Here is a 144,179-nt window from a genome sequence, read left to right on the forward strand (position 1 = left end):
TACTGTTTTTCATTACTCCATACAAACTTCAGCCACCACTGTATTACACTCTTTAAGGGAAACACCAAACCTGAGTCTAAATCTCTCTGGTCACACCATTCATTGATATTTCCCATACAACAAAGTCTACAGTTTTCTGCTCCACCACTCACTACATTTCATCTTTCTCCACAGTCAACAGCACCATCCTCTTGTAGTCACTACCTGGGAGCTCACATGACAGTATGCAGTTCCTTCAACTACAAACTGCTTTTAATGACTACTGACTAAAATAATGAAAAGCAATAAATGTAGGAGAACCTCATACACTGTAGAGGGAATTGAGTGTTGAGGGTGAGATGGATGTAGGATGAAATGACCAGCAAAGAATATTTCAAGAGAGTCAAGAGACTAGTAGTAGTAATGAAAAGTTATATGGGAAATACAGATTGGAAGGAGTTACAAAAAGTAGTAAGTGTTGAAGGGAGTGGCTGTTTTTGTAGGGTATAGTGTCACCTAACTAAGACTACTGTTTCACAGAATGCCGGGTAAGAGCTGATGGACACTCTAGAGGCTGGGATCTGTGAGGGCAGCTTTGAGCTGTTTGTAGCATTAGCTTTATTGGAGAAAACCCCAAGATGTTCATTGCAAAAACAGAATGGGAGTAAAGATAAAACGTTACACAAAGTTATTGTTAAATGTTATTACAAAAAAAGGCACAAGGTCACATAGGTAATGTAGGCAGAACTGAGATAAGACACATTCTATGATATGTAATCACAAAGGTATTTAGAATCAGAGAAGTACAGGAAGGCCATAATATATTGCACAGAGGAGTCATCCCACTCTCGAGATAACAGAAAACACCTACATTTTGCAATAAGGCCTATGGTAATGTTTCCTGAAACTTCTCCTTTATCTGTCAAGAAGATCACCTTGGGTAGTGATCTCCATTATGTGTTCCCAAAGGCAAGGGCAGCACAGGAGAATATATAACCAGTTCTATTTTTTTCCTTTTATATTCCATTTTCCATTTCCCCCTCCATATGACACTAAGTCAAATTCTTGACCTGTGAAGAACAGTGCCTTGGATGTTTTCATCTAAGTGGGTGTATTACATTCACAACACCATGAGTTTAACAGACTTTATCCTATTGTTTACATATCTACTTAGAGCATTAAGAATGGATGGTCTTACAGTAAGGCCTAAGAGCAGTAGCATCAGGGGTACAGCATTAGAAGAGGTAAGGGTAGTTAGCTATGGAGACCAACTAAACACAGACTGAAACAAATTATTAATGGCTTATCTCTGAAGTTTTATTTCTTTGATATTTTCTATGACTAAAGCCAGATTATTTTGAATTATTCCTCACTGATTGGCATAAAAGCAAGAAGTTTTATCTAAAGCCATATAAAGGCCCTTTAGCTGCATAAAAAAAAAATCTAATCCTCTTCTTTTTTGTTGCACTACTAATACTAAAGAATAAACTTCTTCCAGATGGCTAATGGAACTTTCTAAGTGTCCTGAGTCCTGGACTATTCATTATGCTAAGAGTTTTGTCTCCTACCACCAGAGATGCCGTGCCTAAAGCAATATCTCCAGCAATCCTAGCTCCTTGGTTTTTCCCACAAAGTGGTGACTATGCCAATATGTTCTCTGCCAGATGACCAATATCTTTCCAAGCAACTCATGGTCTAACTTACTTAGCAGCAAATAACCTGTTGTTATGCTCACACAAGTGCAATAGTGCCACACAGCCATAGTGGGAAACCAACTGCTCTTTGTTTGGCTAACTGATCCCCTCAGTGGGACAGGACTCATACCTGGAGCTGGAAAACAAGTCAGAACCATATCCAAACATGAGCCCACTCTCCATTATCTATATATCACCAATTGTGGGCTACATGAGGGCCTACACCTATTAAATTCTTTATTTTTTAAAAAAAGGGTTATCCCATTTGTTTGGTGCTAACTTACTCTCCATTGGAGAATCTGCTTCTCTTTTTCAGATAGACACAGATCTGAAAGAGAGAACCACCACATCATACCTCAAAAAGGCCCCAGCTGAAACTAAGAATAATTGGCAAAACAGGCAAGGGTGCTGTTTTCTTGGTGAACTGGGTACCAGCACAAGGGTGAAGGAGAACAACACAGAGAACAATCAACTCCTAGCAAATCAGATATCCAGAGACCCAGAGACACCCAACACCTCATCACTGAAGCAGACCAAAAATGAACCCAACATGGCTCAGGGAAAGTGTGTGGAAGAGGGAGCAGAAAGAATGTCAGAGCCACATGTTGGGTCATGATATGCAGAGACCTTTATCCTACCTATAACTGCGGGCAAGTCCAGAATGCATGACCCATATACCTCAACAAGGAGGGGTCAGGCAGAGGAGGTAGGACATGGAGAAGGCTGACAATGGTACCAGCTTGACTGTATTCACTGAGTACAAAACTAATTAGGAAAAAAAATTGAAGAACCAAGTGTAAAAAATATAGATACAATAAAAAAAAGATTCACATTACCTATGTTTCTTAACTATGTAAAACAGAAGAGGATTAATTCTCAAGATTTTCTTGCAGGGATCTCAGCCTCCTTCCCAATGCAGAACTCAGCATTATATAAGAACTGAGTTATGGTGCTCAAAGTCCAGAAATATAAGATATTCAAAATGTCTACTTTGGAGACTGGCAAGCATAGCCATGCAAAGGTTCGCCTGGTTGGTATTGATATTTGTTCTCAGGAAAGCTATGAGGATATCTGCTTAACAACTCATAATATGTATGTCCCCAGCATTGCAAGGTATGACTTGCAGCTGATTGGCATCCAGGATGGGTACCTGTCACTGACTCAGGACAGTGGGGAAGCACAAGAGGACCTTCATCTGGCTGAGGGAGACCAAGGAGATTGAGCAGAAGTTTGACTGTAGAGAAGAGATCCTGAACATGGTGCTGTAGTCCATGACAGAGGAGGCAGCTGTTGCACTCAAGATAATGGCAAAATAACTGGTTCCCAGGTGGTGGTGGCAGCACTGATTCAACACTTTAGAAACCTCTCTCTCCAGCCTGGTTCTGCATCTGTGGCCAGTGGCTGGACTCTATACAATTTATTTGACATTTTATTTTGGTTTTCCATACCTTTCCCCCACACTTTTGGGAAGCTCCTACCCCATCAACTACTCCCTTTACCAGTATATAGAGAGCCATGGCCTTGGGGAAGCTTCTCTGCTCTTCCCTTGCACTACAGCTCTGGTGGGGGAAAGGGCGTGGGTGCTGCTTGTGGTTTAGTTTTTTGGTTTTTTGGGGGGTTGGAGGTAGGGTGTTTTTCTTTTAATTCAATTTGGGATCAGAAAGCTGTGGATTCTGCCAAATGGTCCTTGTCCCCTTTCTATCACTTGCCCTGTTCTAGACCCTGTTCTCCATAACTCTTCACCACCAGGCACCTCTTGTACAGAATGGGGACCAGTCTCCTTCCCTGTCTATATTGTGTCTTTTCCCAAACCCTTTATGTGGAAATGAGCATGGAAGTGGCAAGGATCTATCAAAAGACTGAGTTGAAATTAAACTGTACTTACACTTGATAACATGTTATATGTGTTTTCCATTGAATTGTTACAACTACCTTTAGCAAACTAATTATATTTTAATTCACTTCAAATAGGTCCTTTCATTCAGGAAGGTGTAAAATCATGGAAAGTAAAATAGTAACAAAATTGAAATTAATGCATGCGGAGTCAAATATGTATGTGTTTATTAGGTAAACTAACCAGAATTTAGCATAATACCTTCTAAACTACTTAAATCTTAATTTATAACTTAACTTCTATGTATGAATCTTTCCAAAGAAGAAGAAACCTGCCACTGTTGTTGGAAATCTGGACACTAGTGTCTTGTTTACATGTTAAATAAATGTGACTATTAAATGTTAGGATTCAATATATTTTTACAGCATGAATTATGTGCGAGGTGGTACTGTTTTAATAGTCACTTGTATTTTTTCAACAATGTATACATTTACTGCATTGCTATGAATATTTCATATTAATAATGTTTACTAAATTCTGTTCCATCTAACATAGTATGGCTTGCAGAAGTTGAAATTTCATTAACATGACCACCATGGAATAAATGAAAGCACTTCACAAATGGTTGAGTAAATACTGTCATGCACCCATACCCACTACTTAAATTCTTCTATATGTATATCATAGGAAGTTGTATTTTTAGGGCTACATAAAAACCTCATTTTGTGATGTCATAGAAATAAAGAATAGAAAGAGCAGCTGTGTGGTGCAGTTCTCTTTCCCAATTGCCACTGAAAAACAGCATAGGTTTAAAAAATGTATATAAGAGAGAGAGAGAGAGAGAGGGAATGAGAGAGAGAGACAATTAGTGCACCAGCATCTCAGCTACTGGAATCAAACTCCAGGTGCTTTTTCCACCTAGAGGGAAAGTGTAAACTTGTTCATTTTTCACCAATGTGTGTCTAGTTATCATGATATCTGGAGAGTCAAATATGGATCCTTAGGCTTCAAAGGAAAGTATCTTGACTGCTAAGCCATTTCTCCAGTGCTGCTTGGAATTTTATTTGTAAGTCAGTGGGCTTTCCCATTGGTGCTAAATTGAATAGCTTTATTAGTGCAGAATCCTGCCAAGGGTTTACTAACTGGAGTTAATCTTGATTTTGTGTTCTGTCTTAGAAACATCTCTCCACTTCCACCTTCTCATCCCCTTTATTGGCTACTTCTTCCTCAGAAAGTTCAATCTGCAGGTATTTGATTACATATGGCAACAGTAGCAAAATAGCAACAGATTACAGCAAATAAAAGCCTAAAAGGGTGTAGCAGACAGCTTCAGGTTCACTGAAATGAACTTCCGGACTAGACATAGTTATGGAGGAAGGGATATTTATTGAAGGTTAGAGGTCCAAGGGAAGTTCTATAAATGGCAGAAGAAGTTGGCTTGCCTTCACAGAACCAAGCAGAGAGAGAGAATCACAAGCCAGAAAGCCAAAAGCCACATAGCACACTTTAGGAATGCCAGCTGGGCACACTTTGCATATCTTTATATTGAAATCTGAAACCCACCAAAAGACCTTAAGATCCACCCAGTGACACTGCCTCCATCCAGTGGCTGCAGATGCAAACTACAAACAATAAAAAACTGAACATATTGGGGGACATCTATTAAAACTACCACAGAAGGTCATCATATTTTGACTCAACTCATGTGGACCCCAATAATTCTGCATCAATGATATTGCAATAAATTCAGAAGTTAAGATCCTATAATATCATTTTAAACAATTTCTTATAATGTGAAATGACTAGGCAAAAACATTACCTTTTTCTAAAAATGCTTTAAGTGATAAACATGCAGTGAATGTTTTGCTCTTAGAAATTTTTTAAGTCTGAAAAAGCATTTAGCAGCTTCCTTCTCCTCAGGCCATCTAGGTCAAAGAAAAGTCATGGTCAATACAAACAGTGCCTAGTCAGTCAGTGGTTCTTGGCTGGCTACACTTTAGAATCATCTAAGTGGGTTTAAGAAAATAATGTTGGTCCTTCCTGATTAACTTGTTTGGGAAGGACACATGGCCTTGTACATCTTATGCATGCCCCAAACCTGACTAAGACCGAATCTCCTCCTCCTCATCTCCCAACCACACCCATTTCTTCACTGAGTTTTTAGTTGGTGTGTTTGGTTGACTTGTTTACTTTGCATGGAGAAGGACCTTGCTATGTTTTGTCAAATGTTTTTACTTATTTATATGATAGAAAGAAACAGTATTAGTTAGCTAGTTACTTAGTTGGTGCAATAGGGCTTCTTACTTCTGCACTTCAACTCCAGACAAATGCTCCCCTTTGTGTTTTTGGCTTGTTACTTTAGAGCACTCGGGAATTAAAGGCAGCCCTTCGGCCTTCGCAATCTAGCACTTTCAACTACTTGATCATCTCTGCAGCCAGCCTAGTTGCGCTTGTGGGTGGCTTTCTTGAGATGTGTCTCACTCTTTAGCTCAAGCTGTCCTGAATCTATGTATTCTAGTCTGGCCTCAAAGGCTTCACAATCATCCTGCCTCAACTTCCCAAATGTAGGTACTTCCATGGTGTTGCCAATGCCCCTGGCTCTTTTTAGGGTCTCAATGTGAAGCACGCTGTCTTCTTGAAGGATTGCCACTTTACAAACTATGCTTAAAAAAAAAACAAAACTGTTCCACTCCCAAGATTTTTTGCAGTAAGGCTGTATTATTTTTGTTTGACAATGGGTGCTGTCAAGTCATCTTTAGGAGTAGTCTTAGCCAGTGAAGTGTTAGAAATTCCAAAATTTAATCACCTAGAGTCACCATCTAAACTTCTTATTCTGCTTTGAAGTTCAAATTTATCATTCTGTCTTTACAAAGACTTTATTACCACACAACATAATGTGTGCTCATACTTTTCTTGTTCGTGTTTAAGTTTGGAAGGATATAACTCCCTTCTCTCCCTCATGCCATTGCAGGTCATTTGACACCCAGTTGCTTTCTTCCATGGGGGAATTTACATTCTCTAGCACTTCCTGGGTATACCTGAGTTGACTGGCATTTAATCATCAATGCACCTTTTTTGTCAGTATATGCTTTCTTATACAGGGCCTTTGTGGAACCAGATGGAACTGAAAGTTCTGATCTTGCATCGTTCAGTTCCCTACTGCTGAGGGCCCCACGCACGACCGCTGCGGCTTCACCTCGTAGAGGACCGCGCCCGAAGGCCTCACACGTGACGACGGCCGCACGCGGACCCAGCGAGGAAGGGGCTGGCGCCGTGGGTGCCCGCCGCGCTGCACGGGGCCCAGCCTGTGGGAGCTGGCACGCGTCACAGGACGAGCCACGGAACGCGCGCGCGCCTTTGTGTCGCCGCCGGAAGTGGGCGTTGCTGACGACGCGCGTGGCCGTGGCCGTTTCCTTGGCGGTGGCCGTGGCCGTGGCGGTGGCGGTGGCTGCGGGCGGAGTCGCCTGTGGTCCGAGCGCCTGCACTGAGGTAAGAAAGGCCCTGGCGTCTTAGCCAGGGCAGCGCCTCCACAGAGCTCACCTTCCGGGGCCCTTCCTCCTCTCGCTCTTCCCTTTTCCTGCCCTGCTCTTCAGGCCGGGCCTGTGAAGGCCGCTCTCTCCGGCGCTCAGACCGTTGGCGGCCAGCGCTCGCCGCTCCGACACCTCTCGCACCTGTTTCCAGTGTGTTCTAGGGAACCCTCTGCCCCGCCTGCCCGTATTGGCTCCCATCGCTGGCCCCTGCCTGCGTTGGAAAAGGGGGTTTCTCTCCTCGGTGTTGGCTGTAGGGAAGGGAATCCTCACCCGAGGGAGGCCTCCAGCCCCCTTAAGAGGTCACAGAGCAGCCTCACGCTCCGCTTCTTCCCGTCATGGCCGCCTGAGGGAAACCTCCTGCTAACCCTCAGGACGGGGCACGTTGTTCATGGGACACTGCGCTCTCACGACGCCAGGCTCTCAATGCTGTGGTCACTGGGAATACAATGACTCTCACTGATCGTTATGCCAATCCAGTGGTCACTACAGCGAGGTACCAGACTCCAACTATCACTTCTATTTCTAAGCAACTTTAAGTCCTGTTATTATTGCCATAGAATAGGAGAGAAGTGCCTTGCAGTTGTGTGAGGAGCCAAAGGAAACCTTGCCTAAATTAATAGACAGGACCTGAACACAAAACACCATTCCAGAAGATTCCTAGGTGACTGGTTTCAGACAGCGGTAGCTTTGCCCCCCCCCCAAGTTCATTTAATAACTTAAGGTGAAGGAGACGTCTAGTAGAAAAGATTGAAACTTATTTAGCACCCAGCAGTGTTAGATCAGAGGAACAAAAGTGCCCTGCCCTTTCGGTAATATTTTTTTAAGAACTGGGAGGAAGAGCGCAACACCTTATATTTTTCATCCAAATATGTAATTAATAGTATTGTATCTTTACTGGCCTTCTCTACTGTTAAATATTATCAAAACCTAACACTACGTCAAAAACAGGCTTTTGCAGTAACCCTTAAAATAGACTGAAAGGTTGTCACTGAAGCTAGCACATGTACATGACTTAACTATCACTAGGCCTAGATTTCGTTACACTAGTATGAATTAGGAGTGGGTGATAAAATGCTTCAAACTGCAAATAATGATATAATAAAGGGAAATATGTTTGGACATCACTAAGGGTTTCCTTTGATGAACATGTGCCAGGCTCCTGCACCAAGTAGTGCTGAAGAAGGACACAGCCCACTGGTTCCTCCCAAGGGGTTGAGGAGGAGGTTGAGTGTGGACGGCTCAGAACCTCTCCTAGTCACTGGAGAAAAAGCACACTGAGTGGCTGGGGAGTCTTGTCCAAGCAGGATCTCACTTTACTGTTACAGGCAGTTGCCTATATAGTGTTGAGAAGGTGTGTGGGGGATTCTAGGATGGGGGGGGAGAGGTAAGGGCCAGTAGCATACTGTGACTTTTGAGATAATTGGTTCTGAGCACGGGGCGGGTACTCTTGACTCCCTATGCAGAAGTAGCAGGCCAGAGGCCATTTGGCACCCTGCTGAGTCATAGCTGGCCAGAGGTAGATACCAAACTAACTTGGCTTAGAAAGTTCAACTAGGCCTCACCCCCGGGCTTTTCAAGGCCCAAGTAACATGTGTGTCTTAGTTCAACAACGTACTAAAGTTGTTCTGGCTATCATTTGATACATTTCACTGCTAATCCATTAAAACATGCCTTTTCCTTCCCTAGCATTTGCTGTGAGAGTTTTGCTGTCAGCATTGAAGGCAATTACAGTATGTATTACATCTGATTTTAAACATATAAATTGTTTATATGTATTTGATGTTTGTTTTGTTTGCTTTTCGTTGTAAAAAGTTCAAGTGTCACTCTGAATTTGAATGGAAGAAAAGGTCTGCATGGTATTCATGTATATATATGATCAAACTTGATATAATATATGTTATTGTGTATCATTACATATGACACCACCACCCTTTATTCATGGTCGATCTCATCAGAGATAAGGTACGTGAAATTTAAGTCATTAAAGAGGTATCAAGGGCAGGTGTGCTATTATATACATGCACACCAAACTCTGGGGAGACTGAGGCAAGAGGATTAGAAATTTGAGGGCAGGCTGAGGAACATATCAAGATTCTGTTTCAAAAACAAAAACAAAATAAAGTCAATATTACAAGCTTACTGGCAGATTACATATGAGTACAACTCTCACTGCTATCCTTATAATCGCCTTCAGGGAGATGTTGATAGATACTGAAATAACTCAAAATTCACAAATTCAGGGCTGGTGAGATGGCTTAGCGGTACAAGCACTTGATTTCAAACTCTAAGGACCCATGTTCACTTCCTCAGTACCCACATATGCCAGAGGCACCAGGGGAAATTAATTTGTTGCTCATTTACAGTGGGTAGAATACCTGCCATGCCCTTTCTCTCTCTCTCCTTTCCCCTTACCCCCACCCCCAATCAATCCTTGTACTCAGAAGGTAATATAGGATGAAGACTGTGAGTTCCCGGCTATATCATATATTCTAGGTCTAAGTGTGTTAGAGCTTGATTCTACCTTGAATAGTAAAACAAGAACAACAACAACAACAACAACAACAAAAAATCTTTGAAGCCAGGAAAGTAGACTGCTAAGTGCTCACCCCAAAGAGATTAACCAAGTGCTTTCTAAGGCTCAGGAAACATTCATTCTAGAAGAGTTGAAAGAATATCATAGCCATAGTGTAGGAAGTATATTTTGTCATATTGTCTATACACATTCACACACACATGCACACACACACATACACCACAGAGAGAGAGAGTGACAGAGAGAGACAGAGAGATAGAGAAGAAAGGGAGGAAACAGGTACATTCATGTTCCCACAGTGAAAGCTGGTAATTCCTCTGAAGTGGGGGATTAGTGCAATGAAGTGGAAGAGAGGGAGCATATCCGTATATACCCTTGGACATAGGACCAGTATGCAAGATATTCATACACCACAGTTCTCAGCTTATAAAATATGCGTAAGGCACTGGACATAACTTTCTTGTACAATTTTTGCCTAGCATGCTTAATGTTGCCTTAATTCCTAGCAACTAAATAAGTGGTATGTTTTTTCACCTAGAAAAGGAGATTAGAGTTTAACTACATTACCAAGAACCAACACTAAAACTTTCTGGTAGTTCTCTGACCTATGCCCCTATATAGGCAGTTACATATAAAGTGTGTGACTCATACGTTTTGTCCAGTGTACCAGTTGTTGACATGGTCTAACATTCAGTAGTAATGGGAGGGATTAAATGAATGGAAACAACATAATTTGATCGGTAAATGTTCCCTGTGTATTCTGACACTACAATACACTACAAAAATGGAAATGATTGCTGGTTATATAGTAGTCATAGTGTAGGAAGTATATTTTGTGATGTTGTCTATACACCCCCCCACACACACACACACACAGACAGAGAAGTGGGGGAAGGATAACTTGTACATTCATGATCCTACAGTGAAGGCTGGTAACTCCACTGAAGAAGGGGATTAGTGCAATGAAGTAGAAGAGAGGGGGTATAACAGTATATACCCTTGGACATAGGGCCAGTGTTCTCAGTTTATAAAATAAACTGATGCTGGACTGGTAACATGGATTACCAGTGAAGGCATTAACTTGAGTAGCCTATTGACCTTGGATCAATTTTCCTGACCCACGTAGGTGAGATGCACAAGGAGGCACATGCATCTAGAATTTGCATGCAGTGCCGGAAGTCCCTAGCACACCCATTCTACCCATTTATCTGCTCCTCTCACTCTCTCTCAAATAAGTGAAATAATAATTAAAATATATAGCAAAAGAAGAATTTTTCTTGAATCATAAGCTCTCCAATCCCCTAGGACTTTTTCCCTTCCTATTCATTCTGGTCTTCAAGTCATTTCCTTGATAATTTGCCTCAGGATTATGGTTACCAATTAATCCCATGCTTACTACTCTTCCAGCAAATGTATCTTTTCCATTTCCACACTGAGTTCTGCTCTCCATTTCAGGTTCCTGATTTATATACTTTTTACCAAATGTGAATTGTTTATCTTACTTTTTTCCTTGTCTTCATAGGTGGTAGGAGTATTTTGCTAGTTTGCCACCTGTCCTCACAGAGAGTGTGCTTAACCATTTAATTTACCACCATTCACAAAGTTTAACTTGTAAGGTTCAGCCTGTTAACCTTATGTATATTAATGACAGTTTCAATAATATGGTATAGGTTAGTGCCTCTTCCCCCCCAAGCCCCCCCAACACACAACAGTCCTTTCTGTGTGCTGTTGTTTTAGACTTAGGAGGTTCTCTCTATTGTTTTTGTTTTGTCTTATTGTAATTTCATCACTTTTGAAGATACTTTCTTTTTCTTTAGACAGTTTGGTAGGGATTAAAGAACTTTTTTCTCCATTGAAGTCCAAATGTGGAAAGGAAACTTACCTATCTGTTTAAAGGAATGGGATCATTTATGAGTTACCTAGGGTAACCAGCAATACTTATAGGAGTAAGTTAAAACAGAAATTTTAAAAAGTCTATGCACTAATACATCTGATCTTTTATAGAATGTAGGTGACACAGAGAGTTGTGTATTGCATTTGTTCATGTCATAAATTCCTTGTAATAGGAATGCTTAATTATCCTCACCTTTTTCTGGGACCAGTTGGATTGGGGAGTGTTTGCAAGGGGAGTGGGCCAAAGTGGACAGAGTGGCACACTAGTAGCAATTCAAATGTTAACTTGGCGGTTGGAAATGGTAGTTGGAGTGGCTATAGAACTTAAATGATCCTAATTATCATGTTTTGAAAATAAAGGAATGATGTTTAATTTACACTTATCATTAAGTAAAGGTAGTCAGCAGAAAGTACTATGAAACAGTAACTGAAACTTCACTGATACCCACTCCTGATTCTCCTGAGCTTGTTTTCTTTCAATGATAGCCCAGAGGATTTTTTTAAAAATTAGAATTGGGAATTATTTTTAAATTATTTATGTACACAGTGTCTATAAAGTCATGTTGATGATATTGTCAGCCTGCTCCCTCTTCTCCCTGATTTACAGATACTCTCCTCTTAGCACGTTATGGGTCGTGCATTGTAGGGTTAGCCATCAGTAATGGGTAAGAGTCAAGGTCTCTGTACATAATGATCCAACATGTGGCTCTAATATTCTTTCAGCCCCCTCTTGTGCACATTTTCTTTAGCCATGTTGGCTAAAATCTGCTTCAGTGATGAAATCCTGGGAGCCTCAACTCCTACCATACCAGATATCTAGAGACACAATATGTTATTCTTATTGTTACATTTTCATTATTTATGTTTGGTTTTTCTCAGTTTCTATTTCCCTAGGAAGTTGTTATTCTAGTTCAGGAAGACCTGGAACTCCCTATCTAGCTCAGGATCCCTTGAGCTAAAATGATCCTCCTTCCTTGGCTTCCAGAGTACTGCAATTAACAGCATGCCTCACCACTATAAATATTTTCATTTGCAATTTTTAAATCACCCTTTATTTCAATGTTATGTTTTATTTAGACTTATTATTTTGTATAGATTTTATTGAAAATTCCAACAGGCCCATAATGGGGTAATCGCATAAGGTTCTACTCTGCTTTATACTTAACTGTGCTTCCCTCTCTCTGTCAGTGGAATCTCCAGACCCCGAGAGACTATTACAGTGCCCTTATGATAAAAAGCACCGCATCAGGGCCTGCAGGTTTCCCTATCACCTTATCAAGTGCAAAAAGGTAGGCTAACTTTTTGTTTGTAATTCATCCTCTCATTACATTTGAAGTGCTTCACATGTCTAGATTTTAGATGGTATGGAGGCATATGTCTTTAATCTGGGCACTTAGAAGTGTCACTGTGTGTACAGGGACAGCACGTCCCTGGAGATGCCCTATCCTGAATTGTTAAAAGGTCAAACACAAACAAAAAAAGGAGACATCTGTAAAGTACAAGTAATTTTAACTTAAATGATTTCTTTCTTCCCACTTCCTGGCCTTATTTCTCTTTTACTGCTCCTTTCCTCCCTTTCTCCCTGCCCTCCTTCATTTACTTATGAGTGTGGTTTAGTTTATATGCAAACCAGAGCATCTGGCCACTGCAGCAGGTCTCCAGACATATGTGTCTGGCTTATCATAGGTACTGAGGAATCAAAGCTAGGCTGTCAGGGTTTGCAAGAAAGTATCTTTAACTGCTGCTCCATCTTCCCAGCCCCAAACGGAAATGTTTAAATGAGTGTCAAAGTGGTTCGGTGAGTCTATTTTTGTTAAATACCAACACTTAGAGAAAGGGAATACATCAGTATTTTCTCTTTGGTTTTCTTCCCTCAACTGGTGGCAGTCACATCCTTTAAAAACAGTGTCTCTCAAGTAATCTTTTGTACGTATTTCTATTTGAGATGGGAAAGAATGGGCATGTCATAGCCTTTGTCACCTGCCTCCCAGGTTGGTCTAAAACTCACAGTGTTTCTCCAGCTTTGGCCTTGTGAGTGGTGGAATGTAAGGCATGTGTCACCACACCTAGCAACCTTAGTTTGAGCCAGGATTTCTCACTGAACCTGTAGATCTTAGAGTGAATTAAACTCAGTGGATAATATGCCCTAGGATCTCTTCTCTCCACCTCCCAATCTGTGGGATCATGTGCCATCATTTTCCTCTTACTAAAATGTTGGTCATCCATACAAGATAATATATTTTCATCAAATCCACTCAACCATTACCCTCTGTTTTCCTGTCCCATTTTCACTTTTCCCTGGTCTCTTCCCAAATAAACAGACTTCTGCTTTCAGAAGAGAGAGAATGGATATGATGGGCAGGCCAGGGCTCCAGCCATTTCCAGTTGTCTTTAGATGCATGGAGGGGGGAGGTTGTAGGAGGGGAGGAGGGAGGGAGGGAGGAAGAGAGGGGTAGAGGGAGAGAGAGAGTGTGTTGATGAATTTAATTTGTGTTCCTTTTAATTTGTGTTACTCACGATATGAGCATGAGTGAGAAGCTTTTTTGCAGCGTAGGGTCAAGGAGTAGGTGGCCAAAACCACATCTTTCATGTGGTTTTTTTTTTTTTTTTTTTTTTTTCCGATGTAGGGTCTTGCTCTAGCCCAAGCTGACCTGGAATTCACTATGGCGTCTCAGGGTGGTCTCAAACTCATGGCACTCCTCCTACCTTTGCCTCCCAAGTGCTGTGGTTAAAGGTGTGTGCCACCATACTGGGCTTGTTAGTGCATTTTTAATTGCTGGTACATTTGCCAAAATATTTGGTTGATAATAGTAATTTTTTTGGTTTTAGTTTAATACAGGAATATTTTCCTATAAGCTATTCCTATCATCTGAATTTTCTGTTTACTTTAGATAACTAATGCAAATATCAAATTGTTGAAAGTCTCTTTACATTACTGAAAAAAGTATTCGTGCATTAATCTAAAAAATAATCAGTCTTCTATATCCTCTGTAGCCAGCTACATTATTTTATTATTTTATTTTTATTAGCTTTTTATTCAGCAAATGCAGGCAGTATGGTATCATTACTGGGCTCATCCGTGACCTACCCCTTCCCCATTGGCCCCTCTTTTTAAGGTATATGGGTCATGCATTGTGGAGTTAGCCCATAGTTATTGGTACAATAAATGTCTGCATATCATGACCCAACATGTGGCTCTGACATTCTTTCTGCCCCCTCTTCTGCAAAATTTCCCTGAGCCATGTTGGGTTCATTTTTGTCTGCTTCAGTGATGAGCTGTTGGGGGCTTCTGGGGCTCTGGCTCTCTGATCTGGTAGGAGTTGATTTTTCCCCCTTGTTCTGGTATCTGATTCATCAGGAAAACAGCACCCTTGCTAGTTTCACCAATTTCAGCAGGGGCCCTCTTGAGGTATGATGGGGTGGCTCTGTACTTAGAATCGGCATCTTTCTGAAAAAGAGAAGTAGATTCTCCAGTGGAACGTAAGTTAGCTCCAGGACAAATGAATAACCCTTACTTTTTTAATATATCGTTTAATAGGTTTAGGTAATCTTGTAGCCCATGATTGATGGTACCTTGATATTGGAGAGAGGGCTTATGTTTGGATATGATTCTGACTTGTTTGCGAGCTCCAGCTATGTGTCCCATACCACTGAGGGGATCAGTTAGCCAAATTAAGAACAGCTGATTCCCCACCATGGCTGTATGCCACTATTGCAGTTGTGTGTGCATCACGACAGGTTGCTTGTTGCTAAGTAGGTTGCACCATGAGTTGGTTGGACAGGTATTGGTCATTTCCCCAAGTCGCCCATGTAGCACCTACTGGCACAAGATAAGCTGATGTCTGGGGACTGGCTCTCTCCTGGCTTCCAGCCATGCCGTTCCATTTTACGTGTCAGGTACATATGGTGTCTTCAACAATAGGGTCTTACAACTAACCTTTGGTGGGTCATCAAGTACTCCAACAGGAATCTGTCTGTCTTTTAGGAAACCTTGTAAGTTTCTCTGATCAAAAGCTCATTGTGGATGATAGCCCCATGCTGGTACTGGGAGTTACAGTTCAGTGCCCACTAAGAAAATAAGGAAAAGTATAACTAATATACAAGATTTAGAGAGGAGTGGGGGTAGAGAGAGATAAGGAGGGAAGATGTAGAAGGTTTAGGTTAGAGTTGATACTACCCTCTCCAGTGTCTTGTGGTTCAGGTGTTTCCTGTAAGGGCCTGGTCTGACTTTTTGGAAGTAGAATTTTATGGTACCATTGCCGTTTGGTTCCAGATTACTGTTTTCCACCCTTTAATACCCTCCCCATCCTCCCTATCCATCCTATTGTCTAGTCCATGAGGTGCTTGCTGGATATGTAAGGTATCTTGGGTAGATTCAGGTTAGGTGCTGTAGGTGAGTGAAACTATGTGGCCATTTTTTTTCTGTGATTGGGTAAGTTCACTGAGAATGATCAGTTGCAGGTTTAACCATTTTCCTCAAATTTAATGTCATTCTTTTCTTACTGCTATATAGAATTCCATTGTGTAATATACCACATCTTAGTTATCCATTCTTCTGGTATGGACATCTGGATTGATTCCAGCTCTTAGCTATTACGATTTGAACCACTACAAACATAGTTGAGCAAATCTCTCTGGCCGGTGGTTGGAAGGTTTTAGGGTAGATGCCCAGTAAGGGAATAACTAGGTCTGTTGGTATCTCTATAGTCAACTTTTTCAGGAGTCTCCATATTGCTTTCCAGAGTGGTTGTACCATCCTACATTCCCACCAACAGTGTATGAGTGTTCCTACTTCTCCACATCCTTGCCAGAATTTATTTTTGTTTGATTTTTTGATGTTTACTATCCTTATTTGGGTAAATTGGAATCTCATGGTTGTTTTAATCTGCATTTCTGGGAGGATTAGGGATGATGAACATTTTCTTAACTGTGTGTTTGCCATTTGTGTATCTTCCTTTGTGAATTGCCTGTTTAACTCTGTGTCCCATTTTGTGAGTGGGGTGTTTGACTTCTTATGGTTTAGATTCTTTAGTTCTTTGAGATTCTAGAGATTAGGCCTCTATCAGTTGAATAACCCGCAAATATTTTCTCCCATTCTCTGGGTAATCTATTGGTTTGCTTATTGTATGCTTGTCTGTAAAGAAACTCTTCAGCTTCATATGATTCCATTGGTTGAGTGAGTTTTTAAGGTCATGAGCTATTGGGGTTTTGTTCAGGAAGTCTTTTTCCATTCCTATGTCATGGAAAGTACTTTCTAAATTTTCTTCCAGTAGTATTCGAGTTTCTGGTCTTATATTGAGGTCTTTGATCCATTTGGATTTAAGTGTAGTGCAGGGTGAAATGTGTGGATCACGTTTCAGTTTCCTGCATGATTATCCAGTTTGTGCAGCACCATTTGTTGATGATAGTGTCTTTTTTGCAGCCTATATTGTTTGGGCCTTTGTCAAATATCAAGTAGCTAGAGTTGTTTGACCCAAAGCCCAGGTCCTGAAGTCTATTCCCTTGGTCTATACTCCTGTCTTTTTTTTTTTTTTTTTGCCAGTACCATGAAGTTATTATTACTATGGTTTTGTAATATAGCTTTAGATTAGGAATGATGATGCCACCAGAGGCATTTCTTTTGCTGAGGATATGTTTGGATATGCGAGGCCTTCTGACTCTCCATATGAACATTGAGATCATCTATCTCTGTGAAGAACACTGTAAGGATTTTAGTGGGAATTGCATTAAATGTATATATTGCCTTGGTAGGATTGTCATCTGCACAATGTTAATTTTCCCTATCTAGGATCATGGGAAGTCTTTCCATTTTCTCAAGTCCTCCTCAATTTCTTTTTTGAGGTTTTTCATTGTATAGATCTTTCACTTCCTTGATTAATGTTATTCCAAGTTATTTTATTTATTTTATTTTGTTTTTTGTTGCTATTGAAAATGGGACTTATTTCTTATTTCTTTCTCTGTATCTCTGTCATTTGCATGTAGAAATTCCACTGGTTTTGTGTATTGATTTTGTAACCTGCTACTTTGCTATAGGAGTTAATCACCTTCAGGAGTTTTGGGATGGAGTCTCTTGAGTCTCTTAAATATACAACCATGTCATCAGCGAATAGAGCTAACTTAACATCTTCCTTACAAATTGTATCCCTTCTCTTTCTTTGTCCTGTGTTATTGCTTTAGCTAGGACTTCCAGTACTATATTGAAAAGCAGGGGTGAGAGAGGACAGCCCTGTCTTTTTCCTGATCATAATGGGTATTCCTCCAGTCTCTCTCCATTATGTATATTTGGGCCTTCAGAGCTTTGTATATTGCCTTTATTATGTTAAGACCTGAAACAACCATGCCAGTTCTCTCCAATGTTTTGATCATGAAATGATGTTGTATCTTGTCAAAGGCCTTTTCTGCATCTATCAAAATGATCATGTGGTTTTTAATGTTTAATCTTGTTTATGTGGTGTAATACATTGAAAGATGTATGTTGAACTACCCTTGTATTCCTGGAATGAATCCCACTTAGTCAAGTTGGATAATGCTTTTGATGCATTGTTGGATTCGGTTTGCAAGGATTTTGTTCAGTATCTTTGTATCTAAGTTCATTAGGGAAATAGGCCATTAGTTTTCTTTTCTTGTGGCATCTCTGCCTCGTTTTGGAATTAGGGTGATACCAGCTTCATAAATGGAGTTGGGTGCTTTACCTGTTCTTCAATTGTGTGACACAGTTTTAGGAAGATTGGTTTGAGTTCTTCCATGAAGGTTTGATAGAATTCAGCTGAGAAGCCATCTGGTCCTGGACTCTTCTTTTTGGGGAGGTTTTTTTTTTTTTTAATTACTTTTTCAATGTCCATGAGTGTGATGGGATCATTGTGGTGATTAATACGCTATGAGTTTAGCTTTGATAGATTGTATGTATCCACAAATTTATCCATGCCCTTCACATTACCCAGTTTTGTGGTGTAGAGGTTTTTTTTTTTTTAATTTTTTGTTTATTTTTACGTATTCATTTGAGAAAAACAGACAGACAGAGAAAGAGGCAGATAGAGAGAGAGAGATAGAATGGGCACGCTAGGGCTTCCAACCACTGCAAACATCTGGGGTTTGTTTGCGGTGTAGATGTTTTTGAAATAAGTTCTGATGATTCTCCCAATTTCACTTATGTCTGTTGTGATCTCTCCTTTTTCATTTTGAATTTTGTTAATTTGAAGCTTATCCTTTTTTTGCTTGGTCAAATTGGCCAGGGGTTTGTCAACCTTATTTATTGTTTCAAAGAACTAGATCTTTTTTTTTTTTTTTGTCAATTATCTTAATTTTTTCCTTGGTTTCCAATTCATTAATTTCTGCTCTAATTTTAATCATTTCTTTCTGTGTGGAGCTCTATGGATTGGACTTTGCATGTTTTTCTGGTGCCTTTATGTGGATGGTTAGGTTATTGATTTGGGATCTTTCTGTCTTTTTTATGAAGGCGTTGAGTGCTATCAACTTTCCCCTGAGGACCCTCTTCATTGTGTCCCATAAGTTTTTGTATGATGTATTCTCATTGTCATTCAATTCCAGGAATTTTCCAATTTCATTTTTTATTTCATCCACCATCCATTTGTTGTTTAAAAGCATGCTGTTAAGTTTCCAGGTGCCATTGGGATTCTTGATTGGTCTTTTGTTGTTGATTTCTAGCAATATAGTATTGTGATCTGATATCATGCATGGAATTATGTCAATCTTCCTAAGTATGTGGAGGCCCTCTTTGTGACCCAGTATATGGTCTATTTAAGAAGAATGTTCCATGGGCTGCTAAGAAGAATGTGTAGTCTGTGGATTTGGGATAGAAAGTTCTGTAGATGTCCGTTAGGTCTAAGTGCTCTATGGTTTTGTTGAGCTTTCTTACATCCCTGTTGAGTTTCTGTTTGGATGATCTGTCTATTACTGATAATGGTGTGTTGAAGTCCCCAGCTATGATGGTGTTGGTGGTTATTTCTGTTTTATTGTCAAGTAGGTTTTGTTTTATGAACTGTGGTGCCCTGGTGTTTGGTGCATACATATTTATGATTCTAATATCCTCTTGAGGGATCATTCCCTTGATGAGTAGGAAGTAGCCTTCTTTGTCTTTTTTGATTATTTTGGTTTGAAGTCTATTTTATCTGATATTAATATAGCAACACCTCCTTGTTTCTTATTCCCATTTGCTTGGAATATTGTCTTCCACCCCTTTACCCTGAGGACATGTCTGTCTTTAGTGGTGAGGTGGGTTTCTTGAAGGCAACAGATTGAGGGGACTAATTTTTTGATCCATCCTGTCAGCTTGTGTCTCTTGATGGGTGAATTAAGGCCATTAATATTTAGGGTGATGACTGTGAGATTTGATTTGATCCCTGCCATATTGTGATGGTAGATGTGTGTTGGTGTTTTCATGGCCTTAGAATTTTTTTTTTTGTGCTTACTCTGGGTTTGGTGGTTGTGATCTGGTTCTTGTAGGCATTTGAGTTTGGTTTTCATTTCTTCTTTGTGGAGAATTTCCTGAAATACTCTTTGTATGTTTAGTTTTGTGTTCATATAATTGTAAAGCTGAGTTTTGTCACGGAAAGTTTTTCTTTCACCATCTGTTATGAGGGATACTTTTGCTGATAGAGTAGTTTGGGTTGGAATCCATAGGTTCTTATACATGGAGAGTTTCACTCCAGGCCTTTCTAGCTTTCAGGGATTCTATTGAGAAGTCTGAAGTAATTCTGATGGGGATACCTTTTAAATTAGTGTGTTGTTTTTCCCTAGCTGCTTTTAGGATTTTCTCTTTGGTGTCAATGTTTAGAGTCTTAATGATAATATGTCGTGATGAGTTTCTCCTTTGGTCCAGTCTGTATGGAGTTCTGTTGGATTCTTGTATCTTGATGGGCCTTTCTTTTAAGAGACTGGGGATGTTTTCTTCAATTATTTTGTTAAATAAGTTCCCCATGCCTTTTCTGAAATTCTTCTCCTTCTGGTATTCCCATGATTCTGATATTAGGACGCTTAAGTATATCCCACAATTCCCTCATGTTCTGTTCGCAGGAACTTTTGAACTCACTTAAGTTTTTGAACTCTTGAACCCATTCTTGCATCTTCTCTTCCAGATCAGAGTTACTCTCCTCCACTTGACTGACTCTGTTCTTGAGAGCCTCAACAGAGTCTTCGGACTTTTGGACTTGTTCAATTAAGATTGCATTTTCTACTACTTTTCTATGTATCATTTCCATCGCTCTGTCAAGCTCCCTTTTCACTTCATTTTCTGATTTTCTTGATGAATCTTGGAATTCATCCTTGCATTTCTGTATGTCTTTATTTACTATGGCCAGCTGATTTTTAAGGTCTTCTTTTTTTTCACTCTCCCTTAAACTCTTAACTCTCTTTGAACTCCTTTCAATCTCTTATCAATTTATTCTATCTTAGTGATGGTAGCATCCACACAATTATTGGTCCTTTGTTGCTTTCCTGCAAGTTCTATCAGTAGGTTGGTCATGGTTGCATTGCCCATAGCTTCAATTTTATGTTCGGATACTAATAACTCTTCTATGTTTTGGTTAGATGCATTCATTGTAGGACTGGGTGGTCTATCTGGGTTTTCTTGCATTTGATTTTTCATGTTATTCCTTTGCTCTGTGGCCTGCCCATGACAGTGTATGGCAGGTAGGTGGGTGGAATAGCCTAGGCTCTAGCAATGGGAATCTGAGGCAGACTGCAGGAGGTGCCAAGCAGCCTGGGCTTTGGCTCCCACTTGCCAAAGCTGTCTATCTACTACCTGACAAGGACGCCAAAGTTGCCTGAATTCTCAAGAGGCAATGTGCCAAGCTTGGAGGGGGACTAAGGTACCAAGCCCTGAATCAGCCCAAAATGTGGCTGAGAACACTGGGTCCTGGAAACAGTCTGTGCTTGTCCGCCACAGGAGAATATAGGATGGCAGCCGCCTGCAGACAGGTGTGTGTGGGGGGGTGCACCTTAGCTGGTAAAAGCGAGAGACACAGTCTGGGCTTGTGTGGCAGTTGCTGTGGGACTGGGCTTGCGGAACAGTAATGTGGGCAAGTGTGCAGAGCAGTTTAAGCTTCCGCAGGCAGGGATCGATTGGTATGCAATTGGAGCGCGCAGGAAGGCCCAGTGGCTGTGGGGGCGTGGAGCTTCAGCAGAGGGGCACGATGGCTATTAGGTGGTAGGGGTGATCTTTCCGGCCACAAGGGGATCCATGATTCTCTGTCCCCCCCAACACCCCTTCCTGTGCCCTCCCACTGACAAGAAGACCCAGAAAAGCCTTAATGTCTTGCCTTTCTTTACCTGGGATTTGCAGCACAGCTAGGTGGTCACCATCTTGGCTGGAAGTCCGGAGGCTACATTATAAATAGATATTTTCCTATAACATATACTACAATAACAAGAATAGTGCAGCTATGCATTTGTGTTGCTTTCTGGAGTTATGGTTCATCATGAATATCACCTTTTATAGACATGCACAGAACTTGACCATTACATGTTTTACTTTCTCAATGGCCCTTATGATACTAAGAAAAAATATTAGCAGATACACTTCAAATTGATTACTTACCTCTGTATAATCATAGAGATTTGTTGTTCATTTTGACAGTCGTTAGAAAGATACTTACATTTTGATGGTTTTGAAATATTTTTTTTTACATTCTTTGTATGAATAAATAGTTCCATCTTAATTTTCTATTAGGGATATACCAACTATAGTTGAGCTGCACATTTTTGGGGGAACCTGAGAGGAGTCAGTAGCCATAAAAGGCTGATATATTCTTCTTGGCTTCAAGAAAACTAAACAGTTAACTGATTCCTTCATTTTGATTCCACAGAATCATCCTGATGTTGCAAAACAACTGGCTACATGTCCATTCAATGCTCGTCACCTGGTTCCAAGGGCTGAACTCAGTCATCATATCTCAATATGTGATGACAGGTGTTGTATAGAGCAGGATGTGGGTAAGCCTGGCTAGTTCAAAGGTTCCACAACTACAACTGACTCATTCATGTGTACATTGTGCTATATTGTGAGCAGAATTCTGCTTTCATCTTTTAAAACACAGTATATTGTCTTATCTCCAAGATTTTTATAAGTTCGGTGATCAGACTGTTTTCCCTTCTAAACAGCCTGCTTCATATTCTTGGGGCTGGTTATGAGATAAGTTTGTAAAAGGCTTGACTGATATATGCACAAAGTTCCTATTTGATCCTCAGCATTAAATGAATCTGATGGGAACATATTTTCCTGTAATTACAGCACTCAGGGTGGAAGCAGGAGGACCAAGGAACTCGAGGTCATCCTTGGCTACACAGTGACCTTGACACTAGCCAGTACCAAATGCTGTCATCTCAATACATACATATATTTATTTCTATATCTAGGTATCTTAGCTGTATCAATGTCTATATGTTTTTTTATTGCCATGTATATGATGTTTGTCTTTGTTTCTGCTTCCTTTTCTTATCTTGCCAACTTTTGTTCTAACCATGTTTTTAACAAAACTGCCTTGTAAGGTGTAATACCTTTTGCACAATAACATGTCTCCCTTTATGTATAAATTTCTTGTCTTGCAGTCATCCCCACCAGGAACCCTGGAGAAGAAACTCTGCCTGAGAGCACATTGCTGCACCCTCCTTGTGATGAAGACTGGGATAAAGGTAAATGTCTCTACATCTTTTACATCAGCATATGTAAATCTCAAGCCATTTACCTAAGACAGAAGGAAAATTTTCTTTTTTCTTACCATACCATATTGTTCAAAAGCCTTACTAATTTTCATGGGCCCTCAGTTGAGCTCATTTGTGTCACTAACCAAACATGTAGAATAGCCTGTGCCTCTCAACTGGCAAAATCACTTCTTGACATATGCTTTCTCTTATAAATTCTATTTGATATATGTGTTTGATGTTATGAGGCAAAGGTAATATTATGTATTCTCAGCATTTATATCCTATAATTAAATTCCTACCTATATGTCACATGGGGGGGTAAATGATCAAGTTTTACTTGTATTACAAAATTAGAGGTTGTACTGATCATCTTACAATGAACTATAACTCTGTCTTATGTTGGTTGTCACAATGAATTTTTGCTTCCTTTGGCAGAATTGGCTGAAGAGAATAACACCACCCCGTTTATCTGGGGCACAACCAGGTTCTGTGACAATAAATGGTAAATGCATTGGTTTTCCTCTCTCCGGTACCTCCTAAACTCTATGTGTTCCATTACAAAAACAAAAGAAAGAAAGGAAAAATAAACAGAAACAAAGAAAGAATTAATGATAGAAAAAAAGGAAAGGGAAAGAATGGAAAGGCAAGAGAAAAGAAAGTCAAGATGTGAGGCAAATCAAGAGACCAGAGTCAAGGAAAGAAGCAAGAGGCAAGGCAAAAGGTTAGGCAAAATACCAGGAGAAACAAGAGGCAAGGAGAGGGAACTCAAGACTAGTGTACAGGCACAGCAAGGAAAGGCAAGAAGGAAGCATGGGAAGCAAGAGCCAAGGCAAGCTGAGGCAAGAGTCAAAGTGATGGAAGAGGAGAATTAATACAAGAGGGCAGGAAAGAGACAAAGCAAGGCTATAGTCAAGGTGTGGCCAGGCAAGAGTCCATTCCAGGAAAGGGGAAGATAAAGGAAGAGACAAAGCAAGGGGCAAGGGAGGCAAGGACAGCTGTGTGGCAAGGCAAGGTATGAGGTGAGACAACATAAGGCAAGGCAAATAAGAAACAATAGCAAGGCAAGAGCCCAGGCAAAGTATGTCCACTTAAGGCAAGAGGACAGGCAAGGCAAAGGAAGAGGCCACATAAGGGAAGAGAATAGGTAAGGCAAAGGGAAGGCTTGCCATGAATCATGGCCAGGAAAGAAGGAGCATAGGCAAAGTGCCAGGGCATGCTACAGTCCTGGCAAACAAGGTGAAAGGCAAGTCAAGAGGCAACGGCATGGCCTGGGAAGAGGTAAGCAAGGGAGGAGGAGAGGCCAGAAAAGGCAAGGGGCCAGGCAAGGCTGTTAGGCAGCATAGAAAGTGGCCAGGCAGGTGACAAGAGGACATATAAGAGACAAGAGGCCAGGAAGGTCCAGAGCCTAGGCATGAAAGGCCAGGGACCTCTATAGGCCAAGCAAGAAGGAAGGTTGTGTAGGAGTTTACGCAAGACAAGAGGCAGGTCAGGAAAGGCGAGATTGAAGGAAGGCAAGAGCGTAGATAGGCAAGAGATCATACAAGGAAGGAGGGTAGGCAAGGCAGTCAAGGCAAGGCATGGTAAAGCAAGTCAATAGGCCAGGCAAGACTACAAGTAAGGCAAGTAAAGAGGAAAGCAAGGCAAGAGAGAAGGTAAGGCACCAGGGAAAATAATGCTAGGCATGAGGCAAGATGAATAGGCATGCGTGGTAAGAGACAGTACAGGGAAAATAAGGCAAAGAAAAGGCAATGCTGCCCAACAGATAAGGCAAGGAGACGCAATGCCAATCAACAGACAAGGCAAAGGGAAAGGCCAGACAACAGGATATGCAACATGCCAGAGAAAGCAAGAGGTGAAGCAAACCAAGAGGCAAGTTTGCACAAGGCTAGCCCACTGAAGGGCACCACAAAGTTAGGGAAGAGGCAGAGTGATTCAAGATGCAAGTTAGGGAAAGGCTGCAGGCAAAGCAATTCAGGAGCATGTCAAAGCAAGAGCTAAGGCAAGGAAAGAGGCAATGCAAGGCAAGTGATAAGGCAGGGCATGTTAAGGCAAGACAAGAGGCAAGTCAAGGAACAAGGTAAGGGAGGATGTAACTCAAGGCAAGACATTCAGGGCATGACGGAAAAGGCAAGTTAAGGCATGGTAGCAGGTGAGGCAAGAGTGAAAGCAAGAAGCAAGTTAATACAAGAGGAAAATAAATAAAGAGGGAAGGCAACAAAGTGGCAATGCAACTCAGGACGCAAGGCAAGGCAAAGTCCACAATCTTTCCTTGTTGCTGGTGTTTCATTGGTTATATTCAACAGGTAATTTTAGTGGTATTTTTCCCTATTTCTTCTTTCATACACGATCATGGTATTGTTATTGATCAGTGAAAGCACAAAAATGTTACCTTATTGGGTTACAGAGGAGCAGTACTCCTTGTCATTCTTGGTTGTTTTCTTTTGTAAGTTCCTAGATTGTTTCTTTATTGGCAAATAGAATATGAGAGAATGGGAGCAGCAGGACTTCTTACCACTGCAAAAAATGTCTACAAACATGTGCTACTTTGTACATCTGGATTTATGTTATATGGGTGCTGAGGAATTGAACCTGGGAAAGCCAGCTAAGCAACCAAATGCCTTTAAATGTGCAGCCACCTGCCCATAACTGTAGCTGGTATGTTTGTGACTTTTTTTTTTTTAACCACATTTTCATTGTTGACCAAGTCTCACACAAAAACTAAAGAGAAGATAAAAGTGAAGCAGAGTTGTGATTCCCTGGCACTCATATGATTACCGATAGATACAGCCAGTGGTTTGCAGTCTAAGGGCTCAGGAGGTAAAGACAGGTTTCCTGGGCCAAAGTGAGGGCGAAGAACTCTGTGGTTTCAAGTGAAGTACCTTGGCAAAGTAAGTAAAGTGAAGAATCCTCAAGGAAGACACCAGTGCCATCCTCCTGTCTCCACACATGCACCCATAAAGGTTTGCACATCGTGTCTCCACAAAAATTCTGAAGCCATTCCACTTAAGTCATTTTTACTCCAGACACCCTGACTCTGTTAGAGGGGAGTCTTTACAATAGTTTGAGATTGGGAAGTCCAGTGTATTCATTGGGTAACAAAATGAATCATTACTCTTTATACTTACTTTTTATAAGAAGTTCAAACCTCAGATTTCTCATTTCCCAACATTAAACAGAAAAGAATAGTTCCAAAAAAAATTAAGACTTTATCTGGATTTGAAAAGAATCGAATAAAATTGCCTTTTTATAATCTTATTTTTTTTTCTTTTTCCTGTTTGTTTGCTTGTTTCCTTTTGTTTTACTGTGTAGAGTCTCATTCTATCCCAGACTGATAATGAAAGAATAGTCCCACATTGTTCTTGAACTCAGAGAGATTCTCCTACCTCTAACTCCTGAGTACTGGGATTTAAGACATGTACCACAATGTCTGGAAATAGTAGCTAGGCTTTTATCAACTTTCTTTATATTTTGTGAGGCATGGTCTCACTCTAGTATAGGCTGTCCTTGAATTCAGCTGTAGCACACTGTGGCCTAAAACATGGCAATGCACGCAGCTTCACCTTCCAAGTGTTGGGATTTATGGTGTGTGCTACCATGTACTCTTTGTATTTTATGTTCCCGAACATGAAATTCTAAATTTCTGTTTCAGGGTTACTGAAGTGAGTTGATAATTTTTATTTACTTATTTATTTATTTTGAGGTAAGTTCTTGTTCTAGCATAGGCTGACTTGGAATTAATTATGTAGTCTCAGTGTGGCCTGAAACTCTTGCTGATTATTCTGCTGCCTCCTCAGTGCTATGATTAAAAGTAAGTGCCACCATGACTGCCACTGTTGATAATTTTTAAGGGTATGCTATATTGCCAACAGCAATATAAAAAATCTGAAAGATGAATTCTAACAGTTACAAATGTAAATTTGCCTCAGTATTAAGAGGCTTATATCACCAGATTTTATATTGTATTTATTTGCCATGTATTGTATAGGTAGGGTGGGTTGAGGGGAGAGAAAGTGAGTATACATGGGCATTCCAGGGCCTCCATCCACTGAAAATGAACTCCAAATGCATGCATTATTAGATTCATCTGGTGATACGGGGTACTGGGTATTCAAATATGAGTCCTTACACTAGTGAAGAAAGAACCTTAGACAATTTTAATGCTTCTCTCGAGGCCTGATGTTTGGCATTTTTAATGTGAAGGTATATTATTTTCACAAATGGTGAGTTAATGATCATGCCACTCAACAAGGCAGTGGATGTCATTATTGTTAACCTTAATTTCTACAAAATGAAACTTCTTGGTCCCAAGCTAATGAGTATTCAGAATAGGGAACATTCCAGGGAAGTGGAAATAAAATTCAGGTTGCTTGAAATGGATTTTCATTTCAGATTAAAGAAGGTGGTCTTTCACTGAGATTAAAGTCACATTCTGCGAGATAATGTGGGCCTACCAGAAAAAATATTGATACGCTGACATAATGGTATTATTCTTCTTTGCTTGTTTATGTAGTCCTGCAAGCAACACAGCTATGGAACATAAAAGTAATCTGGCATCAGGCAAGCAAGTTCCAAAGACTCAGCCATGGAAAAACAGTAAGTAACATAGAGGCAAAATGCTTCAATACTGTTTCACTGCGTTGGCCACAGCAGAATGTAGGGTGCCTTGCTCCAGTCAAACATGCTGCATTTCGCAGCCAGGTCTCTCCACCCCAATATTACTGTGGTTACAAGTGCACATGACCACACCTAGATGTTTTCTTTGGATTCTGGTGACTTTAACTTGGGAGTTTCAGCCATCTGGTCTTGGCTGCCATGTCTACAGAGAAAGTACCTACATCAGTCAGCTTTCAAGCCCATGATACAAACTTTCTAGTGTTACTTTGACATCCAAATTCCCTTTAAATCTTTAGTATTACTTGAGCTAAATTTTGAGTGAATAGAAGATTGCCTTTAAACATCTCCTGTTTTATGTATTTTTATTTTCCAAAACAAAGAATTCACTAAATGAGATTCCAAAACAGGACTAGAGGAATGGCTTATTGGGGAAGAATGTTTTCACATAAGACCTGAAGGTCTGATTTTCCTTGAGTTCTGTATCCCAGCATTCACATAAATAGTTGGGTATATCCACCTGCAGGTGTAATCCAAGTCTTTCTGTGGAGTGGAGACTGAAGAATTGGTCAGGCTCCAATATTTTGTTAAATAAGTTCTCCATGCCTTTGGTCTGTATTTCTTCTCCTTCTGTTATTCCAGTGGTCCTAATATTAGGATGTTTAAGTGTATCCCTTAATTCCCTCATGTTCTGTTCACAGGAACTTTTGAACTTACTGAAATTTGTGGACTCTTGATCTGTTTCTTCCATCTTGTCTTCCAGATGAGAGTTTCTATCCTCCACTTGGCTGACTCTGTTCTTGAGAGCCTCTAGAGAGTTTTGGACTTGTTCAATTAAGTTTTCATTTTCTACTACTTTTCTATGTATAATTTCCATCCCTCTGCCAAGCTCACTTTTCACATCATTTTCTGATTTTCTTGATGATTCTTGGAATTCATCCTTGCATTTCTTTATGTCTTCATTTAGAATGGCCAGCTGGCTTTTAAGGTCTTGAGCCAGCTTGACTAAATATGGCAGTTTCTGTTTCTATGAGACTCCATTTGAAGAAGACAAGCAGAGCTGGGTGTGGTGGTGCACACCTTTAATCCCAGCACTCCGGAGGCAGAGATAGAAGGATTACCATGAGTTCAAGGCCACTCTGACTCCATAGTGAATTCCAGGTCAGCCTGGGCTAGGGTAAAATCTATCCCAAAAAACAAATAATAATAATAATAATAATAATAATAATAATAATAATAATAATAATAAAGTAGACCAGCAGGTGAATGGAAGACACCAAAAATTCTCTATGATCTGTGTGAATGTGCACAAGGCATGGCACGTACATACACCTCATACACATACTACCGACCTGACTTAATAGTGCCAGGAATGTTAGCATATGCCTGGAATTTTAGCACTTGGGAAGCTGATGCAGGAGGATCAGGAATTCAAGGCCCAACAATGCTTCTGTGTTACTGTCGCAAACGCTTGATAGGTAAAGAACTATTTTCCTTAAACTTCAAGTGGTATCCTTTCACTAATTTTGAATTTTTTGAAATGTTACAATATATACAATAAATAATTGGCAATCTGTGTTTTATACACATTGAGAGTGGAGTAACTTTCATTTGGCATGGTATGTTAATGTGGAACTTTTGTGTTCATAGGTGGATATGGACAGTAAATGAACATCTTTCACAAGTAAGTGTTTGACTTACATTTTGGTGCATCTTCAGATGCAAACTAGACTTAACTGGACCTGAAGCATTTTGATTCCAATTTTCTTTCAGATTATGATGCCAAATTAAACCTTGGGATATGTACTTTTTAAAGTATATAGCTTAAATTATGGCCTTCAACAGTAATGAACTAGCATTTAGTAGGTAAATTAGAATTGTAGCTGGATGGGTGTCTTATGGCTGTAATCTAGCACTTCTCCATTAGGCAGAGGTACGAATATTTCCATGAGTATGCGCGTGTCATGCAACCACACGCTGTCTTCTGAGTCAGGTTATGATTGAGTCAGACAGTCCCAGAAAAGAACAAACAGGAAGAGGCAGGAGAATGAAAGAGAGAAAGATGAAGGAAGGAGAGAGAGGGAGAAGACAGAAGGGAGAACAAAGAAGAAGGAAAGAAGAAGGAACAATATATGGATTATTGCTAGAAAAGGGTGAACTGTGAATTCCTTTCTGATATGCTTCCCTCAATGATTAGTGATCAGACACCATAGAATTCTATTTAGTTTCTTAAAGCACCTCTTACAATAAAATCCTAAAAGTTTCTCTATATAAAGTCAAGTATAGATGTTCATGCTTTGAGTTGAACTGTTTGCTCTTATACTATGAAAAGTTATTTTTCTATGAAAGTCATGAGGTGAAAGAAAGTTTGCCATTGTTTGGTACGAATTTTCTTTTTACTTCAGAGGTAGTATCTTACTGTGTACAGGGGCTTTGAACTAAAGATGTTAAAGCTAAAATGTCCCTGAGTACTGAGATTATATAGGGCTCCACTATATCCAGCAATTTTAAATCATCTTAATTAAAATAAATGAAGCATTTTTTGAAGAATTTTAACAGAATTCTCTAGCTGTTTGGAAGGATATAATAGAAGTATGATTTATTCCTTAAGGAGCAAGTATGAAAAACTATATGTTCAACAGTTAAAGCCACATCTTCACAAAGCTTTATATCCAGGGCTTGATGCCTCAGTACCTATATGACCTTATACATACATGGGTCCTGTGAATCTGGATTTCATTGTGGTAGCAGTAATCTGTTGCATGCCTTGATCTCTCTTTCTCTCTCTGTATTTGCAAATAAATAAACAAAAATAAAAGGCTGGTTGTGGTGATATAAAACTAATCTCAAAAGCAGGGATGTACAAGCAGGAGGGAAAAGGATTTGAAGATAATCTTTGGCTTTATACATTTGAGGACAGCCTAGTCCACAATAGATTCTCCCATACAGCTTTCAAAAAATTACATGCTGTGTGGGGAGAAAGCTCAGCAGTTAAAGGTTCTTGATGGCAACCTGCTCATCCAGGTTTAGTTCTTCAACAAAACACAGTAATTCAAATGTAAAAGTGGGCACAAGTAACTGCTTTTCATTTTCATTAGCAAGAAATGCTGGCATGCAACATACAAAGACAAAAGAACACAGATCCATGCACAAGGAAGCACAAACAAGCAGAAAAATGTAAATAAAGATTCATCTTTTCCATGGAATAGTCACTTTAAAAATTATATATAAGCAAACACATATAGATATAATTGCATTAATGAGAAAATAAGGCTACCCGATAAAAGAGTTACTAACATAAGTTGATTGGAATTAATATAGAATTGTTAAAAATACACAGTTCATAGGGTCATACCTCCTCACTTGTTGAAATTTGAAAAGACACAGTTTACCATAAGATGTGTACATTGATGGCTGCATAGATTTTAATTCAGTTAGCAAGGTTCATGTATTCAGTGGTAACAAAGAGGAAAAGTTTTGAAGCCTATTGGTATTCTTTCATTATCCATAATGGACACCCAATGCAGACATTTAGAAGTACCTGGGTTGTATATGTGTCTCAGATATGGCTGGTAATACTCAGTTAAAGGAAGTAAGAACTTTTTTTCTCATTTCCTTACAGATGCCAGAATCTAGAAGAATCTTCCTTATCCCTCCTATCCAAGGATTCTTACTTGCTTTATTCCAAGTTTAATGATATATAAAGTAAACTGCATGATTTTCAAGTTTAAAAGCATCTGCTCTTTTTTTTTCCCTCTCTATGTCTGTAATGCCAGAGTTGTTTGATCCCAAAATCCTCCTGAACATTGCTGAGTTAGACACGTTAACAGTTTAAATACCTACTGTGCAAAAATAAAAGGCCACACCATTCTAGTTACTGAACACATAGTGCTGTACTGTTATCATAAAGGATCTGGCTAGAGTAAACTGGTAACATAGGTTGAAACAAGTACCTGCATTTCTTTACTCTGGGAAACATGGACCAATATGTTTTAAGCAAGTACGACAATGAGACTTTTGTAGTGTGTTGTTGCATGCTTTTCACCCAAGCACAAGGGAGACAAAGTTATGAGGTACCTCCATGAGTTTCAGGCACAGTTCAGGACTACCAAGTGAGCCTCAGTCACCCTGGACTTGAATGAGACACTCAATCACCAAAAAGAAAACAAAAGTGAACCTTTTATGATCCATGCATGGATTCATGTACAGACTTTGAGATGGTGAAAGTGCTACATTCTTATGTGGATATCTTCCTGCCAGAATATTTTCAATATAGGATAACTAATAATATATATATATATATATATATATATATATATATATATATATATATATATATAATATAGGATAACATAGGATAATAATTTTATATTTATCTTTCCATGTTCCAGATGGAAATTATATTATATTATATTATTATATTATATTATATTAATTACAGGTTAATATATAATATATAATATGTAATATAATATATAAGATAAGATAATATAGGGTAATAATTTTATATTTATCTCTCCACATTCCAGATGGAAATTATAGTTGCTAGTGGGACCATGGAGATTTGCCCAGAATATAAATGCATTGGATGTAAAGTCTAATAAGTAGGTTGAGATTCACACCAAACTTAATAAAACCAGATTTTGTAGAGCTTATGTGTAACCCCAGCATGATGACTCAAGACAGGAAATGGAAATGAAGATCCTTGGATCTCATTGGAAGTCTGAGGCAAGAAGAAAGGTGTGTTTTCAGGAAAAACCTGGGCCACAGAGTAAGGCCTTATATCACAAAATGGAAAGAACACACTGAAATGTAGCTAACTCTGTAGGGTGCTTGCCTTGCATCCACAAAGCTATGGGTGGGATCCCTAGCATTCATAAGCAAAATATAATTGTGCATGCTTTTATTCCTAGCAATTGGGAGGTTAAAAAAAAGTAAGAGAATCTCAAGATTATCATCAGAATAGGATGCAGGACACACTGTTGCAAAAATAATACGAATAAGCATAGAAAGGATAAAAATTCTAGAGAAATTATGAAGCCTCTCCCATATATATATATATATGTATGTATATATATATATATATATATATATATATATATATATATGTGTGTGTGTGTGTGTGTGTATATATATATATGTGTGTGTGTATATATATATATATGTATGTATGTATGTATGATGTGTGTGTGTGTGTGTGTATTTTAATAAGGTCTTCTTTTTTAAAATTATTTATTTATTTATTTGAGAATGACAGACACAAAAGAGAAAGATGTATAGAGGGAGGGAGAGAGAATGGGCATGCCAGGGCTTCCAGCCTCTGCAAATGAACTCCAGATGCGTGCGCTCCCTTGTGCATCTGGCTAATGTGGCACCTGGGGAACTGAGCCTCGAACTGGGGTCCTTAGGCTTCACAGGCAAGCGCTTAACCGCTAAGCCATCTCTCCAGCCCTTTTAATATATATTTTTATTGTCGACTTCTACACTTAGACAACAAATCATAGTATTTCTTTCCCTTCCTCCACTTTTCCCTTCATAACTCTGCTCTCTGTCATATCTCCTGCCTTTCTCCATTAGTCTCTTTTAACTTAATGGCATCATGTTTTCCTCCGGCTCTGAGTCTCTTGTGTAAGCATTGCTAGATACTGCAAAGTGTTGGATATGGAAGCCCAATTCTGTCTAGACAGTTGCATATTAAGAGTGGTACCCTTCCTTTGGCTCTTATGATCATTCTTCACTTCTTCCCAAACTGACCAAGAGCATTGGAGGATGTGAGGTATTTTAATGCTGGACACTCCTCCATCCTTTTTTCTCTTTTGGGTCATCCCATTGGTGGTTGCCATCTGAAAAGAGAAGTTTCTCTAACTAGAAGTTTGAGTAGCATTAATCTGTGAGTATTATTCAGTATATGCTTTGGGGCTATTTGGCTACAGAAATATATGTATTTATCCAGACAAAACCAGGCTTTCTATTATAAGGGATGGTCTACACTTGCCAGGCATGTATTCTCTTCCATATAGTGGGCCTTCAGTCCAATTAGCAGTTGGTTTCCACCAGAGCAGCCATACAACTAGTGAACTCATTCATTCATTTGGCCTATCCAGCCGAACTTGATGTTTCCAGTGTCCACTGTTTTCATTACTGATTTCTTCTATCTCCCATCAAGGCTGCATATACTATAGCCTTTTCCATCTTTAGTTGGCTGGCCTAAAGGGAGAAAGTTTTGTACTCACCACCAGCTTGATTTCACAATGACTGTGCCTCTCAGGCATGTGAAGTCTTCAACAATAGGGTCTTACCATCTATTTTTCAAGGAAAACCAAGGATCTTTGCAATAGCCTATAATGTTCTAGAGGCAACAGAGACTTCCCTAGCCAACAATTCACTGTAAGTAAACCCATGCTTGGCACTGAAAATTTTCTAGAAATTAACTACAGTTTCCAACTGACATTATTCAAAAAATTATATTTTTATATGTGTTTTAAGAAACTATCAAATTTTGATTGAATCTCCTCATGCCTTTATAGCTGTTTTCTAGCTTTTAGGCCTGTATTCCTGTTTTGTTTTGTTTTTTTTTCTTTCTAGGTCAAACACAAGTCTAAACATTTGTAGCTAGGATCCACATGTGACATAGAATATGCAACATTTGGCTTTCTGGCCTGGGTTACCTCACTTAGTATAATCCTTTCCAGATTGATCCATTTCCCTGCAAATTCCATTTTTATTTTAACCACTGAGTAGAACTCATGTTGTAGATGTACCACATCTTTATTATGCATTCATCTGTGTATGGACATCTAGGTGGTTCCATTTCTTATCTATTTTGAATACAGCCACAATAAACATGGTTGTGCAAGTATCTATAAGGTAATGAGAAGAGTTACTAGAATATATGCCTAGGATTGCCATAGCTGGATCATATAGAAAATCTATTTTTAGCTGTCTCAAAAACCTCCAAACTGATTTTCATAATCTGTATCAGATTAAATTCCCACCAACACCATAGAATTATTCCCTTTTTACTGCATCCTCCTTAACATTTATTGCCATTTGATTGCTTGATGGTAGCCATTTTGATGGGAGACAGATGGATTTTCAGGGTAGTTTTAATTTGCATTTTCCTGTAGGCTAAGGATGTAGCACAGTTTTTTAGGTGTTTATATGCCATCTGTATTTTTCCTGATGAGGACTCTCTATTTAGTTTCATAGCACATTTTCAATAAGGTTGTGATTCCCTATTATTCTGTTTTTGAGTTATTTGTACATTCTGAATATTAATCCACTGTCAGACCTGTAGCTGGAAACTACTTCCTCCCATTCTGTTTGTTTTCTCTTTGCTGTATTCAAGGTGTCCTTTGCTGTACAAAAGCTTTGTAATTTCTTGAGAACCCAGTAGTAGATTCATTGTTTTATTTTTGGATCAAACAGGGCTACATTCAGAAAGTCAATATGCAAATATGTTGAAGGCTTTCCCCTACCTTTTCCTCTAGAAGCTTCAGAGTTTCAGGTCTGATGTTGAGGTCCATGTTACTATGATTTTGTAATGTGTCATTTTTTTGCTTAAAATTGTTTGGTTACTTGAAATTTTTTTGTTCTTCAACATGAATTTCAGGTATTTTTTTCTATTTCTGTGAAGAATGTCATTGGAAATTTAATGGGGCTTGCATTAAATATGTATATTTCTTTTGGCAATATTGACATTTTCCCAATATTGATGCTTCCATTTCAAGATCATAAGATATACTTTCATTTTCTTGTGTTTTCTGTAGATTTCTCTTAAGTGTTTTAACATTCTCATTGTAGATATCTTTTGCCTCCTTGGTTAAGTTTATTCCAAGGTAATTTATTTATATAACTTAAGGCAATTTTGAAGTTTGGAGACTCCCTGATTTTATCATCAATATATTTCTTATTAGTATATAGGAAAGCTACTGATTTCTGTGTATTTATTTTGGATCCTGATACTTTACTAAAAGTGTTTATCCTGCTCTAACAGTTTGCTGGTAGAGATTTTACGGTGTGTAATTTTTTTTTTAATTTATTTATTTATGTATGTATGTATGTTATATCTTTGTTTTTGGTATTAGGTTGATGCTGGCTTTATAGAAGGAGTTCAGTAGAGTCTTTCCATTTGTATATCATGGAAATATTTGACAAGCAGTGGTGTTAGTTCTTCATGAATATCTGGTAAAGTTCACCTATTGATCCTTAGCCTGAAAGTTTTTAGTTGGGAGTCTTAAATAATGTCTTGGATGTCTGTACTTGTTATAGGTCTATTTTAATGGAGTATCTCTTTTGGATTTCATTTTAGAAAGTCATATGAATCAACCATTTCTTTCAGATTTTCAAATATATACACATATGTATATATTCTAAAAGAAGGTTCATGTAATTGTATGAATTTCTTTGGATTCTCTTGGAATAGTGATTCTTTCATCTGTAACTTCATTAAGTTTTGTCTCTTTATTGTGGTCAAATTTAGGTTTACCAATCTTGTTTCAAAGAACCAACTTATGTTTCTTTGTATTTTTGGATGGTTTTATTAAATCCTGCATAATCTTTATTACTTCTTCCCATCCTTCTTCATTTACCAAGGACTGAAGGTAAAGCATCAAACTGTTAATATCTTAATATCTTTTTTTTTAATTTAATTTATTAGTTTTCTTTTCAGTAAATACAGGCAGTTTGGTACCATTGTTTAGGCTCATCTGTGATCTACCCCTCCCATTGGACCCTCCTTGTTGATGTAAATGGGTCATGCACTGTGGAGTTAGCCCACAGTTATTGGTATGATAAATGTCTCTGCAAATCATGACCCAACATGTGACTCTGACATTCTTTCCACCCCCTCTTCCGCAAAATTTCCCTGAGCCATTTTGGGTTCATTTTTGGTCTGCTTCAGTGCTGAGGTGTTGGGGGCCTCTGAGGCTCTGGCTCTCTGATTTGGTAGGAGTTGATTTTTCTCTGCATTGGTCTCCTTCCCCTAGTGCTGGTATCCGGTTCACAGGAAAACATCACCTTTGCTTGTTTCACCAGTTGTCCTTAGTTTCAGTTGGGCCCCTTTTGAGGTATGTTGGGGCAGCTCTCTTCTTAGGATCTACATCTATCTGGAAAAGAGAAGCAGATTCTCCAACGGAGAGTAAGTTAGCACCCAGAGAATTGAGATAACACTTACTTTTTTGATAGACAGTATGATAGGTATAGGCCCACTTATACCCCGTGATTGATGGTAGCTTGATATTGTAGAGTGGGCTTGTGTTTGGGTATGGTTCTGACTTGTTTCCCAGCTCCAGCTATGGGTATAGTACCACTGAGTGAATCAGTTAGCCAAATCAAGAGCAATTGGTTCCTCACCATGGCTGTGTGCCACTATTGCACTTGTGTGGCATCACATCAGGTTATTTGTTGCTAATTAGGTTACACAATGCATTGCTTGGACAGATATTGGTCATTTCCCCCAGTCGCCTATGTAGCGCCTTCTGGCACTAGACACGCTGACTGTCTGGGGACTGACTCTCTCCTGGCTTCCAGCCATGTCATTCCATTTTACGCGTCAGTTGCGTATGGAGTCTTCACCAATAGGGTCTTACCACTGGCCTTTGGTGGGTCATCAAGTACTCTGATAGAAGTCTGTCATTATTTTGGGAAACCTTGTAGGTTTCTCTGATCAAAAGCTCATTGTGGATGGTAGGCCCAAGCTGGAAGTGGGGGTTACAGGTCAGTGTCCACTAAGAAATTGAGGAAAAAGATAACTAATATACAAGAGTTAGAGAGGATAGAGATAGAGGGGAGAGGGGGAGAGGGAGGGAGGGAAGATGTAGAAGATTTAGGTCACTTTTGATCCTACCCTCTCCAGTGTCTTGTAGTTCAGGTGTTTCCTGTAAGGGTCTAGTGAAGGTTCAGCCATTTGGTCTGTCTTTTAGGAAGTAGAATTTTATGGTACCATTGCCATTTGGGTCCGGATTACTGTTTTCCACCCTTCGATGCCCTCCCTGCCCTCCCATCCATCTTATTGTCTAGTCCATGAGGTGCTTGCTGGGTATGTAAGGTATCTTGGGTAGATTCAGGTTAGGTGTTGTAGATGAGTGAGACTATGTGTCCATTTTTTTTTCTGAGATTGGGTAAGTTTGCTGAGAATGATCTGTTCCAGGTTCACCCATTTTTCCTCAAATTTCTTTATGTCACTTTTTCTTACTGCTGTATAGAATTCCATTGTGTAGATATACCACATCTTTGTTATCCATTCTTCTAATGATGGACATCTGGGTTGATTCCAGCTTTTAGCTATTACGAATTGAGCTGCTACAAACATGGTTGAGCAAATCTCTCTGGCTTTTGGTTTGAAGGTTTTAGGGTAGATGCCCAGTAATGGTATAACTGGGTCTGTTGGTATTTCTATAGTCAGCTTTTTCAGGAGTCTCCTTATTGCTTGCCAAAGTGGTTGCACCATCCTGCATTCCCACCAACAGTGAATGAGTGTCCCTGCTTCTCCATATCCTCGCCAGCATTTATTTTCATTTGACCTTTTTGATGTTGGCTATCCTTATTGGGGTAAGGTGGAATCTCATAGTTGTTTTAATTTGCATTTCTCTGATGATTAGGGATGATGAACATTTTCTTAAGTGTGTGTTTGCCATTTGTATCTCTTCCTCTGTGAATTGCCTGTTTAACTCTATGCCCCATTTTGTGAGTGGTGTATTTGTCTTCTTATTATTTAGACTTTTGAGTTCTTTGTAAATTCTAGAGATAATACCTCTATCAGTTGGATAACCTGCAAATATTTTCTCCCCTTCTGTGGGTATTCTATTGGCTTTGCTTATTTTATGCTTCTCTGTAAAGAAACTCTTCAGCTTCATATGATCCCAATGATTGAGTGACTGTTTAAGAACTTGTCTCTTAATATCTTAATATAGACACTTAGAGCTATCAAATTCCCTCTTAGGACTGACTTCATTTTTTTCCCAAAGGTTTTGGTATGTTGTATTATCATTCTAATTTATTCTGTGAATTTATTAATTTGGTGTTTGATTCCTTGTTGTTTAGTCTCCATGAATTTCTGAATGCTCTGTAGCTTTTCAGTATTAACAGTTTTACTGGCAGATTAAATATGATTACCACTCTCACTGCTATCCTGATAATCACCTTCAGGACATGGTGGTGGATTGTGAAGTGACTCAAAATTTACCAAATTCAGGCGTGGGGAGATTGCTCAGCAGTATAAACACTTGATTTCAAACACTAAAGACTCATGTTCTGTTCCCCAGTACCTACATATGCCGAAGGCACTGGGGCAAATTAATTTGTTGCTCATTTGCAGTGGCAAGAATATCTCCCATGACCGTTCTCTCTCTCTCTGCCTGTTAGTCCTTGCATGCAGGAGGCCACGTCTGATGACCACTGTGGGTTCTACGCTATATCATAAATTCCAGGTCCCATTGGGTTAGACCTTGATTCTACCTTGAACAGTAAAACTAGAACAACCACCACAACAAAAAAATCTTTGAAACCAGTAAAGTAGACCACTAAGTGCTCACCCCACAGAGACTAACCAAGTGCCTTCAAGGCTCAGGGATCATTCATTCTAGAAGAGGAGTTGAAAGAATATAATAGTCATAGTATATAGGATATACTATATAATATAATATAATTGCCTGAGTATATTTTGTGATGTTGTTTACACACATACCCACAGGGAGAGAAGAGGGGGAGGGAGAAACTGGTACACTCATGACCATACAGGGAAGGCTGGTAACTCCAATGAAGAGGGGAATTAGTGACATGAAGTGGAGAAGAGGGAGCATAATAGTATATTCCCTTTGACATAGGACCAGTATTCAAGATGTTCTCACCTAGTTCTCAGTTTACGAAGTATACTTTTGTAAGACAGTGGAATTAACTTGTAGTAGAATGTTAGCCTAGCATGCTCAAGGCCCTAGTTTTGGATCTTATAACTATAACTTATAACTATATAAGTGGATTGTTTTTTACTCTAGCAAAGGAGGTTTGAGTTTACCTAAATTACCAATAAATGAGTAACAAAGCTTTATGGTACTTCTCTGAACTATACCCCTATATGAGCAGTTATGAAAAAAGTATGTGACTTGTAAGTTTTGACTGGTCTATAAGCTGCTGACATGGTCTACCATTTACTAATGATGTGAGGGATTAAATGAAGGGAGACTTAAAATTATTTCATCATTAAATGCTCCCAGTGTATTCCAACACTACAAAAATAGAAAAGATTGCTTGTCACGAAGAGTTTGGTGGGCTGGTGGGATGGATTACCAATGAAAGCAGTTCCCTGAGAAGCCAAATGACCTGGGCCAATTCTCCTAGATCAATGTAGGCCAGATGCACAAGGGTGCACTTGCATGTGGTGTTTGCTTGAAGCGGCCAAAGGCCCTGACACACCCATTCTGTCCTTTTATCTGCCTCTCTCACTCTCTCTCAATTAAATAAAACAATAAATAAGGTATTTAGCAAAAGAAGAGTTTAGCTAGAATAATAAGCTTGGCAAACCTCTAGGGCTTTTTTCCTTCCTATTCATTCTGGTCTTCAAGTCACTTCCTTGATTATTTGCATCAGGATCATGGTGACTAATTAATTCCATGCTTAGCACCATCCCAGCAAAACTATCTTTTACATTTCCACACTGAATTCTGCTCTCCATTTCAGGTACCTGGTTTATATACTTCTTATCAAATGTGAATTATTACTTTTATCCTTACCTTCAATGTTGGCAGTATCATTTTACTAGGATGCCACCTCTCCTTACAGAGAGTGTGCTTAACCATTTAATTTACTGCCCTACACAAAGTTGTTAAATTGTGGGGTTTAGCCTGGTAAGCTTACCTTTTCACCAACAGTTTCAATAATATGTTATAGGCTAGTGCCTCTTTTTCTCCCCATGCAAGAGATCTGTCTGTCTGCTGGTTTTAGACTCAGGAGGTTCTGTGTGTTGTTTTGTTTTGTTTTCATTATTTTTGCAGATATTTTTTTCTCCTTTGGAATATTTGGTTGTGATAAAAGAACTTTTTTCTCCTCTATAGTCCAAAATAGGAAAAGGAAAATTACCTATCTGGTAAAAGGAATGGAATCATTTATTAGTTACCTAGAGTAACCAGCAATACTTATGGAGTAAATTAACACAGAAAATTTTAAAATTCTATGCACAAATATTTCTGAGCTTTTATAGAATGTAAATGACTCAGAGATGTTTGTATCAATTTTGTTCATGTCATAAATTCATGGTAATAGGAAGGATTAAATATCCTCAGCTTGTTCTGGGACCAGTTGGAGTGGGGACTGTTTGCAAGGGCAGAGGGCCAAACTGGACATGGTGGCACACCAGTGGCCACTCCAGTGTTAACTTGCTGGTGTGAAGTTGTAGTTAGAGTAGATAGAGAACTTAAATGACCCTAGTTATCATGTTTTGAAAAGAAAGGGAATGATGTTTAACTTTATCATACAGTAATCAGCAGAAAATACTATCCAGTAAAACCGTAACTGAAACTTCACCAGTACCACTGCTGATTTTGTTGGGATTATTACCTTTCAATGATAGCCCAGAGAATTTTTTAAATTTAAAGTTGAGAATGTTTTAAAAATTAGTTATGTACACGGTGTGTATCCAGTCATGTTGTTAATATTGTCAGCCTGACCCCTCTCCATCACACTACGCAGTTACTCTTCTCATTGGAGAATATGGGCCATGCATTGTCGGGTTAGTCATCAGTTATGGGTAACAGCCAGTGTCTCTGTGCAAAATGACCAGATGTGTGGCTCTAACATTCTTTCAGCCTCCTCTTATACAAATTTCCCTTAGCCATGATGGATTCATTTTACGTTTGCTTCAGTATTAAAACCTTGGGTGCCTTGAATCCTACCAAATCAGATATTTAGAGACACAGTTTATGATTTTTATGGTTGCGTTTTCATTATTTATGTTTGGTTGGTTTTGGCTTTCATTTTTTCCTAGTAAGTTTGTATTCCATCCCAGGATGACCTGGAATGACCTGTCTAGCTAGCTCAGGCTTGAGTTTAAATGATCCTTTTATTTAGACTTATTATTTTCTATAGATTTTATGGAAAAATCCAACATGTCCATAAAGGGGTAATTTCATAAGATCCTATTATGCTTTATATTTAACTGTGCTTCTCTCTGTGTCAGAGGAATCTCTGGACCCAGAAAGACTATTACAATGCCCTTAGGATAAAAATCACCACACCAGGGCCTGCAGGATTCCTTATCACCTTATCAAGTGAAAAAGGTAGGATAATTCACCCTCTCATTACATTTGAGTTGTTTTACATGTGTAGATTTAGCTGATGTGGTGGTATATGCCTTTAATCCAGGCAGTCAGAAGGATCACTGTGTGTATAGGGACAGCATGACCCTAGAGGTTCCCTATTCTGAATTTTCAAAAGGTAAAAAAAGATAGATTTTTGGAAGTTGCAAGTAATTTTATCTTAAATGGTTTCTTTTTCCCCCTTCCTGGCCTTATTTCTCTTTTACTCGTCCTTTCTTCCCTTTTTCCTTTCCTCCTTCATTTACCTGTGAGTTTGGTTTAGTATATATGCAAATCAGCACATCTGGCCACTGCAGCAGGTCTTCAGACCCATGTGCTTTGCTTACCATAGGTAATGAGGAATCAAGCTGGGCTGTCAGGCTTTTCAAAAAGTGTCTTTAACTGCTGCTCTATGTTCCCAGCCCTAAATTGAAATATTTAAATGAATGTCACAATGGTTTGGTGAGTCACCTCCTGTGTTAAATACCAACAGTGACAAAAAGGGATAATATAATTTTTTTTTTCTCTTTGGTTTTCTTCCCTCAAGTGGTGGCAATAACATCCTTTCCAAACAGTATCTCTTGAGTATTCTTTGGTATTTCCATTTGAGAGTGGGAAAGAATGGGCTTTTCATATCCTTTTTCAACTGCCTCTCAGGCTGGTCTGAAACTCACAGTTTCCTACAGATTTGGTCTTGAGAGTGATGGAGTGTAAGGCATGCATCACCACACCTGACAAAGTTAGTTTGAGACAGGATTTCTTACTGAAACTGGAGATCACAGAATGAATTATACTCAGTAGATAGTAAGCCCTGGCATCTCTTCTCTCCACCAGCCAAGCGGTGGGATCATGTGTCATCATTTTCGTCTTTTCAGGAATGTTGGAAATCTATACTAGGTCCTTATCATTTTGCCTCCAACTCTTTATTAACTTAACTCCTCCTCAGCTCTGTCTTTTTGTTTAGAATAATGTTCCATATAGGGCAACGGATGTAACATTCAATGCCAAGGATATCCTTGAAGTGGTCCACCTGCCTCAACTTCACAACTGGCCCAGTATATCCTGCTACAAATTACTTTATGTTACTTATCTGAGGTTTTATTTCTGAAGGCTCTTTTTCTTATTTTTTCACAGTTTCTTTCAATTATATAGTATGTTTTCATCAAATTCACTCAAGAAAATTACAGTTTCTTATCCCTGCCCCATCTTGACTTATTGTTATTCGCTTCCCAAATAAACAAACTTTTGCTTTCAGGAGAGAGAGGACTGAGAGAGAGACAAAGAGGTTATGGTGGACATGCTAGGACTCCAGTCATTGCAAACTGTCTTTAGATGCATGCAGTGTGAGTGTGTGAGAGTGCGTGTGTGTGTGTGTGTCTATGAATTTAATTTGTGTTGCTTTCATGAGCATGACAGAGTCTATTTTGCAGAGTTGGGTCAATGTATTGGTGGCCAAGCCATATCTTTTGTGCATTTTTCATTGGTACATTTGCCAAAACATTTGGTTGATAATTGTAAATCCTTACTTTTAGATTAATACAAGATTTTGGTTTAATACAGGAATGTTTTCCTATAAGTTATTTCCTATCATTTGAATTTTCTGTTTACCTGAGATTACTAATGTAAATATCATATTCTTGAGAGTCACTTTGTATTGCTTGAAAAGTGTGTCCCTGCATTAATCTGAAAAACATCACTTGTCTGTATCCTCTGCAGCCAGCTACATTAAGCAGCTATTTTCCCATGCCTGTACTACATTAGCGGGAACACTGCACCCATGCATATGGGTTGCATTCTAGTGTTATGGTCCATCCTGAATATCACCTTTTAAAGACATGCACAGAACTCTGCCATTACAGATTTTACTTTCTGGGAGACCCTTGTGATACCAAGAAAAAAATGAGGAAATACACTTGCAATTGATTGCTTACATCTGTGTAATCACAGAAATTTGGTTTCATACTTGACACTCATCAGAAAGAGGCTTACATTTTGATGATTTTGAAATAATGTCTTTACATTCTTTGTATCAATAAACACTTCCTTCTTAATTTTCTGTTAGGCTTATACACACTACAGCTGAGCTACATATTTGTTGGGGAACTTGAGAGGAGTCAGTAACAGTAAAAGGCTGACACACCATCCTTGGCTTTAAGAAATCCAAACAGTTAACCAATCCCTTTCTTTTGATTCCACAGAATCATCCTGATGTTGCAAAAAATTTGGCTACATGTCCATTCAATGCTCGTCACCTGGTTCCAAGGACTGAACTCAGTCATCATATCTCAATATGTGATGACAGGTGTTGTACAGAGCAGGATGTGGGTAAGCCTGGATAGTTCAAAGGTTCCCAAACTACAACTGACTCTTTCAAATGTACATTGTGAGCAAAATTCTACCTTCACCTATTTTTTAAAAATGGTATATTGTGTATCTCCATAATTTTTATAATTAGGTGACCAGACAATTTTCTATCCTAAGAGCCTGACTCATATTCTTGGGGCTGGTTATGAGCTCAGTTTATAAAGTGGTTCCTAATATGTATCACCTTCTTACTTGACCCCCAGCATTAAGTGAATCTGATGTGAACATATTTTCTGTATTCTCAGCACTCAGGGTGGAGGCAGGAGAACCAGGGATCTCCAGATCATCCTTGGTTACATAGTGACCATGACACTAGCCAGTACTAAATGCAGCTATCTCAATATATACATAGATATACTTATTTCTGTATCTAGATATCTATATCTTTATCATTTTCTATGAGATTTTTTAATTTCTATGCATGTGATGTATGTCTTTATTTCTGTTTCCTTTTCTTGTCTTGCAAAATTTGTTCTAGCCATGTTTTATACAAAATAGTCTGATAAGGCTATAATGCCTTTTGCATGGAAACCTGGTAGTCTGTCATTTATATGTAAATTTCTTGTCTTGCAGTTCAACCCAACCAGGAACCCTGGACAAGACACTTTTCCCAAGAACACTTGGGAGTACCCTCCTTGTGATGAATACTGGGATCAAGGTAAATGCCACTACATCATTTTCTTCAACATATGTAAATCTCAAGTCATTTGCTCAAGGAAAATTTTCTTTTATCTTACTGTACCATATTGCTCAAAAAGCCTTCCTTTTTTCATAGGCCCCCAGTTGAGCTCATTTGTAACACCATGCAAACATGTAGAATAGCCTGTGCCTCTTGACTAGCAAAAACATTTCTTCCCATCTGCTTCCTTTTGTAACTTCTATTGTGATATCTGTGTCTGATTGTTATGAGGTAGGGTTAATATTATGTATTGTTCTGTATTTATATCTTGTAATTAAATTCCTGCTTCTGTGTCACATTGGGGGTAAATGAGTTTTACTTGCATTATAAACGTAGAGACAGTATTGATCACCATACAATGAACTATAATTGTGTCTCATGTTGGTTATCACAAATGAATTTTTGCTTCCTTTGGCAGAATTGGTTGAAGAGAATAACACCACCCCATTTACCTGGGGCACAACCAGATTCTGTGAGAAGAAATGGTAAATGCATTGGCCTTACTGTGTCCCCTACATCCCCAAATCTGTGTGCTCCATTAGAAAAACAAAGGAAAGAAAGGAAAATAAAAACAGAAACAAAGAAAGAAGAAAAGAAATAATGATAGGAAAAAAAAAAAGAAGGAAAGGGAATGGGTGGAAAGGCAAGAGGAAATGATGTGAGGCAAAGCAAGAAGCCAGAGTCAAGGCATGAAGCAACAGACAAGGCAAAAAGGGAAGGCAAAAGGCCAGGAGAAACAAGAGGGAAAAAGGGAACACAATGCTAGTGTCCAGGCAAAGGTGAGAAGGAAGCAAGGCAAGACAGGCGTTAACGTGATGGAAGAGGCAATTAATACAAGAGGCCAGGAAAGAAACAAGGCAAGCCTACAGGCAAAGTGAATCCAGATAAATGAATAGGCAAGGGAAGCAAGGACAGCTGTGAGTCAAGCGAGGTAAGAGGCGAGGCAAAATAAGGCAAGGCAAATAAGGGACAATAGCAAGGCAAGAGCCCAGGGAAGGTATGGCCACTTAAGGCAAGAGTGCAGGCAAGGCAAGGGAAGAGGCCACATAAGGGAAGAGAATGGGCAAGGCAAGGAAATGGTACATGTAAGGCAAGGGGAAGGCTTGCCATGAATCAAGGCCAGGAAAGAAGGAGCATAGGCAACGAGTCAGGAAATGCTACAGCCCAGGCCAACAAGGTGAAAGGCAAGTCAAGAGGCAAGGGCATGGCCTGGGAAGAGGTAAGCAAGGGAAGAGGAGAGGCCAGAAAGGCAAGGGGCCAGGCAACGCAGTTAAACAACAGCATGGCAAGTGCCCACTTAAGTCCAGAGGCCAGGCAAGGCAAGGGAAGAGACCACATAAGGCAAGAGAAGAAGTTAGGCAAGGAAGTGGAAGGGACAAGCCAAGAAGAAGGTTTGCCATGAATCATGGCCAGGAAAGAATGAGCAAAGAAAATGAGCCAGGTAATTCTATAGTCCAGCACACAAGGCGAAAGGCAAGGCAAGAGGAAAGGGACACAGCCTGGTAAGAGCAAGGCAAGGGAAAAGGAGAGGCCAGAAAAAGGCAAGGGACCAGGAAGGCAATCAGCAAGCATAGAAAGTGGCATTTCAGGTGACAAGAAGTCACAAAACAGACAAGAGGCCAGGCAATTCTGGAGGCCACAATAGAAGGAAGATTATGCAAGAGTTCACACAAGACAAAAGTGATGCAAGGAAAGACAAGAGGGTAGATAGTCAAGAGGTCATTCAACTAAAGAGGCAAGGCAAGGCAAGGTAAAGAAAGGCAAAGGGCCAGGCTATACATAAAGTAAGGCAAGTAAAGAGGAAAGCAAGGCAACAGGCAAGGTAAGGCACCATGGAATATAATGCTAGGCATGAGGCAAGATGAGTAGGCATGCATGGCAAGAGACAATGCAGGGAAAGGAAGGCAAAGAAAGGCAATGCTAATCAACAGACAAGGCAAGGGGAAGCAAGGCCAGTCAGCAGACAAGGCAGGGAGAAAGGCAAGAGGGAGCATATGCAACAGGCCAAAGAAACCAATAGGTCAAGCAAGGCAAGAGACAAGGTAGGGAAGGCAAGTTCATTCAAGGGCACAACAAGGCCAGGAATAGTCAAAGCAATGCAGGATGCATTGAAGGGCAAGGCTGAAGGCAAAGCAATTCAGGAGCATGCTAAAGCAAGAGATTAGGCAAGAAAAGAGGCCAGGCAAGGATAGAAGCAATGCAAGGCAAGTGACAAGGCAGGGCAAGTCAAGGCAAGGAACAAGGCAAGACAACAGGCTAGTCAAGAAACAAGGTAAGGCAAGAGATAAGACAAAACAATTCATTCAGGGCATGACAAGGGAAAAGGCAAGTCAAGGCAACGGGAAGGCAAAGCAAGAGGCAAGTTAAAAGGCAAGGCAAAAGGGAAAGTAAGAGAAAAGTTAATACAAGAGGAAAAGAAATGAAGAAGCAAGGCAACAAATTGGCAATGCAACTCAATAAGCAAGGCAAAGCAGAGGAAAGGCCTGGCAAGTAAAGTCCACAATCTTACCTTGATGATGTTTGATTGGTTATCTACTGCAGATATTTTTACTGGTATTTTTTTTTTTCTGTATTTGTTCCTTGATACAAGATCATGGTCTTTGTACTTATCAGTTAAGGCACAAAAATGTTACCTTATTGTGTTACAGAGGAGCAGCACTGTTAGCCTTTCTTGGTTGTTTTCGTTTGTATGTTCTTTAAATTGTTTATTTATTGTTAAAGAGAATAAGTGAGAATGTGAACAGCAGGACTCCTTACCATTGCAAAAATTGTCTACATACATGTGCTACTTTGTACATCTGGATTTATGTTATATGGGTGCTGAGGAATTGAAGCTGGCAAAGTCAGCTAAGCAACTAAATGTCTCTAATTGTGGAGGAACCTACCCATACCTGTAGGTGGTATTCTTGTGTCTTGTTTGCTTTTTTCTTCTTTTATATTTCCACATTTGCATTGTTAACAAAGTCATACACAAAAACTGAGGAAATGATAACTTGCTCGCAGCACAAACATGTGTCAGAGTTGTGATTCCCTGGTACTCATATAAATACCATTAGACCTAGCCACAAGCTTGCAGTCTCAGTCCTCAGGAGGCAAAGACAGAATTACTGGGCCAAACTGAGGGAGAATAAATCTGTGGGTTCAAGTGAAAGACACTGGCATGGTAAGTAAAGTGAAGAATCCTCAAGGAAGACACCCAGAGCCGTTCTCTGGTCTCCAAACATGCACCCTTAAGGGTTTACACATCACACCTCCACAAGAAATTTTGCAGCAATTCCATTTAAATCATTTCTACTCCAGACAGCTAGAGTCTGCAGATGGGGTCTTTAAAGTAGTTTGAGATTTGGAAATCCAGAGTATTTATTGGGTAAGGAAGAAAATCATTACTCTTCATACTTATATTTTATAACCAGTTCAAACCTCAGAATTCTCATCTCCCAACTGAAAACAGAGGAGAATTGTTCCCAACAAAACTAAGACTATATCTGGATTTGAAAACAAATAAATAAAATTGTCTTTTTCATTTTTTTTCTTTCTTGTTTGTTTGCTTGATTTCTTTTGTTTTTCTGTGTAGTATCTTACTCTATCCTAGCCTGACCATGAAAGAATAGTACCATTTTGGTCTCAAATTCAGAGAGGTCTTCCTACCTCTATCTCCTGAGTGCCTGGGTTGAAGAAATGTTCCACAGTGCCAGGAAATGGAGTCTATACTTTTATCAACTTTATTTTTATTTTGTGAGACATGGTCTCACTCTCCTATAGACTGACCTTAAACTCAGCAGTAGTACACTGTGAACTAAAACATGGCAATCCTCAAACCCTGCCTTCCAAGTGTGGGGATTTATCTTGTGTGCTACAATTTGTTCTTTGTATTTTATATTCCCGAACATGACATGATATATTTTTGTTACTGGGTTACATGAGTCAGTTGATTATTTATTTATTTTTGATTTTGAGGTAAGTTCTTGTTCTATCATAGGCTGATTTGGAATTAACTATGAAGTCTCAACGTTAACACAAGCTCTCACTGATTCCTCTAGTTATAAGTCCTGACTGGTATGATTAAGGGCATGTGACACCATGCCCAGCTCTTGATAATTTTCGAGGGCATGCTAATTTTCCATCAGCAATACAGAAAAAATCTGAAATGTGAATTCTAACATTTACAAATGTAAATTTGCCTCAGTACTGTGGGGCATATATCACCAGTTTTTAATGTTGTATTTATTCACCATAGAATGGGGAATGTACAGATCCAAGGTGGAGAAAGGGGAGGAAAAGTGAATATACATGGGCATGCCTTGGCCTCCATCCAGTGAAAATGAAATCCAGAAGCATGTATGATGGTAATAGAGGGTACTGGGGATGCAAATATGAGCTCTCACATTTCTGAGTCAAGAAACTTAACCACTAATGCTTCTCTCCAGCCCTGAGGTTTGGAATTTTCAATGTAATGGTATACTGTTTTCATGTATGTTGAGTTAATGATCCTGTAATTCAACAAGGCATTGGATGTTGTTATTGTTAATCTTAATTTCTAGAAAATGAAACATTTTGGTCCCGTCCTAATGAGTATGCAGAATAGCGAACATTACAGAGAAGTGGAAATAGAATTCAAGTTGCTGGAAAGTATTTGCATTTCAGATTAAAGTAGGTCGTCTTTCCCTGAGATTAAAGTCACATTCTGAGAAATGATGTGAGCCTCCCAGAAAAATATGCATATGTTGACATAATGGTATTCTTCTTTGCTTGTTTAGATATATAGTCCTACAAGTAACACAGCTATGGAACATAAAAGTAATCTGGCTTCAGGCAAGCAAGTTCCAAAGACTCTGCCATGGAAAAACAGTAAGTAACATAGAGACAGATTGCTTCTACACTGTTTCACTGTGTTGGCCACAGCAGAATGTTGGGTGCCTCGCTCCAGTCAAACATGCTGCATTTCAGCAGCGAGGCCACTTCTTGGTCTCTGCTCCCTTGGTAGTACTGGTTACAAGAGCACATGACCACACCTAGATGTCTTGTATGGATTCTAGAGACTGCAAGTTGGGCAGTTTCAGCCTTTTCTTGACTTTCATTCATTTCTGCACAGAAAGTACCTATATCAGTCAGCTCTTGAGTCCTTAATACAAACTTCCTAATGTTCCTTCGACATCCAAATTCCTTTTAAGTCTTTATTATAACTTGAGCTAAATTTTGAGTGAATAGAGGATTGCCTTTAAACATCTCCTTTGTTATGTTTCCAATACAATGAATTCACTAAATGAGATTCCAAAAGGCTTCTACAGAGGACTGGGGAATGGCTCATTGGGTAAGAATGTTCTTATATAAGACCTAAGGGTCTGCTTTTCCTTGAGTTCTGTACCCCAGCATCCACATAAACAGTAGGGTATATCCACCTATAGGTGTAATCCCAGTCCCTTTGTGGAGTGGAGACTGAAGAATTGGTCCGGCTCATTTTTTAGCTAGCTTGACTAAAAATAAATAAAATAATAATAACAATAATAAATCAATAAAATAATAATTAAAAATAATTAATAAAATAATAAAAATAAAGAAGCTTCAGTTTCTATGAGACACTATTTAAAGAAGACATGCAGCTGAATAGAAGACACCAAAAATTCTACATGATCTGCATACATGAGCACAAAGCCTATCATGATACCTCATGCACATACTACAGACCTGTGAAAAAAGGCTTAATAGAGCTAGGCATGTTAGCATATACCTGGAATTGAAGCATTTGGGAAGCTGATGCAGAAGGATCAGGAATTCAAGGACTGACATCCTTCTGTGTTACTGTCTCAAAAGTCTGATAGGTAAAGAACTATATTCCTTTTACTTTAAGTGGTATCCTTTTTACTATTTTTTTTTAACATTTGTTACACTGTGTACCATAAAAACAGGTTATCTGTGTGGAGTACACATTGACAATGGAGTAAGTATCACTTGGCGTAGTAGGTTAATGTAGAAATTTTTGTATTCATAGGTGGATATGGACAGTAACTGAACATCTTTCACAACTAAGATTTTGGATTCCAATTTATTATGTCTTCAGATGGTAAATAGACTGAACTGGGCTGAAAGCATTTTGTATTCAATTTTCTTTCAGATTATGATTCTAAATTAATGCTTGGGATAGGTACTTTTTAAAGTATATAGCCTAAATTATGGCCTTACACAGTAATGAACTAGCATTTAGTAGTTAAATTAGAATTGTACCTGGATGGCATGTCTTATGCCTCTAATACTGGTGCTCCTTCATTAGGCAGAGGTAGAAATATTACCAGGAGTATGAGCCTGTCATGCAACCACTTTTATATTCTAAGTGGTTATGATAGAGTAAGGTAGTTCCTGAAAGGAATAAACAAGAAGAAGCAGGAGAAGAAAAGAGAGAAGGAAAAGGGGAGGAGAGAAGAAGGAGAAGACAAAAGGGAGAAGGAAGAAGAAGAAAAGAAGAAAGAACAATATATGGAATAGTGCTACATAAATGGGAACTGAATTCCTTTCTGATATCACTAGATATTTAGTAATAAGACACCATTGAATTCTATTGAGTTTCTGAAAGCACCACTTACACTGAAAACCTAGAAGTTTCTCCATATAAAGTCAAGTCCAGACATTTATCCTTTGAATTGAACTCTTTGCTGTTATACTATGAAAAGTTCTTTTTTCTATGAAAGTCATAAGGTAATAGGAAATTCACCATTGTTTGGTAAGAATTTTGTTTAATTCAGACATACTATGTTACTGTGTATAGGGGTTTTTAACTAAAGATGTTAAGCAAAGTGTGCCTGAGTACTGAGATTACATGGGGCTCCAGAAATTTTTAATTTTCTTCATTAAAAAACTGAAGCCTTTTAAAAATAACCTTAACAGAATTCTCTAGCTTTGTGGAAGAATACAATAGAAGTAGGATTTAATCCTTAAAGAGCAAGTGTGAAAAACTAGATGTGTTCTAGAGAGATTGTTCAGTTTAAAGCCACATCCTCAGAAACCTTGATATCCTGTGCTTGATAACTCAGTACCCACATAAGAACAGACACTTATGTGACACGTGAATGTGGATTTCATTGTGGTGTCAGCAGTCTGTGGCATGCCTTGATCTCTGTTCCTCTCTCTACACTTGCAAGTAAATAAACAAAAATAAAATGGTGGATGTGGTGATACAAAATTAATCTCAAAAGCAGGGAGGTACAAGCAGGAGGAAAATGGACTTGAAGATCATCCTTGGCTTTATAAATTTGAGGACAGCCTACTCCACAAAAGATCATCCCACCAACTTTTCACAAAACTACATGTTGTGTGGGGAGAAAGCTCTGGCAACCATTGATCCAGGTTTAGTTCTTCAACAGACCACATAAAGCCAAATGTAAAAGTGTGCACAGGCACATGCTTTTCATTTCATTAGCACGAAATCCTGCCATGCACACACATAGAAACACATAACAACCCCCACATGGGCCCACACAGACAAACGCATGCAAGTAGACAAATATAAATAAAGAGCCATCTTTTCTATGGAATATTCACTTTAAAAGTTATATAGAAGCAAACACCTATAGATATTATTTTGCAATGAACAAATAAGGCTACCTTAAAAGAGGAAAGTGTTACTAACATAAATTGATTGGAATCAATGTAGAATTGATCCGAGGGTCATATCTCCTCACTTGTTGAAATATGAAGAGACACAGATGTGTACAGTGATGGCTGCATAGATTTTAATTCAGTTATCAAGTTCCATGTACACAGTGGTACTAAAGAGGAAAGGTTCAGAAGCCTCTTGGTTTTCTACCATTATCCACAATGCACACCTAATTCCAAAATTTAGAAGTAGCTGGTTTGTATATGTGTCTTACATGTGGCTGTTATTATTCTGTTAAAGGAAGTAAGAAGCCCCCCACACACACACTCACTTCCTTTCAGATGCCAGAATCTAGAAGAATCTTCCTTATTCCTGCTTTCCAAAGGTTCTTACTTGATTTATTCCAAGTGTAGTGATACAGTAAACTAGATAGTTTTCAAGCTTAAAAGCACCTGCCCTCTTTTTTTTTTTCCCCCTCTACAAGTTGAAATGCCTCAGTTATTTGATCCTGGAATCCTTCTGAACATTGCTGAGGTAGACACCTTTACAGTTAAAATACATGCTGGGAAAAATACAAAATTCATACCCTTCTATGTAAGGTACTGAAACATAGTGCTGTACTGTTATCATATAGGCTCTGGCTAGTATAGAATGGAAACACATTGAAACAAGTACCTGTATTACTTTATTCTGAATAGGTAGTACCAAATTGTTTTAAGCAATTAGGAAAATATGATTTTTGTGGGTGTTGTATTGGTCCATGCCTTTAACCCAACCACAATGAAGGCAATGTTATGAGGATTGCCTCCATGAGTTCCAGGCACAGTTCAGGAATACAGTGTTAGTCAGATACACCCTGGGCATGAATGAAACACTGCATCAACAAAAAGAAAACAAAAATGAACCTTTTATCCCCAGTGCATTGATTATGCAGAGCCAGTTATGATTTTCAAATCCTTTTCCCTCCTGTTTGTACATCTCTGCTTTTGGGATTACTTTTGTATCACCATATCCACTAATTTATTTTTGTTTATTTACTTGCAAATGTAGAGAGAAGTGGAGGATAGAAACTCTGATCTGGAAGGCAGGATGGAAGAAACAGTTCAGGAGTTCAAAAATTTCAGTAAGTTCAAAAGTTCCTGTGAACAGACATGAGGGAATTGTGGGATATACTTAAATGTCCTAATATCAGAATCATTGTAATACCAGAAGGAGAAGAATTTCAGACCATAGGCATGGAGAAATTATTTAACAAAATAATTGAAGAAAACTTCCCCAGTCTCTTAAAAGCAAGGCACATCAGGAAGATACAAGAAGTGAACAGAACTCCAAACAGACTGGAACAAAGGAGAAACTCTCCAAGACATATTATCATTAAGACTCTAAACACTGACACCAAACAGAAAATCCTAAAAGCACCTAGGGAAAAACAATGCACCACTTTCAAAGGAAACCTCATCAGAATTACTTCAGATTTCTCAATGGAAACCCTGAAAGCTAGAAGGGCTTAGAATGAAACTCTGCAAACTCTTAAGAACCTATGGATTCCATCCCAAAATACTCTACTTGGCAAAAGTCTCCCTCATAATAGATGATGAAAGAAAAACTTTCCATGACAAAACTCAGCTTTACAATTATATGAACACACAACCAAACCTACAGAAAGTATTCCAGGAAATACTCCACAGAGAAGAAACAAATAACCAAACACAAAAGCCTACAAGAAGCAGATCGCAACAACCAAACCCAGAGTAGGCATAATAAAAATTCTAAGGCCATGAAAACACCAACAGCCATCTACCACCATAACATGGCAGGGAACAAATCAAATCTCACAGTCATTACCATAAATATTAATGGCCTTAATTCACCCATCAAGAGACACAAGCTAACAGGGTGGATCAAAAACAGACCCCTCAATCTGCTGCCTTCAAGAAACCCACCTTACCACTAAAGACAGAAACCTACTTAGGGTGAAAGGGTGGAAAACAATATTCCAAGCAAATGGGAATATGAAACAAGCAGGTATAACTATATTAATATTGGGAAAAATAGACTTCAAACCAAAAATAATCAAAAAAGACAAAGAAGGCTACTTCCTATTTATCAAGGGAATAATCCATCAAGAGGATATTATAATCATAAATATGCCACGGTTCATAAAACAAAACCTACTTGACAATAAAACGGAAGTAACCACCAACACCATCATAGCTGGGGACTACAACACACCATTATCAGTATTAGATCATCCAAACAGAAACTCAACAGGAATGTAAGGGAGCTCAACAAAACCATAGAACCTTTAGACCTAACAGACATCTACAGAACTTTCCTCCCCAACCACAGACTACACATTGTTCTCAGCAGCCATGGAACACTCTGTAAAGTAGACCATATAATGGGTCACAAAGACTGCCTCCACGTATTTAGGAAAATCAACATAATTCCCTGCATGATATCATTTCACAATGCTATAATACTAGAAATCAACAACAAAAAACCAACCAAGAATCCCAACAGCACCTGGAAACTGAACAGCACACTCTTAAACAATAAATGGATAGTGGATGAAATAAAAAAGGGAATTGCAAAATTCCTGGAATTGAATGACATTGAGAACACATTATACCAAGACTTATGGGACACAATGAAGGCAGTCCTCAGGGGAAAAATTCATAACACTCAATGCCTTCATAAAAAAGACAGAAGATCCCAAATCAATAACCTAACCATCTACCTAAATGCACTGGAAGAACAAAAATCCAACTCAAAGAGCTCCAGAAGGAAAGAAATAACTAAAATCAGAGCAGAAATTAATGAATTGGAAACCAAGGAAAAAGTTAAGGCAATTGACAAAACAAAGAGCTGGTTCTTTGAAAAATTAAGCAAGATTGACAAACCTCTGGCCTATTTGATCAAGCAAAAAAAGAGGCTCCAAATTAACAAAATTCAAAATGAAAAAGGAGAGATCACAACAGGCATAAGTGAAATTGGGAGAATCATCAGGACTCATTTCAAAAACCTCTACTTCACAAAACTGGAAAATGTGGAGGAGATGGATAAATTCGTGCATGCATACCATCAACTAAAGCTAAACTCAGAGCAGATTAATCACCTCAGTGAACCCATCACACTCATGGAGATTGAAAAAGTAATAAAAAACCTCTTGAAAAAGAAGAGTCCAGAACCAGGTGGATTCCCAGCCGAATTTTATCAAACCTTCATGGAGGAACTCAAACCAATCTTTCTAAATCTGTGTGATACAATTGAAGAACAGGGAAAGCTACCCAACACCTTCTATGAAGCTAGTATCACCCCAATCCCAAAACCAGGCAGAGATGCTACAAGAAAAGAAAACTACCAGCCTATTTCCCTAATGAACATAGATGCAAAGATCCTGAACAAAATATTTTCAAAACGAATCCAACAACACATCAAAAGAATTATCTACCTTGACCAAGTGGGATTTATCCCAGGAACACAAGGGTGGTATATCATACGAAAATCTGTCAATGTAATACACCACAGAAACAGGCTTAAGCATAAAAACCACATGAACACTTCGATAGATGCAGAAAAGGCCTTTGGCAAGATACATCCCTTCATGATCAAAACATTCGAGAGAATCGGCTTGGTTGGTTCACATCTTAACATAATAAAGGCAATATACAAAGCTCCACAGGACTAAATAATACTTAATAGAGAGAGACTGGAGGAATTCCCATTAAGATCAGGAACAAGACAGGGATGTCCTCTCTCACCTCTGCATTCCAATATAGTTCTGGATATCCTAGCTCAAGCAATAAAACAGGACAGGGAAATAAAAGGGATACAATTTGGAAAGGAAGAAGTTAAGTAAGCTCTGTTCACTGATGACATGATTGTATACGTAAGAGACCCAAGAGACTCCATCCCAAAACTCTTGAAGGTGATTAACTCCTATAGCCAAATATCAGGATACAAAATCAATGCACAAAAATCAGTAGCATTTCTGTATGCAAATGACAAAGATACAGAAAAAGAATTAAGGGACATAGTCCCATTTTCAATAGTAATAAAAAAATAAAATACCTTGGAATAACATTAACCAAGGAAGTGGAAGATCTATACAATGAAAATTCAAAAACACTCAAAAAAGAAATTGAGCAGGACTTGAAAAAATGGAAAGACTTCCCATGCTGCTGGATAGGCAGAATTAACATTGTGAAGATGACAATTCTACCAAAGGCAATATATAGATATAACGCAATTCCAATTAAAATCCCTACAGTGTTCTTCACAGAGATGGAAAAAATGATCTTAAATTTCATATGGAAAAGCAGAAGGCCTCACATATCCAAACATATCCTCAGCCAAAGAAATACCTCTGGTGGCATCACTGTACCTGATCTAAAGCTATACTACAAAGCCATAATAATAAAAACAGCATGGTACTGGCATAAAAACAGGAGTATAGAACAATGGAATAGAATTGAGAACCCGGGTTTTGGGTCAAGCAACTATAGCTACTTGACATTCAACAAAGGCCCAAACAATATAGGCTGGAAAAAAGGTAGCATTGTCAACAAATGGTGCTGGACAAACTGGATAACCACATGCAGGAAACTGAAACTTGGTCCACGCATTTCACAATGCACTACACTCAAATTCAGTTGGATCAAAGACCTCAACATAAGACCAGAAACTCGAATACTATTGGAAGAAAATTTAGGAAGTACTTTCCATGATTTAGGAATGGAAACAGACTTCCTGTGCAAAACCCCAGTGGCTCACGATCTTAAACAGTCACTCAATTAATGGGATCACATGAAGCTGAAGAGTTTCTTTACAGACAAGCATACAATAAGCAAAGCCAATAGATTACCAACAGAATGGGAGAAAATATTTGTGGGTTAGCCAACTGAAAGAGGCCTAACTCTAGAATCTGCAAAGAAATCTAAAAAATAAGAAGTCAAACACCCCACTCACCAAATGGGGCAAAGAGATGAACAGGCAGTTCACAGAGGAAGAAATACAAATGGCAAACACATACTTAAGAAAATGTTCATCATCCCTAATCATCAGAGAAATGCAAATTAAAACAACTATGAGATTCCACCTTCCCCCAATAAGGATAGCAAACATCAAAAAACTTAAATGAAAATAAATGTTGGAGAGGATGTGGAGAAGCAGGAACACTCATCCACTGTTGGTGGGAGTTAGAATGGTACAACCACTTTGGAAAGCAATATGGAGACTCCTGAAAAAACTGAATAATGAGATACCAACAGACCCAGTTATACTCTTACTAGGTATCTACCCTAAAACCTTCAAACCACATGCCAGAGAGATTTGTTCAACCATGTTTTTAGTGGCTCAATTCATAATAGCTAAAAGCTGAAATCAACTCAGATGTCCATCACTGGACAAATGGATAAATAAGAAGTGGTATATCTACACAATGAAATTGTATACAGCAGTAAGAAAAAAGACACAAAGAAATTTCAGGAAAAATGGTTGAACATGAAACAGATCATTCTCAGTGAACTTACCCAATCACAAAAAAAAAAAAAAGGACACATAATCTCACTCATCTACACCACCTAACCTGAATCTACCCCAGATACCTTACATAACCAGCAAGCATCTCATGGACTATACAATAGGATGGATGGGGAGGGTGCGGAGGGCATCGAAGGGGTGGGAAACACTAATCTGGATCAAAACAGCAATGGTACCATAAAATTCTACTTCCTAAAACGTAAACCATGTGGCTGAACCTTCACTAGATCCTTACAGGAAACACCTGAGCCACAAGACACTGGTAGGATCAAGTCTAACCTAAATCTTCTACATCTTCCCTTCCTCACTCTCCACCCCCGTGTAACTTGTATATTAGTTATTTTTTCCCTCAACTTCTTAGTGGGCACTGACCTGTAACCCCCACTATCAGCATGGGGATATCATCCACAATGAGCTTTTGATCAGAGAAACCTATGAGGTTTCCTGAAAGAATGACAGACTTCTGTCAGAGTACTTGATGACCCAACGAAGGTCAGTGGTAAGACCCTATTGCTGAAGACTCCATAGGCAGCTGACACATAAAATGGTACTACATGGCTGGAAGCCAGGAGAGAATCAGTCCCCAGACAGTCAGCATGTCTAGTGCCAGAAGGTGCTACATGGGTGATTGGGGGAAGTGACCAATATCTGTCCAAACAACTCATTGTCTAACCTACTTAGCAACAAGTAACATGTTGTGATGCCCATAGAAGTGCAACAGTAGCATACAGCCATGGTGGGGAACCAATTGCTCTTTATTTGGCTAACTGATCCCCTCAGTGGTACGGGACCCATAGCTGGAGTTTGCAAGCAAGTTAGAACCATATCCAAACATAATCCTACTCTCCAATATCAAGCTACCATCCATCATGGGCTACAATAGTACCTAAACCTATTAAACTCTCTATTAAAAAATTAAGCGTTATCTCAATTTTCCGGGTGCTAACTTACTCTCCATTGGAAAATCTGCTTCTCTTTTTCAGATAGATGCAGATCCTAAGGAGAGAGCTTCCCCATCATACCTCACAAGGGGCCTGACTGAAACTAAGGAAAATTGGCAAAACAAGTAAGGGTGCTGTTTTCCTGATGAACTGGATACCAGCACAAAGGGGAAGGAGAGCAACACAGAGAAAAATCAACTCCTACCAAACCAGAGAGCCAGAGCCTCAGAGGCCCCCAACACCTCATCACTGATGCAGACCCACAATAAACCCAACATGGCTCAGGGAAATTTTGCAGAAGAGGGGGCAGAAAGAATGTCAGAGCCACAAGTTGGGTCATAATATGCAGACACATTTATCTTACCGATAACTATGGGCTAACTCCACAATGCAAGACCCATTTACATTAGCAACGAGGGGCCATTGGGAGGGGGTAGGTCATGGATGAGCCTAAACAATGGTACCAAACTGCCTATATTTGCCCAAAAGAAAACTAATAAATTTAAAAAAAAATAAAAAATAAATTATTTAGCTATGTGAGATTTTTTTGTTTTGCCAAATGAATTTTAGGCTATTTTTTTTCTATTCTTGTGGAGAAGCTCATTGAAATTTTAATGGATATTGCATTGAATGTGTTGATTTCTTTTGGTAAGATTGACATTTTCCCAATATTGATCCTTCCATTTCAAGATCATGGGATGTATTTTCATTTTCTTATGTCTTCTGCCATTTCTCTCTTGAGTGTTTTAAAGTTCTCATTGTAGATATCCTTCGCCTCATTGGTGAAGTTAATTCCAGGGTAAATTATTTATTTATCATCCACCACATATTTCTGGATAGGATTTAGGCGAGCTACTCTTTTCTGTGTATTTATTTTGTATCCTGCAACTTAGGTAAAAGTGTTTATCAGGTCTAATAGTTTGCTGGTACAATTTTATAGATGTGATTTTTTTTATATTTGTTATGTCTTTCTCTTGTCTTGGTATTAGGTTGATGCTGACTTCATGTAAGGGTTTCAGTAGAATCCTTCCTTTTCTATATTATGGGAATATTTGAAAAGCAGTGGTGTTAGTTCTTCATGAACATGTTTAAAATTCACCTGTGGATCCATCTGGGCCTCTTGATTTTTAGTTACGAGTCTTCTATAATGGCCTGGATGTCTGTACTTGTTACAGGTCTATGTAAATTGTTTAACTCATCTTGTATTAAGTTTGGTAAGTCATATGCATTAAGTAAATCATTTCTTTCAGATTTTGAATCATTGCCTATATGTATACTCTTAAATGGTGTCCTTATAATTGTTTGAATTTCCTTGGATTCTGTTGGAATGGTGCCTCTTTCATCTGTAATTTCATTAAGTTTTGTCTCTTCTCTATTGGGCTCAAATTTTGGTTTTCCTATCTTGTTTATCCTTTCAAAGAACCAACTCTTTGTTTCTCTCATCTTTTTGGAATTTATTTCATTAATTTCTGTACTAGACTTTATTATTTCTTTCCTTGTGCTGATTTTTAATTTGTTTTCTTCTTCGTTTTTCAAGACCTAAAGGTGAAGCATCAAATTGTTATTTGTGCACTCATTGATTTCTTAGCTTAGTCACTTAGAGCTGCAAATTTCCCTCTTAGGACTGTCTTCATTATTGCAAAGTTTTTATTTTTACTATCATCATAATTTTATTCTATGAATTTATTGATGTAGTTTTTGTTTTCTCAATGATATTTGATCATTCAATAGTGTACTTTTTAGTCTCCATGAAATTCTCAATGCTCTGTAGCTTACATTATTGCTTATTTGGCTGTGATCAGATAGAGTATCAGGGATTATTTCAATTTTCCTGTAATTGTGGAGACTTTCTGTGCGCTCTAACATATGTACTATTTTAGAAAATGTTCCATGTGCTGATGAGATAATTGTATTTTCCGCATCATTTGCATGGAATGCTCTGTAGTTATATGTTACATCCCTTCTTTTGATGGCATCATTTAATTCAGGTGGCTCTCCGTTTATTTTTTCAAGGATGACCTGTAAAGTGATGACAGTGGGGTAATGATGTCTTCCACTACAGTTGTGTTTGGAGTTATCTTTGACCTTAAGTCTAATGGTGTTTGTTTGATGAAACTGAGAACACCCATGTTAAGTGCATGTATGTTTAGGATTGTTGAGTTTTCTTTAATCAGTATAAAATGACTTTTTAAAATATTTTCTCATTAATGTTGGTTTGAAGCCTATCCTGACAGATATTAATACAGCAACCTCTGTTTGTTTCCTAACCCCATTTTCTTGAAATAATAATTCCCATTCTTTCACCCTAGGATACTGTCTTTTATTCACAGAGGCGTTTCCTAGAGGCAAAAAATGGCAGGATCCTGCCTTTTAATCTAGTCTACAAGCCTGTGTCTTTTGGTTTGTACATTGACCTCATTGATATTAGCAGTTATTCTTGAAAGGCATGAATTTATTCTTGTCATGTTTCTTCATGTGTATTGTGTCCTGTTTTCGCTGGAGACTGTAGCCAAGGTAAACACTTTCCTCTCACCAGCTGCTTTGGTTTGAGCACTTTGTCATAGCGATGGGAAGGTTAAGTCCTGTACATGTGCTAGCTTCAGTGACAACCTTTCAGTTTATTTTAAGGGTTATTGCAACAGCCTGTTTTTTACCTAGTGTTAGGGTTTTATAATATTTAACAGTAGAGAAGGCAAGTAAAGATTCATACTACTAATTACATATTTGGATGAAAAATATAAGGTATTAAGCTCTTCTCCCAAGTTCTTAAAAAATTACAGAAAAGGCAGGCCACTTTTGTTCCTCTCTTATCTAACACTGCTGGGTGCTAAATAAACTTCAATTTTTTCTACTAGAAATCTCCTTTACCATACATTATTATTAAATGAACTTTTTGGGGGGAGAACCTACTACTGTCTGAAACCAGTCCAATAGGAAGCTTCTGGAATTGTGTTTTGTGTTCAGGTCCTGTCTATTAATTTAGGCAAGGTTTCCTTTGACTTCTCACACAATTTTAAGGCCCTTCTCTCTCATTCTATTGACAATAATAATATGACTTAAGTTGTTAAGAAATAGAAGTGACAGGGCTGGAGATATGGCTTAGCGGTTAAACGTTTGCCTATGAAGCCTAAGGATCCCAGTTCAAGGCTCAATGTCCAAGACCCACCTTAGCCAGATGCACAGGGGGGCTCATGCTTCTGTAATTCCTTTAGAGTGGCTGGAAACCCTGGCGTGCCCATTCTCTCTCTTTCTCTCTATCTGCCTCTTTCTCTCTCTCTCAAATAAATAAATAAAAATGAAAAAAAAAATTTAAATAGAAGTGATAGTTGAATTCTGGTACTTAGCTGTAATGATTGGGATAATGATTAGTGAGAGTGTGTGTATTTCCCAGTGCCCACAGCATTGAGAGAAATGAGGGGGAACGAATGTGTGTTTTTGTGTGTGTGCGTGCCTGCGTGCATGCATGTGTGTGGGTGTAATTCTGGATATAATGATGAGTTCTGAGTGCCGGTGACTTTTCCAGAGTCAGCGTATTTCCCAGTGACAATAGCACTGAGAGCAGATGAGGTCCACTGAGAACCTGGCCTTGTCACTGAGCAGTGTCCCATGAACAATGTGCTCGGTCGGACTGTTAGCAGGAGGTTTCCCTCAGGTGGCCACGAGGGGAAGTGCATGAGGCTACTCTGTGACCTCTTAAGAGAGCTGGAGGCCTCCCTAATGTGAGGATTCCCTTCCTTAAAGCCAAAACCTAGGAGAGAAACCCCCTTTACCAACGCATGCAGGGGCCAGCGATGGGAGCCAATGCGGGCAGGCAGGGCAGAGGGTTCCCTAGAACACACTGGAAACATGTGCAAGAGGTGGTGGAGTAGAGAGCGCTGGCCACCAACGGTCTAACCGCCAGAGAGAGCAGCCTTCAGAGGCCCTGCCTGAAGAAACCGTGGCAGACTGGCTGAGTTATGGTGCTTGGGAACTGTGAGGTATTTCCACATTGTAAAGGAAGCAGAGAGCAGGCAAAACTAGGGCCGGATGAAGACCTTCAAGGGCCCATTCTTGTTTACCTACTTTGGACAGCCTGGCATCATTGGCTAAAGTCTCCACCCCCTCCAAGACAGGGCCAACAGGCATGGAGCAAGCATTACAAACATGAGTCCTGGGGGAACATTTCATGCTATAGTCATAAGAGGGAAAGCTCCATTACTTATTTCATTGACTCATATATATTTTATAGCTTTGCAAAGTGCACTGTAGAATTCTGTAAGTGCAAAGGCCTCTAATAATGCTAGCATGACCCAGGTGGTATCAGAGGTTATCTATATAGAATGATTTATCCCTCGTCTGAAAAGGTGATTTGAGCTCTGGTTTGTAGAGCAAGCCTCACACTAGCAATGGAAGGACATGTACCCAACTATGGGAGTCATGAGAAAGTGATGTGGGCTTTACAGTCATGGGTATAGAAAAGCCTACATGTGGGTGCTTACAGACGTTCTGTTCCTAATAGGCAGCCTTATTATAAACTTAGTTTCAGGGAGTCACTTAGGCAAAATAGTAGCCTCTGTGTCAAACACATGGATACATGCTTCTTCCCAACTGGGAGTTTTACAATGTATTTAAATGGTGAAAATAATGATTGCATCTGCGAGTGATATGGGAGCTTCTGGGACTCTTCATAGCACAGAAAACTCATCATGGACTCTTGGGATTAGATATTAAGATCTTACAATATTGATTATTCCAATCCAGGAACAAGGGATGTTTTTCCACTTTCTAGTGTCTTCTTCAATTTCTCGCATGAGTGTTTTAAAGTTCTCATTGTAGAGATTCTTTACTTCCTTGGTTAGATTTATTCCAAGGTACTTTATTTATTTATTTATTTTTTTTTTTGATGCAATTGTGAATGGCAGTGATTCTCTGATTTCTTCCTCTGTGTGTTTGTTGTTAGCATATATGAAGGCTACTGATTTCTGTGTATTTATTTTGTATCCTGCTACATTGCTGTAGGTTTTGATCAGCTCTAACAGCTTGCTAGTAGAGTCTTTAGGGTCCTTTATGTATAGAATCATGTCATCTGCAAATAATAACTTGATCTCTTCCTTTCCAATTTGTATCCCTTTTATGTGTGTCTCTTGCCTTATTGTTATAGCTAAGACTTCCAAAACTATATTAAATAAAAGTGGCGACAGTGGACACCCTTGTCTTGTTCCTGATTTTAGTGGAAAAGCTTCCAGTTTTCCCCATTTAGTAATATGTTGGCTGTAGGCTTGTCATAAATAGCCTTTATTATATTGAGATATGTTCCTTCTATTCCCAGTCTTTGTAGGACTTTTATCATGAAGGGATGTTGGATTTTGTCTAATGCTTTCTCTGCCTCTAATGAGATGATCATGTGACTTTTGTCCTTCAACCTGTTTATGTAATGTATTACATTTATAGATTTGCGTATGTTGAACCATCCCTGCATCTCTGGGATAAAGCCTACTTGGTCAAGGTGAATGATCTTTTTGATATAATCTTATATTCTGTTTGCCAATATTTTGTTGAGAATTTTTGCATCTATGTTCATGAGGGAGATTGGTCTATAATTTTCTTTTTTTGTTCTGTCTTTGCCTGGTTTTGGTATCAGGGTGATGCTGGCCTCATAGAAGGAGGTTGGTAGAATTCCTTCTTTTTCTATTTTCTGAAAAAGCTTAAGAAGTAATGGTGTTAGTTCTTCCTTAAAAGTCTGGTAAAATTCAGCAGTGAATCCATCTGGGCCTGGGCTTTTTTTAGTTTGGAGATTATTGATAACTGTTTGCATCTCCATGTTTGTTATAGGTCTATTTAAGTGATTAATCTCATTTTGATTTAACTTAGGTAGGTCATATAGATCAAGGAAATCATCCATTTCTTTCAGATTTTCATACTTTGTGGAGTATATGCTTTTAGAGTATGTCCCTATGATTTTTTGAATTCCTCTGGATTCTGTTGTGATGTTACCTTGTTCATCTCTGATTTTATTAATTTGTGTCTCTTCTCTCTTTCTTTTGGTCAGATTTGCTAAGGGTTTATCAATCTTGTTTATCCTTTCAAAGAACCAACTCTTTGTTTCATTAATTCTTTGGATTGTTCCTTTTGTTTCTATTTCATTAATTTCTGCCCTAATCTTTATTATTTCTTCTCATCTACTGATTTTTGGTTTGCCTTGTTCTTCTTTTTCTAAGGCTTTAAGGTGAAGCATTAGGTCGTTTACTTGCAACCTTTCTAATTTCTTAATATAGGCACTTAAGGCTATAAATTTACCTCTTAGAACTGCCTTCATTGTGTCCCAGAGATTTTGGTATGTTGTGTTCTCATTATCGTTTGACTCTATAAATTTTTTGATTTCCTTCTTGATTTCTTCATTGACCCATTCATCCTTTCGTAGTGTATTGTTTAGTTTCCATGATTTTGTGTATGCTCTATAGCCTTTCTTGCTACTGATTTGTAGTTTAATTTCATTGTGGTCAGATAGAACACAAGGAATTATTTCAGTTTTCCTGAATTTCTTAAGATTTGCTTTGTGTCCTAATATATGGTCTATTTTAGAGAATGTTCCATATGCTGCTGAAAAGAATGTATATTCTGCAAATGGCAATCTCACCTAAAAAAATCTACACATTTAATGCAATCCCTACCAAAATTCCAAAGGCTTCCTTCATGGAAACAGAAAAAACAATCTAAAAATTCATTTGGAATCACATAAACCCTCGTATATCTAAAATAATACTGAGCAACAAAAATGAGGCTGGTGGTATCACCATACCTGATTTTAACCTATACTACAGAGCCATAGTAACAAAAACAGCATGGTACTGACACAAAAACAGACATGTAGATCAGTGGAACAGAATAGAGGACCCAGATGTAAGCCCAAGTAGCTATAGCCACCTGATATTCGATAAAAATGCCAAAAATACTCATTGGAGAAGAGACAGCCTCTTCAGCAAATGGTGTTTTGAAAACTGGATATATATCTGCAGAAGGATGAAAATAGATTCTTCTCTCTCGCCATGCACAAAAATTAAGTCCAAATGGATTAAAGACCTTAACACCAGACCTGAGACTCTGAAACTGCTAGAGGAAAAAGTAGGGGAAACCCTTCAACATATTGGTCTTGGCAAAGACTTTCTGAATATAACCCCAATTGCTCGGGCAATAAAACCACAGATTAATCACTGAGACCTCATGAAATTACAAAGATTTTGCACTGCAAAGGACACAGTGAAAAAAGGAAAGAGGCAACCTACAGAATGGGAAAAAATCTTCGCCAGCTACATATCTGATAGAGGATTAATATCTAGGATATACAAAGAACTCAAAAAGTTAAATAATACGGAATCAAACAAGCCAATCAAAAAATGCGCTATGGAGCTAAATAGAGCATTCTCAAAGGAAGAAATGCGAATGGTATATAAGCATCTAAAAAAATCTTCTACATCACTAGTCATCAGGGAAATGCAGATTAAAACTACACTGAGATTCCATCTCACTCCTGTCAGATTGGCTGCCATCATGAAAACAAATGATCATAAATGTTGGCGGGGATGTGGAAAAAAAGGAACCCTTCTACACTGCTGGTGGGAATGCAATCTGGTCCAGCCATTGTGGAAAACAGTGTGGAGGTTCCTAAAACAGCTAAAGATTGGTCTACCATATGACCCAGCTAGAGCACTCCTAGGCATATATCCTAAGGACTCACCTCATTTCCTTAGAAGTGCGTGCTCATCCACGCTTATTGCTGCTCAATTTATAATAGCTGGGAAATGGAACCAGTCTAGATGTCCCTCAACTGATGAGTGGATAGTGAAAATATGACATATTGATACAATGGAGTTCTACTCAGAGGGAAAGAAAAATGAAGTTATGCCCAAGATGCCTTACACCTGCAAGCCTGCTGCACTGAAGCTGAGACCTCCTACCTTGCCCTTGTTCTCTGATCCTGCGAGTAGACCAGCCACGTGGTGCTCGGTTCGCAGGCCTGTGGGGGCCACCCCTGCCGTGAATAGGTGGCTGCTAGATCCCCTGCTGCTGTGCCCACATCACTTGCCGCCGGTCAGCCTCTGCTGTGTCTTGATTCCATACCCACACCATCTGCCTCTCCACTACAATTGCATGTGCAGCAGGCCCACTCCCACAGCAAGAGCCACACAAGTCCACACTGAGTCACTAGTGCCAGCACAGGTGCCATCCTCTACCTGTACATCGCCATCCATCCCCCACTCCCCTGAGGTGGGAGAACAGAAACTGTTTACAGACCCCAGCGTACCCAGCCAGAGTCTGGGCACCCTCAGGGCTTGCTACCTCAGTCCCCTTTCAAGCTCAAAGGCAGGCAGCTTAGGTGCATTACTGGATGAGAATTTAGGCAACTTTGGTGGCCCTGTCAGGCTATAGATAGGCGGCTTTGCCAAGTGTTAGCAAAAACCCAGGCTGCTTGCAACTGCCCCATGCTGCTTTGGATTCGCATTAAGCTAGAACCCAGGCTGATCGACCCACCTACCTGCCCATACACTGACATGGGTAGACCACAGCACAAAAGAAATAACACAAAAAATAAAATGGAAGAAAACCCAGACAGATCACCCAGTCCAACAAGGGTCACAACTAACCAAAACATAGAAGAGTGTTTAGGATCAGAACATCAAGTGGAAGCAATGAACAATGCAACCCTGACCAAACTACTGCTAGAACTGACAGGAAAGCTACAAAGGATAGATAATCGTATGGATGCTATGAAGCTAGTATCACCCTAATCCCAAAACCAGGCAGAGATGGCACAAGAAAAGAAAACTATCAGCCTATTTCCCTAATGAATATAGACGCAAAGATCCTCAACAAAATACTCACAAACCGAATCCAACAACACATCAAAAGCATTATCCACCTTGACCAAGTGGGATTTATCCCAGGAACACAAGGGTGCTTCAACATACGAAAATCTGTCAATGCAATACACCATATAAACAAGCTTAAACATAAAAATCACATGATCATTTCGATAGATGCAGAAAAGGCCTTTGACAAGATACAACATCACTTCATGATCAAAACATTGGAGAGAATTGGCATGACAGGTTCACATCTTACCATAATAAAGGCAATATACAAAGCTCCCAAGGCCCAAATAATACTTAATGGAGAGAGACTGGAGGAATTCCCATTGAGATCAGGAACAAGACAGGGATGCCCTCTCTCACCTCTGCTTTTCAATATAGTTCTGGAAGTCCTAGCCCAAGCAATAAGGCAGGAGAAGGAAATAAAATGGATACAATTTGGAAAGGAAGAAGTTAAATTAGCTCTATTTGCTGATGACATGATTGTATATGTAAGAGACCCGAGAGACTCTATCCCAAAACTCCTGAAGGTGATTAACTCCTATAGCAAAGTAGCAGGATACAATATCAATGCACAAAAATCGGTAGCATTTCTGTATGCAAATGACAAAGACACAGAAAAAGAAATAAAGGCATAGTCCCATTTTCAATAGCAACAAAAAAAATAAAATACCTTGGAATAATGTTAACCAAGGAAGTAAAACATCTATACAACGAAAATATAAAAACTCTCAAAAAAGAAATTGAGAAGGACTTGAAAAGATGGAAAGACCTCCCATGCTCCTGGATAGGCAGAATTAACATTGTGAAGATGACAATCCTACCAAAGGCAATATATAGATTTTACGCAATTCCAATTAAAATCCCTACGGTGTTCTTCACAGAGATAGAAAAAAATGATCTTAAATTTCATATGGAAAGGTAGAAGGCCTCGCATATCCAAACATATCTTCAGCAAAAGAAATACCTCTGGTGGCATCACCATACCCGATATAAAGCTATACTACAAAACCATAGTAATAAAAACAGTATGATACTAGCATAAAAACAGGAGTATAGACCAATGGAATAGACTTGAGGACCCGGATTTTGGGTCAAGCAACTATAGCTACTTGATATTCGACAAAGGCCCAAACAATATAGACTGGAAAAGATAGCATCTTCAACAAATGGTGCTGGACAAACTAGATAACCACATGTAGGAAACTAAAACTTGATCCACACATTTCACCATGCACAACACTCAAATCCAAATGGATCAAAGACCTCAACATACGACCAAAAACTCGAAAACTACTGGAAGAAAATTTAGGAAGTACTTTCCATGATATAGGAATGGAAAAAGAATTCCTGAATAAAACCCCAGTGGCTCAAGTTCTTAAACAGTCAGTCAACCATTGGGATCATATGAAGCTGAAGAGTTTCTATACAGACAAGCATAAAATAAGCAAAGCCAATAGAATACCCACAGAATGGGAGAAAATATTTGCAGGTTATCCAACTGATAGAGGCATTATCTCTGGAATTTACAAAGAACTCAAAAGTCTAAACAATAAGAAGACAAATACCCCACTCACAAAATGGGGCACAGAGTTAAACAGGCAATTCACAGAGGAAGAGATACAAATGGCAACCACACACCTAAGAAAATGTTCATCATCCCTAATCATCAGAGAAATGCAAATTAAAACAACTATGAGATTCCACCTTACCCCAATAAGGATAGCCAACATCAAAAGGTCAACTGAAAATAAATGCTGGCGAGGATGTGGAGAAGCAGGGACACTCATTCACTGTTGGTGGGAATGCAGGATCGTACAACCACTTTGGAAAGCAATATGGAGACTCCTGAAAAAGATGGCTATAGAAATACCAACAGACCCAGTTATACCATTACTGGGCATGTACCCTAAAACCTTCAAACCAAAAGCCAGAGAGATTTGCTCAACCATGTTTGTAGTGGCTCGTAATAGCTAAAAGCTGGAACCAACCCAGATGTCCATCGTTAGAAGAATGGATAACAAAGATGTGGTGTATCTACACAATGGAATTCTATACAGCATTAAGAAAAAACGACATAAAGAAATTTGAGGAAAAATGGTTGAACCTGGAACAGATCATTCTCAGCGAACTTACCCAATCACAGAAAAAAAATGGACACATAGTCTCACTCATCTACAACACCTAACCTGAATCTGCCCAAGATGCCTTTCATACCCAGCAAGCACCTCATGGACTAGACAATAAGATGGATGAGAGGGCGGGGAGGGAATCAAAGGGTGGAGAATAGCAATCCAGACACAAACGGCAATGGTACCATAAAATTCTGCTTCCTAAAAGACAGACCAAATGGCTGAACCTTCACTAGACCCTTACAGGAAACACCTGAACTACAAGACACTGGAGAGGGTAGGATCAAAAGTGACCTAAATCTTCTACATCTTCCCTCCCTCCCTCTCCCCCTCTCCCCTCTATCTCTATCCTCTCTAACTCTTGTATATTAGTTATCTTTTTCCTCAATTTCTTAGTGGACACTGACCTGTAACCCCCACTTCCAGCTTGGGCCTACCATCCACAATGAGCTTTTGATCAGAGAAACCTACAAGGTTTCCCAAAATAATGACAGACTCCTGTCTAGTACTTGCTGACCCACCAAAGGCCAGTGGTAAGACCCTATTACTGAAGACTCCATACACAGCTGACGTGTAAAATGGAATGACATGGCCGGAAGCCAGGAGAGAGTCAGTCCCCAGACAGTCAGCGTGTCTAGTGCCAGAAGGCGCTACATAGGCAACTGGGGGAAATGACCACGAACTGTCCACGCAACACATTGTTTAACCTAATTAGCAACAAATAACTGGATGTGATGCCCACACAAGTGCAATAGTAGTACACAGTCATGGTGAGGAATCAATTGCTCTTGATTTGGCTAACTGATCCATTCAGTGGTACTAGACCCATAGCTGGTGCTGGGAAACAAGTCAGAACCATACCCAAACACAAGCCCACTCTTCAATATCAAGCCACCATCAATCATGGGGTATAAGAGGGCCTAAATATACCATACTGTCTATCAAAAAAGTAAGTGTTATCTCAATTTTCCGGGTGGTAACTTACTCTCCGTTGGAGAATCTGCTTCTCTTTTCCAGATAGATGCAGATCCTAAGAAGAGAGCTGCCCCAACATACCTCAAAAGGCGCCCAACTGAAACTAAGGACAACTGGCGAAATAAGCAAGGGAGATGTTTTCCTGTGAACCAGATACCAGCAGAAAGGGGAAGGAGATCAACACAGAGAAAAATCAACACCTACCAAAGCAGAGAGCCAGAACCTCAGAGGCCCCCAACACCTCAGCACTGAAGCAGACCAAAAATGAACCCAACATGGCTCAGGGAAATTTTGCGGAAGAGGGGGTGGAAAGAATGTCAGAGTCACATGTTGGGTCATGATTTGCAGAGACATTTATCATACCAATAACTGGGGGCTAACTCCACAATTCACGACCCACTGTCATTAACAAGGCAGGTCTAATGGGAGGGGGTAGATCACAGATGAGCCTAAAGAATGGTACCAAACTGCCTGTATTTACTGAAAAGAAAACTAATAAATTAACTTTAAAAAAATAAAATAAAATAAAAACTACATTGAGATTCCATCTCACTCCTGTCAGATTGGCCACCATCATGAAAACAAATGATTATAAATGTTGGCGGGGATGTGGAAACAAAGGAACCCTTCTACACTGCTGGTGGGAATGCAATCTGGTCCAGCCATTATGGAAAACAGTGTGGAGGTTCCTAAAACAGCTAAAGATTGATCTACCATATGACCCAGCTATAGCACTCCTAGGCATATATCCAAAGGACTCATCTCATTTCCTTAGAAATACGTGCTCAACCATGTTTATTGCTGCTCAATTTATAATAGCTGGGAAATGGTACCAGCCTAGATGTCCCTCAACTGATGAGTGGATAATGAAGATGTGGCACATTTATACAATGGATTTCTACTCTGCGGTAAAGAAAAATGCAGTTATGAAATTTGCAGAAAAATGGATGGACCTGGAAAGGTTTATACTAAGTGAGGTAACCCAGGTCCAGAAAGCCAAGCACCACATATTCTCTCTCATATGTGGATCCTAGCTACAGATGACTGGGCTTCTGCATGAGAATGAAAATACTTAGTAGCAGAGGCCAGTAAGTTAAAAAGAAGACTTAAAGGGAAGAGAAAGGAAGGGAGGAGGATACTTAATAGGCTGATATTGTATATATGTAATTACAATGATTGTAATGGGGAGGTAATATGATGGAGAATGGAATTTCAAATGGGAAAGTGTGGGGGTGGGGAGGGAGGTAAATACCATGGGATATATTTTATAATCATGGAAAATGTTAATAAAAATTAAAAAAATAACAAAAGATTAAAAAAAGATCTTACTTACCTTTAATAGAGAATCTGAAATGTGCAGTCAGGAAAAAACATAACATCAGAAAATGCAGTTTTGTTTAGCCCACTCTACAATATCAAGCTACCATCAATCACGGAGTATAAGAGGGCCTACACCTATCAAACTGTCTATCAAAAAAGTAAGTGTTATCTCAATTTTCCGGGTGGTAACTTACTCTCCGTTGGAGAATCTGCTTCTCTTTTCCAGATAGATGCAGATCCTAAGAAGAGAGCTGCCCCAACATACCTCAAAAGGGGCCCAACTGAAACTAAGGACAACTAGCGAAATAAGCGAGGATGATGTTTTCCTGTGAACCGGATACCAGCAGAAAGGGGATGGAGATAGACGCAGAGAAAAATCAACTCCTACCAAATCAGAGAGCCAGAGCCTCAGAGGCCCCCAACACCTCAGCACTGAAGCAGACCAAAAATGAACCCAACATGGCTCAGGGAAATCTTGCGGAAGAGGGGGCAGAAAGAATGTCAGAGTTACATGTTGGGTCATGATTTGCAGAGACATTTATCATACCATTAACTGGGGGCTAACTCCACAATGCACGACCCATTTTCATTAACAAGGCGGGTCTAATGGGAGGGGGTACATCACAGATGAGCCTAAATAATGGTCCCAAACTGTCTGAATTTACTGAAAAGAAAACTGATAAATTAATATATATATATATATATTATTATTATATTATATATATATATATATATATATATATATATATATATATATATATATATATATATCTTCCTATGATATACCTATGAAATTTAAGTGAGTGCTATGAATATATGACTGTATTTACTCAACCATTTCTGAAGTGCTTTCAGTTACTCCATGGAGGTCATATTAATGAAATTTCAATTTCTATAAGGCATACCATGTTAGAAGGAACAAAATTTAGTGAATATTATTAATGTGGAATATTCATAGTAAATGCAGTTAATTTATACACTGTTGAAAAATTTCAAGTGATTTTATTAAAACTGTGTCATCTGACACATAGTTCATGGTGTGAACACATACTGAAGCTCAACATCGAGGAATCACGTTTAATTAACACATAAACAAGACCCTAGGTTCCAGAGTTCCAATGACAATGGCAGATTTCTTCTTCTATGGAATAATACTTGCATTGAATTTAAGTTACACATTAAAGTTTAAGTAGTTTAAAAGGTCTTATGCCAAATTCTGGGTAGTCGATTACACAATAAACACATACATATTTTATCCCTAATGTGTTATTTACAATTTTGTTCAATATATTAATTTCCATCATTTTGCACCTCCTTGAACTAAAGGACCTATTTGAAGTGAATCAAAATAGAATCAGTTTGCTAAAGTAGGTGTAATCATTCCACTCAAAATACTGTAAACATGCTTAGTTTAGAAAAAAACATTTCTTTTTTTCTGTTGTGAGAAACACATGAGTAACATGTTACCAAGTGTATGTATAGTTTAATCTCAAATCAGTATTTTAACAGATACTTGTCTCATATGCACATTTGCACATGAAGGGTTTGGGAAGAAACTCAATGCAGGCAATGAAGGAAACTGGTCCCCAGTCAGTATAAATGGTGCCTGGTGGTGTCGTTATGGACAACAGTTTCTAGAGTAGGGACAAGTGGAAGAAAGGGGATAAGGGCTATTTGCCAGAATCCACAGCTTTCTGAGTCCAAGTTGAATTAAAATAACCCCTCCTCCCCCGAAAACAAACCCACAGATACCTAAACCACAAATAGCACCCACCCACTTCCCCACTAGATCAATAGTGCAAGAGAAGAGAAGAGCAACTTTGACAAGGCCATGGGTCCCTGCATCCTGGTCAAGGGAGATAGTGGATGGGCAGGAGCTCCCTGACAGTGTGGGTAGTGTGTATGTAATTCCAAAATACAACATGAAATAAATTGTGTAGTGCTGGGGTCCCGCCCTGGCTTGAAGGAGGATCCCTGAAGAGAGGTGTGAAAGAGCAGCACAATAATGACTCGAAGTCAAGTTCTGGTGCAAGCTAATGCTGAAGGCAGCTGAGTCTCTCTCTCTCTCTCTCTCTCTCTCTCTCTCTCTCTCTCTCTCTCTCTCTCTCCTCTCTGTTTCTATTTTTTCTATTTTTTGTCTTTTTCTCTGTTCTCTGTTTTTCCCTGCTTCTCTGCTGCCACAGCTCTTAGCCTCAGTCTTTTATTTTCTGATCATGTCATGCAAGAGCAAACTTCAAGAAAGGTGCAGTTTCACAAAATTCATAGGAACTTTTTATTATTCCTTTTCATTAAACAATTCCTTAATTATTCACCTCAAGTAAAGTCATCAGGCCCCTATAATGATTAACTGTTTTCTCACTTTCCCCATATATGTGTGGTCAAGTACTTGTGATTTTCTGAAATTCTACTTTCAATTATTATATTAAAGATGAGAGACAAAACAATCAAAAAATGTGGTTCCCATCATTAATCATTGATCAAATGAATCCATTTATCCCTCAATCATTTATTTTGAATTTTCCTTTTCATGTCTCTCCAATACTTATCCTTTGGTCCCCCCAGTTGAACTCTTTCTGATCTCAGTTGTTTATCCTATAGGGATTCTTGGTAAAGAGTCATAGTTTGCTGCACTTACCACCGTTCAGAAAAATTAAGTCATAGAATAATTTTTCCATTGTTCCAGGAGGTTCATTGTCATTTAGCTCATGACATGACCTAAAGTACTGGAAACAATATCTCATAAATTTCCTTCATTTCCTGGCAATTGTGGCAATGAGCTGTGACACACAGACTTCTGAAGAAATACTCATTGCATGGACACTTGCCTCTTGCTGGGCACCTTTCTCCTACCTGGCCTTGCCATGCCTCTAGCCTTTCCAAGGAAGGCCTATTGTCTTACCTTGCTGAGCCTCTTGCCTTCCCTATTCCCTTGCCTTGCCTTCCTCTTCCCTTGCTTCATGCCTAGCCTCTTGTTTCTTCATTGTCCTCTTCTCTTCCTTGGCTTTTTCCCTCTTGTCTCTTACCTGGTGTTGCCTATTTCCTGTCCTTGCCTCTTTCCTTGACTTCCTCTATATTGTCTATCTTGACCTCTTGCCTTCTCTCACCTCTTGCTTTTCATGGCCTCTTTCCTTGACTTGATCCCTGCCTTACCGACTCAATTCCTGCCTTATCTCTTGTCTTGCCTCACTTCACTTCTTGCCTTGCCTTGCTTCTTGCTGTTTTCTTGGTGTCTGGCCTCTGGTCTTGCCTCTTGTGTCTTGCTTGCTTTCTTTCCTCACTTCTTTTCTTGAACAACACCTTGTCTTGACTTGCCTCTTACTGGCCTTGCCATACCTTGCCTTTCCTTACCTCTTTTCTTGCCTTGCCTTGCTTTTTTTGCTTGCCTGATCTCTCTTGGTGGGCCTCTTGCCACTTCTCTGGCACTTTGCCCTACCTTGCTTCTTGTTTTGGATTACATTCTGTCTTGTCTTCCTTGCCAGATCTCTTAAGTAACTGGGCCTCTTACCCATTGAGAGGCTTCTTTCATGGCCTCTTCCCTTGCCTGTTCTCTTTCTTTGCCTCAACTTGAAGTAACTTTCCTTGCCTCCATCTTTCCTCTTTTCTGCCTCTTGTCTCTTGGCTGGTTTGTTTCTCTTTCCTTCCTTGGCCTCTTGCCTTGCCTTACCACTTGTCACTTTTCCCTTGTCTTGCCTTACTTCTTGGTTGCCTCATCTCTTCATGCTTTCCTCTTACCTTTCATTGGCTTTTCCTTTTTTCCTCTTGCTTGGTGTGCTGGTTTGATTCAGGGATACTCATAATCTTAGGTGTTCTGAATGTTAGGTTCCCAGATGATGGAGAATTGAGAATTAAAAGCTTCTTTAGGCAGTGTATTCTTGAGGGTGGGCTTATGGGTTTTATAGTCATTTTCCACATGCCATTGTGGAACACTCCCTTCTTTTCTTTTTGTCCAACTTATGTGGGCTAGGAGTTATTCTCCCACTTCTGCTCATGCCATTGTTTATCCCTGCCATCATCAAGATCATTTTCAGTTCTCTAAGCCAAGATAAATTTATTTTTACCCCACATGCTGCTCTTTGATGGGTAACTTTTCTGCCAGCAACTAGAACCTGATTTCAAGAATGAAGTTGTACTGCGAAATGAGATTGCTGCTAGACACCTGACTGTGTGGCTATGGAGATGGTATTCAAGAGGAATGTGGAAGAATTTGAAACATTGCCCAAAGAGATGCCATGCAGTGCTGTATGAACTGCTTGATGGACTATTCTGCTCAGAGTTGAAAGACAGAAATGCAGTTAGAATGATGGACTGTGAGTTTTGGATTATGAGGATGAGAAAAAGCTTTCCTTGGGCTGGGCTAGCAGCCTGAGAAGTTCTTGTTATGGCCATGTCCTGAGAATGTGTAGAGGGTTGCTTAGCATAGAAATGAACTGGGTTGAGCAGAGGGCTATGGGATAGTGAGAAAACACACACACACACACACACACACACACACACACATACATTTGTGTATGAAATGCTGCTCACTGAGCTGCAATTGAGAAATTACAACCTTTGAGAATGTGCAAGTTCACCTGCATAGGGGTAATAGGAAGAACTTAGACTCTTTTGAAGGGGACTGGGTGCTTAAAGAGTGTCCTTTTATTCAAAGTTTGCTTTATTCCCACCATAGATTAACAAATTGTCATCCAACCTGGAATTGGGGAGTATAATAAATGCAAGTGAAAGAGGGCCACTGAGTCTGCAATAGTCTTGTGTTTTGGAAATGGCCAGTGGCAGTTTGAACCACATTTTTTCTGGATGCCTGAAAGTAGACTTTATGAGCTATGAAGTTGAAGTGAGGATTGCACTGGAGACTCAGTGGAGATGGCAAGACCATGAGATTGCTTCTAAGGAGAGCTAACCCTGGATGATTTTTCCAGGCTTGTGAGTTACCTGGATGGAGCGGTAGAATTGGAACTCCAGAGACTTGTTACTGGTTAGAACTTTTTGAAATGGTGACTTGTCTCAGGCCAGAATTGTTGCACTTGGACTTACAGAGATAGATGTTTGCCCTGTTTCAATCTGGAATTTGGTGAATGTTCCTTCACTATGCCCAGTGACATTTTTTGCAATGTGAATGTTTATTCTGTGGCATTATAGTGTTTGGGGATGTTTTGATATCATTACAAACTTAAAATATGTGGGACTATGTGGATGTTCGGACTTCATTGAGATTGATAAAAACTATAGAAAAATTTTAAATTGGACTGGATGCATTGTATTTTACATCATGTATGGATATTGGGTTATGGTATCTACAGGCAAAATGTGATGGTTTGATTCATGTGTTCCCTCTTAACCTTAGTTGTTCTGAATACTAGATTCACAGTTTATGGAGGTTTGATAATTAATGCCTTTTGGAGACAGAATATTCCTGAGGCAGTTTTGTGGTAGTTATATCCAGTTTCCTCATGGCAGTGTTTGGCATATTCTCCTGTTCCTTTTGTCCGCCTTTGTTGGCCAAACAATTATGTTCAGCCTCTGCTCATGCCATCATTTTCTCTGCCACCTTAAAGTTCCCCTCAAATCGGTAAGCAAAAATAAACATCCACTTTTCTTTTCTTTTCTTCACAAGCTGCTCTTGGTTGGGTGATTTCTATCACACATATGATCAAGAATTCAAAACTTGGTCTCTTGCCTCTTTCCTGGTATCTATGTTTCCTTGACTCTTGCCTTGCCTGTCCTCTGCCCTGCCTTGACTCCTGATTGGCCTATTTATGTATTTATTTACTTTTGATGTAGGCTGTCATTCTGGCACAGACTGACCTGGAGTTATCTATGTATTCTCAGGTTGGCATAGACTTCATGGTGATTTTCCAATCTTTGCCTTGCAAGTGCTGGGATTAAAGGTATGTGCCACCATGCCTGGCTTGTGACTTGCCTCATGCCTAGCAAATGAACGTACTCCATTCTCAATGTCTACTAAACACAGATTGCCAGTTACTTACTGTACATATTGCAACATTTCAAAAAAATTCAAAATTAGTGAAAGGATACCACTTGAGGTAAAAGGAAAATAGTTCTCTAGCTATCAAGCTTTTGAGACAGTAACACAGAAGCATTGTTGGGCCTTGAATTCCTGATCCTTCTGCAACAGCTTCTCAAGTGTTAAAATTCCAGGTATACGCTAGCATGCCTGGCTCTATTAAGCCAGGTCGGTAGTATGTGTATGAGGTGTATGTACGTGCCATGCCTTGTGCACATTCACACAGATCATAGAGAATTTTTGGTGTCTTCCATTCACCTGCTGGTCTTTTTTTTTTTTTTTCCAAGATAGATACTTACCCTAGGCCAGGCTGACCTGTAATTCACTATGGAGTCTGAGAGTGGCCTTGAACTCATGGTCATCCTTCTGCCTCTGCCTCCTGAGTGCTGGGATTAAAGGCATGTACCACCACACCCAGCTCTGCTTGTCTTCTTCAAATGGAGTCTCATAGAAACAGAAACTGCCATATTTAGTTAAGCTGGCTCAAGACCTTAGAAGTTAGCTGGCCATTCTAAATGAAGACATAAAGAAATGCAAGGATGAATTCCAAGAATCATCAAGAAAATCAGAAAATGATGTGAAAAGGGATATTTACAGAGGGATGGAAATTATACATAGAAAGTTAGTAGAAAATGCAAAGTTAACTGAACAAGTCCAAAACTCTCAAGCTCTCAAGAACAGAGTCAGCCAAGTGGAGAATAGAAACACTGATCTGGAAGACAAGATGGAAGAAACAGTTTGAGAGTCCACAAATTTCAGTAAGTCCAAAAGTTCCTGTGAACATAACATGAGGGAATTATGGGATACACTTAAACATCCTAATATCACGATCACTGGAATACCAGAAGAAAAAATACAGACCAACGACATGGAGAACTTATTTAACAAAATAACTGAACCTGACCAATTGTTCAGTCTCCACTCCACAGGAAGACTTGGATTACACCTGCAGGTAGATATACCCGACTATTTATGTGGATGCTGGGATACAGAACTCAAGGAAAATCAGACCCTTAGGTCTTATGTGAAAACATTCTTCCCCAATGAGCCATTACTCTAGTCCTCTGTACAAGCCTTTTGGAATCTCATTTAGTTAATTCATTGTTTTAGAAAATAAAAATACATAAAACAGGAGATGTTTAAACGCAATACTTTATTCACTCAAAATTTTGCTCAAGTAATACTTTTAAAGATTTAAAGAGAATTTGGATGTCAAAGTAACACTAGAAAGTTTGTATTGGGGGCTTGAAAGCTGAATGATCTAGGTACTTTCTGTGTGGACATGACAGCCAAGACTAGAAGACTGAAACTTCCCAAGTTAAAGTCACAAGAGTGTCAGAGACCATGACCTGGCTGCCCTGGGACAAAAAGAAAAGCAGCCCTTGTGCGGCTCCTCCCCTGAGACTGCTCTGAGAAATGTTACAAGATGTTACAATCAGAGAGAAGCCACAGGCTGTTCCAGAAGATTACAGCCAGGTGGCTTTATCTCTTCCTTTCCTTGTGCCCCCCTGCTTGATCCCCCTGCTTGCTGGTTGATTATAAAAGAGCGAAAAAAATCCAACATTAAACAAGACCTTGACAAAACCTCTGCTTGGTCTCCTTCTTTTCTGCCCATTCTTTACAGGTTGCAGCCCTCCTTGACCACCCTGCGTAATATTGGCCCTGCAGGTCGGGGGGCAAGTGGCGCCCAATTGTGGGGCTCGAGGCACAGGTCTCCAACCGGATGACTAACAGCGCTGGAGATCTCCTCGGGACACCGAGGGACAGTTTGGTGTGCCCGCTGTTTTGTCGCTCACGATTCGGCCACGGCTCAGTGTAAGTCAGGATCCTTAATTTTCATTCTCGTCCGATTTTCAGAATGGGCAAAAACTTAGTAAAGAGGCTCTTTTTCTTAAGGATTTAAAGAGCTCACTCAGGGAAAGAGGAATTAGAGTTAAGAAAAAGGACCTTATTAATTTTTTTTGTTTTCATTGACAAAATGTGTCCCTGGTTCATTATTTCTGGTCCTGATATTCATCCTAAAAAATGGCAAAAGGTTGGTAAAGACCTAAATTGCCGTATTCTAGAGGAGGGACCTGATTCCGTTCCCTCCACGATTTTCTCCTACTGGGGACTCATAAGAGACATAATGGAAGAAGTGCATTCAGATCCAGATAAACAACAACTCCTTCCTGTCGCTGAATACTGCCTCTGCCCTCTCTCTCTCACGGCATTTCTTTAGTTCGCTTTCTTCTCCTCCTGAGAAATCCCCTTGCCCATCAGTCATTATCGATATAAATACTAACTCCAATAACTCTGGTGCTCCCCGAACAATAAAAAAGTTATATCCGCCCTTACCTGAGCCTATTCCCCCTGAAACTGCTTCTCGGTGTGCGCCCCTCATTAACCCAGTTTTTTCAAAGAACTGTGATCCTGAGCCACTCGATCCGGGTGACGCTGCTTCCCTTGAGGAGGAGGCTGCTAAGTACCACAATCCTGATTGGCCTCCTGCTGCATCGGCCCCTTCTTTCAGACCGCCCCCTTGCCCCTCCCAGCTTCGTGCACCCACTCTGCTACCTCCAGGGCTCCACCCCTCTACCCTGACTGGTGCCAAAGAACATCTCACTAAACAGATAGCTGAGTTACAGGATGTGCTTAAGCTTCAAAAAGAGTTTGCTCAATTATCTACAGATTTAAGCTCTTTACAAGCTTCAATTAAGGAGACCATATTTAGGTCCCCAAGTTTAACTGTGACAAAGGCCACTAAAAAAACTCCTGCCCTGCGATGTTCGCTGGCTTTTCGGTGCTTACGCGCTCCACCGCCACGCCCCAAAGCTCCACCGCCACGCCCCAAATTTCTTCTTCAGATGCCCCATTAGAAGACCATGATTCCCCTCTGGCCTCGGATATTGAGGATGAAACCTCAGAGGCAGAGGAAGGGCCCGAGGAACTCTTAGTGCCCCCTGTTAGAATTCCCGCAGCTGCTCCAGGTGCCCAACCCCCAGAGACTCACTATCACCCCCTGCGCTTTAAAAAGGTTAAAGAATTCCACTCTGCGGTACAGGTTTATGGCCCAACAGCCCCCTTTACTCTCTCCCTTCTCGAGGACCTCTCGGGGGGGAGGTCATTTAACCCTAGGAGAGTGGACCTGAGTTGTTCAGTCAGTTCTAATCCTAGGACAATTTTTGTCATGGAAGGCGGACTTTATGGATAGATGCCAATCAATTGCTTCAGTTAATCTAAGGGACCCCAACACACCCACAGCAACTTGGACCCTTGATAAACTAACGGGTCAAGGCAGGTATGCCACTGAGGCTCGCCAACGGGGCTTTCCCTCTGGCCTCCTGGTGCAAACCGCTAATGCGGCTCTTGCTGCCTGGCATATGATCCCTACACGGGGCTCAGTTACCTCCCCCTTGTCAAAAATCACCCAAGGTACCCAAGAAAATTACACTGATTTTGTGGCCAGACTCACTGAAGCAGCAGAATGTATTCTCGGCCCAGGAGGCAGCAAATCTTAATTCCTAAAACAATTAGCTTATGAAAATGCAAACTCAGCTTGCAGGTCAGTCCTGCATGGCAAAGTTAGAACAGCCTCTCTTGAGGACATGATTCAACTTTGCAAAGATGTTGATACCTTCACCCACAAAATTTCCCAAGCTGTCAATCTTGCTATTGGGGCCAATATTCAGCAACCCTTTTCCAACAAAGCCTGCTTTAAATGCGGCCAAATTGGGCATTTTTCCAGACAATGCCCCAGTAATTCTAACAAAACAGTCATAACCCCCTTGCAGTCCGCAGGGCCACAAACACACCCCCTCCAACCTGCTACTCCTTGCCCTCGTTGTAAAAAGGGCAAACACTGGACCAAAACCTGCCATTCTAAGACAGATATCTCAGGAAACCCCCTACCTCCTCTCCAGGGAAACAGGCTGAAGGGCCAGCCCCAGGCCCCTCAACCCATCCGTTTCCTGCCGGCCTCGGGGAACAGTCAGCAGCCCACCCCCCTGTATCCGACTCCTCAGCCCACCCCCCTCAATTCCACCCACCTCCCACCTCTATTGAGCCACAGCAGGAAGCGCAAGATTGGACTTGTGTGCCTTCACCAATACAACATTAACACCCGAGGATGGAATCCAAGTCCTCCCTACAGGAGCCTTTGGACCCCCCCCACCTCCTGATATGTTCTTTTTAATCTTGGGGAGGGCATCCTTCACTCTTAAGGGACTTACTATTCACCCTTCTGTCGTGGACAATGATTATACAGGGGAAATAAAAATCCTGGCCAATGCCACCCTGGGACCTTTAGTTATATCCAGGGGCCAAAGAGTGGCACAAGCCCACCCCTACCCTTACAGACCAGTGGCCCTGCCCTTCATGGGCCTCGTGGAGACACCAACCCGGGCTCCTCTGATATCTACTGGGTCCAGGCTATCACCCGTGACCAGCCCACCCTTCGCCTCCAACTAGATAAAAAATGGTTTCTAGGCATCATTGATACAGGAGCCGATGCCACTGTAATTTCAAAAGATCATGGGCCCTGACCTTGGCCTCTTTAGTCCTCTGTCACCCACTTACAAGGAATTGGTCAATCTCAGAACACTTTACATAGCTCTAAATTTCTAACATGGGAAGATCAAGAAGGAAACTCAGGGACAGTCAAACCGTTTGTGGTTGATGGCTTGCCTATAAATTTGTGGGGACGTGATATACTGGTCCAAATGAAGGTCATTATTTACAGCCCAAATAAGACAATCACTCATCAAATGCTATCTCAGGGCTTTATACCAGGGACAGGTTAGAAAAAAATAAGGCATTACGCAGCCTATTATTCAGCAACAAAGACCTACTCGTTCAGGCTTAGGGTATCACCATTTTTCTTAAGGGCCATTGCACCTCCTGCACAGCAGGCAGATAAAATCACTTGAAAGAATGACTCTCCTGTTTGGATAGATCAATGGTCCCTCTCCTCAGTCAAGTTGGCTGCGGCTACACAGTTAGTACAGGAACAGTTAGCCACTGGTCATATTGAGCCATCTACTTCCCCATGGAATACTCCCATTTTTGTTATACAAAAAAAAAAAAGACAGGAAAATGGAGACTACTCCAAGATCTCAGAGAAATTAATAAAACTATGGTCCCCATGGGGGCTTTACAGCCAGGCTTGCCCTCCCCTGTGGCTATTCCTAAAGGGTACCAAAAATAGTCATTGATCTCAAGGATTGCTTTTTCTCCATTCCCCTACACCCAAAAGACTGTAAACGCTTTGCCTTCAGCCTTCCTGTTACTAACTTTGTTGGACCTATGCCTAGATTTCAATGGAGGGTCCTACCTCAAGGCATGGCTAATAGCCCTACGCTCTGTCAAAAATACGTTGCCCAAACCATTGATCCATTTTGCCTCCGTTGGCCTTCTCTCTATATTATTCATTATATGGATGACATTTTACTAGCAGGACCTGATGCCTCCCAACTTCATGCTGTTTCACAACAACTTATAAAAGCTTTACAACAGAGAGGCCTCCAAATTTCTCCCGATAAGGTTCAGATAAATTCCCCCCATTTGTTTTTAGGCTTTAAATTATTTCCACATAAGATTGTCCCTCAAAAGATACTACTAAGAAGAGACTCCTTTCATACTTAAATGACTTCCAGCGACTCCTAGGGGAAGTCAACTGGCTATGCCCCTATTTACATTTAACCACTGGTGAATTAAGACCTCTGTTTGATCTCCTTAAAGGAGAAACTGATCCTTCCTCCCCTTGACATTTTACCCCAGAAGCCATTAATGCCTTGGGCCTGGTGGAGCAAGCTATCTCTGCCCAGTTCATTACCTATTTTTCCCCTGACAAGCCTTTACATTTCATAATCCTCCCTACCCCCTTTTCTCCTTCTGCACTCTTCTGGCAAGGCAACGCCCTTTTATGGGTTCATTTACCCGCCACCCCTCCCAAGGTCCTCCCCACCTATACGTCCTTAGTAGCACAACTGATTTGCTTGGGGAGGGAACAATCTCGAAAACTATTTGGGAAGGATCCAGAAGTAATAATAGCCCCATACAATACATCCCAAGTATCATTACTTCAGAATGATGATCAATGGGCAATAAGTTGTGTGTCCTTCCAGGGAAAGATGGATAATCATTACCCACCAGATAAATTAATCCAATTTCTACATAAAACACCTATTATTTTTCCAAATATTACCAAACATCTTCCAATTCTGGGTGTTGATCTGGTCTTTACTGATGGCTCTTCCAATGGCAGGGCCGCTTATTCTATTAATGGTAAAATAACTACACTGATTACACCATATTCCTCAGCTCAATTAGTCGAGCTACAAGCCATTATTGAAGTCTTTAGGGTCTTACCACATTCGCCTTTTAATCTATACACTGACAGCTCATATCTAACCTACTCTGTTCCCCTCTTAGAAACAGCCCCCTATATTAAGCCCACAACCAATGCCGCCCCCCTGTTTTCCACCCTTCAGTCTCTCATTCATAACCGTATCCACCCCTTTTTTATAGGACACATAAGGGCACACACTGGGTTGCCAGGACCCCTGACTCAAGGCACTAGACAGGTGGACCAAGCTACACAACTTATAGGTCTCATGCAGAATCCTGACCTTAAGTCACCGGACCCCTTACAACAAGCACAGGCCGCCCATAATTTACACCATCTCAATTCTCAGACACTTAGGCAAAAATTCCACATCACTAGGGAACAAGCCAGACAAATAGTCCGTCAATGCAAAGGATGTTTAACCTTCTTACCTGAGACACATTTGGGCGTAAATCCCCGCAGGCTTATTCCTGGGGAACTATGGCAAATGGATGTTACCCACATGCCAGCCTTTGGCAAACTAAAGTTTATCCATGTCACCATTGATACATATAGTAGATTTATCTTTGCTTCCCTCCAATCTGGAGAGGCCACAAAAAATGTTATTAATCATGTTCTCACTTGTCTAACGGTCCTCCCTCAACCTAAAATAATAAAGACAGATAATGGGCCCGGGTACACAAGTAACACATTTAAACAATTTTGCTCACAGCTCGGCATCAGACACATCACAGACATTCCCTATAATCCACAAGGACAAGAAATTGTTAAAAGAGCTCATCAAACTCTCAAAAATACCATTACCAAACTACAGTCAAGTGGGGGAATACTATACCCACTTACAGGAAACTATAAAGATCTGCTTAATCATGCACTATTTGTAATAAATTTTCTTACATTAGATCAAGAAGGAAGATCTGCTGCAGACCATCTGTGGCACCCCTCCACTATTGATAACTATGCACAAGCCCTTTGGAAGGACCCCCTGACACTCAAAGGCAGGGACCCGACCCTTTGCTTATTTGGGGCAAAGGACACACATGTGTCTATGACACACAAACTAACAATGCCAGATGGCTCCCTGAGAGATTAATAAAGCTATATAACCCACCCAGGGAAAAACCCTAAGAAGTCCCTTAATTGTGCTCTGTTACAGGAAAGTCAAGACTATGGCGACTACTGAGGTACTGGCTCTGCTATTGATAACCTTACATCCATTGACTAATGCCACAAAGACAACATATCAGGTATTCAACTACACGTGGAAAATAATAAACCAAGCCAATGACATTGTTAACGCCACCTCCCAGGTAAGTCACCAAATTCCCTGGCCCCCTCTCGAAGTAGACCTATGTGCCCTTGCCCTAGGAGCCAACCCACAGTGGGGCACCCCCGACCATTTTTGGCCATGAAGCAAGCCTATAAATACTGGAAACCAATACCTCCCCCACTATGGGTGTGGCAACACGGTTGATAGAACCCTTCTCACCACGGCCCCAAGTTATGTCTGCCCCGGACCCTCCCATAGGCCAAGAACATCAAATTATTGCGGTTATAATAAAACACCCCCTCAGTTCCCTAAGGTTGCAATAGGACCAAATCCCGTTCTTCATCAACCCCCTCCCAATCAAACAAAGAAAAAAATCCCTCCTTCTCCCCCAATCCCACAAGCTGTCACCAGCATCACCCTGTTCCAACCTACCTTACCACTAGGGTCGCCTTCATCGGCAGCCCTTATTCTGACCATGGTTAATGCCTCTATAGAGGCCATACATCAGACCAATGTATCTGAATTTCAGGAATGCTGGGTATGTTATTCACCCCGACCCCCTTTTTATGCAGGGATAGCCTTATATGCAAAACTAACTGTGACCAATGACACCATGGCTTTACAGTAGCAAGGGCAAGATGGGGTTGGCCTCATGGTCGCCCAGGTATCTGGGTGCGGGGTGTGCCTCCTGGGTCCGTCCATGCTTCCCCCTATAGAGCTTCAAACAACCTGCAATCTCACTCATGTTGTTAACTCTACCTTTCTCTATATTGTTGCCCCTGCTGGCACTTACTTTGCATGCTCTACTGGTCTCACTCCTTACGTTGTAACTTCCACCTTCTTAGCTCACAAAGAAAACAAGCTCAGGAGAATCAGGAGTGGTGTCAGTAAAGTTTCAGTTACTGTTTGATAGTATTTTCTGCTGACTACCTTTACTTAATGTTAAGTGTAGATTAAACATAATTCCTTTTTTTTTCAAAACATGATAATTAGGATCATTTAAGTTCTATAGCCACTCCAACTACAATTTCCAACTGCCAAGATAACGTTGGAATTGCTACTGGTGTGCCACTATGTCCACTTTGGCCCACTCCCCTTGCAAACACTCCCCAATCCAACTGGTCCCAGAAAAAGGTGAGGATAATTAAGCATTCCTACTACAAGGAATTTATGATATGAACAAATGCAATATACAACTCTCTGTGTCACTTACGTTCTATAAAAGATCAGAAGTATTAGTGCATAGACTTTTTAAAATTTCTGTTTTAACTTACTCCTATAAGTATTGCTGGTTACTCTAGGTAACTCATAAATGATCCCATTCCTTTTAACAGATAGGTTAGTTTCCTTTCCACATTCGGACTTCAATGGAGAAAAAAAGTTCTTTAATCCCTACCAAACTGTCTAAAGAAAAAGAAAGTATCTCCAAATTTGATGAAATTATAATAAAACAAGACAAAACAATAGACAGAACCTCCTAAGTCTAAAACAACAGCAAACAGAAAGGACTGTTGTGTGTTGGGGGTGTGGGTGGGGGAAGAGGCACTAACCTATACGATATTATTGAAACTGTCATTAATATACATAAGGTTAACAGGCTGAACTTTACCAGTTAAACTTTGTGAATGGTGGTAAATTAAATGGTTAAGCACACTCTCTCTGAGGACAGGTGGCAAACTAGCAAAATGCTCCTACCACCTATGAAGACAAGGAAAAAAGTAAGATAAACAATTCACATTTGATAAAAAGTATATAAATCAGGAACCTGAAATGGAGAGCAGAACTCAGTGTGGAAATGAAAAAGATTTATTTGCTGGGATAGTAGTAAGCATGGGATTAATTGGTAACCATAATCTTGATGCAAATTTACAAGGAAGTGACTTGAAGACCAGAATGAATTGGAAGGAAAAAAGTCCTAGGGGATTGGCGAGCTTATGATTTTAGAAAAATTCTTCTTTTCCTATATATTTTAATTATTATTTCATTTATGTGAGAGAGAGTGAGGGGGGGCAGATAAAAGGGTAGAATGGGTGTGTTAGGGACTTTCGGCACTGCATGCAAACTCTAGATGCATGTGCCTCTTTGTGCATCTGGACTAAGTGGGTCCAGGAAAATTGGCCCAAGGTCATTAGGCTACTCAGGCCAATGCCTTTACTGGTAATCCATGTTACCAGTCCAGCATCAGTTTATTTTATAAACTGAGAACACTGGCCCTATGTCCAAGGGTATATACTGTTATACCCCCTCTCTTCTACTTCATTGCACTAATCCCCTTCTTCAGTGGAGTTACCAGCCTTCACTGTAGGATCATGAATGTACAAATTATCCTTCACCCACTTCTCTGACTGTCTGTGTGTGTGGGGGGGGGGTGTAAAGATAACATCATAAAATATACTTCCTACACTATGACTACTATATAACCAGCAATCGTTTCCATTTTTGTAGTGTATTGTAGTGTCAGAATACACAGGGAGCATTTACCCATCAAATTATGTTAAGTTTCCATTCGTTTAATCCTTCCCATTACTAGTAAATGTTAGACCATGTCAGCAACCAGTACACTGGACAAAACGTATGAGTCACACACTTTATATGCAACTGCCTTTATAGGGGCATAGGTCAGAGAACTACCGCACAGTTTTAGTGCTTGGTTCTTGGTAATGTAGTTAAACTCTAATCTCCTTTTCTAGGTGAAAAAGCATACCACTTATTTGGTTGCCCAGAATCTTGGCAAAGACATTTAGTATGCTAGGCAAAAATTCTACAACAAAGTTACATCCGGTGCCTTACATGTATTTTATAAGCTGAGAACTGTGGTGTATGAATAACTTGCATATTGGTCCTATGTCCAAGGGTTATGCTCCCTCTCTTCTCCTTCATTCCACTAACTAGGGCACTTTTAAAATTGGACTGAACCCGTTGCATTTTACATCATGTATGGTATTCAGTTCATGGGGCCCAAGGGTGGAATGTGGTCATTTGATTCTCATAAACTTGGGTGTTCCGAATGCTAGATGCCCAGCTGATGGAGATTTGATAACTAGAATCTTCTGAAAGTAGTGCATTGTTGGGTGTATGCTTATAGGTATTATAGCCAGCTTCCCCTTGCCAATATTTGTCACACTCTCCTACTTCTGTTGTCAATCGCATGTTGGCCAGGAGGTGATGTTCACCCTCTGCTCATGTCATCATTTTCCTCTGCCACTGTGCATCTTCCCCTTAAGTCTCTAAACCAAAATATACCCCTTTTCCCAAAGTTCTGACAGTCACACAAACCTGATTGCAACAATCACATTCTTGTTGATATCTGCCAGAAATATGAACCCAACTGCAACAGTCAGCTTCTTTTAGCTATCCGAAAACAACTGACCAAGAGCAGCTATTAGAAAAAGGGTTTACTTTGGCTTATGGTCTCAAGGTGAAGCTCCATGTAGGCAGGCAAAAATGATGGTATGAGTAGAGGGTGGACATCACCTCCTGGCCAAGATCAGGTGGGCAATAGCAGCAGGAGACTGTGCCAAATGTGCACAACTGGAAGCTGGCTGTAACACACACAAGTCCTTGAAGAATTTACTAACTCTAGGATGCTCCAATTCCCAAATTACACCAACTAGGTTCCTAGCATTCAGACCACACAAATTTATGGCAGATGCTTGAATCAAGCCACCACATTCTTCTAAATTCTAGGACTATAACAGTATACCAGCAAACGTGGGTTTTTGTTTTTTTTTTTTAATATGGGCATGGTTTTGGTGCAGGGTATCACTCTGGCCCTGGCTGACCTGGAATTCACTATGTCATCTCACTCTGTCTCAAGCTCATGGTGGTCCTCCTACTTTTGCCTCCAGATGAGTGCTGGGTAAAGGCATGTGTCACCATGCCCAGCAGAGAGAAAGAGAGCATGAATGGCATTCTATGCCCTCTATCCACTGAAAATGAATTCCAGACACACATTTGTGCCACTTTGTATACCTGGCTTGTCATGTACATTGGAGAATGGAATTCAGGTCATTCGGCTTTGCGGGCAAGCACTTTAACTGCTGAGCCATCTCTCCAGCCCAATACAAAAACCTTTTTATAGACAAATTTCATACATATACATAATGTATTTTGATCAGAATCGCCTCCCATTACTTTTTTGCCTACCTTTTCCCCTCTCCTCCCACTGACATTATTTCAAACCACTTCCTGTTCTATTCTAATGATTGTTTTTTCTTTTTCCATCCTCTCTCATCCTTGACATGTTAATGGGCTCATTATTCTGCAGGTAATCCCAGGAGAGAACTTACCTACTATGCATGAGCCCCTACGTTCAATCCCGAGCATCAGGGAAAAAAAAAGTGAAAAGACTAGACAGAGAATCATGTTTTTGGTTTTGAGGCATTTATTGTAAGAACTTGGATTTTGTACTGAGAAGTGGTCTGACATCACTGCTTCTGGGCTAGATATATGTCTGAGTACATTCTGAGCTCCTGTCAGCTTTCTTTCCTTATCTGTGGAATGGAGCAGGTCATATCCACATCTTGGTTTACTTTAGGAGTAAAGGAAAGAATATAATTTTGTGGGAATAACTAATGAAATTGGGGAGAGCTGAGAATTTACCAGGCTAGAGTTTGAGGTTGACCTCAAGAGCAGTGAGGAGCCCCTTGGTAGCCTTTAGGCAAAGTGATAGGAGCACTTGTGTGTTGGAAAGATAGTTGTTGGCAATGTAGACATTAAGGTAGAGGGACCCATAAATGGTGTTGTCAATGAAAAAGAAGTACAGCTATTTTGAAAGTAAAACTGATGAGATTTTGCTATATAGAGAGATGGGAGAAAATTGGGGAGGACGGGAAAAGAATGTGGGACTGGGGAGTTGGCTCAGTGGTGGAAGGTGCTTGATTGCAAAGCTTTTGACTTCACGGAACCCACACAAAGCCAGATCCAAGGTTGTGCGTGTAGCTGTCATCCCAAGGCACTTACAACAATTGGAAGATGGGGCCAGGAGAATAGGAAATTTGAGGGTCAGCCTGGACTGTATTTATTTGCCACCTAAGTTTTCCCCCTGACCCTGTCTCAAGAAGGTGAAAGAAAAGCACAGACTCTTCAAGGTTGTCTTTGACCTGACATGTTGTATTATAGCAAGTACACACACACACACACACACACACACACGCACGCACACAGTAAATAAAAGATGTTGAAATGTTTTCCATAAGCCTCACTTGATGTTCACTATTGTGTCATGAGCTAGAGATTATTATTATTATGACTGATAATTTTATTGGTATGGAAGCTGACAATCAGGGAAGTTAAGCTCCAGGTCACATCCAGGATGTGGTAAAAGTCAGAATGTTAACCAGCAGTATGTTTTCTAAATTTGGCCATATCTCTAAGGTTAAACAGTGCCCCAAGAATCAGTGTGCAGAGGCCACCAGTGGAAGAGGCAGGGCTGGGTCCCGAAGTAGCTATGTATTGGTTGTGCAATCTCCTGGTTGCTAGGAGACTCTGATAAGAGTCCCCAAGGTGCTAGGCAACTCAAGTTGCTAAGAGTTTAATTTTATTATAACTCCTGGTTGTTAGAAGGCTCAGGTTTTTCAGATTTTCAATTTTTTAAAGACTTCATGTTTCTCACAGCACCCAGGTTGTTCGAACCATCAGCTCTTAAGGACCCCAGCCTCTTTATCATCCTGGTTCCTGAGATCATTCATCTGCGAAGAATTTCAGGGTTTTATTTTACAAGCTGTGGGTTTATAGAGTCCTTCAACTTCTGAGGGATTTAGTGTAGTTATAGCCTCATACTTGAGCTCCTCAGGCTCCCTAGAGCTCCTAGGGCTAAGGACATATTCTTGAATGCTCAGGTCTCTGGGCTTCCTGGTAATGGGAGGACCAGGATGATTTCTTCCACTTCCTCAGCCTCTTTCTTCTTATTTTTCTTTTTCCTTTTGGTTTTTTGAGGTAGTGTCTTAGCCTTTTTCTTGATTTTTTTTTTAAATTTCTTTGAGACAAAAATAGCCACTACAAACATCTCTTTAGTGCACATATGCAACATTGTGTGCATGCTTCACTGTGTGTTTGGCTTACAAGAGACTTGGGAATTCAAACATCAGTTCTTAGGCTTCACAGGCAAGTGCCTTAAATGCTAAGCCATATCTTCAGCCCTTTTACTTTATTTTCTTTTTTTGAATTTTTATTTATCAGTCTCTTTCTATCTGGTCAAGTAATTAAAATATGCTTCTGTCAGGTATATTGAAACTTTTATTTATTTATTATTTTCTTCGTTGATCTTGTTTAGCTGCCGTAACTATACTGTCTCCTGATGTCAAACTTACCACTTAGGCACTGGCATGGTTCCCTATAGAGAAGGAATTTGTTTCTACAGTAACCAGATGTTCAAACATATCTTGTCATCATTTACCTTCCAAACAATTTTAAATAATCTGATATTAGACTGTGGGGAATTCTGGAGGTGAGTCACTTACTTTGAATCATAGCTCCTCACATACAATCTTTTAAAAATAGTTCATTTATTTTGAGAAAGAAAAAAAAAGAGAGAGATTATGGTAGATAGAGGGGAGAATGGGTGCATTAGAGCCTCTAGCTACTATAAATGATCTCATGACTCATGTGCCCCTGTGTGTATCTGGTTTACATGGGTACTGGTGAAGTGAACCTAGGTCTTTAGGCTTCACAGGCAAGTGCCTTAACTGCTAAGCCATTTCTCCAACTCTTCCCATCTTTTCTTTTTTATTAGATTTGTCAGAACATTGAAATTAGCCCATGTGCTTTTGTCCATAAATCCTTTTTTTTTATATTTGCACAGAAAATTGCAAAAACAATGGAGATATTATGCTCTCTTCACTCAGTTTCCACTATATATACATATGTGTGTGTGTGTGAGAGAGAGAGAGAGAGAGAGACATATCTGTAGTATCATGCCAAAAATTATGGACATCAGTACAATGTGTATGTTACATGGGTGGGCTACTGTACCCAACACCCGGGCTAAGCACTATTTCATCACAAAAAATATCTGTGTGCCACAACATTTTGTAGTTATATGCCTCCATGACCTTAATAGTTTTAAATGTGTTTGTGTATTCCTCCTTCAGTGGATTCTGTGTGCCTTATCTATGAATTAGGCAAGGAAATATGGAGAGAAATATAAATGCCTTCCATGCTCTATACAAAGTGTAGGGTACACTATAAATTATAGTGAAATATAGTGGTTCCTTTTAAAAATAGGTGTTTATTTATATGTAAGCATATGTGTGTGTGTGTGTGTATAAGTATAGATATTATAGATATACATACATAGATAGATGATATAGATTAAATATTGATATATATAGAGAGAGCGATAGATATGAATATGGAATTGAGAGGCAGAAAGAATGGGCATACCAGGGCCCTCCAGCAACTGCAAACAAACTCCAGACACATGTACCACTTTGTGCATCTGGCTTTACATGTATACTGGGAATAGGCATTGTAGGCACGAGCCTGAACTATTAAGCCATCTGTCCAGATCCTACTAATTCTTAAACTGGGATAAAATAAGGTATAAGGACAATGGAAATAGATTGGAGGATTGAAAATAGAGTAGCAGATTTAAATTTTCTGTTATAGTTGGGACACTGGGTTGGTTTTGTGTGAATTGAAGTTATTTGGTACCTAGCTGAAGAGGTTATCTTAGACACATACCTTTGGAAGTACCAGAAGGTATGTTTGGGATGAGGCTGGGTTAGCAGGAGAGGACAGACCATGCAGCACCAGCTGGGCTGCCAGACTGGGTTGGTATTTGCAGCAGTCACCTTCCCATTGCTGGGACAAAGCACTCAAACCAAAGCAGCTGATGAAAGGAAAGTTTTTACTTTAGCTACAGTCTCCAGGGAAAACAGGGCACAATACACAGGAAGAAACATAACAAGAATAAATTCATACCTTTCATTAATAACTGCTAATATCGATGAGGTCAATGTACCAACTAAAAGACAAAGGCTTGGAGACTAGATTAAAAGGCAGGATCCTGCCATTGTTGCCTCCAGGAAACTCATCTCTCAATAAAAAATAGACAGCATCTTAGGGTGAAAGGATGGGAATTGTTATTCCAAGAAAATAGGCTTAGGACTTTTGGTTGAGATGGCAGCGTAGGCACCACGCCAAAGCAGCCTGGGGTGGGGGAAGACAAAAAAACCTCAGCAAAACACACACTTTCACTAACAAGTGAGGTGTAGAGGAAACTGAATCAGCAGCAGAGAAGTAGGAGAGATCCAAAGCACCCAGAGCCCACACAAGCCGGCAGAAATGGCTCCGGCAGTTCCGCCAATCGCGGTGGTAGCAGCGCATCAGAAAGCCGCCAGGCTCGGCTTGAGCCACAGGAGAAGCCAGGTGAGGGGCGTTTCCACTCATAGTGGAGCTCTCCACAAACTCAAGGAACGTGAAGGGAGAACGACAGAGAAGCAGATCACAAGGTAGAAGTACACCTCGAACAGAGGGAGAACTAGAGCAGCTTCGGCAGCCTCCCCTCCCCCACCACCAGTGCCCAGCTCCAGCAAACAGAGCAGCGGTCCAGGGACCCAACCACGCCAACAGTGGAAGCAGGAGCAGAGGTAACTGGGATTACACCAGGGAAGGGTCTCACGTGGTCACAAGCTGACTTGGAACCCTCAACAGATCAGAAATCTTAACCTCCTTGTTGTCAGGATAAAGGGTGTGGATGGGACAGCAGACACCCTAAGGGACTGTTAAAGGACCTGGTTGTCATAATACCAACTTTTGGATAAATACTCTGAGATGTTTTTGACTGAAAGTGTACATTCTTTAGTTAAATTTTAGAATCTGCCTGTATTTTGTTCCATTCAGCTACTTGAATACTCTCATAACAGGCAAACCCAACACCTAGTGTCACTTTTGTAGATACTCTGAGAGTCTTAAGGGCCACACATAATGCCTTGAGCACCTACCCAGAAATTATGTAACATCAGATTGTCTGATATATCTCATAATACCCAGCTAAGTACAACATCCAAACATTAAATAATCCAGGATGCAAAAATATATACATAATAACACAAGAAACAACAAAAGTCAAGACAATATGAATCCACCAAAAGTAATAATGCATCAGAAATGACCTCCACTGAGAATCAGTTAGAGGAAATACCAGAGAAAGATTTCAAAAGAATGATTATAAATATGTTCAAAGAAGTCAAAGAACAAATCAAAAGAATCAAAGAAAATCAAAGGAATCAAAGAAAACACAGGACAACAATTTAATGAGATAAACACATCAATACTAGAAATAAATAAGGAAGTAGAAATAATAAAGAAAAACTAGTCAGAATTACTAGCAATGAAGAACACAGTTAATGAAATAAAACACTCTGTAGAAAACCTCACCAGTAGAATGAATGAGGGAGAGGACAGAATATCTAAGCTGGAAGTCCAGGTGGCAGATCTAATACAGTCCAACAAAGATAAAGACTAACCAATAGAAAAGTATGAGAGGGAATTTCAAGGTATTTGGGACACTATGAAAAGATCAAACATAAGAATTCAGGGCATAGGAGAAGGAGAAGAATTTTACTACAAAGGCATCATAGTTGTCTTCAAAAAAATCATGGTAGAAAACTTACCCCTAAGTTGGGAAAGAGGTGCTAATGCAGATACAGGAAGGCTTTAGAACCCCAGCCAGACAAAACCTGGAAAGAACCTCTCCTGGCCATATTATAATCAAACTACCAAACACAAAAACTAAAGAAAAAATGTTGAAAGCAGTCAGAAAGAAAAATCATGTTACCTACAAAGGCAAGCCTATCAGGATTACAGCACATTACTCAACACAAAGTTCAAAAGCCAGAAGGGCACAGACTGATGTATTCCAAATCCTGAAAGATAACAACTGTCAACCAAGGTTACTTTATCCTGCAAAGATATAAATTCAAATAGATGGAGAATTAAGGACATTCCATGACAAAAAGCAGGTTAAAGGAGTATTTGAAGACAAAACCAGCTCTATAGAAAATTCTTGAAAGAATCCTCCATGCTGAAGAAAAAGAAAAGCACACATATAAGGAAGCAGAAAAAAATTAACAATACTAAAATACTAGTTAACACAAGAGAGCAAAGGTAAAACCGGAAGAACTACAAAAAATGGCAAAAATGAATACACAACTTTCAATATTATATCTTAATATCAACGGCTTCAATGCCCCCACCAAAAGGCATAGGTTTGCAGTCTGGGTTATAAAGCAGGATCATTCAAATTGTTGCCTCCTAGGAACCCACCCTCCTACAAAAGATGGACACTTTCTTAGGGTGGAAGGTTGGAAAATGTTGTTTCAAGCCAAAGGACATAGAAAACAAGCAGGGGTTGCTATCCTAATATCTGGCAAGGTAGACTTCAGTCCAACATTACTTTAGATAAGGAAGGCCTCTAAATATTTATTAAAGGCACCCTCCAACAGGAGGACATTACAATCCTAAACATATATTCACCTAACATGGGGGCTACAAACTTATCAAACAAATGCTATTAGAAGTAAGATCACAGATAACACCAAACACAGTGGTGGTGGGGGATTTCAACATCCCACTCTCATCAATTGACAGGTCATCCCGGGAAAAAATAAACAGAGAGGCATCTGGACTAAATGAGGTCATAGAAGGAATGGAACTACCAGATATCTACTGGGCATTTCATCCAGGTGCTTCAGAATATACATTCTTTTCAGCAGCACATGGAACATTCTCTAAAACAAACCACATCTTAGGCCACAAAGCAAATCTTAACAAGTACAGGAAAATTGAAATAATTCCTTGCATTCTATCTGACCATAATGGAATCAAAATATAAACCAATAGCAAGAAAGGGTAAATAGCATACACAAAATCATGGAAATTAAACAACACATTAGTAAATGATGAATGGGTCAATGAAGAAATAAAGAAGGAAATCAAAAAAATTATGGAGTCAAACAATAATGAGAACACAACATACCAAAACATCTGGGACACAATGGAGGCAGTACTAATAGGAAAATTTACAGGTTTAAGTTCTTATATTAAGAAATTACAGACACTGGGAATAGAAGGAACATATCGCAATATAATGACAAGCCTACAGCCAACATATTACTAAGTGGGGAAAAACTGGAAGCTTTTCCACCAAAATCTGGAACAAGACAAGGGTTTCCACTGTCCCCACTTTTATTTAATATACTACTATAAGTCTTAGGCATAGCAATAAGGAAAGAGACGCACATGAAGGGATACAAATTGGAAAAGAAAAATTCACATTATCATTATTTGCAGATGACCCTAAAGACTCTACCAGCAAACTGTTAGAGCTGATAAACACCTACAGCCATGTACCAGGATGCAAAGTAAATACACAGAAATCAGTAGCCTTGATATATGCTAACAACGAACACACACAGCATGAAATCAGAGATTTACTCCCATTCACAATTACATCAAAGAAAATAAAGTACCTTGGAGCAAACTTAACCAAGGATGTAAACGATTGCTACAATGAAAACGATGAAACACTCAAGAGAGAAATTGCAGAAGACACTAGGAAATGGAAAAATATGCCTTGTTCCTGGACTGGAAGAATCAATATTTTAGTAAAATTGCCAAAAATGGCAATTTTACTAAAAGCAATCTACACATTTAATGCAATCCCAATCAAAATTTCAAAGACATTCCTCACAGAAATAGAAAAAAGCAATACATAATTTCATTTGGAATCACAAACAACCTTGAATATATAAAATAAAACTGAGCAACAAAAATAAGCTGGAGGTATCACCATACCTGATTTTAACCTATACTACAAAAACATAGTAACAAAAACAGAATGGTACTGGCACAAAAGCAGATATGTAGATCAATGGAACAGGTAGAGGACCCATATATAAGATAACTATAGCCACCTAATATACGATAAAAATGCCAAATGTACTCATTGGAGAAAAGACAGCCTCTTCAGCAAATTGTGCTGGAAAAACTGGATATGTATCTACAGAAGGATGAAAATAGATTGTTCTCTCTCTCCATGTACAAGAATTAAATCCAAATGGATGAAAGACCTTAACATCAGACCTGAAACTCCGAAACTGCTAAAGGAAAAAGTAGGGGGAACCCTTCAAAATATTGGTCTTGGCACAGACTTTCTGAATATAGACCCAATTGCTCAGGCAATAAAACCACAGATTAACCATTGGGACCTCATGAAACTACAAAGATTTTGTACTGCAAAGGACACTGTGAATAAAGCAAAGAGGCAGCCTACAGAATGGGAAAAAATCTTCGCCAGCTATATATCTGACAGAGCATTAATATCTAGGATATACAAAGAACTCAAAAAGTTAAATAAATCAAACAAGCCAATTATAAAATGGGCTATGGAACCAAACAGAGACTTTTCAAAAGAAGAAATACAGATCGCGTATAATCATCTAAAAAAATGTTCTACATCGCTACTTATCAGGGAAATGCAGATTAAAACTACACTGAGATTCCATCTCACTCCTTTCAGATTGGCTACCATCATGAAAACAAATGATCATAAATGCCAGCGGGGATGTACAAAAAGAGAACCCTTCCACACTGTTGGTGGGAATGCAATTTGGTCCAGCCATTGTGGAAATCAGTGTGGAGGTTCCTAAGACAGCTAAAAATTGATCCACCATATGACCCAGCTATAGCACTCCTAGGCATATATCCTAAGGACTCATCCCATTTCCTTAGAAGTCCATGCTCAATTCATAATAGCTGGGAAATGGAACCAGCCTAAATGTCCCTCAACTGAAGAGTGGATAATGAAGATGTGGCACATTTATAGAATGTAGCTCTACTCAGCGGTAAAGAAAAATGAAGTTATGAAAATTGCAGAAAAATGGATGGGTCTGGAAAGGATTGTATAAGTGAGGCCACCCAGGCTCAGAAAGCCAAGTATTGCAAATTCTCTCTTATTTGTGGATCCTAGCTACAGATGACTGGCCTTGTGTATGAGAAGGAAAAAACTCAGTAGCAGAGGCCAGTAAGCTAGAACACATAGAATGGGAAGAGAAAGGAGGGAAAGAGGGTACTTAATAGGTTGGTATTATATTTGTGTAAGTAGAAGAATAGATTAACAGGGGTGAAAGGGCCCAAAGTGAGGTCAGGGGAAGAAACTGAGTAAAGGAAAGGTGGAGGGAGGTCTAATCAAAATCTAAGAGGATGCAAATAAATCATAAGGAGTTCTCTAGTTACAGACAAAGGAACACTTGGGAGCCATAGATCATTGTTAGAAAATTTTCAGTGCCAGAGATGGCATACCTCCAGTGAGTTGTTGGCCAGGGAGGTCCCAGATGCCCCCAAAACATTATAGGCCATTGCTGATCCCTTGGTGTCCCACCAGAAATAGAGTGTAAGACCGTAATTCTGAAGACTCCACATTCTTGGGCTGCAAGGCCACTGAGAAATTCTCCTGGAACTGAGCTGATAACCTCCTCCATGTAGACCTCTGACAGAAAGCTGGAAGAAACCATTCTACATGCTGTTCAGTGGGAGAATGAGATACCACCAGTGAAGACACTCAACAGTGGACAGTGCATGCCTTAAAATTGGCCAACCAGGCCAAATGAGCTAATAAGTGCAGAGTCTACCAATACCTACAGAAGATCCACAGAGCAGGAGAAGATAATGATGACATTAACTTAAAAGAAACTAATGGAGAAAGGCAGGTGGTATGACAGAGAGCAGAGTTATGAAGGGAAAAGTGGAGCAGGGCTGAGAAATACTATGATTTGTTGTCTGTAAGTGTGGATGTTAACAATAAAAATATATATTAAAAATAAGCAGACATGTCATAATTTCTCTAGAAGTTTTTATCTTTGCTAGGGTTCTGTCTGTTATTTTTGAAACAGTGTGCCCTGGATTCTAGGCTGATGATAATCTTGAGAACTCTTTTTTTTTTTTTTTCTTTAACCTCCCACTTGCTGGGAATGCAAGGATGCACAATTACACTTTGCTCATGCAATGCTAGGGATCCAACCTATTGCTTTGTGGATGCTAGGTAAGCACTCTACCATGTTAGCTACATTGCAGTCTGTTCTCTTCATTTTGTAATATCCACCCTTACACTATAGCCCAGGTTATTGTAGAAAACACACCTGTCCTCTGGCCTCAGCTTTCCAACTTTTGGGATTACAGGTGTGAAATCCTTACCTTTCTCTACATTAGTATTTATGGGAAATTTTCTTTTTATCCTGTACAATGTCTCTTTAGTCAGGCTAGTTACCCATAAAATCCACAAACTCTCTTTTCTTCTTCCTGTGTTGAGCCTTCATGGTGGGATTACACATATGCTCTACAAAATTTGTCTTTATTTGGTTTGGTGGGATTCTCATCTTAGTTATTAGACTTTAATCAAATGCATTTATTTTCTGAGCCAATCTCCTCAGTCCCACTAGAACTATATTTTCCAGCTGGAATCTAGAATATACTAAATACAAAATTATTATCCTATATTGAAAATATTCTGGCAGTCTGATGTATGAGTAAAAATGTACCACTTCGCTATGTAAATGCGATCACCATCTCAATGCCTGTGCATGAATCAATGCATTGATGATAAAAGGTTCACTTTTGTTTTCTTTTTGTGGATGCACGGTTTCATTCAAGCCCAGGGTGTATCAGACTAACACTGTACTCCTGAACTGTGCCTGGAATTCATGGAGGTCGTCCTCATAACACTGCCTCTGTAGGGCTTGGGAAAAAGGCATACACCAATACAACACACTACAAAAATCTCATTTTCATAGTTGCTTAAAACAAATTGGTCCTAGCTTTTCAGAGTAAAGTAATGCAGTTTAAACCTCTTTCCAGTCCATGCTAGCCAGATCCTTTATGGTAACAGTACAGCACTATGTTTCAGTAACTAGAATGGTGTGAATTGTAAATTTTGCACAGTATGTGTTTAAACTACAAAGGTGTCTACCTCAGTAATATTCTAAAGGATTCTGGGGCCAAATAACTGAGGCATTACAGACTTATAGAGGAAGAAATTGGGCAGGTGCTTTTAAGGTTGAAAATCATATAGTTTACTGTTATGTATCACTACACTTGGAATAAAACATATAAGAACTCTTGGACAGCAGGAATAAGAAAGATTCTTCTAGATTCTGGCATCTGTAAGGAAATGAGAAAAAAAAAAAGTTCTTACTTCCTTTAACTGCATAATACCAGACATATGGGAGACACACATACAACCCAGCTACTTCTAAATTGTGGTCTTAGGTGTCCATTGTGGATAATGGGAGAATGCCAAGAGGCTTCTGAACCTTCCCTCTTTAGTATCACTGTATACATGGAACTTGGCTAACTGAATTAAAATCTATGCAGCCATCAATGTATACATATTATGTCAAACTGTGGTTCTTCACATTTCAACAAGTGAGGAGATATGACCCTAGGATCTGTGTATTTTGAACAGTTCTCCAATGATTCCATTCAATTTATGTTACTAACATAAATTTTCTCTTGTAAGGTAGCCTTACTTGCTCATAACAAAATAATAGGTATAGGTGATTGCTTACATATAACTTTTAAAGTGAATATTCCATGGAAAAGTTGACTATTTACATTTGTTTGCTTGTGTTTGTCAGTGTGAGCCTATGTGTTTGTTCTTATGTGTTTCTATGTGTGTGAATGGCAAGATTTTGTGCTAATTAAAATGAAGATAATGTGCTTGTGCACACTTCTACATTTGGCTTTATGGGGTTAGCTGAAGAACTAAACCTGGACCAAAGATTGCCATCTAGAGCTTTAACTGCGGAGCTTTCTCCCCTCACAGCATGTAGTTTTATAAAAGGGGGGTGGGACGATCTTTTTGGACTAGGCTGTCCTCAAACTTATGAAGCCAATTATGATTTTCAAGACATTTTCTCTCCTGTTTGTATATCTCTGCTTTTGGGATTAGTTTTGTATCACCACATCCACCAATTTATTTTTGTTTATTTACTTGCAAATGTAGAGACAGAAAAAGAGATCAAGGCATGCCACAGACTGCTCCCACCACAATAAAATCCACATTCACATGTCACATAAGTGTCTGTTCTTATGTGGGTACTGAGTCATCAAGCCCAGGATATCAAGGTTTCTGAGGATGTGGCTTTAACCATTGAACAATCTCTCTAGAACACATCTAGTTTTTCACACTTGCTCCTTAAGGAATAAATCATACTTCTACTTCTAATGGATCTTTGCACAAAGCTAGAGAATTCTGCTAAAGTTACTTCAAATATGCTTCAGTTATTTTAATTAAGATGACTAAAAATTACTGGATATAATGGGGACCCAAATAATCTCAGTACACAGGTATATTTTAGCTTTAAATCGTTAGTTCAAAGCCCCTGTACAAAGATAGTACTTCTGAATTAAAAAGAAAAATCTTACCAAACAGTGGCAAATTTCCTTTAAATCATGACTTTCATAGAAAAAGTTGTTTCCATAGTATAACAGCAAAAAGTTCAATTCAAAGGATAAATGTCTGTGCTTTATATGCAGAAACTTCGAGGTTTTCATTGTAAGAGGTGCTTTCAGAAGCTGAATAGAATTTATGGTGTCTGATCACTAAATATCTAGTGATATCAGAAAGGAATTCACAGTTCCTATTTATCCAGCACTATTCAATATATGGTTCCTTCTTCTTTTCTTCTTCCTCTCATTTTGTCTTCTTCTTCTTCTCTCCTCCCTTTTTCCTTCTCTGTTTTCTTCTCCTACTTCTTCTTCTTTGTTCCTTGCAGGAACTGCATTACTCTATTGTAACCTGACTTAGAATATAAAAGTGGTTGCATGATAGGCTCATACTCCTGGAAATGTTTCTACCTCTGCCTAATGGATGAGTGCAGGATCCAGGCACAATTCTAAGTTAACTACTAAGTGTTAGTTCATTATTGTTTAAGGCCCTAATTTAGACTATATACTTTAAAAACTACGTAGCCCAAACTTTAATTTGGCATCATAATCTGAAAGAAAATTGGATCCAAAATGCTTTTGACCCAGTTCAGTCTAGTTACCATCTGAAGACATAATAAAATGGAATCGGAACACTTACTTGTGAAAGATGTTCAGTTACTGTCCATATCCACCTATGAATACAAAATTTCTACATTAACCTACTGTGCCAAATGAAATTTACTCCATTCTCAATACGTACTCAACAAAGATAACTGGTTCTTATGGTACCCAGAGAAACAATATTAAAAAAAAATAGTGAAAGGATAACACTTAAAATAAAAGGTATGTAGTTCTTTACCTATCAAGTTTTTTAGACAGTAACACAAAAGCATGGTGAGTGCCTGAATTCCTGATCCTTCTGCATCAGCTTCCCAAGTGCTAAAATACCAGGTGTATGCTAACATGCCTGGCTCTATTAAGCAGGTCTGTAGTATGTGTATGAGGTGTATGTACACGTGATATGCCTTGTGCTCATGTGTGCAGATCATGGAGAATTTCTGGTGTCTTCTGTTCAGCTGCATGTCTTCTCTACATGGAGTCTCATAGAAATTGAAGCTGCCATTTTTAGTCTAGCTGGCTGACAAGTGAGCCTGACCAATTCTTCAGTCTCCACTCCACAAAGGAACTGGGATTACACCTGTAGGTGGACATACCCAACTGTTTATGTGGTTGCTGGGGTACAGAACTCAAGGAAAATCAGACCCTTAGGTCTTATGTAAGAACATTCTTACCCAGTGAGCCATTTCCCTAGTCCTCTGTACAAGCCTTTTGGAATCTCATTTAGTGAACATTGTATTGGAAAATAAAAATACATAACAAAGGAGATGTTTAAAGGCAATCCTCTATTCACTCAAAATTTAGCTCAAATTATAATAAAGACTTAAAAGAAATTTGGATGTCGAAGTAACATTAGGAAGTTTATATTAAGGGCTCAAGAGCTGACTGATGTAGGTCCTTTCTGTGCAGACATGAAAGTCAAGACAAGAAGGCTGAAACTGCCCAAGTTACAGTCTCTAGAATCCATACAAAGCATCTAGGAGTGGTCATGTGCACTTGCAAGCACAGTACTACCAAGGGAGCAGAGACCAAGAAGTGGCCTCGCTGCTGAAATGCAGCATGTTTGAATGGAGCAAGGCACCCAACATTCTGCTGTGGCCAACACAGTGAAACAGTGTAGAAGCAATCTGTCTCTATGTTACTTACTGTTTTCCATGGCAGAGTCTTTGGAACTTGCTTGCCTGAAGCCAGATTACTTTTAGGTCCCATAGCTGCGTTGCTTACAGGACTACAATAACCATGCAAGCAAAGAAGAATACCATTATGTCAGTAAAGGCATATTTTTCTGGGAGGTTCACATCATTTCTCAGAATGTGACTTTAATCTCAGGCAAAGACGACCTACTTTAATCTAAAATGCAAATACATTTCAAGCAACTTTTATTCTATTTCCACTTCTTTGTTATGTTCTCTATTCTGAATATTCATTAGGATGGGAAAAAATGTTTCATTTTCTAGAAATTAAGATTAACAATAGTAACATCCAATGCCTTGTTAAATGACAGGATCATTAACGCAACATATGTGAAAATGGCACTGGCTGTCTTCCTTGAGGATACTTCACTTTACATACCATGCCAGTGTCTTTCCCTTGAACACACAGATGTATTCTCCCTCAGTTTGGCCCAGGAACCCTATCTTTACCTCCTGAGAACTGAGACTGCAAGCCTGTGGATATGTCTAATGGTATTTATATGGGTGCCAGGGAATCACAACTCTGCTTCACATGTTTGTGCTGTGAGCAAGTTATCTTTTCCTTAGTTTATTTTTTATTTTTTTTTTGTATGACTTTGTTGACAATGCAAATGTGGCATAAAAAAAAAAACAGAGAAGAAAATAGCAGTCACGACACAAGCATACTACCTACAGTTACGGATAGTTTCCTCCACAATTAAAGACATTTGGTTGCTTAGCTGGCTTTGCCAGTTTCAATTCCTCAGCACCCATATAACATAAATCCAGATGTACAAAGTAGCACATGTACGTAGACATTATTTGCAGTGGTAAGAAGTACTGCTGCCCACATTCTCATTTATTCTCTTTGACAATAAATAAAAAATTTAAGGAACTTACGATAAAAATAAAACAAGAATCCCTGGCAGTAATGCACCTCTGTAACACAGTAAGGTAACATTTTTGTGCTTTAGCTGTTAAGTACGAAGACCATGATCTTGTATCAAGGAACAAAATTACCTGTAGTAGATTCATTCCCTTTCCTCTTGTATTAACTTTTCTCTTACTTTTCCTCTTGCATTGACATAGCTTTTCCTTTGTCATGCCCTATATGTCTTGCTTCACCTTATCTCTTCCCTTACCTTGTTTCATGACTAGCCTGTTGTCTTGCCTTGTTCCTTGCCTTGACATGCCCACCTTGTCACTTGCCTTGTATTGCCTCTATCCTTGCCTGGCCTCTTTCCTTGCCTAGTCTCTTGCTTTGGCATGCTCTTGAATTGCTTTGCCTTCAGCCTTGCCCTTCAATGCATCCTGCATTGCTTTGCCTCTTCCACAACCTTGTTGTGCCCTTGAATGAACTTGCCACCCTACCTTGCCTCTTGCCTTGCTTCACCTCATGCTTTCTTTGGCCTGTTGCATATGCTCCCCTCTTGCCTTTCTCCCTGCCTTGTCTGTTGACTGGCCTTGCTTCCCTTTGCCTTGTCTTTTGATTAGTGTTGCTTTTCCTTTCCCTGCAATGTCTCTTGCCAGGCATGCCTACTCATCTTGCCTCATGCCTAGCATTATATTTGCTGGTGCCTTACCTTGCCCCTTGCCTTACATTATGTATGGCCTGCCCACTTGTCTTGCTTTACCTTCCCTCTTTAGTTGAATGACCTCTTGCCTATCTACTCTCTTGCCTTTCATGCAATCTCACCTTTCCTTGCCTTACTTTTGTCTTGTGTGAACTCTTGCATAACCTTCCTTCTTTTCTGCCCTCTAGAATTGCCGGTCCTCTTGTCTCTTTTGTGACCTCTTGTCACCTGAAATGCCAGTTTCTATGCTTGCTGGTTGCCTTCCTGGTCCCTTGCCTTTCTGGCCTCTCCTTTTCCCTTGCCTTGCCTCTTCCCTGGCTATGCACCCTTCCTCTGGCTTTGCCTTTCACCTTGTGTGCCGGATTATAGCACTACCTGGATCATTGTCTTTGCTCATTCTTTCCTGGCCATGCTTCATGGCAAACCTTCCTCTTGGCTTGACACTTCCAATTCCTTGCCTAATCTCCTCTCTTGCCTTATATTGCCTCTTCCCTTGCCTGGCCTGGCCTCTTGCCCTAAGTGGCCATGCCTTGCCCGGGCTCTTGCCATGCTCTTGTCTCTTATTTGCCTTGCCTTATTTTGCCTCACCTCTCACCTCACCTCGCCTCACAGTTGTCCTTCCCTCCCTTGCCCCTTGCTTTGCCTATTCATTTATCAGACACCTTGCCTGAAATGAATTCACCTTGCCTATAGGCTTCCCTGTCTCTTTCCTGCCCTCTTGTATTACCTGGCATCTTTCATCACTTTGACTCTTGCCTTGCCTTGCTTCCTTCTCGCCTTTCTTTGGTCTACCCAGACATTACCCTTGCGTCCCCTGTATTTGCCTCTTGTTTCTCCTGGCATTTTGCCTTCCCTTTTTGCCTTGTCTCTTGCTTCATGCCTAGACTCTGGCCTCTTGCTTTGCCTCACATCTTGACTTTCCTTTCCTCTAGCCTTTCCATCAATTCCCTTTCCTTCTTTTTTTCTATCATTCTTTCTTTTCTTCTTTCTTTGTTTCATTTTTGTTTTCCTTTATTGTTTTTTTAATGGAGCACATAGCTTTTGGGAGATAGTGAACAGAGTAAGACCAATACATTTACCATTTATTCTCACAGAACTTGGTTGTGCCCCAGATAAATGGGGTGCTGTTATTCTCTTCAGCCAATTCTGCCAAAGGAAGCAAAAATTCATTTGTGATAACCAACATAAGACACAATTATAGTTCATGGTATGATGATCAATACTACCTCTAAGTTTATAATGCAAGTTCAACTTGATCATTTACCCTCAATGTGACATAGAAGCAGAAATTTAATTACAATATATGAACACAGAGCAATACAGAATATTAACCCTCCCTCATAACAATCAAACACAGATATCACAATAGAATTTACAAGAGGAAGCAGATGTGAAGAACTGATTTTGCCAGTCAAGAGGCATCGGCTATTCTACATGTTTGCATGGTGATACAAATGAGTTCAATTGGCGAGGGAGGGGACCCATGAAAAATAATATGGCTTTTTGAGCAATATGGTACAGTAAAAAAAGAAAAGTTTCCTTCTGTTTTGAGCAAATGACTTGAGATTTACATATGTTGAAGAAAAGGATGTACAGGCACTTACCTAGATCCCAGTCTTCATCACAAGGAGGGTACTGCCATGTGTTCTTGGGCAGAGTGTCTTGTCCAGGGTTCCTGGTTGGGTTGACTGCAAGACAAGTTATTTACATATAAATGAGGGACTGCCAAGTTCCTGTGCAAAAGGCATTACAGTCTCATCAGGTTGCTTTGTATAAACCATGGCTAGAACAAATTTGTCAAGAGAAAAAAAGGAAACAGAAACAAAGACAAACATCACACATAAGGCAATTAAAGAAAAACAAGGAAACTGAAAAAGATACAGATATCTATATACAGAAATAAGTATATCCAGCTATATATTGAGATGGCACCATTTAGTCCTGGCTAGTGTTATAGTTACTATGTAACCAAGGATGACCTGGAGATCCCTGGTCCTCCTGCGTCTGCCCTGAGTGCTGAGATTACAGAAAATGTGTTCACATCAGATTCATTTAATTCTGGGGATCAAGTAAGAACTTATTGCATATTAGGCAGGCACTTTACAAACTGAGCTCATAACCAGCCCCAAAATATGAATCAGGCTTTTAGGATAGAACATTGTCTGGTCACATAATTATAGAAATCTTGGGAGACACACAATGTGCTATTTTTCTGAAGGTGAAAGTAGAGTTCTGCTTTCAATATAGCACAATGTACACATGAATGAGTCAGTTGTAGTTTGGGAACCTTTGAACTATCCAGGCTTACCCTCATCCTGCTCTATACAACACCTGTCATCACATATTGAGATATGATGACTGAGTTCAGTCCTTGGAACCAGGTGACGAGCATTGAATGGACATGTAGCCAAATTTTTTGCAACATCAGGATGATTCTGTGGAATCAAAAGAAAGGGATTGGTTAACTGTTTGGATTTCTTAAAGCCAAGGATGGTGTGTCAGCCTTTTACTGTTATTGGCTCTTCTCAAGTTCCCAACAAATGTGCAGCTCAGGTACAGTGGGTATATCCCTAATAGAAAATTAAGAGGGAAGAGTTTATTGATACAAAGAATGAAAAGACATTATTTCAAAATCATCAAAATGTAAGCCTCTTCCTGATGACTGTCAAGATTGACACCATATTTTTATGTTTATACAGAGGTAAGCAATCAATTCAAAATGTATTTCCTAATTTTTTTCTTGGTATCACAAGGGGCTCGCAGAAAGTAAAATCTGTAATGGCACAGTTCTGTGCATGTCTTTAAAAGGTGATATTCAGGATGGACCATAACACTAGAATGCAACCCATATGCATGGGTGCAGTGTTCCCGCTAATGTAGTACAGGCATGGGAAAATAGCTGCTTAATGTAGCTGGCTGCAGAGGATACAGACAAGTGATGTTTTTCAGATTAATGCAGGGACACACTTTTCAAGCAATACAAAGTGACTCTCAAGAATATGATATTTACATTAGTAATCTCAGGTAAACAGAAAATTCAAATGATAGGAAATAACTTATAGGAAAACACTCATGTATTAAACCAAAATCTTGTATTAAAGTAAAACCAAGATCTACTATTACTCACCAAATGCTTTGGCAAATGTACCAATTAAGAATGCAGAAAAGATGTGGCTTGGCCACCTACACATTGTCCCTGTTCTGCAAAATAGCCTCTCAATCATGCTCATGAAAGCAACACAAATTCATTCCCATCCCCGTCCCCCTTTCTCTCTCACACACACACACCCTGCATATAAAGACAGTTTGCAAAGGCTGGAGTTCTGGCATGCCCACCTGATCCTCTCTGTGTCTCTCACTCTCTCTCTCCTGAAAGCCAAAGTTTGTTTATTTGGGAAGAGAAAAATTCAGTCAAAATGCAGCAGGGATTAGAAAGGGCAAGGGTTGAGTGAATTTGATGAAAATATACTATACACACACACACACACACACACACACTATAATACACATGTTGTACGACATGGAACATTATTCTAAACAAAAAGGTGAGCTGAGGTGAAGCTTGAGTTAATAAAGTGCTTGAGGCACAATGATGAGGACCTGGCGTGGATTATCAACATTCTTGTAAAGAGGAAAATGATGGCACATGATCCCATACCTTGGGTGGTGGCGAGAACAGATTCCAAGGCTTATTATCTACTGAGTCTAATTCATTCTATGATCTCCAGATTCAGTGAGAAATACTGTCTCAAACTAAGGTTTACAGATGTGGTATGCACGTCTTACGCTCCACCACTCACAAGGTCCAAGCTGCAGAAGCAGTGAGTTTTAAACCAGCCTGAGAGGCAGTTGAAAAAGGCTATAGCATGCCCATTCTTTCCCATCTGACAGAGAAATACTTACAGAAGATTACTCAAGAGATACTGTTTTGAAAGGATGATATTGCCACCAGTTGAGGGAAGAAAACCAAAGAGAAAATACTGATGCACTCCCTTCCTGTCAGTGTTGGCATTTAACCAAAAATGGACTCGCCAAACCATTTTGACATTCATTTAACCATTTCAGTTTGGGGCTGGCAAGATGGAGCAGAATCTAAAGATACTTTCTTGCAAAGCCTGACAGCCTGGCTCTGATCCCTCAGTACATAAGTTATGCCAGACATATGGGTCTGGAAACTTGCTGTAGAGGCTAGATGGTCTGGTTTGCATATGCACTAAAGCAAACTCACAAGTAAATGAAGGAGGAAAGGGAAAAGGGAGGAAAGGATCAGTAAAAGAAAAAAGGCAGGGAAGGTGGGAGAAAGAAATCATTTAGGTTAAAATTACTTGCACTTTTCAAATATCTACCTTTTAATGATTTTTACCATTCTAAAACTTAGGGTAGGGCACCTCCACGGTCATGCCGTCCCTGTACACACAATGATCCTTCTGAGTGCCTTGATTAAAGGCATATGCTACCATAGTAGCTAAAATCTAGACATGTAAAGCAACTCAAATGTAATGAATGGGTGAATTACAAAGAAAAAGTAGCCTAAAAGTAGCTTACCTTTTTGCACTTGATAAGGTGATAAGGAAACCTGCAGGCCCTGATGTGGTGACTTTTAACATAAGGACACTGTAGCAGTCTTTCGGGATCTGGAGAGTCCACTGAGAGAGAGAGAGAGAGAGAGAGAAGCACAGTTAAGTATAAAGTATAGTAGGACCTTATGAGATTACCCCCTTACGAGCATGTGGGGCTTTCCCTTGAAGGTAAGGATAAAAGTAAGGTAACAATTCACATTTGACCAGAAGTATATAAGCCAGGAAACATACATGGAGAGCAGAAGTCAATGTGGAAATGTAAAAGATAGATTTGCTTGGATAGTGTTAAGCATCAACTTGGTTGGTAACCATGATCCACATGCAAATCATCAAGGCAGTGACTTAAAGAGCAGAATGAATAGGAAGGAAAAAAGTCATAGAGGTTTGGAAAGCTTATGTTTCTAGCTAAAATCTTCTTTTGGTAAAGCTTTTATTGTTATTTCATTTACTTGAGAGAGTGTGAGAGGGGCAGATAAAAGGATAGAATGGGTGTGCCAGGGCCATTAGCCATTGCAAGCAAACTCCAAATGCATGTGCCCCCTTGTACATCTGGCCTACATGGGTGCAGGAAAATTGACCCAACGACATTAGTCTTCTCAGGCAAATCCCTTCACTGGTAATCTATTTCACCACCCCACCAAATTCTTCTTAACCAGCAATCTTTTCTATTTTTGTAGTATAAGAATACACATGGAGCATTGCTGATCAAATTCTTTTAACTTTCCATTAATTTAATCCCTCCCATCAATAGTAAATTTTAGACCATGTCAGCAGCTGATAGACTGGGAAAACTTTTGAGTCACATACTTTATATGTAACTGCCCATATGGAGGCATATGTCAGAGAACTACCAGAAAGCTTTATTGCTCAGTTACTGGTAATTTAGGTAAACTCTAATCTCCTTTGTTAAATTAAAAAAAAAAAAAAAACATACCAGTTATTTAGTTGCTAGAAACCAAACCTAGGGCATTGAGCATACTAGGCAAACATTCTACTACAAAGATAAGTCCACTGCCTTACACCAAGTATATTTTGTAAACTGAGAACTGTGGGGTATGAACATCTTGCATACTGGTCCTATGTCCAAGGGTATATACTGTTATGCTCCCTCTCTTCCACTTCAATCCACTACTCCCCCTCTTCCGTGGGTTTACCAGCCTTCGCTGTAGGATCAAAAATGTAGCAGTCAGCCCCCCTCTCTCTCCATGTGTCTCGTGTGTGTGTGTGTGTGTGTGTGTGTGTGTGTGTGTGTAGGTAACATCACAACATATATTTCCTGCACTATGGTTATTTTATTTTATTTTATTATTTTATTCTCCTCTTCTAGAATGAATGTTAGTTTCTTTAGGGCAAGACTTGTTAGTCTGTTTGGGGTGAGCACTTAGCAGTCTACATAACTGGCTTCAAAGATTTTTTTGTTTTTATTGTTCTCATTTTACTATTTAAGGCAGAATCAAGCTCTATCCCACTTAGACCTGGAATTTATGATATATGCTGGAACTCACAATGATCATCCTGTATTGGCCTCCTTAGTGCAAATATTAACAGGCAGAGAGAGAGTGAATGGACATGGCAAGTATTCTAGCCACTGCAAATGAGGAACAAATTAATTTGTCCCAGTGCCTCTGGCATAAGTGGGTACTAGGGAATGGAACATGGGTCCTTAGTGTATGAAATCAAGTGTGTGTAATGCTAAGCTATATCCCCAGCCATGAATTTGATGAATTTTGAGTCACTGCAGTATCTACCACCATATCCCTGGAGGTGATGAACAGGATAGGAGTGAGAGTGGTACTCATATTTAATCTGCCACTAACCCTGTAATATTGACTTTTTATTTATTTATTTATTTTGATATTGAGACAGAAACTTGATAAGTCCCTCATCCTGTCCTCAAAGTTCCAATCCTCTTGCTCAGTCTCCTCAGAGTTGGGTACACATGTATACAATACCACACCTGGTCCTCATACCACTTTAATGATTTAAGTTACACATGCCTCGTAACTGATGGAATCAACCATGAATAAAGGGTGGTGTCATATTTTATGATATACAATAACATATATTATTTCATATTTGATCACTTATATACCTGAACACCATGCAGACTTTATCTTCCAATACAATTCAGAGAGACATTTGGACTTTTCACAACAAACATCAAACAAACTGACATCAAAGTACACGTAAACAATTTATATATTCAAAAACAGCATGTAATACATACTGGAAGTGTATTCAGTGTTGGCAGCAAAATACTCAGAGCAAGCGCTAGAGAAGGAAAAAGCATGCTTTAATGGATTAGCAATGAAATGCATCAAAAGGTAGCCATAACAATTGTTGAATTAACACACACAAATTCATTAGATGAATCCCTTAGAGACACACCCACAATATTTTTCCTTCTTATATCACTATTGACAATTCACCAACTTATAATTCATACTACTGAAATGAAATCTAGGCCTACCAACAGCCATGTACAATGGCTGGCATAGATGACAAGGCGTTCGTCTATTTTAAGGGCATTTGCAACAGCCAGTTTTTGACCTAGTTTTAGTGTTTGATAATATGAGAAGGCAAGTCAAGCTGCAACAATACTGCTCTTCTCAATTTTTGGATAAACCATAACAGGTATTAAACTCTTCTTTCAAGTTCGGAAAACATTACATTAAGGGCAGGCCACTTTTCTTCCTCTATGATCTAACACTGCTGAATGATAATTTAACAACATTCAACCTATTCAAAATTATCAGATACATTCTAGTTTACTTTCCAACTATATGACTTTTGAAAATTCATTTCCAAAGGCTAAAGAGATGGCTGATCAGTTAAGCTGCCTGTTTGCTAAGCCTGAAAACTGAGGATGGACTCCCCAGAACTCATGTCACTTCCGTGCGCAAGATGGCACATTTATCTGGAATTTGACTGCTGTTGTTAGAGGTTCTTGCAGGGCCATCCTAAGTCTACATGTCTGCCTCTTTCTCTTGGCCAAATACATAAAGTGTTGAAAAAGATTTTGAAAATGCTATCTCATAAAAGTACTTTTGTACAGGTGTGGGAGTACATGCCCTCACACTGACTCCTGAGGCAGAGATACAGGAGTATTTAAAGTCACCCTAGTGTCAGTTAAGGTTAGTGTAAGATCCTAACTCAAAAAAAAAGCACTGCTAAGCAGCGAGAGAAAGAATGATAATAGGGGTACAAGGGCCTCTTGCCCCTGCCAATGAACTCCAGAAGCATGCTCCACTTTATGTTTGTGGCTTTAGTGTGGTACTGGGAATTGAAAACACACCTCTGGATTTGCAAGTAAACATGACTTCGGAATCATCCTTCCTGCTGCCTCTTTTCCGTGACTCATAAAAGACACAATGCTGCCACACTGATGTTCCGCTGTTCTGGAGTTGATTCCCTTTTCTTTCCCCAGTTTCCTATGCTAAGACGGCAAGAGTTACTTAAGATCTAAGCCCCTCCAGCCACTCATTCCCTCACCACCCTGAAGGGCAATTTATAAACGTGAGGATTTACGAGTTGGTTTGAGTAAGATAGCTCATGCCTTTCTTTCTTTGTTTCAATCTTTCTTTTGGGGATAGGGACTCACAGTCCCCAGTCTGACCCGGAAGTTAGTTTGTAGTCACGGGCCGGCCTCAAATTCACAGCAGTACTCCTACCTGTGCCTCTGCAGGGCTGGGATCAACAGCCAAAGGCGTGCGCAACAATGGGCAAATGATCATTGTGCCTTTCACCCAGCATTTAGCAGACAGAAGTAGGAGGAAAACTGTATGTTTCAAGACAGCCTGGGGTACACCACGGGTTTGTCGTCAGCGTGGGCTAGATTTAGACCCGACCTGAAATATATGTATGCGTGCAGTACATAATACACTTCTCAGAAAAGAATTGTAATGCAAATGAGTAAGACTTTTAAAAGCAAAAAGGTTGTGACGACTTGAAAATTCCAATCTTTTCGACTCGAGATGTCCTTTACCAAACATTGTTATTAAATGAACTTTCCGTGGGTAAAGCTGAAGCTGTCTGATGACGGGAAGAAGCGGAGCGTGAGGCTGCTCTGTGACCTCTTAAGGGGGCTGGAGGCCTCCCTCGGGTGAGGATTCCCTTCCCTACAGCCAACACCGAGGAGAGAAACCCCCTTTTCCAACGCAGGCAGGGGCCAGCGATGGGAGCCAATACGGGCAGGCGGGGCAGAGGGTTCCCTAGAACACACTGGAAACAGGTGCGAGAGGTGTCGGAGCGGCGAGCGCTGGCCGCCAACGGTCTGAGCGCCGGAGAGAGCGGCCTTCACAGGCCCGGCCTGAAGAGCAGGGCGGGAAAAGGGAAGAGCGAGAGGAGGAAGGGCCCCGGAAGGTGAGCTCTGTGGAGGCGCTGCCCTGGCTAAGACGCCAGGGCCTTTCTTACCTCAGTGCAGGCGCTCGGACCACAGGCGACTCCGCCCGCAGCCACCGCCACCGCCACGGCCACGGCCACCGCCAAGGAAACGGCCACGGCCACGCGCGTCGTCAGCAACGCCCACTTCCGGCGGCGACACAAAGGCGCGCGCGCGTTCCGTGGCTCGTCCTGTGACGCGTGCCAGCTCCCACAGGCTGGGCCCCGTGCAGCGCGGCGGGCACCCACGGCGCCAGCCCCCTTCCTCGCTGGGTCCGCGTGCGGCCGTCGTCACGTGTGAGGCCTTCGGGCGCGGTCCTCTACGAGGTGAAGCCGCAGCGGTCGTGCGTGGGGCCCGCGCCCCTCCCGGGCGGTGCTGACGCGCACGGCTAAGGAAAGGGAGCTGGCTGGGAAGCAATGGACGCTGTCGGCCTGGGGTGCTCGCTCCAATTTATTGGTGCAAATGGTCTACTGAGAACGGCTTCTGCGTTTTGAAAGGACCGCGGAGTTGGAGCTCACTGACACCACAGCTGAACAGCTACCGAGCAGGGGTCTGTCTGTCTGTCTGTCTCTCTCTCTCTCTCTCTCTCTCTGTGTGTCTGTGTGTGTGTGTGTGTGTTGTAAAACCCATGGAAAAATACCAGGAGCCCAAAACAGCCCCCAGATGCAGACAGGCAAACAACCTTGTGACCATAGCATGACCACTGACCCCACCTAATGTACTATAGATAACCCTGTCAGGATGTTTCCCAGAAGAAAACAAAAAAAGGATCCCCACCGACCCCAAGTCTATTAATAAGTAACCAGTGCTGGGCCTGAAATCATGCTTCTGCTTCTGTAAACCTGCTTCTGCTCTCCCTAACCCTATAAAAAGAGACCCTTCCCCTTGCCCGGGGTGCTCAGCCTCTCGAAGGACTGGAGTGCCCGCAGGCACCTGTGTGAACAATAAAGCTGCCTCTTGCCTTTGCATCCAGTGGCTCGGTCTTGGTTCTTGGGCACGGGTCTCCCACCACGGAAGATTCCCCCCTCCCCCGGTAATCTTTGTGTGTGTGTGTGTGTGTGTGTGTGTGTGTGTGTGTGTGTGTTTGTGTGTGGCTGTGTGTGGACATGCTCCGGCAGTTCCTTTGCACTGGCTGCAGGACCTCGTGCGCCCATTTCTTTTTCTCTGTCCCCTCTCTCTCTCTCTCTTCCTCACTCCTTCTCTCCTTCCCTCTCTCCCTCCCTTTCTCTCTTTCAGTCTCTCGATCTTGTATAATTAAGTAAAAATAAAATAAATTTTAAAAATTCAGGCTGCAAACGATTCTTTCTTTCATGGTGGCCAAGGATGATACGTATTCCTGCTTATGCGATGAAAGGGACTATAACTTTAGGGCAAACAAATGTTTAACAGTCACTGCTCCAAAAAGGGAATCAAAGACGCTGAGCCTTCTAAAAACCATAAGCCTAACACAAATATACATAAATTTCCCAACCTACTTGGGGAAACAGGTATAACCTTGGAGTTATGGTAAAAACTGGGTGGGTGGCTCACATCTCTACACTTAGCAGTTTGGAACTAGATGACGCAGGATCAGGACTTTCAGTGAAACCTGGTGTAGCAGACAGCTTCCGGTTTGCTGAGATGAACTTCCAGGCCACGCACAGTTATGGACAAGGAATATTTACTGAAGTTTACGGATCCACAGGAACTTCCATACTGGCAGAAAAAGATGACCTGCCTTAACAGTCCTAGAGAAAAAGACACACACAAGCCAAAAGTCAAAAGACACAGCACACTTCAGGAACAGCAAGTAGGCACACTTTGCATATCTTTAGATTGAAATCTGAAACCTACCCACACACCTTAAGATCACCCAGTGACATTGCCTCCAGCCAGGTGGCTACAGATGCAAACTACAAACAAACTACTGAATATATTGGGAGCTATCTATTCTATTCATCCACCACATTCTGCCCCTGGACCCTAATACATTTATAACCATCATACATTGTAAATTGTACTCAGTTCAATTTCAAAAGTCCCCACAGTCTTAACCAATTTAATATATTAAGACCTATGAAATCAAACAAGTTAAACATTTCTAACAGAGTAAACATTTTCAACTGGTATAAGGCAGGGCAAGGAGAGACTAAAACAATGCAAACCCAACTACCATCAAACAAACATCAAACTTCTGCAGTTCAATTCCAATACAACCAGAGACTGACAGTCTCCAGATTTTCCAATTCCACCCCTCCAGCTGGACAAAGTAGCCCAGGAAGACTTTCATCTCAGGACAAGAATGTGCTCTATGGTAGCCCTTGCACAGTCCTGGTATATCCAAAACATCTTGAAGTCTTCATTCAAACCACAGTTCATCTTTCAAAGGCTCTTTCAGCCTATCAGAGCATCATGCCCTGCCTCATGCTGTTTCTCATCAGCAGCTCCGAGAACCGTGTGCAATTCATGACCACTCCTCACATTTTCCAAAAGCTCTTTCAGCCTATCAGGGCATCAGGCCCTACCTCATACTGCATCTCAGCAGCTGCTCCTGGAACCATGTACAATTCACAAGCACTCCATGCATTTTTCATGCTTCTGAAACCAATGCCAGTTGTGCAGGACAAAGCCATATTCTTAATTCAGGGACGAAACAAATCATAGCCTTGAAAAGTAGGTTCCTTCTTCAGTTAACTCTTTCCAAAAGCATTTGCATTTCTATGATAGTCTTTCCTCAGGTATCCTTTCCATGGTAAAACAATTGGACCATCTTCCTACAAGATTGCTAATGTGTTTGACAATAGCAGTTTTAGTAATCTAAAACCAGTCTCTGTGCCAGTAAATTTAACTTGCTTAAAGTTTTCTAGCTTAAAATCTTAAATCTCTCAGTCCAGTATCTCTAGCCAAGCACATCAGTCCATTACAAATTTAACCTTGATCAAACTCTCTGGGCCTGGGCAGCATGACGCAGCCAAACCTTATTCCAGTAGCCCTGTTTCAACAAAGTCCCCTGCAGTCTTTCCTTCCCCTTAGAAAGCTCATAAGGCAAAACTTAAAGTTCAATGCTCTCTGCCCTTAGCATTCTCAGATTCTCATCAGAATAATCCATAAAACTTGGCTTACCACTCCAGAAGACATCTTCACTTGAGAGCACCCTGTCCATGCCTATTCCTCCAAAACAAAGGTTCCAAAAGATCAACATCCACATGGTTAGGTTCATCTCACCCAACTCCCAGTAACATATTCTGTAGCAGACAGTTTCAGGTTCGCAGAGATGAACTTCCAGACCAGACACACTCATGTAGGAAGGGATATTTATTGAAGCTTAAAGATTCAGGGGAAGTTCCATAATGGCAGAAGAAGATGGCCTGCCTTCACAGGCCCAAACAGAGAGAAAGAGAAGCACAAGCCAAAAGTCAAAAGCTACAGCACACTTTAGGAACTCCAGCTAGGCATACTTTGCTTATCTTTAGATTGAAATCTGAAACCCACCACCACACCTTAAGATCACCCAGTGACATTGCCTCCAACCAGGTGGCTATAATGCAAACTACAAATAAACAAGTTAATATATTGGGGGCCATCTATTCTATTCAAACCACCACACCTGGCTTTGTAAAGGCCCTGTTTTAAAAGATACATGCTGATTAAGAAGAAAAACAAAAAACAAAGAAATATATATATTATGTATTATATATATATATACATATAATATATATAATACATGTACATGTACATATGTGTATATGTATATATATGTGTATATATATGTATGTATATATACACACACATATATATGTTTGTTTTTGTATACACACACACACACACACACACACACGCACATATATATTTATGGTGGGCTAATGATTAAATCCTAGTCAAAACAGATATGCCAGGAAAATGCTAGATAATGTAAACTCCCCAATGGAATAAGGCAACAGGGCCTCAAATGACCCAAAATGGCATCAAAGAGAGAAGGCCCTTATGCCCTTTGAAGTTTAAACACAAGAAAAGTATGAACACGAACACTCCACGTGCATTAGTCTGTGGTCATAATGTCTTTTGTAAAGACAGGGTGATAACTTAAAACTTCAAAGCAGAACAAGAAGTTTAGAAGATGACTGTGGCTGATGAAATATTGGAATTTCTGCCATTTCACTATGTAAGAGTATACTAAACATGACTTGAGAGGTCTCATTGTCAAAGCAAAAATAAAACAGACTTACTGCAGAGAATCTTGGGAGTGAAAAAGTTGATTCTTCTTTGCATAGTTTGTAAGTCACTAGCTCATGCCCTAATTGGTAATCCTTTGAGAAGACAGCACGCTTTGCAGCCTTCACAGTAAGACCATACAAACAGCCAAGGGCATTGACACAGACCAGGAGTCCCTACATTTTGGGAAGTCAAGGCAGGATGATTTTCAAGGCTTTGAGGTCAGACAAGGCTACAAAGATTCAGGCCACCTTGAGCTACAGAGTGAGATACATCTCAAGAAAGCCACCCAAAAGGACAACTGGGTTGACTGGAGAGACGACTACATAGTGAAAACTGCTAGATTGCAAAGGCTGAAGGCCTTTTATTCCCCAGTGCCCTAAATTAACAAGCCAAAAATTCAAAGGGAAGCATGTGTCTGGATTAGGCTGCAGACACAAGAGGTCCTTATTGCACTAACTAACTAACTAACTCATTTTCTTTCTATCAGGTAAATAAATAAAAAAAAATTTTTTTGATAAAACATAGCAAGGTCCTTCTCCATGCAAAGCAAACAAGTCAACCAAACACACCAACTAAAAGCTCAATGAAGAAATGGTCATGGTTGGCAGAGGAAATAGTCTATTCTTGCAATAGATGGATGGGTATTAGTCAGGTCAGCCTATTAGAATCATCTGGGGCATGCTTAAGATATACAAGGCCATGTGCCCTTCCCAAACCAGTTGATCAGAAAGAACCTTTCTAAAACCTACTTAGATATTCTAAAGCATAGCCAGCCAAGAACCACTGACATTGGCACAGTTTTTATTGACCACGGCTAGATGGCCTGGATGAATCCTGCAGAAGGAATCTGCTCAATGCTTTTCCAGGCTTAAAAAAAAATGCTGAGATCCAAAGATACACTGCATGTTTAGCACTTTAAAAGCATTTTTGAAAAGAATTAATGTTTTGGTCTAATCCTTTCACATTATGAGAAATTGTTTAAAATGAGTTTATACTATTCTAACTTCTGAATTTATTTCAGTATAATTTATGCAGAATTACTGTGGACCACATGTTTTGAATAAAAATATGATAACTCTTTTCAGGCTTCAATTTGCAGTAATCAGTTGCTATTTTGCTACTGTTGGCATGACATAAAAGGACCTTTTATTCAAATACCTGCAGATTGAACTTTATGAGGAACAAGGAGCTAATAAAGGAAATAATAAGAAGGGAATGAGGAGGTATATCTAAGACAGAACCCAAAATCAAGGTTAACTCCAGTTGGTAAGCCACAGGCCGGATTTTGGACAAAGAAAGTTATTCAACTTAGCAACAGTGGGCAAGCCCACTGATTTAGAAATAAAACCCTAAGCTGCCTAGAGTGCTTATCAGTCAAGATGCTTTCCTTTGAAGCCTAATGATCCATATTTGACTCTCCAAACCCCCAGAGACACATTGGTGAAGCATGGGCAAGTTTACATTTTCCCTCTAGGTGACAAAAGCACCTGAAGTTTGATTGAAATAGGCGAAATAGGTGCATCAATTCTCTGTCTATTTCTCACTCTTTCCCTCTCTCTCTCACTGTCTTAAATTTTTTGTAAAATCACCAAGCCATCTTTCAGTGGCAACTGGGAAAGAGAACTGCAGCACACACCTCTCTTTCTATTCTTTTTATTTGGGGTGGAGGAGCAGGGTTCAAGTTAGGGTCTCTGTCTAGCTCAGGCTGACATGGAATTCTGTAGTCTCAGGGTGGCCTTGAACTCATGGTGATTATCCTACCTCTGCCTTCCCTGTGCTGGGATTAAAGACATAGGCCAACATGCCCCGCTGTTTTCTTTCTATTCTTTAAATGCATTTTTCAATCCTTATCAACATAAATTTGACATTCTATGAATTCCATGATGAGCTTTTTTTCTTTCAGATTTTTGACAAACATTTCAATAATTTTTTTATAGGTGAAAACAATTACAGCCAGCAATTTTCACAATGGTCTATCTAGAAGCTCACAGACATTGCTGTATGGTACTTGCTATTTTTTTTATGAACATATTACAATTTATCCCTAAATTATATATATATATATATATATATACACATACATACATACATATAAATATCATATAGACATCACACACACAAACACAAATCTACACATATGGCAATTTTATCACACACACACACACACACATATATACACACAAATACATATATATATATATATATAAATTTACACATCAATGGCATGGATTGGTAATGCCAGTACAATATGTGGACTTCCTTGGTTTTGCCAAGATTACTGTATTATTTTGCAAGACTGAAAGATAACTCATTGTTAAAAGTTGTTTGCTTACAAGGCTTGTCCACACCATGGCTGCCTTGGCCTTAGCTGGTGAATAACCACACCACATACGAACCTTATTCCCCCAAAAGAAGGGTATGTGCACATGGAGGAGGTTAACAAAGGGATTAACATGACTGTATACATTGTGTATATAACTAATAAAAAAACTTGGCAAGTTATAAAAATTTGGCAAGACTCACCCCACCAAAAATTATTGTATTTTTCATACCTGGTTCTGTTGCAGGCCATTGTCTGATCTTTCAGATTTTCATAACAGTAAATTGTAGTATTGAGAAGAACTTTGACCTTCAGTGGGCTCTGCACCTGATGTTTGGCTGTTAGTCCCTTTACTGTCTTCTAAACTCACTGTTCACAATCTTGGGAATATGACTCACAGTGAACATTCCAGTCCCTTCTACCTTACCTCTCAGTGTTCCCTTGTCCAACCTCTCCTTTTTTATAATCCTTTACCTGTTATCACCCACACAGACACTGGCAGAATGACTAGTCTTGTGCTTTGATTCTTCCTTGTTTTCAGTATTCCAGTATGGCTCACAAGAAAAATAAAAAATAAAAAATAAGGTCCCTCAAGGGGTTACCAGCATGTACCATGCAAAGATCTGTTCTTTTGTATGGTTTTGTTTTTATCTGTTATTATTTTTTTTTTCTGTTTTCATCTGTTAAGTTTTTTCAGTTAATTTGTTTCATTCTGTTTTCTTTTTCTTGCATTTATTTTTCCATAATGGCACATTCACTGCCATAGCAAATCCATAACTGAAGATAAAATTTGCATGAAGACATTGGTTTGTACTATGAATTCCATAGGTATTCTTTGTATACCAAAATGCCTCCCCACTTTATTTTATTTTATTTTTTATTTTTATTAGTTTTATATTCAGCAAATACAGGCAGTTTGGTTCCATTATTAGGCTCATCTGTGACCTATGGCCCAATGCCCCTCCTTGTTGATGTATATGGGTCATGCATTGTGGATTTAGCCCACAGTTCTTGGTATGATAAATGTCTCTGCATATCATGACCCAACATGTGGCTCTGACATTCTTTCCACACCCTCTTCTGCAAAATTTTCCTGAGTCATGTTGGGTTCATTTTTGGTCTGCTTCAGTGATGAGGTGTTGGGGACCACTGAGGCTCTGACTCTCTGATTTTGTAGGAGTTGATTTTTCTCTGTGTTGGTCTCCTTCCCCCTTGTGCTGGTATTCGGTTCATCAGGAAAACATCAACCCTTGCTTGTTTTGCCAATTGTCCTTAGTTTCAGTTGGGGCCCTCTTGAGGTATGATGGGGTGGCTTTCTCCTTAGGATCTGCATCTATCTGAAAAAGAGAAGCAGATTCCCCAATGGAGAGTAAGTTAGCACCTGGAAAAACTGAGATGACCATTATTTTTTTTATAGAGAGTTTAATATGTGTAGGCCCTCTTGGAGCCCATGATTGATGGTAGCTTGATATTGGAGAGTGGGTTTATGTTTGGATATGGTTCTGACTTGCTTCCCAGCTCCAGCTATGGGTCCCATACCACTGAGGGGATCAGTTACGCAAATCAAGAGCAGTTGATTCCCCACCATGGCTGTGTGCCACTATTGTAGTTGTGTGGCATCACAACAGGGCATTTGTTGCTAAGTAGGTTAGACCATGAGTTGCTTGGACAGATACTGGTCACTTCCCCCACTCATCCATGTAGCACCTTCTGGCACTAGACACACAGACTAGGGACTGACTCTCTCCTGGCCTCCAGCCATGCCATTCCATTTTACATGTCAACTGCATATGTTGTCTTCAGCAATAGGGTCTTGCCACTAACCTTTGGTTGGTAATCAAGTACTCTGACAGAAATCTGTCATTCTTTCAGAAAACCTTGTAGGTTTCTCTGATCAAAAGCTCATTGTGGGTGATAGCCCCATGATGGAACTGGGAGTTATAAGTCAGTGTCCCCTAAGAAAATGAGGAAAAAAGGTAACTAGTATAAAGTAGTTAGAAAGGAGAGAGAGAGAGAGAGAGGTAGAGGGAGAGGGAGTGATGGAAGATGTAGAGGATTTAGGTTAGACTTGATCCTACCCTGTCCAGTGTCTTGTGGTTCAGGTGCTTCCTGTAAGGTCCTAATGAAAGTTCAGCCATTTGGTCTGCCTTTTAGGAAGTAGAATTTTATGGTACTATTGCCATTTGGATCTATATTAGTGTTTCCCACCCCTTCGAAGCTCTCCCCTCCCTCCCCATACATCCTTGTGGGGAGCCATTTTGGCTGGACTTGTATCCATAACTCTGGGCTTCTGGCAGCAAGACATTACCAAAACTATAGCAACCTACATGTAAGCAAGATTATGTATATTCAGCCATTTGGCTGTTCTTTTGTACTAAGAAGTGATTGAAATACAAAAACTCTGTAACAGCAAGGTTTTTGATAGGAACTTGTAAAGCTCATAAAATCTTTGTCCATGGGAAAAAAGTTTGTGAAAAGATATAAATAAGAAAGCTATGAAATAAACCGTATCTTCGGTCCTGGCTTGTGGCATTGCTTCAGCCCTGGACTGAAGTCCTAGCTTTCAGTCTTTTGTCTTTCCTTAATCCTCACTCCCCATCAGGCTCGAACCCTTTCAGCTGGCAGTCCATGAGATGCTTGTTGGGAATGTAAGGTATATTGGGTAGATTCAGGTTTGGTGTTGTAGATGAGTGAGACTATGTGGCAATTGGTTAAGTTCACTGAGAATGATCTGTTCTAGGCTCAACTATTTTTCCTCAAATTTCTTTGTGTCATTTTTTTCTTACTACATAATAGAATTCCATTGTGTAGCTATACCCCATCTTAGTTATCCATTCTTCTAGTGATGGACATCTGGATTGATTCCAGCTCTTACCTATTATGAATTGAGCTGCTACAAACATGGTTGAGCAAATCTCTTTGGCTTGTGGTTTGAAAGTTTTAGGGTAGATGCCCAGTAAGGAAATAACTGGGTCTGTTGGTATTTCTATAGTCAGCTTTTTCAGGAGTCTCCATATTGCTTTCCAAAGTTGTTGTGCCATCCTACATTCCTACCAAGTGGATGAGTGTCCCTACTTCTCCACATCCTTGCCAGCATTTATTTTCATTTGATTTTTTGATGTTTGCTATCCCTATTGGGGTAATGTGGAATCTCATAGTTGTTTTAGTTTGCATTTCTCTGATGATTAGGGATGATGAACATTCTCTTAAGTGTGTGTTTTCCATTTGTGTTTCTTCCTCTGTGAACTGCCTTTTCAGCTCTTTGCCCCATTTTGTAAGTGGGATGTTTGACTTTTTACTGTATAGATTTTTGAGTTCTTTGTAGATTCTAGAAATTAGGCCTCTAAAAATTGGATAGCCCACAAATATTTGCTCCCATTCTGTTGGTAATCTATTGGCTTTGCTTATTGTATGCTTGTCTGTATAGAAACTCTTCAGCTTCATGTGATACCATTGGTTGAGTGACTGTTTAAGATTGTGAGCTACTGGGGTTTAGTTTAGGAAGTCTTTTTCCATTCCTAAATCATGGAAAGTACTTCCTAAATTTTCTTCCACTAGTATTTGAGTTTCTGGTCTTATATTGAGGTCTTTGATCCATTTGGATTTGAGTATAGTGTGTGGTAAAATGTGTGGATCAAGTTTCAGTTTCCTGCATGTGGTTATCCAGTCTGTCCAGCACCATTTGTTGAAGATGCTGTCTTTTCCCCAGCCTATATTGTTTGGGCCTTTGTCGAATATCAAGAAGGTATAGTTGCTTGGCCCCAAAGCCTGGGTCCTCAATTCTATTCCATTGTTCTATACTCCTGTTTTTATGCCAGTACCATGCTGTTTTTATTACTATGTCTTGGTATATAACTTTAGATCAGGTATGGTGATGTCACCAGAGGTATTTCTTTTGCTGAGGATATTTTGGGATATGCGAGGCCTTCTGCCTTTCCATATGAACTGTGAGATCATTTTTTCTATCTTTGTGAAGAACACTGTAGGGGTTTTAATTGGAATTGCATTAAATCTATATTTTTCCTTTGGTAGGATTGTCATCTTCACAATGTTAATTCTGCCTATCCAGCAGCATGGGAGGTCTTTTCCTTTTCTCAAGTCCTCCTCAATTTCTTTTTTGAGTGTTTTTATGTTTTTGATGTATAGATCTTTCACTTCCTTGGTTAAAATTATTCCAAGGTATTTTATTTTATTGTTTTTGCTATTGAAAATGGGACTTTGTCTCTTATTTCTCTGTTTGTATATTTGTTATTTGCATATAGAAATGCTACCGATTTTTGTGAATTGATTTTGTATCTTATTACTTTGCTACAGGAGTTATTCACCTTCAGAAATTTTGGGATGGCATCTCTCAGGTCTCTTACATATACAATCATGTCATCAGTGAGTAGAGCTAACTTAACATTTTCCTTTCCAAATTGTATCCCTTGTATTTCCTTCTACTGTCTTATTGCTTGAGCTAGGACTTCCAGAACTATATTGAAAAGCAGAGGTTTGAGAGGACATCCCTGTCTTGTTCCTGATATTAATGGGAATTCCTCCAGTCTCTCTCCATTAAGTATTATTTGGGCCTTTAGAGCTTTTTATATTGCCTTTATTATGTTAAGATATGTACCAACTATGCCAATTCTCTCCAATGTTTTGCTCATGAAGCAGTGTTGTATCATGTCAAAGGCCTTTTCTGCATCTATTGAAATGATCATGTGGTTTTTATGTTTAAGCTTGTTTCTGTGGTGTATTATTACATTGACAGATTTCCTTATGTTGAACCACCCTTGTGTTCCTGGGATGAGTCCCACTTGGTCAAGGTGAATAATGCTTTTGATGTGTTGTTGGATTCACTTTGTGAGTTTTTCGTTCAGGATCTTTGCATCTAAGCTCATGAGGGAAATAGGCTGGTAGTTTTCTTTTCTTGTGGCATCTCTGCCTGGTTTTGGGATTAGAGTGATACTCGCTTCAAAAAAGTGTTGGGTAGCTTTCCCTGTTCTTCAATTGTGTGGCACAATTTTAGGAAGATTGGTTTGAGTTCTTCCATGAAGGTTTGATAAAATTTGGCGGAGAATCCATCTGGTCCTTGACTCTTCCTTTTCGAGAGGTATTTTATTACTTTATCAGTCTCCATGAGTGTGATGGGTTCATTGAGGTGATTAGTCTGCTCTAAGTTTAGCCTTGATAGATGGTGTGCATCCAGGAATTTATCCATCTCCTCCACATTTTCCAGTTTTGTGGAGTAGAGGTTTTTGAAACAAGTCCTGATGATTCTCCCAATTTCACTTATGTCTGTTATGATTTTTCCTTTTTCAATTTGAATTTTGTTAATTTGAAGTTTCTCCTTTTTTTGCTTGATTGAATTTGGCAGGGGTTTGCCAATCTACTTTATTTTTCCAAAGAACCAGCTCTTTGTTTTCTCAATTGTCTTAATTGTTTCCAAGTCATTAATTTCTGTTCTGATTTTAATTATTTCCTTTCTTCTGGAGCTCCTTGGGTTGGATTTTCTTGTTTTCACAGTGCCTTTAGGTGGATAGTTGGGTTATTGATTGGGGATCTTTCTGTCTTTTTTATGAAGTCATTGAGTGCTATGAATTTTCTCCTGACGACTGCCTTCATTGTGTCCCATAAGTTTTAGTATGATGTGTTCTCATTGTCATTCAATTTCAGGAACTTTGCAATTTCACTTTTTATTTCGTCTGCTTTCCATTTATTGTTTAAAAGTGTTCTCTTCAGTATCGAGATCTCATTGGGATTCTTGGTGGGTATTTTGTTATTGATTTCTAGCAATATAGCATTGTGATCTTATATCATGCAGGGAATTATGTCCATTTTCCTAAATATGTGGAGGTAGTCTTTGTGACTCAGTATATGGTGTATTTTGGAGAATGTTCCATGGGTTGCTGAGAAGAACGTGTAGTCTGTGGATTTAGGATGGAAAGTTCTGTAGATGTCCATTAGGATAAGTGATCTATGGTTTTGTTGAGCTCTCTTACTTCCCTGTTGAGTTTCTGTTTGGATGATCTGTCTATTACTGATAATGGTGTATTGAAGTCCCCAGCTATGATTGTGTTAGTGATTATTTCTGTTTTATTGTCAAATAGGTTTTGTTTTATAAACTGTGGTGTTTCTGTGTTTGGCACATTCAGGTTTATGATTGTAATATTCTCTTGTTGGATTGTCCCCTTGATAAGTACGAAGTGGTCTTCTTTGTATTTTTTAATTATTTTGGTTTGAAGTCCAATCTATCTGATATTAATATAGCTAGACCTGCTTGTTTCTTATTCTCATTTGCTTGGAATATTGTTTTCCACCCTTTCACCCTGAGGAGGTTTCTGTCTTTATTGGTAAGGTGGGTTTCTTGAAAGCAGAAGATTGAGGGGTCTAATTTTTTGATCCACTTGTTAGCTTGTGTCCCTTGATGGGTGAATTAAGGCTATTAATATTTAGGGTAATGACTGTGAGATTTGATTTGATCCCTGCCATGTGTGGTGATAGATGAGTGTTGGTGTTTTCATGGGCTTTGAAGTTTTTTGTGCCTACTCTGTGTTTGATTGTTGTGATCTGATTCTTCTTGGTGCTTGAGTTTGGTTATTTGTTTCTTCTCCATGAAGAATTTCCTGAAATACTTTTTGTAGGTTTGGTTTCGTGTTCATATAATTGTAAAGGTGAGTTCTGTCATGGAAAGTTTTTCTTTCACCATTTACTATGAGGAATACTTTTGCCAGGTAGAGTAGTTTGGGTTGGAAGCCATAGGTCCTTAGACTTCGGAGGGTTTCATTCCAGGCCCTTCTAGCTTTCAGAGTTTCAATTCACTGTTTTTCCCTAGCTGCTTTTAGTATTTTCTCTTTGGTGTTAATGTTTAGAGTGTTAATGATAATATGTCTTGGAGAGATTCTGCTTTGGTCCAGTCTATTTGGAGTTCTGTTGGCTTCTTGTATCTTGATGGGCCTTTTTATTTTTTTATTTTTTAAAGAGACTGAAGAAGGAAGTTTTCTTCAATTATTTTGTTAAATAACTTCTCCATGCCTTTAGTCTGAAATTCTTCTTCTGGTATTCCATTGATTCTGATATTAGGGTGTTTAAGTTTATCCCACAATGTCCTCATTTTCTTCCTGTTCATAGGAACTTTTGAACTTACTGAAATTTTTGAACTCTTGAACTCATTTTTCCATGTTGTCTTCCAGATCACAGTTTTTATCCTTGACTTCGCTGACTCTACTCTTGAGAACCTCTAGGGAGTTCTGGACTTGTTCAATTAAGTTTGCATTTTCTACTACTTTTCTATGAATCATTTTCATCACTTTGTCAAGCTCCCTTTTCACATCATTTTCTGATTTTCTCGATGATTCTTGGAAATCATCCTTGCAGTTCTTTATGTCTTCATTTAGTGCGGCCAGCTGATTTTTAAGGTCCTCTTTGTTTCACTGTCCCTCAAAACTTTTAACTCTCTTTGAACTCCTTACAATTTCTTATTAAATTATTCTAGCTTAGTGATTATCGGTCCTTTGTTGCTTTTCTGCAAGTTCTAGCAGTAGGTGTGTCAGGGTTGCACTGCTCATAGCTTCCACTTGATGTTCTGATACTAATGACTCTTCTATGTTTTGGTTAGATGTATTTGTCATTGTAGGACTAGGTGATCTAACTGGATTTTCTTGCATTTGATTTTTCATGTTATTTCTTTTGCACTGTGGTCTGCCCATGACAGTGTATGGGCAGGTAGGTGGGTGGATCAGCCTGGGCTCTAGCGTAATGGGAATCTGAGGCAGCCTGCAGCAGTTGCCAAGCAGCCTCAGCTTTGGCTCTCACTTGCCAAAGCCACCTATCTACTTCCTGACAGGTGTGCCAAAGTTGCCTGAATTCTCAAGCAGTAATGTGTCAAAGCTGCCTGCATTCGAACTAGGAGGGACACTGAGGTACCAAGCCTTTCAGCTGCCCAAACTCTGGCTGGAAAACTTGGGACCTGGAAACAGTCTATGCTCCTCCACCATAGGGGGATAGGGGATAGCCGGGGTCAGTCAGGTAGGGGATGGCACCTGAGCTGGTGCTAGTGAGAGACTCAGTCTGGGCTTGTGTGGCCATTGCTGTCAGACTGGGCCTGTTGAACATGTGATCAGAGCACAGAGGCAGTGGTGGAGGGTGCACGATTGGAGCACAGTGTGGTGGGCCCAGTGGGTGAGCGATTAGAGCACAGCAACATTGCACCGGGTGGGCATGTGATAGCAGCACAGGGGCAGCTCTTTGGGGGATAAGGGGTGGTTTACCCACACTAGATGGGATCCACAATTCCTGTCCTCCCCCATGCCCTCCCACCGACAAAAAGACCCAGAAAACCCTTAATGTCTTGCCTTTCTTTCCCAGGTATTTTGCAGCACAGCTAGGCATTTGGCATCTTGTCCAGAAGTTCTTTTTTTGTTGCCTTCCCACTTTAAACCTGTTATCCTAGAGGAAAACTGAAAAGATACCTAGGGATAGTTACCTATTTCTTCTGAACAATATATAATAATAATAACGCTATATCTCCTTTTATGCTTCCAAATCCCTTCTTTTTCTGCCCTCATTATAGACTCCTTCCTTTGTTCTTATTAATAATTCAAATACTGTGTGCTAGTGGAAACAGAATCTAAGTCTCTTTTTCATATACTTTCAAGAGTTTAATATCATTGATACATTATGGACATGTGTAGCACAATGACTCCAGATTCCCTCCTCTATTTTAAATAAAAATGGCTTAGGTTTCAGCTCATTCAATTTATATATTCTTACAATTTTCTACTGCTGGCCATTAGTAACCTCATGCAACGTTCACTTAATTTGTACATGTATTGAGGAATAAAAACATCTCAACTGTATTGTGTTTTTACAAGTTTAACATCAGACGTCTTTTAGTACTTTTTCTGTTTTAAAGTCATTTCTTTGTTTTTTGAAACATTTTTCACCATAGGCAGTTTTTTAGTAACTTTCTCATCATCCTAACATTCCTGACTGCCAGAGACAGCAAGCATGCCATTTCAGGATCACAAGGAATCGAGCGCTGAAGAGCTGCTTGACACAGTTCCAGCCCAGCTGTCTCTTCCTTGAAGTCTGATGTGGCCCCTCTATAGAAAAATCTTTGGCTCTCTACGCTACAGAAATATGTGGTTTTCTGTATAATGATTGTCTTTCTCTGTCTTTCACTTGGTGTCCCAATCTCTAAAGTTTACTTTTCCAGTAAAAATTGGTGTCGGTAAAGTGTTGGTCAATGTATCTGAATGTATGCTCTGGCATAGAATTGGAAAAACAAGAAAATGGGTCAAAGATAATTGTTTTCCTTAAAGGCCTTAAAGAAAGTCAGGCATGGAGTACAATAAACTTAGGAGGAAACAATGAACCTCCTGGAACAATGTAAACATTGTTATATGACTAATTTTTCTAAGTGGTGGTAATTGAAATTGACTCTTTACCAGGAATCCTTACAGAAAAACAACCAAAGTCAAAAATAGTTCAATTGGGGGGACCAAAGTCTAAGTATTGGAAGGATATGAAAAGGAAAATTCAAAATAAGTAATTAAAGGATAAATGGATCTGCTGGATAAGTGATTAATGATGGGAAGCCCCATGTGTGGTTGTTTTACCTCTCACCTTTAAGAGAGTAATTAAAAGTAGAAGTCCAGGAAATCACAAGTGCTTGACCGCATATACATGGGGAAAATGTGAAAACAGTTAATCATTAAAGGGGCCTGATGACTTTACTTGAGGTGAATAATTATGGGATTGTTTGATGATAAGGAATAGCAAAACGTTTCTGTGAATTTTGTGAAATTGTACCTTTCTTGAAGTTTGTTCTTGCATGATGTGATCAGAAAATAAAAGACTGAGACTAAGAGCTGTGGCAGGAAGAGAAGCAGGGAAATACAGAAACATGGAAGCATAGAAATAGGGAAAAACAGAAAACCGGAAAAAAGACCAAAAAATAGAAAACAAAAAAACAAGAGAAAAATAAAAAAAGTAGAAACAGAAAAGGAGGCAGAGAGAAAAAGATAAAAAAAAAACTCAGCTGCCTTCAGCATTAGCCTGTCAGCTTGCACCAGAACTTGACTTCGAGTCTTTATTTCACCACTCCCTTTCACACCTCTTTTCAGGGACCCTCCTTCAAGCCAGAGCTGGACCCTGGCACCTGAAAAAATTAACTAATGGAGAGAAAGAGTCATTTCATCTCATAGTTTCAGATAATCAAATCACATCAAGTCAGGAAAGGGTAACAGAATGGCTGAGTTATGGTGATAGGAAGCTGTGAGGTTATCTGTGCATATTGTAATGGAAGCAGAGAGCAGGGCAAAAGTAAGGCCAGATGAAGACCTTCAGTGGCCCATCCTTGTTTACCTATTTTGGACAGCCTGGCATCATTAGCTAAAGTCTCAATCATCTCAAAGACAGTGTCAACAGCTGTGGATCAAACATTACAAACAAGAGTCCTGGGGGGAAATTTCATGTTCAAATAATAGCAGGGAATGCTCCATTCTGTATTTAATTGACATATATACATTTTATAGCTTTGGCAAGTGCACTCTAGAATTCTGTAAATGAAAAGCCCTCTAACAATGCTAACATGACCCATGTGGTGTCAGGGGTTATCTACAGAGAATTATTTGGTGCTCCTCATAAAGGTGATGTGAGCCCTGGTTTGTAGAGCAAGCATCATAATAACAATGGAAGGACATGTACCCAACTCTGGGAGTCATGAGAAAGTGATGTGAGCTTTACAGTCATGGGTATAGAAAGGCCAACAGGTGGGTGCTTGCTGACATTCCATTCCTAATAGGCAGCCTTATTATAATTTGGTTTCAGGTAGTCACTGAAGGAAAATAGTAGCCTCTGTGTCAAACAGTTGGATATGGGCATCTTCTCAACTGGAAATTTTACAAAGCACATAAATGGTGAAATTAAAGATTGCATCTGTGGGTGACATGGAAGATTCTGGGACTCTTCATAGCACAGAAAACTCATCATGGACTCCTGGGATTGGATATTAAGATCTTCCTTACCTTTACTAGAGAACCTGAAACATATAATCAGGAAAAACTCATGACATCACAAAATGCAGTTTTATTTAGCCCTAAAAATATAACTTCCAATGATATACCTATAGAAGAATTTAAGTTGGTGGTATGAATGTATGACAGTATTTACTCAACCATTTTTGAAGTGCTTTCAGTTATTCCATGGAGGTCATATTGATGAAATTTCAACTTCTGTAAGGCATACCATGTTAGAAGGAACAAAATTTAGTAAACATGATTTTTAAAAAAAGCAAAAAAAAAAAAAAGGTTTTATTCCCATTTCTTTATAGCATGGTTTGTTGAGGGTAAGGATATCTTTAATTTCAAGTATTTTTATTCAAATATAAGTATAAACTGTGACTTTGAAACCCTTGGGTTTGTGTCATCATTAAGATAAGCACACAAATAGTACCATAGAAAACACATGTTATTTATTATGATATGGGCTTAAAAATCAACACAAGTCAATTTCAGGCACTTCTCGAATATACATCATGAGAAATTTCTACCAAAGAACAGCATATCTAGCAGGCAATACCATAAGGACTTACACTTTTACATTTTCATTTTTAGAATACATGAAGAGTGACTGAAAAGAAACATTGCATAACTGACCCAACTTTTCATATTTCTTTTCATATTTCTTTAAAATTTCAAACCATTCTAGAGTTGAATATAAACACTCACTTTGTAAGGACCCAAAGTGCTAAATCCTTTTCCTTACTTCATTAGCATGGTCTTCATTCATCACACCTGCTCTGAGGGAGCATGTCCTAGAAGTTTTAATAAGTGGAGCTCTGAAGACTGATTTTCTACATTACCTCAGGTTCTACTCTGTAAGCCAATACTCTGATGTCCCCCTACACCAAAAGTCTGTGTTCCTAGGTAGCTCTAGTTGATCTAATACTATTTAGGCCAGATCTGCCTTGAGCAATCCTACCTCAGCCTCCTTTGTGCTGGAATCACAGGCTTGGGCCACTGTCCCTGACTTATTCTGATATCTTTTTTTGTTTTTGTTTTTCTTGAGATAGGGTCTCACTCTAGCTCAGGCTGACCTGGAATACACTATGCAGTCTCAGGGTGGCCGTGAACTCATGGCAATCATCCTGCCACTGCCTCCTGAGTGCTGGGATTAAAGGCATGTTCTACCATACCTGGCTCTGATGTCTTTTAAAGCCAAACTAGGCTTTATATTACTAATTACTTTAGATAGCCAATGCTTATTACTGCTCCTTAAGTAAACATGAGGGAAAATGGAATGTGGGAAATAGCTTAAGGATGTCTTCAGGTTAAAAACACTACATTCAGATTTTGTTTGGCATCTTTTACAACTTAAGCCAAACTGGTATCCTCCAAAATGCAACCATTCTTTGTTATGTGAAGATAATACACATGTAACAATATCCTGTTGTCCTAACTAGTAGCTCAATGACCTAGCAGAACCTCTTTTTGAACCAACTTGTCAATACAAGCATATAGTAGAATTAAAATCTTCTACTGGCATGTATATACACTGTAGACACTATGATCTGGTCTCCCAATGATTCAACATCTCTGACAATGCACTAATGAGCAAAGGCCAAACCAATGGATCAAGTCAGTGATGAGTGGCCAGGTAGGAGCTAGAGCCACTGTTCAAAATCCAGTGGTGTGGGGAACAACAGTTATTTATGGGCAAGTTAAGAACACCTTCAGGTCAGAGAAAGCTTATCTTCATGGGTGATGAATGAACATACAAGACAGCAAGTTGCTCCTAAAGGGAAAAGTTCTAGATTATAGTTGGAGAATGGGAGAGGTCAAAGGTAAATCACATGTAGAAACCATCTCCACCCAGCCTTGAAAATAGGAATGGTGCCAGGATACAACTAGTCAATTAAAAGATGACTCCAAAAGTTCTCAGATAATCTAGGATATGCTGCTATCTCCTACATACAAAGTAGAACAGATATAGTTATATTCCCAAGATTCCTGCAGAGGAAACTACAGTGGGCTACAGTTTTACTATTTACACTAACATATACAAATTTTGAGGTTGTCTATACTGTATGTGATTACTGAACTCACAGAAAAAAATGTAAAGTGCCTGTAAGAGAGGGAACCATAGCATCCCATTTCTAGGCACCTAAATATTATACACTCAGACAAAAGGAAAGAACATCTCAGGGACTCTTGCTTTTCAAGCTCCTGTACTCACTCAGCTGTACAATACTCTAACTACCTATGAGGCACTTCTTGAATGGCAGGAAGCAGAAACCCTCCTTCCTTCTGTTTCACATCAGGCTTGTCTATGTTACCTTGACCACCTGCAGGAAAATCTGGGTGAGTGGATGTTCCACTCACACAGGAGCTCTCCACACACTCAAGAAATGTGAAGGGAGAAGGCAGTGAACAATGGAGGACCAGATCATAAGGTAGAAGAACACATGGAACAGCAGGCAAACTACAGAACCATTGGCCCCCTTTCCTTCCCCATCGCCCCTGCCCAGATCTAGGGAACAGAGCAGCAGTCCAGGGACCCAGACACTCCTACTTGAACTGACAGAGCACCAAAGAGGGACCCAATCAAGAGTGCAGCTGAGGCTAAAATCATCCCAAAAGGGTAACTGGGATTACACCAGGTCAGTACCCGCCTATTAAACCTGTTATAAATGCCTGAACCAGAAATGCTAATTGCACCCTCCATGTCAGGATAAATTATATGTTAAATTGAATGGATGGTCAAATTTGCCATTCTTAAATAAACTCTATTTTGGGATTATTTGTTGTTTCTTGAATTATAGTGGCTTTGATTACTCTTCTGTTATATATTAGGGAAGGGCCCCACCTGGTCACAAGCTGACTTGGAACCCTCTACAGACCAGAACTTTCAACTGCCTTAGTGTTAGTATTAAAGGAGTGAGTGAGGCACCACACAGCCTAAGGGACGGACAGAGAATCTGGCTTTCTTAATATGTACTCGTGGATAAATACTCTGTGCTGTTTTCTATTGAAAGTGTAAATTGTCTACCTAAATTTTAGAATTTGCCTGCATGTTGTTCCACTTAGCCTACTTGAATACTCTTATAGCAGGCACACCCAACACCTAGATTCACTTTTGTAGATACTCTGAGAGTCTTCGGAGCCATACCTAGCACTTTAAGCTCCTACCCTGAATATATATAATATCACATTGATTGATACATTTCATAATGCCAAGCTAACTGGAAAATCCAATCATTAAATAATCCAGGATGCAAAAACATATACATTATAACACAAGAAACACCAAAAATCAAGACAATATAAATCCACCATAAAGTATTAATGCATCAGAAATGACCTCCAGTGAGAAGAAGTTAGAGGACATGCCTGACAAGATTGCAAAAGAACAATTATAAATATGTTGAAAGAACTCAAAGAAGAAATCAGAGGAAGCAAAGAAGACACAGGTGCCAATTTAATGAAATAAAGAGGTCAATAATAGACAGAAATAAGTAAATAGAAATAATAAAGAAAAACCAGTTAGAATTACTAGCAATAAAGAACCCACTTAATGAAATAAAAAACTCTGTAGAAAATATCACCAGTAGAATAGATAAAGGAGAGAACAGAATATCTAAGCTAGAAGACAAAGTGGCAGATCTAATACAGCCCAACAAAGAGAAAGACAAACTTATAGAAAAATATGAGTGGGAATTTCAAGATATTTGGGACACTATGAAAAGATCAAACATAAGAATTCAGGGCATAGGAGAAGGAGAATAATTTCACTCCAAAGGCATAGTTGGTGTCTTCAACAAAATCATAGAAAAAAACTTCCCTGAAATAGGGAAAGAGGTGCCAATGCACATACAGGAATCCTTTAGAACACCACCCAGACAAAACATGGAAAATTGTAATCAAACTACCAAACACACAAACCAAAGAAAAAATATTGAAAGCAGTCAGAGAGAAAAATCAAGTTACCTCCACAGGCAAGCCTATCAGGATTACAGCAGATTACACAAAACAAACGTTAAAAGCCAGAAGGGCATGGCATGATATATTCCAAGTTCTGAACGATAACAACTTTCAACTAAGGTTACTTTATCCTGCAAAGATATCCATTGAAATAGACAGAGAAATAAGGACATTCCATGACAAAAGTAGGATAAAGGAATATTTGAAGACAAGACAATGTCTACAAAAATATTTGAAAGAACCCTCCATGCTAAAGAAAAATAAAACCATACATATAAGGAACCGGGAAAAAACAAACAATACGCAAATACTAGTTAACACAAGAGAGCAAAAGTAAAACCTGGAAGAACTACAAAAAGTGGCAAAAATTAATACACACCTTTCAATAATATCTCTTAATATCAATGGCCTCAAGGCCCCAAGCAAAAGACATAGGTTTGCAGAGTGGGTTAAAAAGCAGGATCCTAGGGCTGGAGGAATGGCCTAGAGGTTAAGCCCTTGTCTGTGAAGCCTAAGGATCCCAGTTCAAGGCTTGGTTCTCTAGGACACATGTTAACTAGATGCACAAGGGGTCACATGCATTTAGTTCATTTGCAGGGCTGGAGGCCCTGGCACTACCATTCTCTCTCTCTCTCTGCCTTTCTCTCTGTTGCTCTCAAATAAATAAAAATGAACAAAAAAAATTTTTAAAAAGCAGGATCCTTCAATTTGTTGCCTCCAAGAAACCCACCTTTCTACAAAGGATCGACACTATCTTAGGGTAAAAGGTTGGAAAACAGTGTTTCAGGCAAATGGACCTAGAAAACAAGCAGGGGTTGCTATCCTAATATCTGGCAAGGTAGACTTCAGTCCAACATTACTTTAGAAAGATAAGGATGGCCACTAAATATTTATTAAAGGCACCCTCCAACAGGAGGACATTATATTCCTAAACATATATTCACCTAACATGGGGGCTCCAAATTTATCAAACAAATGCTATTAGAAGTAAGATCACAGATAACACCAAACACAGTGGTAGTGAGTGACTTAACCACCCCACTGTCATCAATTGACAGGTCATCCCAGGAAAAAATAAACAAAGAGGCATCTGAACTAAATGAGGCATAGAAAGAATGGACCTAACACATATATACAGGACATTTCATCCAAATGCTGCAGAATATATATTGTTTTCAGCAGCACATGGAACATTCTCTAAAATAGACCATATATTAGGACACAATGCAAATCTTAACAAATATAGGAAAATTGAAATAATTCCTTGCATTCTATCTGACCACAATGGAATCAAACTACCAATCAATAGCAAGAAAGGCTATAGAGCATACACAAAATCATGGAAATTAAACAACACATTATGAAATGATGAGTGGGTCAATGAAGAAACCAAGAAGGAAATCAAAAAATTTATAGAGTCAAACAATGATGAGAACACAGCTTACCAAAATCTCTGGGATACAATGAAAGCAGTACTAAAAGGTAAATTTATAGCCTTAAGTGCCTATTTTAAGAAATTAGAGGGCTGTAGAGATGGCTTAGTGGTTAAGTGCTTGCCTGTGAAGACTAAGGACTATGTGTCGAGGCTCAATTTCCGAGGACCCACGTTAGCCAGATGTACGAGGGGGCACATGCATCTGGAATTCGTCTGCAGTGGCTGGAAGCCCTGGTGCACCCATTTTCTCTCTCTCTCTCTCTTTCTCTCTCTCTCTTTGTCATTCTCTGTCTGTCACTCTCAAATAAATAAATAAAAATAAACAACAAAAAAAATTAGAAAGGTCACAAGTAAATAACCTCATGCTTCACCTTACAGCCTTGGAAAAAGAAGAACAAGGCAAACCCCAAATTAGCAGATGGGAAGAAATAATAATGATTAGGGCAGAAATTAATGAAATAGAAACTAAAAAAAAATCCAAAGAATCAATGAAATAATGAGTTGGTTCGTTGAAATGATAAACAAGAATGACAAACTCTTAACAAATCTGACCAAAACAAAGAGAAAAGAGACACAAATTAATAAAATTAGAGATGAAAAAGGTAACATCACATCAGATGCCAGAGAAATTAAAAGAATCATAGGGACACACTATAAAAGCATATACTCTATAAAGTCTAAAAACTTGAAAGAAATGGATAACTTCCTAGATTTATATGAACTACCTAAATTATATCAGGATGAGATTAATTACTTAAATATACCTATAATAAGCATGGAGATCTGAACAGTTATCAAAAAATCTCCCAACTAAAAAATTCCAAGTCCCACATGGATTCACTGCTGAATTTCCCAGACCTTCAGGGAAGAGCTAACATCATTGCTTTTTAACCCAGTCTGCAAACCTATGTCTTTTGCTTGGGGCCTTGAGGCCATTGATATTAAGAGATATTTTTGAAAGGTGTGTATTAAAAAAGGAATTCTACCAAACTCCTTCTGTGAAGCCAGAATCACCCTGATACCAACATCAGGCAAAAATAGAAGAAAAAAAAAGAAAATTATAGACCAATCTCCCTCATGAACATAGATGCAAAAATTCTAACAAAATATTGGCAAACAGAATACAAGAGTCTATCAGAAAGATCATTCATCCTGACCAAGTAGGATTTATCCCAGAGATGCAGAGATGGTTCAATATATAGAAATCGATAAGTGGAATACATTATATAAAAGGATTGAAATAAAAAAATCACATGATAGTATCCTTAGATGCAGAGAAAGCATTTGACAAAATCCAACATCATCTTATGATAAAAGTCCTGCAGAGACTGGGGATAGAACGAACATATCTAAAAATAATAAAGGCTATTTGTGACAAGCCTACAGCCAACATATTACTAAATGGAGAAAAACAAGAAGCCTTTCCACTAAAATAAGGAGCAAGAGAAGGATTACCATTCTCCCCACTTTTATGTAATATAGTACTGGAAGTCTTAACCATAACAATAAGGCAAGAGACATACATAAAAGGGTACAAATTGGAAAGGAAGAAATCAAGTTATAATTATTTGCAGATGACCTGATTCTATATATAAAGGACCCTAAAGACTCTACTAGCAAACTCTTAGAGCTGATAAACACCTACAGCCATGTATCAGGATACAAAATAAATACACAGAAATCAGTAGTATTCATACATGCTAACAACATACACACATAGGATGATATCAGAGAATCACCTACTCCCAACTGAATCAAAGAAAGTAAAGTACCTTGGAATAAACCTAACCAAGGAAGTAAAGGATCTCAACAATGAAAACTTTAAAACATTCAAGTGAGAAATTGCAGAAGACAGTAGGAAGTGGAAAAACATCCCTTGTTCCTGGATTGGAAGACTCAATATTGTGAAAATGGCAATCCTGCCAAATTCAATCTCCACATTTAATGCAATCCCCATCAAAATTCCAAAGGCATTCTTCATGGAAATAGAAAAAAACAATCCAAAAATTCATTTGGAACCACAAAAACCTCGAATATCTAAAGTAATACTGAGCAACAAAAATAAGGCTGGTCGTGTCACCATACCTGATTTTAACCTATACTATAGAGCCATAGTAACAAAAGCAGCATGGTACTGGCACAAAAGCAGACATGTAGATCAATGGAACAGAATAGAGGACCCAGAAGCAAGTCCAGGTAGCTATAGCCACCTGATATTTGATAAAAATGCTTAAAATACTCATTGGAGAAATGGCAGCCTCTTCAGCAAATGGTGTTGAGAAAAATGGATATGTATCTGTAGAAGGATGAAAATAGAATCTTCTCTCTCTCCTTGCACAAGAATTAAGTCCAAATGGATTAAGATCTTAACATCAGAGAAGAAACTCTAAAATTGATAGAGGAAAAAGTGGGGGAAACCCTTCAACTTATTGGTCATGGCAAATACTTTCTGAATACAACTCCAATTGCGTAGGCAATAAAACCACAGATTAACCACTGCAACAAATGAAATTACAAAGATTTTGTACTGCAAAGAACAATGTGAATAATGCAAAGAGGCAACCTATAGAATGGGAAAAAAATTGCCAGCTATATGTCTAATAGAGCATTAATATCTAGAATATTCAAAGAACTCAAAATGTTAAATAAAAAGAAATCAAACAAGCCAATTTACAACTGGGCTATGGAGCTAAATACAGGTTCTCAAAGGAAGAAATACAGATGGCATATAAACATCTAAAAAAAAAACTTCTACATCCCTAGTCATCAGGGAAATGCAGATTAAAACTACAATGCGATTCTATCTCACTCCTGTCAGATTGGCTACCATCATGAAAACAAATGATCATAAATGCTGGCAGGGATGTGGAAAAAGAGGAAACCTTCTACTGTTGGGAAAGCAATCTGGTCCAGCCATTGTGGAAATCAGTGTGTAGGTTCCTAAAACGACTAAAGGTTGATCTCCCATATGACCCAGCTATAGCACTCCTAGGCATATATCCTAAGGACTCATCTCATATCCTTAGAAGTATGTGCTCAGTCATATTTATTACTGCTTAATTCATAATAGCTGGGAAATGGAACCAGCCTAGATGTCTCCCAACTGATGAGTGGATAATAAAGATGTGGCATGTTTATATAATGGAGTTCTACTCAACAGTAAAGAAATATGAAGTTATGAAATTTGCAGGAAAATGCATGGATTGGGAAAGGTTTATACTAAGTGAGGTAACCCAGGCCCAGAAAGCCAAGCACCGCATGTTCTCTCTCATATGTGGATCCTACCTAGAGATGATTGGGCTTCTGTGTGAGAAGGAAAAAACTCAGTAGCAGAGACCAGTAAGCTTAAAAAGAGAAACAAAGGGAAGATAAAGGAAGGGAGGAGGGTACTTTTTAATAGGTTGGTATTGTATATATGTAAGCAGAAGAATAGATTAATGGGAGTGAAAAGGCCCAAAGTGAGGTCAGGGGAGGAATTTGAGTAAAGGAAATGTGGAGGGATGGCTAATCAAAATCTAAGAGGATGTAAATAAATCATAGGTAATACTCTGGTTATGGACAATGGAACACTCAGCAGCCGTAGATCATTGCTAGAAAATTTTCAGTTCCAGGAATGGGATACCTTCCAGTGAGTTGTTGGCCAGGGCAGTCTCTGATGCCCCCAAAACATTATAGTCCATTGCTGAGGCTCTTGGTTTCCCACCAGGAGTAGATGGTAAGACAGTTTTGCTGAAGATTCCATATACTTGGGCTGCAAGGCCACTGAAAAATCCTGCTGGAACTGAGCTGATGAACTCCTCCATGTAGACCAGCTGACAGAAAGCTGGCAGAAGCCATTCTGCTTGCAGTTCTATGGGAGAAAGAGATATCCCAGTGAAGATGCTCAACAGTGGACATGCAAGCCCTATAATTGGCCAGCCATACCAAATGAGCCAACAGGTGCAATACTGCCACGTCTGTCATGGGGGAAACCAGCTGCCCTCCAATTGGACTGGAGGCAGTTTTATGGGAGGGAATAGAGCCCTGATACTGAAAACTTAAAACAGGGGGAGTCATGAGACCTAGCGTGTAGCATCTGCTGATGTCTGGATAAGCTTATCAAATTGCCCAGTAAGCACGTCTCTTAATATTCATACCCTTATATTAATGCTACTCTCACTTTGGGTAGAGAATCTTCTCTTTTCAGATGGCAGTGACCTTGGTACGACTCAGAAAGTATTATGGTGCTGGAAAGAGGTGACTGGAGTACTGAATAACATCTCAATTACACTTTCCAAGGCTCAGGGTCTAATGCGGAAGAGTTGACGGAAAGAATGTAAGAGCCAAAGGAAGGGTAGGACTTCTTACAATGTGCTCCCTCCTGACATAAAATGGCCTTGATATCCATGACCTCATAGTTCCTGACACTACCTATACAAGACCATCATAAGTGGAGGAAAAGATCATGACCTCAGAATAAAAGAAAGACTGAGTGAGATGGGGAGGGGATATGATGGAGGATGGAATTTCAAAGGGGGAAGGGGGAAGGGAGGGTATTACCATGTGATATTTTTATAATCTTGGAAAATGTTTTAAAAATTGAGAAAAAATAAAATTAAATTAAAAAAGAATAAATGTTAGCCAAAACCTTGACAACAATGTAATGTGCTGGTATATGCTGGATTTATATGACAGCAAGTGAAGAGACTAAGAAACAATTATTCAAATTAAAAAAATAAAAAGGAAATAATGATGTAGATTGGGGGAGTTATTTTATAGAATATTTGTCTGTCTTAAAACTATAAAACATATTGGTTATTTTAAGGAATTTTTAATATTCAAGAATTCCCTATAATGATTTGCAAAAGTGTAAGGAAATATGAAGCTTACTACTATATAGCTTAGTAGCATAGGATTGAAAATGTGTGAACAAACATTAAATATATTTGCATCTTGAGCATTCTAACACAAATATGAAACACAAAACATCTATTATTAACATTGATTTCATATGCTGAACTTGGATTTGAATACTATTTTATATTCTGTTGACATAATCTTCAAAGTTTCATCAATGCTTTCAATACTATTGCTTCTTAACAAAATCATGAAATATAAAAGGCTGACATCAAAAGTAATTATTTCTTTCTTGGACTATACTAAAATTTGCCACTTTGAACTAATATTCGAATTTATCGTAGATACATAGTTTCCCCAAAAATGTATTTTAACATAGGATAATTTTGCTTGTGATGGGAAAAGCTTTAATGTTCAGATAGCTTAAAAATAAAACACCAAAACTCCAAACATGAAACATCCACAAATTTCTGAGTCCAAATTGAATTAAAAATAACCCCCCCCCAAAAAAATCCCACAAAAACGTAAACCATAAACACCACCCCCCCACTTCTCCCACCAGATCTGTAGTGCAAGAGAAGAGAAGAGCAGCTTTGCCAAGGCCATGGCTCCCTGCATCCTGGTCAAGGGAGATAGTGGATGGGCAGGGTCTCCCCAACAGTGTGGGTAGTGGGTATGGAATACCAAAATAAAATGTCAAATAAATTGTATTGGGTCCAGCCATGGGCATGTGAGTGCAGAACCAGGCTGAGGGAGAGGTTTTTGTAGGGTCAGATTACACCTGTCACCTCTGCTTCCCTGTGAGGCAATTATTTTCCCATTGCCTTGATTGCAACTGCTGCCTCCTCTGTCATGGGTTACAGTGGCATGTTTAGGATCTCTTCTCCAAAGTCACACTTGTGCTCATTCTCCTTGCCAATGTCTCCCACAGACAGAGGAATGTCCTTTTGCTGTACTGAAGCAGTGACAGGTACCTGTTCTGGATGCCAATCAGCTGGAAGTCATTTCTCTTGAGGTTGGGGACATCCATAATATGAACTGGTGGGCAGATAACTTAATATTTCTTCACAGTAAAGCAACTGTGTAGAATGAATATATATCACAATGCAATAGAATTGTATTATAATTGTATTATATGTTATAATTGTATTATATTTTGGTGGCAGACAATTATAGTATTAATCAATTGATATATAATATTTGACGTAAATGTTGGCAGGCCTCTTTCTTGAAACTTTAAGTGCTTTTAAGGGAAGTATATAACAACAAAGGGGAATAGAAAGCACCAAGCTCACAAAGTAAAAATACAGTGGCTTATGAAGTCACTGAAAATGAGTGAAAGCATTTTGGTGTGAATTAGAAATGTTATGAAGGTAAAATCTGAAATGAAATCTGGGACTGACCAACCAGCAGTACTTAAAAATTCAGTTAAAAAGACTGATTCTATGATTAAATGGGATTTCTGAAACTAAATTTGCATTCATTAAAGGTGTTTTTTGTCCACCAATCATGATCACCACCATGTTGCCATCCATTCTCTCTGTATTATGCCCTGCTACAGATTCATGACCTTAAGAATCCTTTTCCCATACACACCTTTATGCTTTCTCATGTGCTATGACTGACAAATTCCATTAAGACCT

At 39.5% G+C, this 144,179-nt stretch overlaps 1 protein-coding gene and 2 pseudogenes across 1 annotated transcript; all 3 read left to right on the forward strand.

Annotated features, from left to right (window-relative positions):
• Positions 1–2,511: 2,511 nt before the first annotated feature.
• Positions 2,512–2,989, forward strand: LOC123457172 (annotated as a pseudogene).
• A 3,958-nt stretch (positions 2,990–6,947) lies between these two features.
• Positions 6,948–31,394, forward strand: LOC123457196 (gametocyte-specific factor 1-like). Its single transcript, XM_045141197.1, has 9 exons — positions 6,948–6,996; positions 8,724–8,767; positions 12,652–12,752; positions 22,287–22,413; positions 23,029–23,112; positions 23,560–23,626; positions 27,635–27,717; positions 29,386–29,419; positions 31,358–31,394. Coding segments are annotated over exons 2-8 (480 nt in total). The 5' UTR covers positions 6,948–6,996; positions 8,724–8,766; the 3' UTR covers positions 29,403–29,419; positions 31,358–31,394.
• Positions 31,395–41,439: 10,045 nt separating this feature from the next.
• Positions 41,440–51,072, forward strand: LOC123457173 (annotated as a pseudogene).
• Positions 51,073–144,179: the final 93,107 nt, after the last annotated feature.

Source organism: Jaculus jaculus (genome assembly GCF_020740685.1).
Source record: "Jaculus jaculus isolate mJacJac1 chromosome Y unlocalized genomic scaffold, mJacJac1.mat.Y.cur SUPER_Y_unloc_2, whole genome shotgun sequence".
In the NCBI taxonomy this organism is placed as follows: domain Eukaryota; kingdom Metazoa; phylum Chordata; class Mammalia; order Rodentia; family Dipodidae; genus Jaculus; species Jaculus jaculus.

Bases quoted from the DNA above. Each gene is read 5' to 3' on its own strand.
- LOC123457196 (XM_045141197.1), top strand. The intron at 12,753-22,286 runs GTAGGCTAACTT...TTGATTCCACAG, and splicing joins ACCTTATCAAGTGCAAAAAG to AATCATCCTGATGTTGCAAA. The intron at 23,627-27,634 runs GTAAATGCATTG...TTGTTTATGTAG, and splicing joins AGGTTCTGTGACAATAAATG to TCCTGCAAGCAACACAGCTA.